This window comes from Procambarus clarkii, chromosome 11 (genome assembly GCF_040958095.1).
Source record: "Procambarus clarkii isolate CNS0578487 chromosome 11, FALCON_Pclarkii_2.0, whole genome shotgun sequence".
In the NCBI taxonomy this organism is placed as follows: domain Eukaryota; kingdom Metazoa; phylum Arthropoda; class Malacostraca; order Decapoda; family Cambaridae; genus Procambarus; species Procambarus clarkii.
In genome coordinates this window covers 46,036,717-46,180,895 of record NC_091160.1, presented here as the reverse complement: position 1 = coordinate 46,180,895, position 144,179 = coordinate 46,036,717, and the positions used below count along the sequence as shown (strand labels likewise).

Here is a 144,179-nt window from a genome sequence, read left to right as displayed (position 1 = left end):
CTGTCAACCTCTGGAGGGTTATTAAGGTCTATCAACCTCTGGAGGGTTATTAAGGCCTGTCAACCTCTGGAGGGTTATTTAGGCCTATCAACCTCTGGAGGGTTATTAAGGCCTGTCAACCTCTGGAGGGTTATTAAGGCCTGTCAAATTCCGGAGGGTTATTAAGGCCTATCAACCTCTGGAGGGTTATTAAGGCCTATCAACCTCTGGAGGGTTATTAAGGTCTGTCAACCTCTGGAGGGTTATTAAGGCCTGTCAAATTCCGGAGGGTTATTAAGGCCTATCAACCTCTGGAGGGTTATTAAGGCCTATCAACCTCTGGAGGGTTATTAAGGTCTGTCAACCTCTGGAGGGTTATTAAGGCCTATCAACCTCTGGAGGGTTATTAAGGTCTGTCAACCTCTGGAGGGTTATTAAGGCCTATCAACCTCTGGAGGGTTATTAAGGCCGGTCAACCTCTGGAGGGTTATTATGAGGCCTATCAACCTCTGGAGGGTTATTAAGGCCTGTCAACCTCTGGAGGGTTATTATGAGGCCTATCAACCTCTGGAGGGTTATTAAGGCCTGTCAACCTCTGGAGGGTTATTAAGGCCTATCAACCTCTGGAGGGTTATTAAGGCCTATCAACCTCTGGAGGGTTATTAAGGCCTATCAACCTCTGGAGGGTTATTAAGGTCTGTCAACCTCTGGAGGGTTATTAAGGTCTATCAACCTCTGGAGGGTTATTAAGGTCTATCAACCTCTGGAGGGTTATTAAGGCCTATCAACCTCTGGAGGGTTATTAAGGCCTATCAACCTCTGGAGGGTTATTAAGGCCTATCAACCTCTGGAGGGTTATTAAGGCCTATCAACCTCTGGAGGGTTATTAAGGTCTGTCAACCTCTGGAGGGTTATTAAGGCCTATCAACCTGTGGAGGGTTATTAAGGCCTGTCAACCTCTGGAGGGTTATTAAGTCCTATCAACCTCTGGAGGGTTATTAAGTCCTATCAACCTCTGGAGGGTTATTAAGTCCTATCAACCTCTGGAGGGTTATTAAGTCCTATCAACCTCTGGAGGGTTATTAAGTCCTATCAACCTCTGGAGGGTTATTAAGACCTGTCAACCTCTGGAGGGTTATTAAGGCCGGTCAACCTCTGGAGGGTTATTAAGGCCTATCAACCTCTGAAGGGTTATTAAGGCCTGTCAACCTCTGGAGAGTTATTAAGTCCTATCAACCTCTGGAGGGTTATTAAGGCCTGTCAACCTCTGGAGGGTTATTAAGGCCGGTCAACCTCTAGAGGGTTATTAAGACCTGTCAACCTCTGAAGGGTTATTAAGGCCTGTCAACCTCTGGAGGGTTATTAAGTCCTATCAACCTCTGGAGGGTTATTAAGGCCTGTCAACCTCTGGAGGGTTATTAAGGCCGGTCAACCTCTAGAGGGTTATTAAGGCCTATTAACCTCTGAAGGGTTATTAAGGCCTGTCAACCTCTGGAGGGTTATTAAGGCCTGTCAACCTCTGGAGGGTTATTAAGTCCTATCAACCTCTGGAGGGTTATTAAGGCCTGTCAACCTCCGGAGGGTTATTAAGGCCTGTCAACCTCTGGAGGGTTATTAAGGCCGGTCAACCTCTGGAGGGGTTGCCAAAACTGTTGAAATTTTAAAAATCGAGCTATAAAAAGTCTGGACAAATGGGGGACCTTGGACAATCTTTGACAAGTCAGCGGCTTCCTGTCCCTATCGAAGTCACTAAAAATTTGGCTCTCTGGTAAATGGGTGATTCTGTTGCTATCTATAGTTTATGCTTAAAAAACCTTTGCCATAACAGAAAACGGTTACCAGTTGCTTCAAAGAAAATTACAATTTAGAGGGTATTCTATTTTAAAAACTCACTAAGCTGCAAATTTAATCCTTCTGAATTGCATATTGAGGGATTATTTGCATGCGCTGATGACAGAATTTATTTACACGCATTTTGTTTTTCTCAGCGAAGTGAGTAAGTGTCTGTTCATTGTTTACACTTAACAGTATTGACACTGTCACATAACTCGTACAGTCAGATGAGTTCTTGAGCCCATTATGTACTTTGTAACCTTGTCCTTACTCACAGAATGGCAACTGGGCCCACTACCACCCACAGCATGGGTATGGGTCCACTACCACCCACAGCATGGGTATGGGTCAACTACCACCCACTGGTTGGGTATGAGATCAACTACCATCCACAGGATGGGTATGGGTCAACTAGCACCCACTGGTTGGGTATGGGGTCAACTACCATGAACAGCATGGGTATGGGGGTCAACTACGATCCAGAGGATGGGTCAATTTCGTTCTCAAAAGAGTACCAATGGTACCATTATTAGTTTGCTTGATATAATTTACACAGCCCTTAACAAAAATGAGTTCCCAATTGGTCTCTTCATTGACCTGATCTTCAGACTTTGATATTTTAAACCATAACTACCTCTTCGTTAAACTTCACCACTATGGTACTAGAGGCCAGCTTGCTCTGGACTACATTCGTTCCTATCTCAGTGGCAGACATCAACATGTTGCCATCCATAGCCTAACCTCCCCCACTCTTGTAGGGGGAGGTTATTTCTTGTACACATCAATGATTTGCCAAATGTTTCAATCATTCTTAACCCCACACTATTTGCTGACGATACTACCTTTATCTACCCTGACCTCAACCCCCCCACACAGTAAATAATACTGTAAATAATTGTCATTTTCATGGCTCATGGCGCCATATCCGTTTGTAGGCGCTGCGTTTCATACGCCGACAGAGGATAAGTAAACAACAGAGCGTGTGCGGGACGCCCGCACGCTTGGACGCTGCTAGTCATGTATCATTATAAGTATTATAGTCAGTAACCAAGCAATGGGTTTATATCAACCCTACAACCATGACTTCCACAGCAACACACACATCACCACACTGGCGCCCAGCATGAGCAGTGGACGCAGGTGTTCGTCCAGCTCAAACACACGAGAGAAAAGCATGCTGTTTCGCCCGGGAGGAGGAGGAGTCGTGATGTCTGTGAGCACCATACCAATGCTGTGTGCTTAGCCATGCTGCATGCTAACCAATGCTGTGTGCTGACTAAAGTTGTGTGCTGAGGAAGCTGTGAAATAACTGTGCAATATCAACCGATGTTGTGTACAAAACCGATGTTTTGTGTATGAAACGACGCTCTGTGCTACATGTCTTCATGCTGTGAAGTGTCTGCTGTGTTGACGGTGCTGAAAACTCATCAAACAGCATTGCTGACAACTGCTGTGCAGCTGTGAGTTTGGAACAACACCACATGTACACAAGGCTAGGTAAGAGGTCAGTTGCTGCTGTATTGTGCACTGTTGTGAACTTTTGCATTAAAATGCGTGTGTGCTTTGCAAACTTAAAGTAATTACAGTAAATTCTTAACTAACATATACAGTGCAGTAAGTGGTTAGTATTCTGAGGACATTAAAATGATAAGTTTATATTTATACAGTAAAAATGGCAAATATACCTCAGTTTCCTGCATTTGATCCTGACTGTGACCAGACAAACCTGTCACAGAGGTGGACCAGATGGCTCAAAAGGTTTGAAAATTTGTTGATAGTTTCAGACATCGAAAGTGCTGAAAGAAAGCGTCCGTCTCTACTTCATTATGGAGGTGGTCGAGTTTGTGACATCTTTGACACACTGAAAGACACTGGTGGTGACAAAGATTATGACATTGCCAAAGCCAAATTAACTAAACATTTGAAACCTAGACATAACACTGATATGGAGCCAAACAACTCTAATGGAACTGTAATAATAATAATAAATTTTTATTCAGGTAAAGTAAATACATACAAGGTGAGATACAAAAGTTGATGGATTTATAGATAGAGCTAGTACATACAATGCCTAAAGTCACTATTACGCAAAGCGTTTCGGGCAGGAAAAACACTTAAGACTAAAACTTAATACTAATTGAGATTAAAGTATAAATTGTGTTGAGAAAAAATAAGAAAAGAATGGAAAAAGGGGGGGGGGGGAACATGGCAGAAAAAATCGAAAATACAATTTGGTCAACAAAACAGCATTGTTTAAATTAGGAGACAAGGGTTGACATTTTGGGAGTGAGGTAGGGTACATGGAGTTAATTAGGTGGTACTTAGTTTTTATCTTAAACTGGTTGGGAGAGGTACAGTCTTTAACATAATTGGGAAGGTCATTCCACATTCAAGGTCCCTTGATTTGTAAAGCATTTCTTGTTTGACTAAGTCGTACTCTTGGAATATCAAATAGGTATTTGTTTCTGGTGTGGTGTTCATGGGATCTGTTACAACCTTCTAGGAAGCTTTTAAGATCAGGATTGACATTACAGTTCAGCGTTTTATATGTATATAAAATACACATGAGAGGATGTGCAGTGACTTAATATCTAACATATTAAAGATTTGAGTAAGGGTACCGAGTGATGTCTGGGGCCAGAGTGAGATATTGTCCTAATAGCAGCTTTGTGTTGAGTAATTACAGGACGTAAATGATTTTGGGTAGTAGAACCCCAAGCACAAATACCATAGTTGAGATAAGGATAGATGAGAGAATAATAGAGTGTCACCAGGGCAGGGCGAGGTACATAATATCTGATCTTAGAAAGAATGCCAACAGTTTTCGTTTTTTTTTTTATATATATTTAGAATGTGTCCCTGGAAATTCAGCTTGCGGTCAGTGAGAACGCCAAGGAATTTGCCATCTACTTTGTCACAAGTTTGGGTATTGTTAATCCTGAGATTTATTTGATTTGAGGATTTATTGCCAAACAAAATATAGAAAGTTTTGTCAATATTGAGGGTGAGTTTGTTGGCAGAGAGCCAGTGATGGACTTTATTTAGCTCAGTATTTACTGTGACATTTAGAGCAAGGGGGTCAGGACTGGAGTAAATGAAGGTCGTACCGTCAGCAAATAGAATTGGTTTGAGATGTTGGGAGGCATTTGGAAGGTCATTAATGTAGATGAGAAAGAGGAGAGGGCCAAGTATGCTGCCCTGAAGAACACCAATGTTGATGGGTAGGGTGGGAGAAATTGAATTATTCACAGAAACATACTGGAGGTTGTCAGTAAGGTAGGATTTGAGGTATTATAGGGAGTGTCCTCTGACTCCATAATGATGTAATTTAAGAAGAATGATTTGGTGGTTAACAGTGTCAAAAGCCTTACGCAGGTCTACAAATAACCCAACAGGGAACTCATTTTTATCAAGAGCTGTATGAATCAAGTTAATCATACTAATAAGTGCATCGTTAGTGCTTTTTTGGGGTCTGAAGCTATATTGACAAGAGCTAAGTATATTGAGTTTGGCTAGATAAGAGTAAAGCTGCTTATAGATTAGTTTTTCAAATATTTTTGATAAGTTTGGCAGAATTGATATAGGTCTGAAGTTGTTAACATCAGTGGGATCACCACATTTGTGGACTGGGGTTACTCTCGCTTTTTTTTAGAATATCTGGAAAGGTTTGGAGTTCAAGTGACTTGTTGTAGAGCAATGCAATGGCAGGAGCTAAAAATCTGGAGGCTTTTTTGTAAATAAGAGTTGGTATCTCCTCAAGGGCACTAGACTTTGTTTTAAGGGAAAGGATTATGTCAGTAACATCAGTGGAATTAGTAGGCATTAGGTACAGAGACTGTGGATAGTTTCCTGTAAGATAGTCCAGAATATTAGTACTGGACGATGGAATATCATTTGTAAGGGATGACCCAATGGAAGAGAAGAACCAATTGAACTCAAGAGCAGTGTCAGAGGCTGAAAGCAGACCATCATTATTTGATAGGAGTATTGGTTTGTTATTTATAATCTTCTTTGATCCCAAATTGTGCTCCATGTTTTCTTAATATTGCCCTTTGTGTGGGTAAATTTGTCTTCGTAGTATTTAGTTTTGGCTCTCCTAATTATTTTAGATAGCAATAATGAGTAATTCTTTGAGAATTCTTTGGAGACGATTCCTAACCTATACTTCTTCTCAAGGTCATGTTTTTTATTAATGGATTTAAGTATCCCCTTTGTAAGCCGAGGATTGTGGATCAATACCACACACGTCTGCAGGGTTTAGCAGCACATTGTGAGTTTTTTGATGTTGACAAATAAATCAAACAGCAAATAATTGAATCATGCACATCTACACGTCTCCGTCGAAGAGCTCTAGAACTTGTTGATGATGACAGTTCTCTTACCAAGATACTGGATATGGCTCGTCGAATGGAAGATGCTGCACGTGATGCTCGTGTCATGGAGTGCAGTGCCAACAACGGTTCTGCCACTGTTACTAACAGTGATGAGGTACGTAAGGTTCAGGGAGGACACCGTGATCAAAGGACGTATCATGCCAAACCCAACAGTAAGTTGAGCCGAGAACCACATCACAACTGGGGTCATGGAACAAGACTCAAGCAGTCACAACGACCCACATCAGAGGGTGTCAACAATAAATGTTACAATTGTGGAGGAGACTACCCACACCAAGGTCGTGTTTGTCCTGCTCAAGGTAAGAAGTGCTATGAGTGTGGGAAACTAGGTAATTTTGGTGCTATGTGTCGTTCTGCACTCAAGAAACCACAGTCAGTGAACAAGAGTACTGTACGAGGATCAGGTCAAAGGGGTCAAGATGGCAAACACAATATTGCACCTCATATCCTGAATGTTAATAATGTACACGACAACATTTCATTACAACCAGTCTCAGATGACAGTGAATGTGATTACACTTATGGAGTACAAGCAATCACAGAATGGAATAATCTTTCAAAACAACCCAGAGACTATAGTATACATTGCTGGTATTTGTCTCAAAGTTCTCATTGACACTGGATCAAACATTGACACCATTGCTGAATGTCACTATGAGAAATTTAAAAAAACAGTTCCCAAAGCTTGAGAACTACAATGGTAAAGCCACTGCCTATGCTTCAAAGGTAGCCTTGCCAGTGATTGGAACTTTCATTGCAGAGATTAAGTCAAAGAGTGCAATGCTGACTATTACATTCCATGTTGTTAGGAATGCAAGGGAGACCCTGCTGAGTTACAAGACTTCAACCATATTGGGGCTACTTCAGCTTTCTAATGCTGTAGCAGTGGAATCTGCAAACAATGTTGATGGTATTGTTGCTGAATTTTCTGATCGATTTAAATCCATAGGTTGTTATACTGATAGCAAAGTACATCTGCATATCAACCCAGATGTAATTCCAGTAGCCCAACCATATCGCTGACAGCCATTCCATACTCGCAAGAAAGTCGATGCCGAACTGGATAGGCTTATGGAACTAGATATCATTGAACCAGTAACAGGCCCAACACCATGGGTAAGCCCAATTGTCACTCCGCCAAAGCCGAAGAATCCAGATGAGATACGCATCTGTGTGGACATGCGTGTTCCCAACAAGGCAATAATGCGTGAACGCCATCCTACACCCACTGTAGATGATATGATCTACCGCTTGAATAGTGCAACTGTATTCAGCAAGTTAGATTTAAACAAGGGCTATCATCAGCTTGAACTTGATGATGAAAGTCGCTTCATCACAATGTTTACGACACATCGAGGTCTGTATAACAAGCGCCTGAGTTTTGGTATTAACAGTGCTGCCGAGGTATTCCTGCACATCATCAGCCAGGTATTGCAAGATATACCTAATGCTGACAACATGTCTGATGACATCATTGTTTATGGCCGTACCCAAGCTGAACACGACAAAGCTCTTCGTGCAACATTGCAACGCTTACGAGAAAAGAATTTGACGTTAAGCCGAGCAAAGTGTGAGTTCAATCAACATAAAATTGAATTCTTTGGACATATACTTAGTGACAAAGGTCTGTCTCCAGATCCTAAGAAAGTTGCAGATATCAAGAATGCTGCACCTCCTTCAACGTCCACTGAAGTACATAGTTTTCTGGGAATGGCAAACTACTGTTCTCGCTTCATTCCAGATTTTGCTACCATTACGAAGCCTCTACGTGAGCTCCTGAAGAAAAATACATCATGGTACTGGAATGATATTGAGCAAAATGCATTTGATGCCGTGAAAGATGCACGAGAAGAGAATGCGACTGCTGCATACTTTGACCCATCAATGGACACTGAGTTAACGGTGGATGCTAGTCCTGTTGGTTTAAGTGCTGTTTTAGCCCAACACAAACCTGGTTAACTAGACCCCAGAGTAGTAATTGCCTACGCCAGCCGTTCTCTCACAGATGTTGAACAACGATACAGTCAGACAGAGAAGGAAGCTCTTGCTCTTGTATGGGGCTGTGAACACTTCAGTGCGTATCTGCTTGGTGCACCCATCACCAAGATAGTCACTGACCACAAGCCGTTGGAGACCATCTTCAATAATCGGAAGTCCAAACCACCAGCTCGCATTGAGAGATGGGCTCTTCGTCTGCAACCATACAACTTTACGGTGACGTACAAGCCGGGTGCAGGCAATCCCGCTGATTACATCAGTCGACATCCTGCCAACAGTTTCATCATCAGCACGCATCAGCAAGTTGCCGAGGAATATGTACACTCTGTAACCTGTGATGACGTCCCTAAGGCTCTCACTCTTGGTGAAATCCGTACTGCAACCCTAGAGGACCCAACTCTGCCAGCAACAGTGGATGAGTTTCCACGCATCCCACCCTTAGGAGTTGACCAAGATGCATTCAGAGCACTTGAACGCATCCAGACAGAACTGTGTGTTACGCAACAACACGACACCGTGCTGCGAGGTACTCGTATCGTCATTCCTGCAGTTCTCCAGCAGCGTGCTCTGAAGCTTGCTCATCAAGGACCCCAAGGTCTTGTTAGGACTAAAGGACATGCATGATGCCTGTGTCCCTTGCCAAGCTGCAAGGGATACTTCAAGACCAACACCTCCACAACCTTCACCACTACCTGCTGCACCATGGACGGAAGTATCGATGGACTTCTGCGGACCACTACCAACTGGAGAGTACATGATGGTAGTCACTGAGGATCACTTACGTTATCCAGAAGTAGAAATCATCACTTCCACATCTGCAAGGGCTGTCATCCCGAAACTTGACAAGATCTTTTCAAATTTTCGTATCCTGGCCGGGGAGGATTTACTGGGTGCAATTCCTTAACTGTAGCCTCTGTTTAACGCAACAGTAAAATGTGTACTTGGATGAAAAAACGATTCTTCGCGGCAGGGGATCGTATTCCAGGGACCTGCCCGAAACGCTACGCGTACTAGTGGCTGTACAAGAATGTAACAACTCTTGTATATATCTCAAAAAAAAAAAAAAAAAAATTTTTTTGGTATTCCTGAAGTTGTCAAGACAGACAATGGACCGCCATTCACTGGACAAGACTTCGTCAACTTCACTGAGCATATTGGATTCAAAAACCGCTGTATGATGCCACTACATCGTCAAGTAAATGGAGAAGTTGAGAGATTCATGCAACCTCTCATGAAAGCGGTACGCTGTGCTCATTCCGAAGGACGATCCTGGAAAGACGCTATGTTCCTCATGAACTACTGTACAACACCGCATGGAACACTGGGCAAGTCGCATGATGAACTCTTATTTGGTCGTCCTATTAGGATCACACTACCTGTCATTCCAGCCGAGGTAACGGATAAACGTCTCACCCAGAAGGATGCACTAGCCAAAGGCAAAATGAAAATTGTTCATGATCAACGTGCAAAGGAACAATTCATTAAGGTTGGAGACAAAGTTCTAGTTAAAAAGAAAAGAGGGAAAGCTAGATATGCCATATGATAGAAAACCATATAAAGTGATTAGTGTAAAAGGGACTATGGTAACAGTGAGTAGTAGAAATCATAGTATAACACGTAATATGGCTTATTTCATAGTGTTTCCAACTAGTGTAGAAAATTATTAAGTGCAAAGTCGTACAAACGATAAAGAAAAAATGAGTTAAAACTTAACAAATAACTCATCAAAGGATATTCTTGTGTTTAATGCCTCTCGTCTTAAACGTCATTGTAAATGCCCTAAGTGATTTGATGACTGTGTTCCTATGTAATGCAAAGTATTTGTGGGAAAAACTTGTCGGGATTAATGTGAGAGGAGAACTACTAGGGACTTATACTCTACTAAATTAATAATTACTGTATGCAAAATTAATTCAACTAAAGTCTCTAGCTAGGGTCGTTAATCCTAGCTCCTCTTTTCCTAGTGACAGACTATGGGCTCAAGGGGCAGGTGGGATCCCTTAGGATGAATGGAGAAGTTTATTGAAGATCCACAATCCACCTGTAGACAAGTATCTCACATCAGCTTTTATTGTTAATACAATAATATTGTTAATACAAGGATAAGATTTAATAATTCAGTTCTATAACTGAACACTGGTACTGTTTAAATTAGGGATGTAAACATATACACAGTCCGGCCTAGCACCATAACTATAACAGCCAATATTCTTATTCTATAAACACTACAATTATTATTGTAGAAGTATGAAATATATGAATATGCAATCAAATGACTTTGAATGTGGTATAAGTACTGTTAACTAAGTACTAAAGATTATATTCAATAGGTTAACTTATATGATCACTAAGTAAGCTATTGTTAACTTAATTTATATGTTCAAGTATATGTATAGATGTATTAAATTTATATGAAGAGATTCAGTCAGCTTGACTGGATCTCTTCTCAGACAAAGGACACTCATGAGATTATGAATCTCATGAGTATCTGAATGCTTTGAAAAGATTCAGTTGCTGCACTATAATATTAATAAACGTACTGAAATATGAGGCGTTGCCTCACCCTGTAACGACAAGCAGATTTATTGGATATATTAAGTTACACAAGCATGCAATTGGCCAACAACACACTACAATAACTCAATATACTTCTCTGAATGCCGGGTGCCTGTCTGACTAGTTGCTGGACTGGTCAACTGTCTTGTCGCATTTAGGCATATTTTATATCACAGTTTTGCTGTATAATGTTCTGGCAGTGTTGCTAATTAATTATATGCTTAATTGCATTTGCAGAAGGTAGTGATAAGTTAATGTTGGAGATGGAGGCCGCGTCACTCGGTCTTCTCCATTCTACACTCTTATTTAGTTATGTTCTACTAGGAATTTTCCTTGTAAATATTGTCCAGGTACTCCCCCAGTTCTAGAGAGTAATCACTGGTGATAAAGATAATTGAATAAGGTGTCCTAAGCTGAAAATTGTTCGCAAAGTCATCGCCACACGTCTCACTGTTAGTAAACAAATGCATTTTGGTCCCGGGCCATGGTGGGCGCTTCTCTCCCAGTCATCATCCCCCCCATGCTCCCTGAGCAAGCTAGCCTTCAATCAATATTGATTGATTATTTTTAGTGTTTAGACATATGATTGAGATAAGATATAATTATAATATAATTAGATATAGGATTTAAAGATTATAAGTAGTACTTGCTAGTACTACTGATTCTTATTAAGGATTTGATTTAATCTGTACCGGAAAGCAATTAATGTTTCAATAGTTTTTAATTAAGAAATCCTTCTAGAAGCTTCTAGATCTTTGAGAAATCAGGCACCAAGTCATGTAGGCACCTTCGGCCCTAAGGCATACGTGGATCATAGGCATTGTCCTGTAGGATCCAGATGTGGGATTTAATGAATCTGTAGCGATTCTGATGATTTTAGTATTGATTTAGATATAATATAGAAATTATACATTTCTTAGAAAATATATATATAGTGGGTAAAATTTCCCACATCTTCCAGAGGGAGAGAACTAGCACAGAGTCCAGTATTAAGGACAAGAGTAACCATATGTGTTCATTTACTCTAAATCGGATTGATAATACAAGTGCAAATTTTGCTTGCACTTTTGTGCGGCTGTACTTTGTGGACGAGTGTGCCTGTTAGGAGTCTTTGGGTCATGAGTTAGAGGGTCTGGGGATCTCCCAGGATCTAACTGTATCTGACTCACTGATTCCACATGGATGAGTTTGTCCAATGACTTCAGGGAAGTAGTTCCTTTAGACAGGATATTGACTATTCTCGAAATCTCCTGGCTATCTGTATTGACAGAGACAACTTTACCCAATGGCCAGTCAGCCCTAAGACCATCAAAGTCTACCAAGACAATATCGCCAGGTTGGAGATTAGATTTGTTGTAAGGGACATTGGCCCCATAGTGAAGTTCTTGTAGAGATGTAAGATATTCTTTTGTCCAAACATCATTCCATTTTTGGATTATGCTGGACAGATGCTTATACCTCTGAACCAACTCGCTCTGACCCACATATGAGGGATCTCTGATCTCATCATCCACTAGAGATGGTACTGGAGTCAGAAGTCTTCCATACATTAGGTGGGCAGGACTTAAAGGCTCATGTTGAGTAGTATCATCAGACAAGTATGTCAACGGACGGTTATTCACCCTGGATTCTCTTTCTGTGATTACTGTCTGGAGTTCGTGAAGATTGATTTTTTGACGGTGTAGAGATTTTCTCAAGGATCTTTTGACAGTCCCTATTAACCGTTCATAAAATCCTGCATGCCATGGGGCTCTCGGAGGGATAATTTTCCATCTGTAGTGACGCTGTTCCAGTGTGGAACTGCAGGATGGGAACAGATTTCCCGTAGACATGCTTCTCCAGCTACAAAGTTAGCTCCATTATCTGAAATCATCAACTTAGGGCATGATCGGCATGCTGCAAATCTGCGGAATGCCTGGATAAATGATTGAGCAGTCATATCGGGTGTTACCTCTAGATGTACTGCTCTGGTGGTAGCACAGGTGAACAGACAGATGTATGCCTTGATAGGTTGTTTATCTGCAGTCCCTGTTAGATATATTGCTCCTGTATAATCTACTCCTGTCGTTTCGAAAGGTTGTAGATAAATCACTCGTTCCTCGTAGCCTGGTGGATAGCGCGCAGGACTCGTAATTCTGTGGCGCGGGTTCGATTCCCGCACGAGGCAGAAACAAATGGGCAAAGTTTCTTTCACCCTGAATGCCCCTGTTACCTAGCAGTAAATAGGTACCTGGGTGTTAGTCAGCTGTCACGGGCTGCTTCCTGGGGGTGGAGGCCTGGTCAAGGACCGGGCCGCGGGGACACTAAAGCCCCAAAATCAACTCAAGATAGCCTCAAGATAGTTCCTTTGGTAGTGGTGGTGGTCCTGGATAAGAGCACGTTCTTGCATCGCACCTTCGGCATATCATGCAATTTTTCAAGATTGATTTGACTGTCTTCCCTGAGGAATCCAGTACTGTTGTCTGATATGTGTGAGTGTGTCTAACACTCCTCCATGTTTGATGATTTTTTGTTGTGTATGTAACACAATCAACCTTGTGATCCAATGATTTTTTGGTAAAAGCTACGGATGCACAGTATCTAGATTAACATCTGCATGTTTAAGTCTCCCACCACAATCCAGAATATTGTGATTTTCTTGGTCTATCCACAGACCGAGATTGTGTTTTAACTTATGTGGAAAATGTTTATAGTCATTCCCATAAGTTTCTCTCTGGGCTTATCTTACCCAATAGATAAGTGCTTCTGGAAAGGTGTATTTTATGCCCCTTTTCATGAGATAATGAAACACATTTTGTGTTACTTAGATTAATTTGATGAGCGAGGAGTAACGAGTACAATCCAAGACTGATATTTGAGCTTGCTGCCTGGTGGTAGTTATGGTTTGTGTCGTGATGACGTGTGGCTTTTGTTCAGGCCAACTACCATTCACTAACCATCGAGGCCCATGAAACCAAATATCTGCCTTTACAAACTGTTTAAACGTCATCCTTCTGGATAAGAGATCAGCTGGATTATCTTTTGTTGGTACATGCAACAATTGAAATCCTGCAGAAATTTCTTTAATTTCCGAAACGCAATTTCTTACATACGGAGTTGGACAGTTGTCATTCCATACCCATTGTAAGACAGCTTCATTGTCAGACCATATAATGACATCTTTGATGTTCATGGTAGACAAGACTTGTTTGATATGTACTGCTATGCGTGTGCCAATTAGCAATGCAGTTAGTTCCATCTGAGGCAAAGTCCTCTTTTTTAATGGAGCGACTCTGGCCTTAGAGGTGATTAGATATGATTGTTGGGAAGTCACTAAGTAAGCACAAGCTCCAAAAGCTCTGGCTGACGAGTCTGCGAATACAGGTAGTGTTACTTCATCATTTTTCTCGACTATGTGTCTAGGAAAGATTATCTGTTTGTCTAAAGTTTGTTCTTGAGCCATCTCCATCCAATTTTTTTTGTCACTGGAGTGTTAGTGGATCATCCCAACCAACTTTTGTCTTCCAAGCTTCTTTCACCAATAAACGCCATTTGATTGTTAAAGGATTTAGCAGACTAACTGGGTCAAATACTTTGCTAACCTGTGAAAGCAAAACATTTTTTGTAGCAATGCAATAGTTTACTGGTACTGACTTGATTGATATTGTGTCTGAGTTTAGGTCCCATTCCATACCTAACATTTTTTGTGATTCTGGTACGAGATATTCAGGGTAATCTCTTGCTATTTGATTATTCAATGATACATTATTAGAGGCCCTTGATTGTAGTGGCATGTTGCCGCCTTGTAACTCCTTGTTGGCCTCTTGATATATTTGTAACATTTGAGTACTACTAACTACTGTTCCTTGAAAATTATCTATGTATAGATTTTGACTGATTTCAGCCTTATAGGGACTTGCTGATTTTTTCAGATGAGTATCTAGAGTTGCTTGCAGCAAAAATGGGCCAGATGTAGCACCGAAGAGTACAGATGAGAATCTGTATGTCACAATAGGACTATTCAGATCTTCTGGGTTCTCTAACCATAGAAACTTAGTGAAGTCCCAATCTTCTTCCTGTAAGCCAACTCTTAGAAAGGCCTTTTTTATATCTGCTGAAAATGCATATTTATTAAGTCTTGTAACGGTTCTATTGTTACGTAAAGTATGGTGACAAATAAACACAGACACTAAGATACTATATATATATTTGGTCGAATATACAGAAGTACACAGGTGATACTTGGGTGTGAGTTGAGCGCACTGAGCGTTGGTACAGTATCTCGCAAGTGTCTGCTCTAGACCACACTTGAAAGTAGACTAGTTAATGTTTGCTATTCTGCTGCTTATATGTTCACCGTGTTGCCCGGGCAACGCCTCACCTCATTCATCTCCAAAGGGTGACAGGAATATTAACAATGCATTTGGAGCGAGTATATTATTGGGATAATCTACTCGCTACAGAACTCCCCCTCCTAGGGGATGAAAGGAAAAATACTTGATCAAGGAACTTAGCTGGTGAATTGTACACCCTGCTCGCGTTACATAACCATCAAAGTTAACTTCCTCCTCTTCGCTGATGTCATCTAACTGGGGTCGTAGGGTGGGAGGTCGCACAGGATCATCTGTCGTCGTAGGATCAGGTTGTGGTGCGGCTGGTAACTGGGGTTGTAGGGTGGGAGGTCGTACAGGATCGTCCGTTGTCATAGGTGGCGGTGCTGCAGGTAACTGTGGTCGAAAAGTGAACTGCGTAGTCGGCGGATGTGTCTCTGGAGGGATGTCTGGGGCAGCGTCACAGTGTGCTGGTTTAAGGCGATCGATGGAGATGTTTACCCGCTGTCCTCGGCGTTCAATGGTGAAGAACTTCGGTGTTCGAGAAACCACTTTAAATGGTCCTTCGTAAGGTGACTGTAGAGGGCGTCGAACAGCGTCGACTCTTACAAACACGTGTTCAGTTGTGTGGAGCTCATGAGGCACATATGTAGCACAAGTTGTCGGTTGGCGTGGTGGTGTAGGCCGAATGTTTGTCATGGCCGCCCGTAATTTCTGGACAAAAGTGGGGTCTGGGGGTGTGATAAGTGGCGTTGGGGTTAAGAATTCGCCCGGAAGCCGCAGGCTAGATCCGTATACTAAGTCAGCTGCCGAGAATCCACTGCCCTCCTTCGTGGCCGAACGGATGCCAAGCAAGACTAATGGAAGGTTGTCGATCCAATCATCAGGGCGTGCTTGAGCTCATAGGGCAGCTTTTAGTTGTCTATGAAAGCGTTCTACCATTCCGTTCGACTCAGGGTGGTATGCTGTGGTTCGGTTATGTGTGGTGCCGAGGAATTCCATAAGTTCCTTCCATAGATATGATTCGAACTGTCGTCCTTGGTCGGTGATGATGACAGAGGGGCTGCCAAAACGGGCGACCCATCCAGAGAGGAAAGCCTGGACCACTGACTCAGCTGAGATGTTGATTAATGGGATTGCTTCCGGCCATCTGGAGAATCGATCGATGCAGGTGAGTAGATAAGAATATCCTCTTGCCGACGGTAATGGTCCAACGATGTCTACATGCACCACCTCGAAACGGTCAGAAGGTAACGGAAACTGTTGAAGAGGGCTCTTTGTGTGACGATGTGTTTTCCCTCGCTGGCACTGGAGACATGAGCGAGTCCATCGTCGAACATCGGCATTGATTCCTGGCCATACAACAGCTCCGTTAGTAGTTTCTGGGAAGCACGTACTCCTGGGTGTGCTAGGGAGTGAAATACTGAGAACGTTTTCCAGCGAAACTGGGCAGGAATGTAGGGCCTAAGTGCTCCCGTCCGTGAGGTGTCACAGATTATACTTCCGCCACCTTCCATGGGAATCTCGATGAACCGGAGAGCTGTGTCAGATGTTCGTAATCGCTGCAGATCAGGGTCTTCCCGTTGGGCCTTACTGATTGCACAATAGTCCACCTGAGCTGAGTTTGTCACAACGTGGTTTATGGTGGGTCGAGACAGTGCATTGGCTATGACATTATTAGTTCCTTTGATATGACGGATATCCGAGGTAAATTGGGATATAAATCCCAGGTGGTTGGCTACTCGAGGAGAGTGAGCATCACCCTTGGCCGCCAGCGCATAAGTGAGAGGTTTGTGGTCTGTGAGGATGTGGAAGTTCCGCCCCTCGAGAAAGTGCCGGAAATGTTGTATGGCTGAGTAGATGGCGAGCAGTTCCCTATCAAAAGTGCTGTACTTCTCTTCAGTGGGTGACAGGCGCGCTGAAAAGAATGCAATTGGGTGCCATTCTCTTTCAACGAGCTGTTGTAGTACAGCACCAATTGCTGTGTTTGAAGCGTCGGTAGATAGATTGGTGGGAGCGTCAGACACTGGGTGTGCGAGCAAGGTGAATTCCGCCAGCTTGTGTTTTATGTCGGTGAATGCTGTCTCTGCCTGGGGAGTCCACTCCAACGGAAGACGGGACGTGAGTTTCCGACCACGTAAGAGGTCGTATAAGTGTCGCAAGATGTCCGAACAATGTGGGATGAATCGATGATAAAAATTCACTACACCAAGAAATTCTTGTAACTTCTTTGGAGTAGATGGGCGCGGGAATTCCTTGATTGCCTCGATTTTCTTCTCTAGTGGTTGGACCCCTGCTGCTGACACACGGTGTCCCAAGAAATCCAGCTCTGGAACATGGAAGATACACTTCTCGGAGTTGAGCTGCAAGCCGAAGTTGCGCAGACGGGTGAGAAGGAGTCGGAGGTGTAGCAGATGTTCTGTTGGTGATGTACTGGCCACCAGCAGATCGTCAATGTAGGCGTAGCAAAAAGGAAGGTCCTTAACTACTTGGTCGATGAAGCGTTGGAATGTCTGGGCTGCATTCCGTAGACCAAAAGGCATCCGGACGAATTCAAACAGTCCAAAAGGTGTTGTGATCGCTGTTTTCGGAATGTCTGCCAGTTCCACAGGGATCTGGTGAAATGCCCGCACAAGGTCAATTTTCGAAAAAACGGTTGTGTTGCTCAATCCCTGTGAGAAATCCTGGATGTGTGGTATTGGGTAGCGATCCGGCAGAGTACGAACGTTGAGAGCCCTGTAGTCTCCGCAAGGGCGCCATTCCCCTGGGGCTGTTTTCGGGACCATATGGAGAGGTGAAGCCCATGGACTGTTCGAAGGGCGGATTATTCCCGCCTCCTGTAGCTTATTGAATTCAGCACGTGCTACCGCCAGTCGTTCCGGTGCCAGGCGGCGTGGTCTGGCGAAGGTAGGTGCTCCCGTTGTAGTAATGTGATGCGTAATCGTATGTTGCACCTCTGGTCGAGGGCTGGCGGGTTGGGTCACATCTTTGAATTCATCCAGGAGTGCTTGAAGTTCCGAAGATGCGACTGGGGTGACGATGTTAACTTGTGTAGAGGTACTAGGAGAGGCTCGAAGTACTGCACCTGCGGGATCCACAATAAGTCAATGGTGTTGCAGGAAATCCCATCCAAGAATGGGTTGTTCTACATCCGCTATGAGGAAAGTCCACGTAAAGCGACCCAGAGAGGCGAACTCGAGAACCAGGGCGCGGGTTCCATATGTACGGACGGACGTACCATTGGCGGCTCGTAAGTCCAAACCAGGAGTACGGGTTGGTTTGACCAGTGGGGGAGGCAACACACTAGCTGCTGCACCTGTGTCAACGAGGAAACGGCGTTTGGTTATGATGTCAGATATGTAGAGCAGTGTAGTGTTTGAAATGGCGGGGTCACTGGCCGTTAACAGTCCCCGCCGAAGTAGTTTCCCGACCAGGAACAAGGAGCCCTACAGTTGCGGGCTTGGTGTCCGAACTTCTGGTGGTAAGAACAAAGCTCTCCCCGATGTTCTCGCTGTCGCCTAGAGACTGATACTGGATTCGCATGGTACGTCCTCCCTGGGTGGAAGAAACGCCGGTTCTGGAGGACGTCGAGTTGTTGGGTGTCTGTAGTCTGCTGTGTTACACTGGGATGGGACAGCATAGCGTTATCAGACGTCGTACGAAGCCAGTCTGCCAGTGTAGCCAGCTGGGCTAATGGGGTGTCGTCAGCCATACTGAATAGGGCCGGTTGAATGTGTTTTGGACAGAGTTGTATCCACAGTGATCTCACAATCTCGCTGGGGGCTGGGCCAGTTGCAGTATGCATCACATACTGAATATGCCGCAGAAGCTGAGCCGGTGTTTTGTCTGCTAATCTTTTGTCAGTGAGGAGTTGGTCCCTTTGTTGAATGCGGCGTTTCATTGCTGCCTGTAGAAGAGCGGCCTTCAATGCAGTGTACGTCCTGGTGTCCGGTGATGGTGCGGTGATGACAGCGGAGGCAGTGTGCATAGCCTCCGAGGTAAGTGTTGGCAGGGTACAGGCATATCGGGCATTCTCAGTCAAAATTTCGTGAAGGTCGAAAATAGCCTCCATCAGCATGAACCAAAATTCTGGCTCATCTGCGTTGTATGCTGGAAACCTGGTAGATAAATCCATGACGAAGATCTAGTTTGTGACTAGGTGTTCTTTTTCACTCACTGGGTCACCAATGTAACGGTTCTATTGTTACGTAAAGTATGGTGACAAATAAACACAGACACTAAGATACTATATATATATTTGGTCGAATATACAGAAGTACACAGGTGATACTTTGGTGTGAGTTGAGCGCACTGAGCGTCGGTACAGTATGTGGGAAAAACCTGCTGGGATTGATATAAGAGGAGACTACCAGGGACTTGTACTGAACTAAATTAAAAAATTACTGTCTGCAAATTAATTCGACTAAAATCTCTAGCTAGGGTTGTAAATCCTAATTCCTCTTTTCCTAATGACAGACTGTGGGCTGTAAGGGACAGGTGGGGTGAATGACTTAGTTGATAGAAGTTCCAGTCCACCTGTAGACAGGGATCTCACATCAGCTTGTATTTTATACAAGGATAAGATTTAATAAATTCAGTTATATGACTGAACACTGGCTCTGTTTAAATCAGGGATTTAAACGTACATAGTCTAACCTAGCACCATAACTTACAGCCAATAGATTCTTATACTATAAACAACAAATTAAATTGTAAAAGTATAATAAATGACCTTAAATGTAGTCTAAATACTGTTAAGTACTAGAAATTATATTCAATTAAATGAACTTATATGATAACTTAAAAATAACTAAGCAAGCAATTGATAACTTAATTTATATATTCAAATATATATGCAGACATATTCAATTTATACAGTTAGCTTGACTGAATCTTTTCCAACACTGTGGACACTTGTGAGGTTTTTACTTATTGAGGCTGAATTCTTTCTGACACAATGAACACTCATGAGGTTCAGTGCTTGGATAAGATTCACAGCTACACTACAATTTTAATAAACGTACCGATGAATGAGGCTTTGCCTCGCTTTATTACCGACAGACAGATTTATAGAATATTAAAGTTATACAAGCATACAATTGGCCAATTAATACGCTACTGTAATAAACTTCAATATACTTATCTGAAGCCGGGTGCCTGTCTGACAAGTTTGCCAGACTGATTAACTCTCTCTTGTTGAGTTTAGGCACAATATTTTGCTACAGCGTTGCTGTATGATGATCTGGTAGCGTTGCTACTTGGATTTTTTTTTAACTGCATTGCAGAAGAATGATATTTGATAAAGAATAGGAATGAAGGTGGTGGAAACCGCGTGTTACGGCCCTCTCGGGACGCAACGGGGTTCTTGCTCTGATGTTGCTAGAGGAAGAATTAGGTATCCGTTCCCAAGCCAGTAGTGGCTATCAAGGGATGAGATCCGTGACGCAAGTAACTTAAAAGGGAGTATGGAAAGATAGTTAAGAACTTAATATTATAATTAACACCATCACCATTTAAATATATAGAAATAAAACGTACACAAGGGGGAGGGGTATTAACACTATGCAAGGGGATTATTCACTGTAGTCTTCTGCTGAAGACTCTGGTGCCACACCACTTTCGGTGCCGATTCCTTGGTGCTCTCTTCGTGGCCTTAAGACGTGTCCTCTGAGAACGCCGAGTCTACCCTGGCCACAGGTCAGCCACAACACAGGTCCACTGGGGGCACCGTCGTGGAGGCCGTCAACCACACGTCCAGCAGGTCTGCTGGCAGGTACTGAGCCAACAAGGCTGGTACGGCCACTCCACGAACGATAAAAGGGGTACGCCCTAGACAGGAGTCTCGTGTGATATCACCAATCACCCTCCTGTCCTCAATACCCCAGTGGATTATCGTCTCCAACCGTCGGTCCCGGGTAAATCCTTTAACTGCCACTCCAATGGCAGGTTAACACACCACAGTGTTCTTCCGGGGGGGCGACGTCACAAAAGCTGCAGCAAACTTCACTGTATGGAGACTGGCTGCCTCGGGTAGACTGACTACACCTTCAACACAGTGGTCCCAGGTCGGCTCTGTAAACAGACACGTCATCAATAACAGAGACACTAAAACACCACACTTACTGCCTCAGATACAAACGCCCGACATATCCACTCCATAGATGGCGCTGTCGTCGGAGCACCACCTCACCAGAGGTCAGGAGCGGCGGTGTTGAGTGCTGAACCAGACTGGAAACTGGTCCTCGAGGCCAGTACACGCTGTCCTCACTAGGTGTCGTCGTTCGTTTGGCGGGGGTTTCGGGAGCTGACCCACAGATGGCGTGTTTGTCACTGCTCCAGGCTCGGACGCTGGATCCGCGTTCGTAACACCTCCCCACCAAAAGGAATTTGGTTTGGGGTTCTATAAAAAACACAAACCAAATTAGCAGGGCGACACAACTCCAAATGGACTTACTTATACTATGAACTGGAGTGATGAGGCTGTCTTGTCCACAGAACTTTTCTACTAGCCATTTCCGGCACAACGGGAACTTGCAGATAGAAGGCAATGATCTGCCTGACGTAATCTTCCACACCTTCACCGTCTCCACCGAGATGTTAATCCGGAGCATAACCTCACACCTCTCGAGTAAGGATCGGTGTAGACACAATCTGGGGTGACTCGACACTTCCTTATGTCGTGGCACCGATGATGGCTGACCACAGACGGCATTTCTGGTGCCAGTCCGATGGTCCTTCAGGGAGACAGGAACCTGGAATACAGGGGTCTGATAATTCAGAGTGATAGCGACAGCGAGTAAAACAGTACTTACAGCATACTCTACTAGGTCCACACCTAGTCCCAACTGGGCTGTTCGTACGTCGCAGGTGGCATTCGCTCTGCCACCGTCAGGTCGACCAACGTTCCACATAACGCTGCATTGAGGCTCAGCAGTCACGCGGGGGGTGTCAACCTGTCGGAAACAGTCACTCACATTATCACATGTCGTACCTCCTGTATCATCTATTACCTCCCAGGTCCCTTCTTCAACTGCAACACTTGCAGTACAACTCTCCAATCCCTGGGACCTCTTCTCGATGTTCACGGGAGCCATCATCCTTCGGGTCGTCCACTGATCCTTACTGAGAACACAGAGAGCACATAGGAGAACAAAACAAAATACCGATAGGAAACATTTGGTAAGTCGAGGGACAAGTTTCCTGAGCTTGTCATGTCCATAGCCGGCACCATCCACTAGCCTGGCTTGGACCAAAGAGGGCACTAGACCTTTAGAACATACCTCACATACCTCTGACGTCTGGGGAATCTCTGGCTGGTCCACTACACGCTGTAACTTGCCATACCGCAAGCACACCTCAGCCTTCGCTCCAGACTCGTTGGTATCCGTGGGTGTCTGCACACGAGGCCTCTCTTCTAGCTCAGGTACTTCTGCCTTCTTAACCTCATGTTCCTTGTCAAGAGAATCAGGAGACACTGCTAGAATATCTTCGATCTGCGGGTGAGAGGACAAATTAAACATGTTTACATCCGGGTCTGTCTTTACCTGGACATTACCATTGCCTGTTACCTCAGACCGTGCTGTTCTGGTAGACTCGTCCGCAACCTTGGGATGATTGGTGCTCCAATCGGTCACCAAGTCGTTGGCTAGTACCACGTCAATCCCAGCCACAGGGAGGGTATCGACTACTGCCAACTCACATGTGCCGCTGAAATAAGGCGAATCAAGATGTACTGGCACTAAGGGGGCGATGTACTGCGTCCTAGGAAACCCAACCAGGATCACCTCTGGTCTCCCATCCACACTTACTCCCTCGGGTAACGAGCTCTTCACGATCAGGGACTGGGCTGCTCCACTATCTCTGAGCACTACAATCGATCTACCAGTATGATCACTCGTTACATACCCGGTTGAAGTGTGAGGGGCCAACAAACTTGGTCCTTCCTACGTCGTGGACGTACTTAGCAGACGGCCTATGAGTCAGGATGTACTCTTCAGCCATGGTGGCTGCTGCACTCAAGGTCTCTACCTGCTGTTCCTCTAAGTACGTCTTGAGGTCTCCAGACAAACAATCCTTGAAGTCCTCGAGCAGAATCAGCTGCTCGAGGTCTTCCTTGGTCTCCACCTTCCGAGATGCACACCATTCTTGAAAAAGTCGCTCCTTGATGGTGGCGAATTCGGTGAAAGTGTGCTCTGAGGTCTTCTTCAGGTTTCTGAACTTTTGCCTATATGCCTCAGGTACCAATTGGTACGCCATGAGCACCACTTTCTTCACCATATCGTAATCGCCGGAGTCGTCAAGGGATAACGTAGAGTAGGCAATTTGGGCCTTCCCAGTCAAAACTGACTGTATCATGATGGCCCAATTCTCCCTTGGCCACTCCAAAGAGGCAGCGACTTTCTCGAAGGCTGCGAAGAACTTCGAAACTTCTCTCTCGTTGAATTTGGGGACCATTTTGATATTTCTTACCGGATCGAAACCGCTTACTCCAGTTTGTCTCTGTCCAGCGCCTAATCTTAATACTTCTAGTTCATGTTGTCTCTGTCTTTCTTCTCTCTCTCTTTCTCGTTCTTCTCTCTCTCTTCTCTCTTCTCTTTCTCGTTCTTCTCTTCTTTCTTCTCTTTCTAATTCTAAACGCCTCATCGCCAATTCTTTTTCTTTCATCTCCATTTCTTTATCTTGTCTCTCTCGTTCCATTTCTAATTTCTTCCATTCTATTTCTCGATTGATTTCCAAGGCACGCATCTTGACAGTTAGGAAGCTGATATTAAGCTCACCTGCATCGCTGTCAACGTCGCTGCCCTTATCTTCCTTTTCCGTGGAAGCTATCTCCTCACCTTCCCTTGTACTAGGAGTCTCGCCTTCCTGTTTCTCTTCTGCTTTCAGGTGCCGGTGAACCTTGGACAAGATCTCCACACGGGAATCACTGGCACGGATCTTGATCTCCAGGTAGGCGCTCACTAGTACAAGCTCTGGTTTGCTCAGATACTTTAATCTGGCAAGACAGTCCACTCTATTCAGAAAAGCCTGAACATCGTCCAGATCATCGATGGTAGCTTTGTCTGCCATTGTCACAGATGGAACACTTAACGAGCACTTAACACACCGCTTACACGTTAGCACTTAACACACCGAGCACTGTTCTACGCCAATATTGCACTTTATCGCACCAAACACTGCACTTGCCAATATTGCACGTAATCACTTCGGGCACCGCACTACCCAATATTGCACTGAGTCCAAGCGAACACTTCGCTCTACAATATTGCACTGAATCACTGAGCACCGCACTACTCAATATTGCACTTAATCGCTTAATCACAGCGAGCACCGCACTGCACAATATCGCACTTAGTCACTGAGCACCGCACAGGACGTATAACGTCACAATCGTCACACAGGGGGAATTATATACAGGGATTACGCCACTTCACCACCCCTGTCAAACATACCTAACAAGGGGACGGATCCCGCTGGGGATGCCAATTATGTTACGGCCCTCTCGGGACGCAACGGGGTTCTTGCTCTGATGTTGCTAGAGGAAGAATTAGGTATCCGTTCCCAAGCCAGTAGTGGCTATCAAGGGATGAGATCCGTGACGCAAGTAACTTAAAAGGGAGTATGGAAAGATAGTTAAGAACTTAATATTATAATTAACACCATCACCATTTAAATATATAGAAATAAAATGTACACAAGGGGGAGGGGTATTAACACTATGCAAGGGGATTATTCACTGTAGTCTTCTGCTGAAGACTCTGGTGCCACACCACTTTCGGTGCCGATTCCTTGGTGCTCTCTTCGTGGCCTTAAGACGTGTCCTCTGAGAACGCCGAGTCTACCCTGGCCACAGGTCAGCCACAACACAGGTCCACTGGGGGCACCGTCGTGGAGGCCGTCAACCACACGTCCAGCAGGTCTGCTGGCAGGTACTGAGCCAACAAGGCTGGTACGGCCACTCCACGAACGATAAAAGGGGTACGCCCTAGACAGGAGTCTCGTGTGATATCACCAATCACCCTCCTGTCCTCAATACCCCAGTGGATTATCGTCTCCAACCGTCGGTCCCGGGTAAATCCTTTAACTGCCACTCCAATGGCAGGTTAACACACCACAGTGTTCTTCCGGGGGGGCGACGTCACAAAAGCTGCAGCAAACTTCACTGTATGGAGACTGGCTGCCTCGGGTAGACTGACTACACCTTCAACACAGTGGTCCCAGGTCGGCTCTGTAAACAGACACGTCATCAATAACAGAGACACTAAAACACCACACTTACTGCCTCAGATACAAACGCCCGACATATCCACTCCATAGATGGCGCTGTCGTCGGAGCACCACCTCACCAGAGGTCAGGAGCGGCGGTGTTGAGTGCTGAACCAGACTGGAAACTGGTCCTCGAGGCCAGTACACGCTGTCCTCACTAGGTGTCGTCGTTCGTTTGGCGGGGGTTTCGGGAGCTGACCCACAGATGGCGTGTTTGTCACTGCTCCAGGCTCGGACGCTGGATCCGCGTTCGTAACACCGCGTCACTGTGATCTCCACTAAACACTCTTATTTTACATAAATGTTCTAGGATTTTCCTTGTAGATATTGTCCAGGTACTCCCCCAGTTCTAGAGAGTATTCACTGGCGATAAAAATGTTAAATAAGGTGTCCTTAAGCTGGTAATGTTCGCTAAGGATCAGTCACTTGTTCACTCATTTGTAAACAAACGCGGAGTGCCGCCGGGATTTGTTGGTGGGCGCTTCACTCCCCCCATCGCCCTGCCATGCTCTCTGTGCACGGTAGCCTTCTATGAATATTGATTGATTATTTTTACAGTCTAGACTTATTATTGAAATAAGATGTGATTATAATATAATTAGATATAAGATTTAAAGATTATAAGTAGTATTTGTAAATACCACTGAATCTTATTAAGGATTCGATTTTTAATCCTACCGGATGTTGAATCAATGTTCCAATAGTTTTTTAATTAACAAATCCTTCTAGAAGCTTCTGGATCCTTGAGAGATCATGTACAAAGTCACGTAGGCATCAAAAGGGCCCCTGTTGCGAACGTGTTCATGGTGCCATTGTCATCCAGGATCAAGCTATATAATGAATCTTTAATGATTCTAATATGATTTTGATACGATTTAGATATGATTTTGATATGATATAGAAATGATATAGTAATTATACATTTCTTAGATGATTATTAGATATGGTGGGTAAAAATTTCCCACATCTTCCAGAGGGAGAGAACTGGCACAGAGTCCAATACTTAGGACAATAGTAACCATATGTATTTATTTACTCTCCATTGGATTGATAATACAAGTGCAAATTTTGCTTGCACTTTTCTGCTGCAGTCCGTTGTGGACGATTGTGTCTGTTAGGAGTCTGTGGGTCTTGTGGAGTTAGAGTGTCTTGAGGTCTCTCAGGATCTAACTGCAGCTGGCTCACTGATTACATGTGGATGAGTTTGTCCAATGTCTTCAGGGAAGTTGCTCCTTTAGACAGGATTTTGACTATTCTCAAAATCCCCTGACTATCTGGATGGACTGAGACAACTTTACCTAATGGCCAGTCAGCCCTAGGGCCATCACTGTCTACCAAGACAATATCGCCAGGTTGGAGATTAGATATATTATGGGGGACATTGGCCCCATAGTAATGTTCTCGTAGAGATGTAAGATATTCTTTTGTCCAAACATCATTCCATCTTTGGATTATGCTAGACAGATGCTTATACCCCTGAACCAACTCGCTCTGACCCACATATGAGGGATCTCTGATCTCATCATCCACTAGAGATGGTACTGGAGTCAGAAGTCTTCCATACATTAGGTGGGCAGGACTTAACTGGCTCATGTTGAGTAGGATCCTCAGACAAGTAAGTCAACGGCCGGTTATTCACCCTTGATTCTATTTCCGTGATTACTGTCTGGAGTTCTTGAAGATTGATTTTCTGATGGTGTAGAGATTTTCTCAAGGATCTTTTTACAGTTCCTATTAACCGTTCATAAAATCCTCCGTGCCATGGGGCTCTCGGAGGGATAAATTTCCATCTGCAATGACGCTGTTCCAGTGTGGAAGTAACTGCAGGATGGGAACAGATTTCCCGTAGACATGCTTCTCCAGCTACCAAGTTTGCTCCGTTATCTGAAATCATCAGCTTAGGGCATGATCGGCGTGCTGCGAATCTGCGGAAAGCTTGAATAAATGATTGAGCAGTCATATCGGGTGTTACCTCTAGATGTACTGCCCTGGTGGTAGCACAGGTGAACAGACAGATGTATGCCTTGATAGGTTGCTTATCTGCAGTCCCTGTTAGATATATTGCTCCTGTATAATCTACTCCTGTCGTTTCGAAAGGTTGTAGATGGACCACTCGTTCCTTTGGTAGGGGTGGTGGCCCTGGATAAGAGCAAGTTCTTGCATCGTACCTTCGGCATATCATGCAATTCTTCAAGATTGATTTGACTGACTGTCTTCCCTGAGGAATCCAGTACTGCTGTCTGATTTGTGTGAGTGTGTCTAACACTCCTCCATGTTTGATGATTTGTTGATGTGTATGCAACACAATCAACCTTGTGATCCAATGATTTTTTGGTAAAAGCCATGGATGCACGGTATCTAGATTGATATCTGCGTGTTTAAGTCTCCCTCCACAACGCAGAATGTTGTGATTTTCTTGGTCTATCCACAGACCGAGATTGTGTTTTAACTTATGCGGAAGATTTTCATAGTTATTCCCATAAGTTTCTCTCTGGGCTTGTCTTACCCAATAGATAAGTGCATCAGGAAAAGTGTATTTTATACCTTTTTTCCTGAGATAATGAAACACGTTCTGTGTTACATTGATTAATTTGATGAGCGAGGAGTAACGAGTACAATCCAAGACTGATATTTGAGCTTGCTGCCTGGTGGTAGTTATGGTTTGTGTCGTAATGACGTGTGGCTTTTGTTCAGGCCAACTACCATTCACTAACCATCGAGGCCCATGAAACCAAATATCTGCCTTTGCAAACTGTTTAAATGTCATACCTCTTGATAAGAGATCAGCTGGATTATCCTTTGTTGGTACATGCAACAATTGAAAGCCTGCGGAAATTTCTTTAATTTCCGAGACTGCGATTTTTTACATATGGAGTTGGACAGTTGTCGTTTCGTACCCATTGTAAGACAGCTTCATTGTCAGACCATATAATGACATCTTTGATGTTCATGGTAGACAAGACTTGTTTTATATGCACTGCTAAGCGTGTGCCAGTTAGCAGTGCTGTTAGTTCCATCTGAGGCAAAGTCCTCTTTTTTAATGGAGCGACTCTGGCCTTAGAGGTGATAAGATATGATTGATTAGAAGTCACTAAGTAAGCACAAGCTCCAAAAGCTTTGGCTGACGAGTCTGCGAATACATGTAGTGATACTTCTTCATTTTCCTCGACTATGTGTCTCGGAAAGATTATCTTTTCAACTAAAGTTTGTTCTTGAGCCACTTCCATCCAAGCTTTTTGTAACTGGATTGGTAGTGGATCATCCCAACCAACCTTAGCCTTCCATGCTTCTTGCACCAATAAACGCCACTTGATAGTCAAAGGATTTAGTAGACCAAGTGGGTCGAATACTTTACTAACTTGTGAAAGCAAATCCCTTTTTGTAGTGATGATGTAATTTACTGGCACAGATTTGATCGATATTGTGTCCGAGATTAAATCCCAATCCATACCTAACACCTTTTGTGATTCTGGTACGTGATATTCAGGGTAATCTCTTGCTATTTGATTATTCAATGTTGCATTATTAGAGGCCCAAGATTGTAGTGGCATGTTGGCACCTTGTAGCTCCTTGTTGGCCTCTTGATATAATTGTAACAGTTCAGTAGTACTGTTAACTGTCCCTTGAAAATTATCTACATATAGATTTTGACTGATTTCAGTCTTACAGGGACTTGATGATTTCTTCAGATGAGTATCTAGAGTTGCTTGCAATAGAAATGGACTGCTTGTCGCCCCAAAAAGAACTGATGAGAATCTGAAAGTCTCTACAGGACTATTGACATCTTCTGGGTTCTCTACCCATAGAAACTTAGTGAAGTCTCTATCTTCTTCCTGCAAGCCAACTCTGAGAAAGGCCTTACTTATATCTGCTGAATACGCATATTTGTTAAGTCTAAACTTCAACAGTATGTCATACAATTTCTGAGTTAGACTTGGACCTGTTTGCAAACAATCATTTAGACTGGTTCCTTGGGGTCCAGATTTAGAGCTACAATTAAAAACTATCCGTAAAGGAGTCGTTTTTGATTCTCTCATTACAGCCATGTGTGGTAAAAAATGGCCTATTTGCTTATTGTCATGTTTCACGACTTCGATGAATTTATTCTTTAATTGTTGAGCAATAATCTCATGATAGAGTTTTAAATGCTCAGGCCTTTTTCTTAGCTTTGCTAGTTGCGATTTAAATTGACTATAAGCCATGTGATAATTGGTAGGTAAAGTTTTATGGTTGATTTTCCATGGTAGCCTTACCCAGTACTGTCCATCATGGTACTGTACAGTTTCTAAGTATTGATTGTATGCACAGACATCATCAGGACTTGGTTGTTCAGGAATTATTCCTATGGCATCAAGTTCCCACAATTGATGTACAGATTCCAATCCATCATCAATCATGTAAGGGATTTTAAGTGGTGACTGTTCTTTGCCTAGTCATGCCACTATTACAGTTTCTGTATGATGTGATTTTTCAGGAGTTGAAGGTTCAAGATCTAGTATAGGTCCTGTCATCAATATGCCTCCTGCTGATTTGAGTATATTCATACCCATAGATTCTTCTGATCCCAGAATGAATCGATGATAGTAGTCAGCTCCAATCAGGATTCCGATATCCCCTATGTAGTCAGAATCAAGTAGAGGATCTGCTAATTGGATTCCTTTTTCTTTTAGGAATTTAATTGTGGCTGTCAGACCAGTCACTTCCATTTCAGTAGGAATTTTATCAACTACTATGGCTTCTACTGTCCTTTGGGATGTACCTAGACAGACATTGAGTTTTACTACTGGAAAGGTTCTACGACCAGAATTAGTAAAAAACCCTGATATGGATGTAGATACTTGCTTTGAAGATTTAAGTTGTAAATCTTCTGCCATCTTTTTACTGATAAAGGTTTTCTGTGACCCTTGATCAAAAAAGCCTCTAGTTGGAATACAAATTCCTTGATTGCATAGTTCTAGCTGTGCAGTAGGCAATATGGCTGCTGTAACAATTTCTGTATCCAAGTCGTTGACATTGCTCATTACTGTACAGAATTGTACGGCTGTTGTGGTATTATCATCTTTGGGCTTTGCCTGAGATGCAGGTTGATTATTGGAAGTCTGTGATCTGGATTGAGTGTTAATATCACCACAGAGTGCTGTGTGATGTACACTTTTATGACAATATTGGCAGTTCTGCAATTGAGTGATACACTCACTTGTATCGTGCTTCCGTAGACAACGGAAACACCTGTTTAGAGATTTCAGTCGATCGATTCGACTGGCACGGCCTTCATAAACTGTGCATTGATAAATGGTATGTGCTTCTTGACAGAATAAACATTTTGGGGCACTTGTAGCTCCTTTTGTCTTATCTGTCTTAGGAGCTTGGTTTCCTACAGTTCTGTTAACTGTGGGGGATATAGCATAAGAGCCAACATTATTCTGTTTCCACTTTGCAGAAGAGGAGTTTTGTTGCCTTGATTTTTGACTGCCATTCTGGACATTTTTGCTTTTGTCCGTGGATTCACTTTTGGGGATTTTTTCTTGAGATCTAAGTTTTCCTCGGCTTCGTAATCTTTGTACGTAAGCTCGAAGTCCATCAATGATTTGGCTTTGTGATAAGATGTTGGTGTTATAATGAGTGCATTGGCTGTCTATGACCTCATTTGGAAGTTTCCTTTGAATGATTAACTTTATAAGCCACTCTGCATCTCCTACAGGTACTTTTGTACTGAGGGCTTTGATGATTGATTCTATAGACAATCGAAATGATTGTAGTGACTCATAACTTTTATTTGGAGAGGGTAAATCCAATAATTTGTATGAGAGACGTGCAATTGCAGTCTCCTTATCACTGTAGTTATCTTGTAACAACTGTAAGGCATGGTCGTAATCATCATCTGTTAATGACAAATTAGCAATGACCTGCCTTGCCTCTCCCCGTAACTGGCCTTGCAAATATTGAAACTTTGTCGCCTTTTTGAGAGAGGTCTTGGAGTTTATTATAGAATCAAAGTGTCTCCAGAAGGTATTCCAATCGTCTTCATCCTTGCCCTCAAAATATGGTAATTGTACCTTTGGGAGCTCTGCGGCTATATGTACTCACCTAGTTGTACTCACCTAGTTGTGTTTGCGGGGGTTGAGCTCTGGCTCTTTGGTCCCGCCTCTCAACCGTCAATCAACAGGTGTACAGATTCATGAGCCTATCGGGCTCTGTCATATCTACACTTGAAACTGTGTATGGAGTCAGCCTCCACCACATCACTTCCTAATGCATTCCATTTGTCAACCACTCTGACACTAAAAAAGTTCTTTCTAATATCTCTGTGGCTCATTTGGGCACTCAGTTTCCACCTGTGTCCCCTTGTGCGTGTTCCCCTTGTGTTAAATAGACTGTCTTTATCTACCCTATCAATCCCCTTCAGAATCTTGAATGTGGTGATCATGTCCCCCCTAACTCTTCTGTCTTCCAGCGAAGTGAGGTTTAATTCCCGTAGTCTCTCCTCGTAGCTCATACCTCTCAGCTCGGGTACTAGTCTGGTGGCAAACCTTTGAACCTTTTCCAGTTTAGTCTTATCCTTGACTAGATATGGACTCCATGCTGGGGCTGCATACTCCAGGATTGGCCTGACATATGTGGTATACAAAGTTCTGAATGATTCTTTACACAAGTTTCTGAATGCCGTTCGTATGTTGGCCAGCCTGGCATATGCCGCTGATGTTATCCGCTTGATATGTGCTGCAGGAGACAGGTCTGGCGTGATATCAACCCCCAAGTCTTTTTCCTTCTCTGACTCCTGAAGAATTTCCTCTCCCAGGTGATACCTTGTATCTGGCCTCCTGCTCCCTACACCTATCTTCATTACATTACATTTGGTTGGGTTAAACTCTAACAACCATTTGTTCGACCATTCCTTCAGCTTGTCTAGGTCTTCTTGAAGCCTCAAACAGTCCTCTTCTGTTTTAATCCTTCTTATAATTTTAGCATCGTCCGCAAACATTGAGAGAAATGAATCGATACCCTCCGGGAGATCATTTACATATATCAGAAACAAGATAGGACCGAGTACAGAGCCCTGTGGGACTCCACTGGTGACTTCACGCCAATCGGAGGTCTCACCCCTCACCGTAACTCTCTGCTTCCTATTGCTTAGATACTCCCTTATCCACTGGAGCACCTTACCAGCTACACCTGCCTGTCTCTCCAGCTTATGTACCAGCCTCTTATGCGGTACTGTGTCAAAGGCTTTCCGACAATCCAAGAAAATGCAGTCCGCCCAGCCCTCTCTTTCTTGCTTAATCTGTGTCACCTGATCGTAGAATTCTATCAAGCCTGTAAGGCAAGATTTACCCTCCCTGAATCCATGTTGGCGATTTGTCACGAAGTCCCTTCTCTCCAGATGTGTTACCAGGTTTTTTCTCACGATCTTCTCCATCACCTTGCATGGTATACAAGTCAAGGACACTGGCCTGTAGTTCAGTGCCTCTTGTCTGTCGCCCTTTTTGTATATTGGGACCACATTCGCCGTCTTCCATATTTCTGGTACGTCTCCCGTCTCTAGTGACTTACTATACACTATGGAGAGTGGCAGGGAAAGTGCCTCTGCACACTCTTTCAGTACCCATGGTGAGATCCCATCTGGACCAACAGCCTTTCTAACATCCAGATCCAGCAGGTGTCTCTTGACCTCCTCTCTCGTAATTTCGAACTCCTCCAAGGCCGCCTGGTTTACCTCCCTTTCTCCTAGCACAGTGACCTCACCCTGTTCTATTGTGAAGACCTCCTGGAACCTCTTGTTAAGTTCCTCACACACCTCTCTGTCATTCTCTGTATACCTGTCCTCGCCTGTTCTAAGTTTCAATACCTGTTCTTTCACTGTTGTTTTCCTTCTGATGTGACTGTGGAGTAGCTTTGGTTCGGTCTTGGCTTTGTTTGCTATATCATTTTCAAAATTTTTCTCTGCTTCTCTTCTCACCCTGACGTACTCATTCCTGGTTCTCTGGTATCTCTCTCTGCTTTCTGGTGTTCTGTTATTCCGGAAGTTCCTCCACGCCTTTTTGTTCAGTTTCTTCGCTTCCATACATGCCCTATTATACCATGGATTCTTCTGTTGCTTCTCGGATTTTTCCCTTTGGGCCGGGATGAACCTGTTTACTGCCTCCTGACACTTTTGGGTAACATAGTCCATCATACCCTGTACAGACTTATCTCTGAGGTCTGTGTCCCAAGGTATTTCACTTAGGAAACTTCTCATCTGTTCATAATTCCCCTTTCGGTATGCCAGCCTTTTGATTCCTAGTTCTTTTTGGGGGGAGATAAGTCCTAGCTCTACCAGGTACTCAAAGTTCAATACACTGTGATCACTCATTCCCAAGGGCGCTTCCATCTTAACTTCCCTTATATCCCATTCATTTAGGGTAAATATCAAATCAAGCATTGCTGGTTCATCTTCTCCTCTCATTCTTGTTGGTTCTTTGGTGTGCTGGCTTAGAAAGTTTCTTGTTGCCACGTCCAGCAGCTTAGCTCTCCATGTTTCTGGTCCTCCATGCGGGTCTCTGTTCTTCCAATCTATCTTCCCATGGTTGAAGTCTCCCATAATTAGTAGTCCAGATCCATTCCTGCTAGCAACAGAAGCTGCTCTTTCTATTATGTTAATGGTGGCCATGTTGTTTCTATCATATTCCTGTCTAGGTCTTCTGTCATTTGGTGGTGGATTATATATGACTGCGACTATAATTTTTTTCCCTCCATTTGTTACTGTACCTGCTATGTAGTCACTGAAACCTTCGCAGCCCTGAATATCCATCTCCTCAAAATCCCAGCCTTGTCTTACCAGCAGAGCTACACCACCCCCACCTCTTCCTTCCCTCTCTTTCCTCATAACATAATAGTCCTGTGGGAACACTGCATTTGTTATCGTTTTCGTGATCTTTGTTTCTGTGAGGGCTATTATGTCTGGGTTTTCCTCTAGTACCAGTTCTCCAAGCTCATTTGCTTTATTTGTAATTCCATCTATGTTTGTGTACATCGCTTTGAGGCTCACTTTCTTCTGTCCCTTCTCAAATCGCCTCCTTGGTGAGTGTTCTGCTGGTGGGGGAGGCTGTTCCATGGGTATGAGGACCTGTGAGGTGGATAACAGGGTCTCAGAGGATACTAGGATGAGGGGCGGGGGATCCAGTGAAGGGGGAGGGACAGGGAGGGTATCGGGTGAAAGGGGAGGGAGGACGGGAAGGAAAGGGGGGGAAGGAGGACTCGGGAGGAGGGGAGGGGTAGAAAGGTGGGGATTGGGTGTGGGGGGAGGGAGATTTTGCTGAACATTTGAGTGGGGGCAGGGAGGGTTTGGGGTAGGGGGGTTTTCTATGCAGTGGAGGGAGGAAGGGTTGTCCTCCCTTCTGGTGTTACTGGGTAGCTGGTTGTGGGTTCCCCCCTCGCCTCTGGGGGTGTTGGGTTGGGAGCTGTTACTTCCTAGTTTTCCCCTCTCGCCCTGCGCCTCTTCCTTGCTTCTGCCGCCATGGCTCTCTCCTCCCTTGTCATGTCTCTCTGGAGGAATACATTTTTTAATTTTCCCACGTTTTTCAGGGAGCTCTTCCTTGATAGGATCTTCTCCTTTGTGTTCTCGTTTGCAAACACTATCTTTATCATTCGGTCTCGGTCTTTGTTGTACCGGCCTAGCCTGAAAACCTTCTCAATGCTATGCTCAGCCCCTTCCATGTCTAGTGCCTTTAGTACTTCATTCACTGCTGCTTTGTCCTTGTCACTCCACTCTGTCCTATTAGATCCTTCCTGCTCCTTAATACCCACAGCAACCACTGATCTGTTCCTTTCCAGCAGTTGGCTAGTGGAGCGTGCCGCCTCCTGCGAGGTGGCTGCTTTCATGGCCACCTCCATCACTGCAGTCATTACTTCAGAGTTATTTTTTTTTAGTATTTCCGCAAATGTTGCTTTTATTGTGGCATTCTCATCCAGAAAACTATTACCACCTTCTCCCTGGGTGGTTTTCTGATTCTCAGCCTCGATACCATTTTCTTTGAGGGCTCTAATCTCCTCCTTTGCTGCTGTCAGTTCTCTTTTCAGGTTGCTTATTTCGTTCTTCATTTCCTGCATCATTTCTTGCATCTCACTCTTGATGTCCTCCAGAAACTGGGCGAACATTTCCTTCATCTCGTCACCTTGGCTCTTTCCTGTTCCCCTGGGACCTCTGGCTGCCATGCTTGACCCTGTTGGGATGGGGGAGGGAGAGAGAGAGAGAGAGGAAGAGAGAGAGAAAGAGAGAGAGAGAAAGGGAGTGATAAAGGGAGAGATAAATGGGTGGGTGGGGGGGATCCGACCCTTCCACTGAAGTGAGAAGAAAGTAGAAGGGGAGGGGGGGGGGAGGAGATGGAGAGAGAGGCGGGAGGGAGAGAGAGGAGAGGGAGAGAGTGGGTGAGGGAGAGAGCGGGTGAGGGAGAGAGCGGGTGAGGGAGAGAGCAGGTGAGGTGTGTGTGTGTGTGTGTGGGCAGAGAGGGAGGGGGAAGGAAAGAGAGGGAGGGAGAGGGGGAGGGAGGGAGAGAGGGAGGGAGAGAGAGAGAGAGAGGGAGAGAGAGAGAGAGGGAGGGAGAGAGGGAGGGAGAGAGAGAGAGAGGGAGAGAGAGAGAGAGGGAGGGAGAGAGAGAGAGAGAGAGAGAGAGAGAGAGAGAGAGAGAGAGAGAGAGAGAGAGAGAGAGAGAGCAGGAGAGAGAGAGCAGGAGAGAGAGAGAGAGAGAGAGCAGGAGAGAGAGAGCAGGAGAGAGATAGTGGGAGAGGGAGAGAGGGAGTGGGAGAGAGGGAGAGTGGGGAGGGGAAGAGTGCGTGTATGGGCGATGCGGGGGACTGGGGGTGGGGGGGGGGAGATGGCGACTAAGTCAGGTCAGGTCCGATGGTGCAGTCAAGATGGGGGGGGGGAATAGTAAGGTCCTATCCCAGATGCCTTTTCCCCTGACTGGACAATTGTGTGTGTGTGTGTGTGTGTGCACGCTTGTGTGTGTCTGTTTTAGCGTGTGCACACTTGTGTGCGTGTATGTGTCAAGATATCCCTTATGCGTTACCTCTGCCTAAATGAGCCACTCTGAGATTTTTAAATATATATGATATCCTGAACGAGAATTTGATAATCTTTTACCTCAATCTGTACACCTGATTAATTGACCAGAGAGGGGTACATACCAGTCTGCCTCCCGCTCACACAACCAGATGTGTGATAGTTGCATTGCTCTGTTGAATGGATGAGCTCACATTGGATTGGGTTCCTGCTTGAGATATTTGTTTGATTAAAGGATCAAGTTGATCTTGGATTTTATCTTCATACATTGTCATTTCAACGACAATTTCCTGAAGTTCCCTTCGGGTTAAATCTGCATTAGCCATTTCTGTTAGATAAATCTCTGCATGGCGTTTGATTTGTTCATACTTATCCACAGCTGCTTTTACTCTGGTATTCAGAATTATTAAATCAGGAGATGGTTGTCTAGCCAACTTTTGACATTTGTCAATCAGTTGAGTTAGGTGATCTTGCAGACCATTAAGTGTCCTCCTATTTCCTGTTTCAGCTGCTGGTGGAACACTGTTAGCCATTTTGACTTTTTCCGAGTTTCGGAGATTCCGAGATTTTTCTGATGAATATGTATGATGTTAATGTATTTTGATAAATGAGCTTTCCTGTCTACTTAGGTAATGATTCCAAAGATCGTCCTTCATTTCCTCCCTGGAATCTGGTTGTAGCAGGTGTTCAATTATCAAAAGTACTGTAATAATTTGATTTGTGACCCGAATGCACGAATGCACCAAGTTGGTAAATCCTGTAATAATTTTTTAAAAATAGTAAATGGCACTATTTTTGCAAAGTTATTACAAGATCTGTTACCCTAATAGTTGCTTGATAAAATACAGTAGAATGTCTACTGGTTTTACCTGTAATAGGGTATGATATAGTTGATTATAGTTAGATTGTAATGCAATGCTCTAACAGTGATGTTAACACTTTTTTAAAGAATATTATGTAATGAGCAGCTCTGAAAATCAGTAGATTAGAGATAATGCTAGTTAATACACTTAAATATGTATGTAATGTTACCACAAGTGAGGTAGGTAATTGGTATTTTATGATTAAGATGCAGTGTAGTGTCTTTGACACTGATATAATTAAGTACTGTGGTTTCTTAACACTGAACAGTATCAGTATGCTATGAATGCTTACTAGTTAATGAATATGGTGGCTTAAGCCACTGCAAACAATTTGTTTACTTAGATATATGGCTATGATAAATATTGGCTGATAGCTAGGTTAGGCTAGAATATGTAAGAATTATTCCAATGCAAAATCAAGAAGTTTCTTATGTATTTGGCATTGAAATATTCGGTAAACGAATGATCATAAATATCTAGGTTCGAAGGACCATTAATTTGGGAAAAACCTGCTGGGATTGATATAAGAGGAGACTACCAGGGACTTGTACTGAACTAAATTAAAAAATTACTGTCTGCAAATTAATTCGACTAAAATCTCTAGCTAGGGTTGTAAATCCTAATTCCTCTTTTCCTAATGACAGACTGTGGGCTGTAAGGGACAGGTGGGGTGAATGACTTAGTTGATAGAAGTTCCAGTCCACCTGTAGACAGGGATCTCACATCAGCTTGTATTTTATACAAGGATAAGATTTAATAAATTCAGTTATATGACTGAACACTGGCTCTGTTTAAATCAGGGATTTAAACGTACATAGTCTAACCTAGCACCATAACTTACAGCCAATAGATTCTTATACTATAAACAACAAATTAAATTGTAAAAGTATAATAAATGACCTTAAATGTAGTCTAAATACTGTTAAGTACTAGAAATTATATTCAATTAAATGAACTTATATGATAACTTAAAAATAACTAAGCAAGCAATTGATAACTTAATTTATATATTCAAATATATATGCAGACATATTCAATTTATACAGTTAGCTTGACTGAATCTTTTCCAACACTGTGGACACTTGTGAGGTTTTTACTTATTGAGGCTGAATTCTTTCTGACACAATGAACACTCATGAGGTTCAGTGCTTGGATAAGATTCACAGCTACACTACAATTTTAATAAACGTACCGATGAATGAGGCTTTGCCTCGCTTTATTACCGACAGACAGATTTATAGAATATTAAAGTTATACAAGCATACAATTGGCCAATTAATACGCTACTGTAATAAACTTCAATATACTTATCTGAAGCCGGGTGCCTGTCTGACAAGTTTGCCAGACTGATTAACTCTCTCTTGTTGAGTTTAGGCACGATATTTTGCTACAGCGTTGCTGTATGATGATCTGGTAGCGTTGCTACTTGGATTTTTTTTTAACTGCGTTGCAGAAGAATGATATTTGATAAAGAATAGGAATGAAGGTGGTGGAAACCGCGTCACTGTGATCTCCACTAAACACTCTTATTTTACATAAATGTTCTAGGATTTTCCTTGTAGATATTGTCCAGGTACTCCCCCAGTTCTAGAGAGTATTCACTGGCGATAAAAATGTTAAATAAGGTGTCCTTAAGCTGGTAATGTTCGCTAAGGATCAGTCACTTGTTCACTCATTTGTAAACAAACGCGGAGTGCCGCCGGGCTTTGTTGGTGGGCGCTTCACTCCCCCCATCGCCCTGCCATGCTCTCTGTGCACGGTAGCCTTCTATGAATATTGATTGATTATTTTTACAGTCTAGACTTATTATTGAAATAAGATGTGATTATAATATAATTAGATATAAGATTTAAAGATTATAAGTAGTATTTGTAAATACCACTGAATCTTATTAAGGATTCGATTTTTAATCCTACCGGATGTTGAATCAATGTTCCAATAGTTTTTTAATTAACAAATCCTTCTAGAAGCTTCTGGATCCTTGAGAGATCATGTACAAAGTCACGTAGGCATCAAAAGGGCCCCTGTTGCGAACGTGTTCATGGTGCCATTGTCATCCAGGATCAAGCTATATAATGAATCTTTAATGATTCTAATATGATTTTGATACAATTTAGATATGATTTTGATATGATATAGAAATGATATAGTAATTATACATTTCTTAGATGATTATTAGATATGGTGCGTAAAAATTTCCCACACAGTATCTCGCAAGTGTCTGCTCTAGACCACACTTGAAAGTAGACTAGTTAATGTTTGCTATTCTGCTGCTTATATGCTCACCGTGTTGCCCGGGCAACGCCTCACCTCATTCATCTCCAAAGGGTGACAGGAATATTAACAATGCATTTGGAGCGAGTATATTATTGGGATAATCTACTCGCTACAGTCTAAACTTCAGCAGTATGTCATACAATTTCTGAGTTAGACTTGGACTTCTTTGCAAACAATCATTCAGACTAGTTGCTTGGGATCCAGATTTAGAGCTACAGTTAAAAACTATCCGTAAAGCAGTTGTTTTTTATTCTCTGATTACCGCCATGTGTGGTTAAAAATATCCTGTTTGTTTATTGTCGTGTTTCACGACTTCAATGAATTTATTCTGTAGCTGTTGAGCTATAATCTTATGGTAGAGTTGTAAATGTGCGGTCCTTTTCCTTAGCTTTGCTAATTGGGATTTAAATTGACTATAAGCCATGTGATAGTTGGTAGGTAAGGTTTTATGGTTGATTTTCCACGGTAACCTTACCCAGTACTGTTCATCATGATACTGTACAGTTTCTAAGTATTGATTGTATGTACAGACATCATCAGGACTTGGTTGTTCAGGAATTATTCCTATTGCATCAAGTTCTCACAATTTATGCACAGATTCCAATCTGTCATCAATCATGTGGGGGATATTAAGTGGTGACTGTTCTTTGCCTAGTCAAGCCACTATTACAGTTTCTGTAAGGAGTGATTTATCAGGAGTTGAAGGTTCAAGATCTATTACAGGTTCTGTCATCAATAAACCTCCTACTGATTTGAGTAAATTCATACCCATAGATTCCTCTGATCCCAAAATGAATCGGTGATAGTAGTCAGCTCCAATCAGGATTCCGATATCCCCTATGTCGTCAGAATCGATCAGAGGATCTGCTAATTGGATTCCTTTTTCTTTCAGGAATTTAGTGGTGGCTGTCAGACCAGTCACTTCTAGTTCAGTAGGAAGTTTGTCAACTACTATGGCTTCAACTGTCTTTTGGGATGTACCTAGACAGACTTTAAGCTGTACTACCTGATAGGTTTTAAGACCTGAATTGGTAAAAAACCTTGATATGGATGTAGATAATTGCTTTGAAGATTTAACTTGTAAATCTTCTGCTATCTTTTTACCAATATAGGTTTTCTGTGAGTCTTGATAAAAAAAGCCTCTTGTTTGAATACAAATTCCTTGATTGCTTAGTTCCAGCTGTGCAGTAGGCAATATGGCTGTGGTAATAGTAGTCTGTTACTAAGGCATTGACATTACTCATTACTGTACAGAATTACACAGCTGTTGAGGTATTATCAACTTTTGACTTTGCCTGAGATGCAGGTTGTTTATTGGTTGCCTGTGATCTAGATTGAGTGTTGATATCACCACAGAGTGCTGTGGGATGTACACTTTTATGACAATATTGGCAGGTCTGCAATTGAGTGTTACATTCACTCGATTCGTGCTTCCGCAGACAGTGGATGCACCTGTTCAAAGATTTCACTCAACTGATTTGACTGGCACGGTCTTCATAAACTGTGCATTGATAAATGGTATGTGCTTCCTGAGAGAATAAACATCTAGGGGCACCTATAGCTACTTTTTGTTTTATCTGGCTTGGGAGCTTGATTTCCTACAGTTGTGTTAACTGTGGGGGATATAGCATATGAGCCAACATTACTCTGTTTCCACTTTGCAGAAGAGAAGTTTTGTTGCCCTGATTTTTAACTGCCAGTTAAGACATTTCTGTGTTTGTCCGAAGATTCACTTTTAGTGATTTTTATCTTGGGTTCTAAGTTTTCCTCGGCTCTGCAATCTTTGTACGTAAGGTCAGGTCGAAGTCCATCAAAGATTTGGTTCAGTGATAAGATGTTGGTGTTACAATGGGTGTATAGGCTGTCTATGACTTAATTTGGAAGTTTTCTTTGTATGATTAATTTTGTAAGCCACTCTGCATTTCATGTGGGTACTTTAGTACTGAGGGCTTTGATGATTGATTCTATAGACAATCGAAATGATTGTAGCGATTCATAACTTTTATTTGGAGAGGGTAAATCCAATAATTTGTATGAGATGGGCAATTTCAGTCTCCTTATCACTGTTGTTATCTTGTAACAACTGTATGGCATGGTTATAATTATCATCTGTTAATGACAAATTTGCAATGACCTGCCAGGCTTCGCCTCGTAACTGGCCTTGCAAATACTGAAATTTTGTAGCCTTTTTGAGAGAAGCCTTGGCGTTTATTATAGAATCAAAGGCTCTCCAGAAGGCATCGCAATCATCTTCATCCTTGCCCTCAAAATATGGTAAATGTACCTTTGGGAGCTCTGCTGCTATATGTGTGATAGTTGCAGTACCCTGCTGAGTGGATGAACTCACATTTAGTTGGGCTACTGCTGGTAATGCAAGTTTGATTAAAGGATCTAGTTGATCCTGGGTTTTATCTTCATACATTATTATATTAGCAATGATTTCCTGAAGTTCTCGTTTAGTAAGATCTGTTAGATAAATCTCTGCATGGTATTTGATTTGTTCATATTTATCAACAAGCTGCTTTTTACTGTTATTCAGAGTTATTAAATCAGGAGATGCTTGTTTTGCTAACCTTTGACATTTGTCAATCATTTGAGTTACGTGATTTTGTAGACCATTAAGTGTCCTATTTCCTGTTTCAGCTGCTGGTGGAAGACTGTTAGCCATTTTGACTTTTTCCGAGTTTCGGAGATATTTATTTTTTTGGTAAAAATATGTATAATGTTAATGAATTTTGATAAATGAGCTATCCTGCCCTCTTAAGTAATGATTACGAAGATCGTCCTTCCTTTCTTCCTTGGAATCTGGATGTAGCAGGAACTCAATTATCGAAAGTGTAATAATTTGGTTTTTCATCCGAATGCACCAAATCAGTAAATTTTGTAATAATTGTTTAAAAATAGTAAATGGCACTATTTTTGCAAAATTATTACAAGACCTATTACCCTAGTAGGGGTTTGATAAAATACTGTAGAATGCCTACTGGTTTGACCATAAATAGGGTTAGTTACAATTGAGTATGGATATATTGTAATGAAATACTCTTATAGTGTTAAAAACACTTAAAAAAATACCCCAACACGCATATGGGGGTGCCCCTCTGAGACGCGAGTTCAAGTCCACCGCACTGCTTCAGAAGATTTTCCCCATAGATCACACTAAGCCAAAAATCAGTGGAATGAGGTGGAATGAAAGACCATTGTTGGTTTGTGGTTGTATTTACAAGCTGGCGTTTTAAAAGTCTCAGCCGAAGAATCTGGACGCAGTAATAGTTTAAAATCATAATGGACTGGGAAATGTTGCACAGCTTCTCTCAACACAGGGAGAGTATCTTTAGATATACACAGGGAGAGTATCTTTAGATATACACAGGGAGAGTATCTTTAGATATACACAGGGAGAGTATCTGCAGGTGTACATAGGAAGAGGGTAGCCAATATAGGTATTGTCGTGTATACCCGACATGGATGTGGTGCAGTGTATAACAATCTCCTTAGTGGATAATTTTAAGGCTTGTATGATTTTCACGGCCACGAATATACATCGGAAGTGAAATAGAATCCCTGTGTGAGGCGGAGCCAGACACGACCAGAAAGGGGGAGAGAGAGGGAGGGAGAGAGAGAGAGAGAGAGAGAGAGAGAGAGAGAGAGAGAGAGAGAGAGAGAGAGAGAGAGAGAGACAGACAGACAGAGAAAGAGAGAGATAGAGAGAGAGAGAGAGAGAGAGAGAGAAATAGAAAGAGAAAGAGAAAGACAGACACACACACACAAACAGGAATTAAAACAGAAGAGGGTAGTTACAATTAAGAGTTAGAGGTTAAGGAATATGATAGAGCCTGCTGTTAAAGGGACGGGTTTTGCACTGTGAAAACCTGCAAATTCGTAAAAAAAAAAATTCATATCTAACTTAACGATTCATTAAAACTATTAACAACTCAATATTCAACAATAAAGTCTAAATTACCTCATGTTTGCCGTCCTTAACACAATAAACTCCACCATCTTACTGATGGAGATATTTCCTCTCATGTTAAATTTTAAGTTCATAACAATAATTTTGAATATTATTAAATCAGCATTAAGGACACTCATTCTATATTCCAAAAGTAGACTGGAGAGACGGGTGGGGGGAGGGGGGATAGATGAAAGAAGGATAGTAAAATATCATAGATTGTGTGATAGAAAACCCATGATTAGTGATGGATAGAAGTAACGCAAAAAAAAAATAGGTACGCGTATAAAGCAAGGTTGTGGTTCGAGGGTGATAAACAGGTGGGAGGTGACATAGTTGAAGAAATAGAGAGGGAGTAGATGAATAGTTGAAAAGGGAGAGTTGAACCAAACAGCTGTACCCCGGGGGATGAGACTTGTCAGGTTGGAGAATTCACATTGATTTAGCATTCTCAAAGTACCTATGTAATGAATAGTTTACGTACACACGCAATCGAGTATTTTACATACGCAATTGTGTATTTTACACACACAATTGTGTATTTTACATACACAATCGAGTATTTTACATACACAATCGAGTATTTTACATACGCAATCGAGTATTTTACATACGCAATTGTGTATTTTACACACACAATTGTGTATTTTACATACACAATCGAGTATTTTACATACACAATCGAGTATTTTACATACACAATCGAGTATTTTACATACACAATTGAGTATTTTACATACACAATCGAGTATTTTACATACACAATTGAGTATTTTACACACACAATTGAGTATTTTACATACACAATTGTGTATTTTACACACACAGTCGAGTATTTTACACACGCAATTGAGTATTTTACATACACAATCGAGTATTTTACATACACAATTGAGTATTTTACACACACAATTGTGTATTTTACACACACAATCGAGTATTTTACATACACAATTGAGTATTTTACATACACAATCGAGTATTTTACACACACAATTGAGTATTTTACACACACAATTGAGTATTTTACATACACAATCGAGAATTTTACACAATCGAGTATTTTACATACACAATCGAGTATTTAACTCACGCTATCGAGTATTATTTGGTATGGCGTAATGTATTTGATAGCTCCAATGTTAATGGACATAAACTTGTGAATTCTTCAATGAAAAAGGGAAACTGGCGGTAAACTCAAACACGTGGATGACGCCCAACAGTCAGGTGGATCTGACTGTTGTGTGGCCAGAGTCTCACCTGAGGGCTGAGGTGACTGTCTCCTGACTGTGTCTGTGCTTCTGTCACCCCCCCTGACTGACTGTCACCACCTAACAGTTCAGTGACCAAGCGATTATTTACTAACCACATGACTGTCAATGACAGTCCCACACCGCAGTCGTGTCACCACTGCCAGTCTCACGTGAAACTCTGGACCTGTCACAATGAAACCTGCAATTCAGGAAGACTCTGTAAACCACTAACAACTTTAGCATGATATAATCAATCGAAGCATCATATAAATCAATACAAAGTATATCATCTGTATACAAAAGATACACTGATAAGTATTGGGGCAATACAGAAGCCAGTTTCCCTAAAATACACAATACAACGGGGACACAAATACCCAGTGGAACCACTGTATTATTGGTTGGGTAACTGTAATGAATTTTGGTGTTTGTAATGCAGTTTCTATAGGTAATTTATATTATAATTTTAAGTATAAATGAACCCATAGTAGAAAACATTTTAATTCTTATATATATATATTTAATCCGATTTGTTTATATATAATATTTAGTAATCGCTCAGTAATGTGGTAAATAAGGTTATATATTACAATGCTTTACAATGAGCTGATGGGGGAGGAGGAATTTTAAGTTTGAAAATGTCAAAACATCTGCTAAGTGGAAAAGATTATAATGAGACTAGTAAGGGGGCTAGTAGAGAGGGCGTGAGGCTAGTTAGTTGTGCTGTCGGGCTAGTTTTAGTGTTGGGCTTAAGACCTATCAACCTCTGGAGGGTTATTAAGACCACCGCAACACCTTACTGACCAAGCAGCGAGTATACTTTAGTCCTGGACATACTGTAGAGACTGTTGTGGTTCCACTGAATACTCGAATCCCCCAGTATACCACAGCACATAGGGCTGCGTGCAAGAAGGACACACAGCGATATACAAAACTCCAGATTAGTGCCCCTCTAGTCTGTATCCACATGAACCTGACCACACTCGCTAACACCTCTATAATATACTTATGTTTCTCAATCTTCACTACATTGTCCAAGTTGAAATATATATATATATATATATATATATATATATATATATATATATATATATATACATATATACATATATATATATGTATATACATATATATATATGTATATATATATATACATATATATATATATATATATATATATATACATATATATATACATATATATATATACATATATATATTTATATATATATATATATATATATATATATATATATATATATATATATATATATATATATATATATATATATATATATATATATATATATATAATTTTCAATGTATAACCAGGTGCAAACTGCAGCAATCTCACATGAATGTGGATAGTAAATAAACTTCTCTAGTATCATAAACACAACAGAGGTATTGAAAGCAATTTACAATACATGTAGCATCGTGTTAGATGTAAATGCATGAACTTTGGTTGGCAGAGTAACTCGTCTTGAACATGGGGGGGAAGCAGAGTCCTAGCATACGACGCCGCCGCCGACTCTACGAGACGGCTCTGTTTACCAACACCACAATTTCAGTCAGTGACTCGGCGTTATAAGAGATGTGGCAACGCCAGAGATGTGGCACCGCCATGAAGCAAGTGACCAATGAACTCCACGTCGGCTGTGTTTGTCAACAATGAACCCACGTGGGAAGTGTTTGTCAACAATGAACCCACGTGGGAAGTGTTTGTCAACAATGAACCCACGTGGGAAGTGTTTGTCAACAAGAACCCACGTGGGAAGTGTTTGTCAACAAGAACCCACGTGGGAAGTGTTTGTCAACAAGAACCCACGTGGGAAGTGTTTGTCAACAATAGACATATCTGGCATATGGATGATGAAGAGCAACTAAAGAGGTAGCCGCGTTGGCCACCAGTGAGGTACGGTCATGGACCAGGATACACCAAGCCTTTACGTCTCCTCTGACGAAACCTGTACATCTTTCAAGGAACATGGCTTCTTAGTCTGTTTATGAACCAGTTAGTGAGATTAGAAACTTCGCAAACCAAGGTTATTATTGTTATAAACACCCTTGTACTGCTTAACTCATAAACGGCTTAATAAATGTAACAGCAGCCGCCATGATTGAATGATGTATGGGTTTCGTAAACGAACACGTAAATGCTTGGTAAATTCTGGTGTTGGCGACTGGGCTGGGACCTCGACCTAGCGTCCACGAAGGAGGGCAAGAGCACACACACAGACCTGAGAACATACCCAGGGAGGGGAAACTGGGGTAGGGCCCCTCGGGTCCTGTCCCCTTTCCTGGGGGAAGGAATAGCCATGCACCCACCCTTCACCCGGGGTATAGAAAGCTGTACAAGGCAAGGAAATGCCACACCAGGGTGCCATACCAGGGTGCCACACCAAGGTGCCACTCACCAGGGCACTCTGCCCCCCCCCCCCACCCCTCCTTGAGTATGGGCTCAGATCCTTACAGGCCATGCACTCTAACGAACCTAAACCTATAATAAATATGGGGTTTAATGTTATTATGTAACCTATGTACAGAGATGGAGACGTTAACCACATACAAGGCCTCCCAAGCATTAAATTGAGGAAATGTCTATTTACGTCAAACTTCTACCAAAAGTACAAACGTTCAGACCATTAGTGTGTGTGGAACTATAGTGTCGGTACCCTAACCTAACAACTCTTTTTTTGTGTTTTTTTGCAAATGGAACTTTGTTCTGCCGCTGACAAAGTACATAGAGAACAGTTCCTTAGTCGTGAATTCATACATACCTATATATATATATATATATATATATATATATATATATATATATATATATATATATATATATATAATATTATTCTTTCAGATTATGGTAATGAGATCAAAAAGTTATTTACCCAGCTACTCCAAGCTTAGGAAGAATGCATGAACATATGATCAAACTGTCCTGTGATTTTCTGATGTTTTTAATAATAAATTTATATTTGTGTCTGAAATTAAAAAAGCCAACACCCACATGGTATGGTCCTTCATGCCCCCGGCCACGTGATAGGGTGTGGCTGGTGTGGTCTGGGAACACCCGTTTACCTTCCACCAGCCACCTGTTGAGGGTGTGGCTGGTGTGGTCTGGGAACACCCGTTTACCTTCCACCAGCCACCTGTTGAGGGTGTGGCTGGTGTGGTCTGGGAACACCCGTTTACCTTCCACCAGCCACCTGTTGAGGGTGTGGCTGGTGGGGTATGTTTAACGCATGCACATAGCCACAGTACAGAGGGTGCCTGCTGGGAGCCACACCACCCTCTTAGTCTCTATAAGCCACACCAACTGCTGAACTCAAAAGAAATTGATCTTGACGTGTTTTGAACGTTCAACGATGGAGCGCGAATGGATGAACAGTTGCGGGTTTAAGCCGAGAGGCAGGTTGAGGTGTGGGTGTGTGGGTGTGGCGAGGCAGGCAGCAGCGAGGGTGTGGTGGTGAATCAAGCTGGATGACGCAAGTGGGCGTCGACGTCTTAGATGTCCAGCGGCATGTCGGCGCTGCCCTCGACGACGTCCAGCTCGTCGTCGCCATCCTCGGCGTCGTCGTCGACGTAGTTACTGACCTCCTCGCTGTTGACCACCGCCTCTGTCACAGGTGAGCAGCGAAATTGTTATAACTGCATAAACAACTTTAGACACACACACCCACCAGGGGACTCGAACCCTCGCCAGCACAGATCCTACACAACACCTGGTATAGCTGGTGCGCATTAAACCCACTGCACCAAACTCAGAGCTGTATATATATATATATATGTATATAATATATAAGTATGGGAAGGGGAGGAATTATCAGGGAAAAGTACCAAGCCTTTACGATTATATAGCACTGGGAAGGGGGTCAGGATAAGGATTTGGGATGACACTGGGGGTGGGGGGGGGGGTGTGGAAGGAATGGTGTCCAACCACTTGGACGGTCGAGGATTGAACGCCGACCTGCAAGAAGCGAGACCGTCGCTCTACCGTCCAGCCCAAGTGGTTGGACAATAATTATGAGGAGAAGGAGGGAATGTAGGCAAAGAAGGGAAGATATATGGAGCAGAGATATGTAGTAAGTGTAAAAGTAAGAGAACTAATTAGGCACATGTTGACCAAACCACATATCAGAAATGTATGTCAAGTCGATGTGACTCGTCGTCTGCATATCCTCCAGTCTCAGGAGACTATAGAGTTGTGCCCTGGTTGTCAGTCCTGGTGCAGCGTCTGGTGTGACTGATGAGGCCAATCCGAGAGTGGCAGTCCATCCCACACCGAGCACAAACGAAGTCTGTTTCTGGTCTGTCCTGGCTACCGGCTTTCCTTCTCTGTCTCTTTGCCTCTGATTGCTTGGTAAATAACTCCTTGAACTTGGAGAGATCTGTTTGAACATCAAGATCGACTTCCATGGCTTTCAGGTCCCTCTTGCATACGTCTTTGTACCGTAGCTGGGGCTTGCCTGTTGGACGCTTTCCCTGCATCAGCTCTCCGTACAGGAGATCCTTGGAGATCCTGCCGTCGCCCATTCGCACAACGTGCCCGAGCCAGCGCATTCGTCTCTGTTTCAGCATTGTGTACATGCTGGTGATTCTTGCTCTCCCCAAGACGTTGTTGTTTGTCACCTTGTCCTGCCAGGTGATGTCCAAGATGTGTCTAAGGCAGCGCATGTGGTAGGCATTCAGCTGTCTTTCCTGACGGGCGCGGAGTGTCCAAGACTCACTGCCATAAAGGAGAGTGCTCAGGACACAGGCTCTGTAAACCTGAATCTTTGTATACTCAGTCAGCCTATTGTTGGCCCACACTCACTTTGTCAGTCTGGACATGGTAGTAGATGCCTTACCGATGCGTTTGTTTAGCTCCGTATCAAGAGAGAGGGAGTCAGAGATTGTGGAGCCCAGGTACACGAAGTCGTGAACGACTTCCAGTTTGGAATCAGAGATGCCGATGTCAGGTGGGGAGTCCACTCCTTGTCCCATGACTTGTGTTTTCTTCAGGCTGATGGTGAGTCCGAAACTCCGGTAAGCCTCGCTGAAGCGGGTTATGAGCCGTTGGAGGTCTTCGGCTGAGTGGGCAGTGACTGCTGCGTCGTCGGCAAAAAGGAAGTCGCGCAGACACCTCAGCCGAACCTTCGTCTTGGCTCTCAGCCTGGCGAGGTTGAAGGTCTTCGTCAGATCTATGAAGGCTACGAAGAGTGGCGGCTTCTGTTCCCTGCATTTCTCCTGCAGTTGTCTGAGGAAAAGGACCATGTCGATGGTGGACCTGTCAGCTCTGAATCCGCATTGTGATTCTGGATAGACTCTCTCTGCACGTACTTGGAGCCTCTTCAATGTGACTCGAGCAAACAGCTTTCCGACAATACTGAGGAGGGAGATGACACGGTAATTGTTGCAGTCGCCCCTGTCACCTTTATTCTTATACAGCGTGACGATGTTGGCGTCCCTCATGTCCTGTAGCACCTCTCCTTCTTACCAGCAGATACAGGATTTCATGCAGCTCTCGACAGGTCGATTCGCTGTCGAGCTCCATTAACACAGGCAGACACTCAATGGTGCTCAGGGAGTCTTCGGTGACCACATTGTCCCTGGCGTATAGCTCAGAGTAGTGCTCGACCCAGCGCTTCAGCTGCAGTGTCTGGTCCTGAATCACCTCACCAGTGGCAGATTTCAGAGGAGCGGTCTTCCTCTGGATTGGGCCGAGGGCCTGCTTGATGCCGTCATACATTCCCCTTACATTGCCTCTATCCGCTGCAGTCTGTATCTGGGAGCAGAGCTGGAGCCAATAGTTGTTGGCACATCGCCTGGCGCTCTGCTGCACTTTGCAGCGGACGGCCCGAAGGATCTGTAAGTTGCGCTGACTTGGGCAGGCTTTGTAGGCTGCCAAGGCGTTTCTCTTCTCTTCGATTACAGGTGTCATCTCTTCCGAGTGAGCCTCGAACCAGTCTGCCGACCTGCTGGTCTTCTTACCGAAGATGGACATGGCAGAGTTGAACACAGCGTCTCTGAAGTGCTCCCATCTTCCATCGTCTGCATAGGTCTATATTTATGGTGAGTAAGAGCAAGGTGCTTGGCCCCAGTAAAGTGGAATCCTTTCGTGACTTTGACTCAGCGTTGCTTGAGCTGTTGTGGACGGTTGGGCCACAAAAACAGATTAGATAATTACCAAGTGGAAGCACTTTGCCAAGAGGACTATACCGCACCTGGAATTGATACGACGGCCAGAAGCTGAAATATTAGGGCAATGAGGTAGGATATGAGGACAAGGAGCTGGGATATGAGGACAAGGAGCTGGGATATGAGGACAAGGAGCTGGAATATGAGGACAAGGAGCTGGGATATGTGGACAAGGAGCTGGGATATGAGGACAAGGAGCTGGAATATGAGGACAAGGAGCTGATATATGTGGACAAGGAGCTGGGATATGAGGACAAGGAGCTGGGATATGAGGAGAAACAACTGGGTTATGAGGACAAAGAGCTGGGATATGAGGACAAGGAGCTGGGATATGATGACAAGGAGCTGGGATATGAGGCCAAGGAGCTGAGACATGAGAACAAGGAGCTGGGATATGAGAACAAGGAGCTGGGATATGAGGACAAGGAGCTGGGATATGAGGACAAGGAGCTGGGATATGAGGACAAGGAGCTGGGATATGAGGACAAGGAGCTGGGATATGAGGACAAGGAGCTGGGATATGAGGACAAAGAGCTGGGATATGAGGACAAAGAGCTGAGACATGAGAACAAGGAGCTGGGATATGAGAACAAGGAGCTGGGATATGTGGACAAAGAGCTGGGATATGAGGACAAGGAGCTGGGATATGAGGACAGAGAGCTTGAACACGAGCACTGAGGGGGAAAAGAACGGAGCTCAACCACTTGGACCATGGGGGATCGAACTCCAGCCATGCAAGAAGCGAATTCGTCGTTGTCCCGACCAATCCAAACACTTAAAAAAGGTGTTAGATTAGTTTATGTATAATTAATAATCCCTAATTAATTATAGGTATGTGATAACCGATAACTTTGGCTTGACAGAATTTAAGATGTGAATTCAAATTAATGATGTTGGCATATTGAGTGTGTTTTGATTAAGGAATCAATTGATGAGTTGAATGTTTTGTGTAGATTTCATATTTTATTTTGAGCTGGTTGAAATTGATCTCAGTTTCAAATCCTGAAAATATATAGAGAGCTGTAAGAATTGGGGACAGAAATGTGAAGTATTAACACACACACAACTCAAGCTGAAAACTCTTGTTAACACCCTGACACAGTGAGTGATTTTTCCCCCCATGTTCTGCATGATAACTGATCTCTGGCCTGTGTTGAAAACTTACTGAAAAGTTGCATATCTTTCAAATTTTCCTTCAAAATAATTGTGTGTATATTTATTTTGAAAAGATAAGATTTGTCTTTCTAATTTCATTTGGCATTTGAAAAAACCTTATGCAAATTTATAATATATTTCATCTTGTCTTCCAGGACAATGGTTCGACCCCCGTCCGCGCTCCCATGATTGTCTCACTTGTTTAATTGTAATTGAAGTCTAAATTACTTGTATTTCATCCCCCCCCCCCCATTACGTGTCAAATTACACACCACTATTACACTGAAGGGGAGGGGGGGGGGGGAAGGTCGAAGTTGTTCCTATGTAAACATAAATGTTAATGGTTCAGCATTAACAGTAACAATAAGATATATATATATATATATATATATATATATATATATATATATATATATATATGTGTGTGTGTGTGTGTGTGTGTGTGTGTGTGTGTGTGTGTGTGTGTGTGTGTGTGTGTGTGTGTGTGTATGTGTGTGTATGTGTGTGTGTGTGTATGTGTGTGTGTGTGTGTGTATGTGTGTGTGTGTGTGTGTGTGTGTGTGTGTGTATTCTGGATATTTTGGGTTATAAAATGCAAGAATAGGAATTTTAATTCGTAAAGTGATCAATTAATTGATATGAACAAGTGAGAGGCGAGCGAGGTTTCACACGCTGGGACGCCGGTAATGAGGAGGTGGTTGTGGTGTACCACAGTTGGTCACATTAACAACGTAACAAGGAGGTACGTACCACAGTTAGGCGTGCCCCGGGTACGTGTCTTGGGCAGCTCCACGCCGTGACGATCCACGCACCAACATACCCCTGCCCCGGCATGGCACTGGGTACCCTGGTAGTACCCCTCGCTGTCACACTCAGGGATGTATCCTCCTGTATACATATGTATCTTGTATACACACATGCTACACTGCATTATATATATATAGGCAATTAATCATTAACTTAATTTTTTTTTTACTTTATATTTCTCTGAGCATATTTTCAGGATTTAATGGAATTCCAGGGTATACTCAAATAGATTAACTCCATCATATCTTACCCAGAAGACCCTTGCTGGCTTTGCGGAGCGCCGCGCACGGCCGCTCGGACTTGTCGAAACATTTACACCATTCCCGGGCCGACAGGAAGATGTCCCTGCAAGGAGAGCAGGAAGAAGTATTGGATTTGTGTAGGTTGGTTAATTATCCAATGTGGTCATGAGGCGATGTATATGTGTATGACAGTATACCCTACAGTATACCCTACAGTATACCATACAATACCCTACAGTATACCGTACAGTATACCATACAATACCCTACAGTATACCCTACAGTATACCATACAATACCATACAGTATACCCTACAGTATACTCTTCAATACCTTACAGTATACCCTACAGTACCCTACAGTATATCCTACAGTATACCCTACAGTATACTCTACAATACCCTACAGTATACCCTACAATACCCTACAGTATACTTTACAATACCCTACAGTACCCTACAGTATATCCTACAGTATACCCTACAGTATACTCTACAATACCCTACAGTATACCCTACAATACCCTACAGTATACTTTACAATACCCTACAGTATACCCTACAATATACCCTACAGTATACCCTACAGTATACTTTACAATACCCTACAGTATACAATGCAATACCCTACAGTATATCCTACAATACCCAACAGTATAACCTACAATACCCTACAGTATACCCAACAATACCCTACAGTATACAAAACAATACCCTACAGTATACCCAATAATACCCCACAGTATACCCTACAGTATACCCAACAATACCCTACAGTATACCCAAAAATATGAATTTTTAGCTTAAGTGTTAAATAATATACCTGCAATCTCTTCTTATATCCCAGCTCCTTGTCCTCATACCCCAGCTCCTTGTCCTCATACCCCAGCTCCTTGTCCTCATACCCCAGCTCCTTGTCCTCATATCCCAGCTCCTTGTCCTCATACCCCAGCTCCTTGTCCTCAAATCCCAGCTCCTTGTCCTCATACCCCAGCTCCTTGTCCTCATACCCCATCTCCTTGTCCTCATATCCCAGCTCCTTGACCTCATATCCCAGCTCCGTGTCCTCATATCCCAGCTCCTTTTCCTCATATCCCAGCTCCTTGTCCTCATATCCCAGCTCCTTGTCCTCATATCCCAGCTCCTTGTTCTTATACCCCAGTTCCTTGTCCTAATACCCCAGCTCCTTGTCCTCATATCCCAGCTCCTTCTCCTCATATCCCAGCTCCTTGTTCTTATACCCCAGTTCCTTGTCCTCATACCCCAGCTCCTTGTCCTCATATCCCAGCTCATTGTCCTCATATCCCAGCTCCTTGTCCTCATATCCCAGCTCCTTGTTCTTATACCCCAGTTCCTTGTCCTAATACCCCAGCTCCTTGTCCTCATATCCCAGCTCCTTGTCCTCATATCCCAGCTCCTTGTTCTTATACCCCAGTTCCTTGTCCTCATATCCCAGCTCCTTGTCCTCATATCCCAGCTCCTTGTTCTTATACCCCAGTTCCTTGTCCTAATACCCCAGCTCCTTGTCCTCATATCCCAGCTCCTTGTCCTCATATCCCAGCTCCTTGTTCTTATACCCCAGTTCCTTGTCCTAATACCCCAGCTCCTTGTCCTCATATCCCAGCTCCTTGTCCTCATATCCCAGCTCTTTGTCCTCATATCCCAGCTCCTTGTTCTTATACCCCAGTTCCTTGTCCTCATATCCCAGCTCCTTGTCTTCATATCCCAGCTCCTTGTCCTCATATCCCAGCTCCTTGTTCTTATACCCCAGTTCCTTGTCCTCATATCCCAGCTCCTTGACCTCATATCCCAGCTCCGTGTCCTCATATCCCAGCTCCTTTTCCTCATATCCCAGCTCCTTGTCCTCATATCCCAGCTCCTTGTCCTCATATCCCAGCTCCTTGTTCTTATACCCCAGTTCCTTGTCCTAATACCCCAGCTCCTTGTCCTCATATCCCAGCTCCTTGTCCTCATATCCCAGCTCCTTGTCCTCATATCCCAGCACCTTGTCCTCATATCCCAGCTCCTTGTCCTCATAACCCAGCTCCTTGTCATCATACCCCAGCTCCTTGTCCTCATATCGCACTCCCCCAAGGTGCGTTGACCTACCTACCCATGGAGCGTCGACCCACCTACCTCCCCAAGGAGCGTCGACCCACCTACCTCCCCAAGGAGCGTTGACCCACCTACCCAAGGAGCGTTGACCCACCTACCTATCCAGGTCGCAGCGGTCAATAAAAGGTTTGATGCACCGTTCGTGGTCGTCATGCTCCAGCTGGTAGAGTTCCTTCACACTCAGACGACCGTCCCCGTCGTTGTCCAGGTGTCCCAGCATCCAGGACACCTCGGGCTTGCACCAGGACGGAGCTGCAACACACAAGCACCTCTATTATCTACCTGGAGAAACAAAATCTACCTCGATCATTAAGGCAAAAGGTGGGTGAGGTGCGACCTTCGACAAGCCGCGGGTATCCTGTCCTCGTCGAGGTGTACCATATGCAACCCATCCTCCAAATTGACAGGATGGTTTAAATTAAGTACATTTCCTGACTGTCATATAAAGTACATTATTGCACTTATGGGGCTGTTGCATTTACCTCCCCATTTTTGGAGGACGGGCTGACCATATATCATGGCTCGTGTGGGCCACACGCACCAGCGTCCTCTGGTGGTGGTGGGGTAGATGAGGTACTACTTAGGATGACTGGTTGGGAGTGGGGAGGTATTTGGTGATAACAGGGACAAGGGTCCGAGGGACGAGTGGCCTGATTAGGGACTGAGGGCTAGTGTGATGTGTGTGTGTGTGTGTGTGTGTGTGTGTGTGTGTGTGTGTGTGTGTGTGTGTGTGTGTGTGTGTGTGTGTGTGTGTGTGTGTGTGTGTATACTCACCTATTTGTATTCACCTAGCTGTGCTTGCGTGGGTTGAGCTCTGGCTCTTTGGTCCCGCCTCTCAACTGTCAATCAACAGGTGTACAGGTTCCTGAGCCTACTGGGCTCTATCATATCTACACTTGAAACTGTGTATGGAGTCAGCCTCCACCACATCACTGCCTAATGCATTCCATTTGTCAACCACTCTGACACTAAATAAATTCTTTCTAATATCTCTGTGGCTCATTTGGGCACTCAGTTTCCACCTGTGTCCCCTTGTGCGTGTTCCCCTTGTGTTAAATAGCCTGTCTTTATCTACCCTGTCAATTCCCCTGAGAATCTTGTACGTGGTGATCATATCCCCCCTAACTCTTCTGTCTTCCAGCGAAGTGAGGTTTAATTCCCGTAGTTCCTCGTATCCTCGTAACTCATACCTCTCAGCTCGGGTACTAGTCTGGTGACAAACCTTTGAACCTTTTCCAGTTTAGTCTTATGCTTGACTAGATATAGACTCCATGCTGGTGCCGCATACTCCAGGATTGGTCTGACATATGTGGTATATAATGTTCTGAAAGATTCCTTACACAAGTTTCTAAATGCCGTTCTTATGTTAGCCAACCTGGCATATGCTGCTGATGTTATCCTCTTGATATGAGCTTCAGGGGACAGGTCTGGCGTGATATCAACCCCCAGGTCTTTCTCTCTCTCTGACTCTTGAAGTATTTCATCTCCCAAGTGATACCTTGTATCTGGTCTCCTGCTTCCTACCCCTATCTTCATTACATTACATTTGCTTGGATTAAACTCTAACAACAAAACTCTGTGTGAACTCTTTGTTAAACTGTGTGTGTGTGTGTGTGTGTACTCACCTATTTGTGCTTGCGGGGGTTGAGCTTTGGCTCTTTGGTTCCGCCTCTCAACTGTCAATCAACTGGTGTACAGATTCCTGAGCCTATTGGGCTCTATCATATCTACATTTAAAACTGTGTATGGAGTCAGCCTCCACCACATCACTGCCTAATACATTCCATCCGTTAACTACTCTGACACTGAAAAAGTTCCTTCTAACGTCTCTGTGGCTCATGTGGGTACTCAGTTTCCACCTGTGTCCCCTTGTTCGCGTCCCACCAATGTTGAATAGTTCATCATTGTTTACCCGGTCGATTCCTCTGAGGATTTTGTAAGTTGTGATCATGTCTCCCCTTACTCTTCTGTCTTCCAGTGTCGTAAGGTGCATTTCCCGCAGCCTTTCCTCGTAACTCATGCCTCTTAGTTCTGGGACTAGTCTAGTGGCATACCTTTGGACTTTTTCCAGCTTCGTCTTGTGCTTGACAAGGTACGGGCTCCATGCTGGGGCCGCATACTCCAGGATTGGTCTTACTTATGTGGTGTACAAGATTCTGAATGATTCCTTACACAGGTTCTTGAACGCTGTTCTGATGTTAGCCAGCCTCGCATATGCCGCAGACGTTATTCTTTTTATGTGGGCTTCAGGAGACAGGTTTGGTGTGATATCAACTCCTAGATCTTTCTCTCTGTCCGTTTCATTAAGTACTTCACCTCCTATTCTGTATCCTGTGTCTGGCCTCCTATTTCCACTGCCTTGTTTCATTACTTTGCATTTACTCGGGTTGAACTTCAACAGCCATTTGTTGGACCATTCACTCAGTCTGTCTAGGTCATCTTGTAGCCTCCTACTATCGTCCTTAGTTTCAATCCTCCTCATAATTTTTGCATCATCGGCAAACATTGAATGAAACGATTCTATACCCTCTGGGAGATCATTTACATATATCAGAAACAGTATAGGTCCAAGGACTGACCCCTGCGGGACTCCACTTGTAACGTCTCGCCAATCTGAGACCTCACCCCTCACACTGACTCGTTGTCTCCTGTCGCTTAGGTACTCCTTTATCCAATGGAGTACCTTCCCTTTCATTCCAGCCTGCATCTCCAGCTTTTTCACTAGCCTCAGGTGTGTGCGTGCGTGTGTGTGTGTGTGTGTGTGTGTGTGTGTGTGTGTGTGTGTGTGTGTGTGTGTGTGTGTGTGTGAGTACAGACCTGCATACAGGTGTGGAGCCTTACCTTTAGTGACAGCGTTGGCTCTGGAGCGGGTGTCGGCCATGATGACAGAGAACCAGTCCAGCATCCTGTTCCCCATAGCTTCCAGGGCCTCCTGGGTGCACTCTGTAAGGGGGCAATACCTGCTCTTAGCTCCCATGTAAAGCATCTCCCATGTAAGACATCTTGGATCCCATGCAAAGGGTTCGTATCCCCATGTAAGACATCTTGGATCCCATGCAAAGGGTTCGTATCCCCATGTAAGACATCTTGGATCCCATGCAAAGGGTTCGTATCCCCATGTAAGACATCTTGGATCCCATGCAAAGGGTTCGTATCCCCATGTAAGACATCTTGGATCCCATGCAAAGGGTTCGTATCCCCATGTAAGACATCTTGGATCCCATGCAAAGGGTTCGTATCCCCATGTAAGACATCTTGGATCCCATGCAAAGGGTTCGTATCCCCATGTAAGACATCTTGGATCCCATGCAAAGGGTTCGTATCCCCATGTAAGACATCTTGGATCCCATGCAAAGGGTTCGTATCCCCATGTAAGACATCTTGGATCCCATGCAAAGGGTTCGTATCCCCATATAAGACATCTTGGATCCCATGCAAAGGGTTCGTATCCCCATGTAAGACATCTTGGATCCCATGCAAAGGGTTCGTATCCCCATGTAAGACATCTTGGATCCCATGCAAAGGGTCCGTATCCCCATGTAAGACATCCAGATCCTCTGAAAGGTGTCTTGGGTCCCGCAAATGACTTCTCGGATCGTTTGAGATCTTATGTAAGGCTCTCTTATCCCCCTTTAAGACGCCTCGAACCCCCTTGAAAGGCGTACTTCTGTTACCAGTACTTTGTAACACCTGTTACCAGTACTTTGCAACATCTGTTACCAGTACTTTGCAACATCCGTTACCAGCACTTTGCAACATCTGTTACCAGCACTTTGCAACATCCGTTACCAGCACTTTGCAACATCCGTTACCAGTACTTTGCAACATCTGTTACCAGCACTTTGCAACATCTGTTACCAGCACTTTGCAACATCTGTTACCAGCACTTTGCAACATCTGTTACCAGCACTTTGCAACATCTGTTACCAGCACTTTGCAACATCCGTTACCAGCACTTTGCAACATCCGTTACCAGTACTTTGCAACATCTGTTACCAGCACTTTGCAACATCTGTTACCAGCACTTTGCAACATCTGTTACCAGCACTTTGCAACATCCGTTACCAGCACTTTGCAACATACGTTACCAGTACTTTGCAACATCTGTTACCAGCACTTTGCAACATCCGTTACCAGCACTTTGCAACATCTGTTACCAGCACTTTGCAACATCTGTTACCAGCACTTTGCAACATCTGTTACCAGTACTTTGCAACATCTGTTACCAGCACTTTGCAACATCTGTTACCAGCACTTTGCAACATCTGTTACCAGCACTTTGCAACTGGATTCAATATTCAGTACAAAATCACCCAAATTTGTTCATTTTGTAATTCAGTTTACATGATTTGCAACTTAAGAACCCAAGTAATATTATTGGTACTATTGAAATAATTTAGCATTAGCAAATGTTTATTACAAGTTGCAAAATGTATATTAATCTGAAGTTAGTTCAATAAACATTGCAATTGAGGTGTTTCATGCTTGCAAGGCTTACCATTTGGACCCCAGACTGTGTTGGTGGCTTTGTGGGTTGCTTCGTTGTTGCCCCGAGTCCACTGGCGCCTCTGTGCCTGTGGGGAAAGTTGCAGGTCAGTTGTGTCTTGTTGCACAGATATTGTTACACCTTTGTACTTGGTCACAGCTAATGTACAGACGGTGTTAGACGCCGGTAAGATGGGTCATTACAGACTGTGCAACATGTGTCACCATCACCCCAGACTGTGCAACATGTGTCATCATCACCTCAGACTGTGCAACATGTGTCACCATCACCACAGACTGTTCAACATGTGTCACCATCACCCCAGACTGTGCAACATGTGTCATCATCACCTCAGACTGTGCAACATGTGTCACCATCACCACAGACTGTGCAACATGTGTCACCATCACCCCAGACTGTGCAACATGTGTCCCCATCACCCCAGACTGTGCAACATGTGTCACCATCACCACAGACTGTGCAACATGTGTCCCCATCACCATAGACTGTGCAACATGTGTCACCATCACCCCAGACTGTGCAACATGTGTCCCCATCACCCCAGACTGTGCAACATGTGTCACCATCACCCCAGACTGTGCAACATGTGTCCCCATCACCACAGACTGTGCAACATGTGTCCCCATCACCACAGACTGTGTAACATGTGTCACCATCACCCCAGACTGTGCAACATGTGTCCCCATCACCACAGACTGTGCAACATGTGTCACCATCACCCTAGACTGTGCAACATGTGTCACCATCACCCCAGACTGTGCAACATGTGTCATCATCACCTCAGACTGTGCAACATGTGTCACCATCACCACAGACTGTGCAACATGTGTCACCATCACCACAGACTGTGCAACATGTGTCACCATCACCACAGACTGTGCAACATGTGTCACCATCACCCCAGACTGTGCAACATGTGTCATCATCACCTCAGACTGTGCAACATGTGTCACCATCACCCCAGACTGTGCAACATGTGTCCCCATCACCCCAGACTGTGCAACATGTGTCCCCATCACCCCAGACTGTGCAACATGTGTCACCATCACCCCAGACTGTGCAACATGTGTCACCATCACCACAGACTGTTCAACATGTGTCACCATCACCCTAGACTGTGCAACATGTGTCACCATCACCCCAGACTGTGCAACATGTGTCACCATCACCCCAGACTGTGCAACATGTGTCACCATCACCCCAGACTGTGCAACATGTGTCACCATCACCCCAGACTGTGCAACATGTGTCACCATCACCCCAGACTGTGCAACATGCGTCACCATCACCCCAGACTGTGCAACATGTGTCACCATCACCCCAGACTGTGCAACATGCGTCACCATCACCCCAGACTGTGCAACATGTGTCACCATCACCCCAGACTGTGCAACATGTGTCACCATCACCCCAGACTGTGCAACATGTGTCACCATCACCCCAGACTGTGCAACATGCGTCACCATCACCCCAGACTGTGCAACATGTGTCACCATCACCCCAGACTGTGCAACATGCGTCACCATCACCCCAGACTGTGCAACATGTGTCCCCATCACCCCAGACGGTGCAACATGTGTCACCATCACCCCAGACTGTGCAACATGCGTCACCATCACCACAGACTGTGCAACATGTGTCCCCATCACCCCAGACTGTTCAACATGTGTCACCATCACCCCAGACTGTGCAACATGCGTCACCATCACCACAGACTGTGCAACATGTGTCACCATCACCCCAGACTGTTCAACATGTGTCACCATCACCCCAGACTGTGCAACATGCGTCACCATCACCACAGACTGTGCAACATGTGTCCCCATCACCCCAGACTGTGCAACATGTGTCACCATCACCCCAGACTGTGCAACATGTGTCACCATCACCCCAGACTGTGCAACATGCGTCACCATCACCACAGACTGTGCAACATGTGTCCCCATCACCCCAGACTGTGCAACATGTGTCACCATCACCCCAGACTGTGCAACATGTGTCACCATCACCCCAGACTGTTCAACATGCATCACAACAAGAACACTGAGAACAAGAACAGTGACTCACGTTGTATTTGTCCATCTGTCTGTAGTTCTCCTTCTTGTACTTGCCGTTGAACTTCTTATAGTTGTTCTTGACTCTGCCAAGACGGCTGCGGACTCTGTTAGCATACTTCTCACCATCCCTGTTGTGTTTCTCCCGTCTGTTGCCGTTGTCTCTGTTGCGTGCCTGTTGCTGGCCCTCCCTGAGGCGCCCGCGTGTGCTGTTGTCCCTATCCTCCGCCCTGCTGAAGGATGAGGATGCTGTCGAGGAGGAAGAGGTGGAGGATGAGTCCGAGGAGGACGGGTCGGAGGAGAGAGCCTGGGCCAGGGGCTCGTCCTTGGTGGCTCGGAGCTTGCTGATGTAGGCGTCATGGCGCTCCCTCTGTCGCTCCTTCTTCGATGTGTGTGTGCTGCCCTCTGGAATAGTGAAGGACGGTGTGAGGGTGTGTGGGTAGCTGGGGTGTGTGGGTAGCTGGGGTGTGTGGGTAGCTGGGGTGTGTGGGTAGTTGGGGTGTGTGGGTAGCTGGGGTGTGTGGGTAGCTGGGGTGTGTGGGTAGCTGGGGTGTGTGGGTAGCTGGGGTGTGTGGGTAGCTGGGGTGTGACGGTAGCTGGGGTGTGTGGGTAGCTGGGGTGTGAGGGTAGCTGGGGTGTGTGGGTAGCTGGGGTGTGTGGGTAGCTAGGGTGTGTGGGTAGCTGGGGTGTGTGGGTAGCTGGGGTGTGTGGGTAGCTGGGGTGTGTGGGTAGCTGGGGTGTGTGGGTAGCTGGGGTGTGTGGGTAGCTGGGGTGTGTGGGTAGCTGGGGTGTGTGGGTAGCTGGGGTGTGAGGGTAGCTGGGGTGTGAGGGTAGCTGGGGTGTGTGGGTAGCTGGGGTGTGTGGGTAGCTGGGGTGTGTGGGTAGCTGGGGTGTGAGGGTGTGTGGGTAGCTGGGGTGTGTGGGTAGCTGGGGTGTGTGGGTAGCTGGGGTGTGAGGGTAGCTGGGGTGTGTGGGTAGCTGGGGTGTGTGGGTAGCTGGGGTGTGTGGGTAGCTGGGGTGTGTGGGTAGCTGGGGTGTGTGGGTAGCTGGGGTGTGAGGGTGTGTGGGTAGCTGGGGTGTGTGGGTAGCTGGGGTGTGAGGGTAGCTGGGGTGTGTGGGTAGCTGGAGTGTGTGGGTAGCTGGAGTGTGAGGGTAGCTGGGGTGTGTGGGTAGCTGGGGTGTGAGGGTAGCTGGGGTGTGTGGGTAGCTGGGGTGTGAGGGTAGCTGGGGTGTGTGGGTAGCTGGGGTGTGTGGGTAGCTGGGGTGTGAGAGAAGCTGGGGTGTGTGGGTAGCTGGGGTGTGTGGGTAGCTGGGGTGTGAGGGTAGCTGGGGTGTGTGGGTAGCTGGGGTGTGTGGGTAGCTGGGGTGTGAGGGTAGCTGGGGTGTGTGGGTAGCTGGGGTGTGTGGGTAGCTGGGGTGTGTGGGTAGCTGGGGTGTGTGGGTAGCTGGGGTGTGTGGGTAGCTGGGGTGTGTGGGTAGCTGGGGTGTGAGGGTGTGTGGGTAGCTGGGGTGTGTGGGTAGCTGGGGTGTGTGGGTAGCTGGGGTGTGAGGGTAGCTGGGGTGTGTGGGTAGCTGGGGTGTGTGGGTAGCTGGGGTGTGTGGGTAGCTGGGGTGTGAGGGTAGCTGGGGTGTGTGGGTAGCTGGGGTGTGTGGGTAGCTGGGGTGTGAGGGTAGCTGGGGTGTGTGGGTAGCTGGGGTGTGTGGGTAGCTGGGGTGTGAGAGTAGCTGGGGTGTGTGGGTAGCTGGGGTGTGTGGGTAGCTGGGGTGTGTGGGTAGCTGGGGTGTGTGGGTAGCTGGGGTGTGTGGGTAGCTGGGGTGTGAGGGTAGCTGGGGTGTGTGGGTAGCTGGGGTGTGTGGGTAGCTGGGGTGTGTTGGTAGCTGGGGTGTGTGGGTAGCTGGGGTGTGTGGGTAGCTGGGGTGTGTGGGTAGCTGGGGTGTGTGGGTAGCTGGGGTGTGTGGGTAGCTGGGGTGTGAGGGTAGCTGGGGTGTGAGGGTAGCTGGGGTGTGAGGGTGTGTGGGTAGCTGGGGTGTGTGGGTAGCTGGGGTGTGTGGGTAGCTGGGGTGTGTGGGTAGCTGGGGTGTGAGGGTAGCTGGGGTGTGTGGGTAGCTGGGGTGTGTGGGTAGCTGGGGTGTGTGGGTAGCTGGGGTGTGTGGGTAGCTGGGGTGTGTGGGTAGCTGGGGTGTGAGGGTGTGTGGGTAGCTGGGGTGTGTGGGTAGCTGGGGTGTGAGGGTAGCTGGGGTGTGTGGGTAGCTGGAGTGTGTGGGTAGCTGGAGTGTGAGGGTAGCTGGGGTGTGTGGGTAGCTGGGGTGTGAGGGTAGCTGGGGTGTGTGGGTAGCTGGGGTGTGAGGGTAGCTGGGGTGTGTGGGTAGCTGGGGTGTGTGGGTAGCTGGGGTGTGAGAGAAGCTGGGGTGTGTGGGTAGCTGGGGTGTGTGGGTAGCTGGGGTGTGAGGGTAGCTGGGGTGTGTGGGTAGCTGGGGTGTGTGGGTAGCTGGGGTGTGAGGGTAGCTGGGGTGTGTGGGTAGCTGGGGTGTGTGGGTAGCTGGGGTGTGTGGGTAGCTGGGGTGTGTGGGTAGCTGGGGTGTGTGGGTAGCTGGGGTGTGTGGGTAGCTGGGGTGTGAGGGTGTGTGGGTAGCTGGGGTGTGTGGGTAGCTGGGGTGTGTGGGTAGCTGGGGTGTGAGGGTAGCTGGGGTGTGTGGGTAGCTGGGGTGTGTGGGTAGCTGGGGTGTGTGGGTAGCTGGGGTGTGAGGGTAGCTGGGGTGTGTGGGTAGCTGGGGTGTGTGGGTAGCTGGGGTGTGAGGGTAGCTGGGGTGTGTGGGTAGCTGGGGTGTGTGGGTAGCTGGGGTGTGAGGGTAGCTGGGGTGTGTGGGTAGCTGGGGTGTGTGGGTAGCTGGGGTGTGTGGGTAGCTGGGGTGTGTGGGTAGCTGGGGTGTGTGGGTAGCTGGGGTGTGAGGGTAGCTGGGGTGTGTGGGTAGCTGGGGTGTGTGGGTAGCTGGGGTGTGTTGGTAGCTGGGGTGTGTGGGTAGCTGGGGTGTGTGGGTAGCTGGGGTGTGTGGGTAGCTGGGGTGTGTGGGTAGCTGGGGTGTGTGGGTAGCTGGGGTGTGAGGGTAGCTGGGGTGTGAGGGTAGCTGGGGTGTGAGGGTAGCTGGGGTGTGAGGGTGTGTGGGTAGCTGGGGTGTGTGGGTAGCTGGGGTGTGTGGGTAGCTGGGGTGTGAGAGTAGCTGGGGTGTGTGGGTAGCTGGGGTGTGTGGGTAGCTGGGGTGTGTGGGTAGCTGGGGTGTGTGGGTAGCTGGGGTGTGTGGGTAGCTGGGGTGTGAGGGTAGCTGGGGTGTGTGGGTAGCTGGGGTGTGTGGGTAGCTGGGGTGTGTTGGTAGCTGGGGTGTGTGGGTAGCTGGGGTGTGTGGGTAGCTGGGGTGTGTGGGTAGCTGGGGTGTGTGGGTAGCTGGGGTGTGTGGGTAGCTGGGGTGTGAGGGTAGCTGGGGTGTGAGGGTAGCTGGGGTGTGAGGGAAGCTGGGGTGTGAGGGTGTGTGGGTAGCTGGGGTGTGTGGGTAGCTGGGGTGTGTGGGTAGCTGGGGTGTGTGGGTAGCTGGGGTGTGAGGGTAGCTGGGGTGTGAGGGTGTGTGGGTAGCTGGGGTGTGTGGGTAGCTGGGGTGTGAGGGTAGCTGGGGTGTGTGGGTAGCTGGGGTGTGTGGGTAGCTGGGGTGTGAGGGTAGCTGGGGTGTGTGGGTAGCTGGGGTGTGAGGGTAGCTGGGGTGTGAGGGTAGCTGGGGTGTGTGGGTAGCTGGGGTGTGAGGGTAGCTGGGGTGTGTGGGTAGCTGGGGTGTGTGGGTAGCTGGGGTGTGTGGGTAGCTGGGGTGTGAGGGTAGCTGGGGTGTGTGGGTAGCTGGGGTGTGAGGGTAGCTGGGGTGTGTGGGTAGCTGGGGTGTGAGGGTAGCTGGGGTGTGAGGGTAGCTGGGGTGTTTGGGTAGCTGGGGTGTGAGGGTAGCTGGGGTGTGTGGGTAGCTGGGGTGTGTGGGTAGCTGGGGTGTGTGGGTAGCTGGGGTGTGTGGGTAGCTGGGGTGTGAGGGTAGCTGGGGTGTGAGGGTAGCTGGGGTGTGAGGGTAGCTGGGGTGTGTGGGTAGCTGGGGTGTGTGGGTAGCTGGGGTGTGTGGGTAGCTGGGGTGTGTGGGTAGCTGGGGTGTGTGGGTAGCTGGGGTGTGTGGGTAGCTGGGGTGTGTGGGTAGCTGGGGTGTGTGGGTAGCTGGGGTGTGTGGGTAGCTGGGGTGTGTGGGTAGCTGGGGTGTGTGGGTAGCTGGGGTGTGTGGGTAGCTGGGGTGTGTGGGTAGCTGGGGTGTGTGGGTAGCTGGGGTGTGTGGGTAGCTGGGGTGTATGGGTAGCTGGGGTATGTGGGTAGCTGGGGTGTGTGGGTAGCTGGGGTGTGTGGGTAGCTGGGGTGTGAGGGTAGCTGGGGTGTGTGGGTAGCTGGGGTGTGAGGGTAGCTGGGGTGTGTGGGTAGCTGGGGTGTGTGGGTAGCTGGGGTGTGTGGGTAGCTGGGGTGTGTGGGTAGCTGGGGTGTGTGGGTAGCTGGGGTGTGTGGGTAGCTGGGGTGCGTGGGTAGCTGGGGTGTGTGGGTAGCTGGGATGTGTGGGTAGCTGGGGTGTGTGTCTAGCTGGGGTGTGTGGGTAGCTGGGGTGTGTGGGTAGCTGGGGTGTGAGGGTAGCTGGGGTGTGTGGGTAGCTGGGGTGTGAGGGTAGCTGGGGTGTGTGGGTAGCTGGGGTGTGTGGGTAGCTGGGGTGTGAGGGTAGCTGGGGTGTGTGGGTAGCTGGGGTGTGAGGGTAGCTGGGGTGTGTGGGTAGCTGGGGTGTGTGGGTACCTGGGGTGTGAGGGTAGCTGGGGTGTGTGGGTAGCTGGGGTGTGAGGGTAGCTGGGGTGTGTGGGTAGCTGGGATGTGTGGGAAGCTGGGGTGTGTGGGTAGCTGGGGTGTGTGGGTAGCCGGGATGTGAGGGTAGCTGGGGTGTGCGGGTAGCTGGGGTGTGTGGGTAGCTGGGGTGTGAGGGTAACTGGGGTGTGAGGGTAGGTGGTGTGTGTGGGTAGCTGGGGTGTGTGGGTAGCTGGGGTGTGTGGGTAGCTGGGATGTGTAGATAGCTGGAGTGAGAGGGTAGCTGGGGTGTGAGGGTAGCTGGGGTGTGTGGGTAGCTGGGGTGTGAGGGTAGCTGGGGTGTGAGGGTAGCTGGGGTGTGTGGGTAGCTGGGGTGTGAGGGTAGCTGGGGGTGTGAGGGTAGCTGGGGTGTGAGGGTAGCTGGGGTGTGTGGGTAGCTAGGGTGTGAGGGTAGCTGGGGTGTGAGGGTAGCTGGGGTGTGAGGGTAGCTGGGGTGTGTGGGTAGCTGGGGTGTGAGGGTAGCTGGGGTGTGTGGGTAGCTGGAGTGTGTGGGTAGCTGGGGTGTGTGGGTAGCTGGGGTGTGAGGGTAGCTGGGGTGTGAGGGTAGCTGGGGTGTGTGGGTAGCTGGGGTGTGTGTAGCTGGGGTGTGAGGGTAGCTGGGGTGTGTGAATAGCTGGGGTGTGTGGGTAGCTGGGGTGTGTGGGTAGCTGGGGTGTGTGGGTAGCTGGGGTGTGTGGGTAGCTGGGGTGTGTGGGTAGCTGGGGTGTGTGGGTAGCTGGGGTGTGTGGGTAGCTGGGGTGTGAGGGTAGCTGGGGTGTGTGGGTCGCTGGGGTGTGAGGGTAGTTGGGGTGTGTGGGTAGCTGGGGTGTGAGGGTAGCTGGGGTGTGAGGGTAGCTGGGGTGTGTGGGTAGCTGGGGTGTGAGGGTAGCTGGGGTGTGAGGGTAGCTGGGGTGTGAGGGTAGCTGGGGTGTGAGGGTAGCTGGGGTGTGTGGGTAGCTGGGGTGTGAGGGTAGCTGGGGTGTGTGGGTAGCAGGAGTGTGTGGGTAGCTGGGGTGTGTGGGTAGCTGGGGTGTGATGGTAGCTGGGGTGTGTGGGTAACTGGGGTGTGAGGGTAACTGGGGTGTGTGGGTAGCTGGGGTGTGAGGGTGGCTGGGGTGTGAGGGTAGCTGGGGTGAGAGGGTAGCTGGGGTGTGGGGGTTGCTGGGGTGTGAGGGTAGCTGGGGTGTGAGGGTAGCTGGAGTGTGAGGGTAGCTGGGGTGTGAGGGTAGCTGAGGTGTGAAAGTAGCTGGGGTCTGATGGTAGCTGGGGTGTGAGGGTAGCTGGGGTGTGAGGGTAGCTGGGGTGTGAGGGTAGCTGGGGTGTGTGGGTAGCTGGGGTGTGAGGGTAGCTGGGGTGTGTGGGTAGCTGGAGTGTGTGGGTAGCTGGGGTGTGTGGGTAGCTGGGGTGTGAGGGTAGCTGGGGTGTGTGGGTAGCTGGGGTGTGAGGATAGCTGGGGTGTGTGGGTAGCTGGGGTGTGAGGGTAGCTGGGGTGTGTGGGTAGCTGGGGTGTGAGGGTAGCTGGGGTGTGAGAGTAGCTGGGGTGTGAGGGTAGCTGGGGTGTGAGGGTAGCTGGGGTGTGTGGGTAGCTGGGGTGTGAGGGCAGCTGGGGTGTGTGGGTAGCTGGAGTGTGTGGGTAGCTGGGATGTGTGGGTAGCTGGGGTGTGAGGCTAGCTGGGGTGTGACTGTAGCTGGGGTGTGTGGGTAGCTGGGGTGTGTGTAGCTGGGGTGTGAGGGTAGCTGGGGTGTGTGGATAGCTGGGGTGTGTGGGTAGCTGGGGTGTGTGGGTAGCTGGGGTGTGTGGGTAGCTAGGGTGTGTGGGTAGCTGGGGTGTGTGGGTAGCTGGGGTGTGTGGGTAGCTGGGGTGTGAGGGTAGCTGGGGTGTGTGGGTAGCTGGGGTGTGAGGGTAGCTGGGGTGTGAGGGTAGCTGGGGTGTGAGGGTAGCTGGGGTGTAAGGGTAGCTGGGGTGTGTGGGTAGCTGGGGTGTGTGGGTAGCTGGGGTGTGAGGGTAGCTGGGGTGTGAGGGTAGCTGGGGTGTGAGGGTAGCTGGGGTGTGAGGGTAGCTGGGGTGTGTGGGTAGCTGGGGTGTGAGGGTAGCTGGGGTGTGTGGGTAGCTGGAGTGTGTGGGTAGCTGGGGTGTGTAGGTAGCTGGGGTGTGAGGGTAGCTGGGGGGTGTGGGTAGTTGGGGTGTGAGGGTAGCTGGGGTGTGTGGGTAGCTGGGGTGTGAGGGTAGCTGGGGTGTGAGGGTGGCTGGGGTGTGAGGGTAGCTGGGGTGTGAGGGTAGCTGGGGTGTTAGGGTAGCTGGGGTGTGGGGGTTGCTGGGGTGTGAGGGTAGCTGGGGTGTGAGGGTAGCTGGGGTGTGAGGGTAGCTGGGGTGTGAGCGTAGCTGAGGTGTGAGGGTAGCTGGGGTCTGATGGTAGCTGGGGTGTGAGGGAAGCTGGGGTGTGAGGGTAGCTGGGGTGTGAGGGTAGCTGAGGTGTGTGGGTAGCTGGGGTGTGAGGGTAGCTGGGGTGTGTGGGTAGCTGGGGTGTGTGGGTAGCTGGGGTGTGTGGGTAGCTGGGGTGTGTGGGTAGCTGGGGTGTGTGGGTAGCTGGGGTGTGAGGGTAGCTGGGGTGTGTGGGTAGCTGGGGTGTGACGGTAGCTGGGGTGTGTGGGTAGCTGGAGTGTGTGGGTAGCTGGGGTGTGTGGGTAGCTGGGGTGTGAGGGTAGCTGGGGTGTGTGGGTAGCTGGGGTGTGAGGGTAGCTGGGGTGTGTGGGTAGCTGGGGTGTGAGGGTAGCTGGGGTGTGAGGGTGGCTGGGGTGTGAGGGTGGCTGGGGTGTGAGGGTAGCTGGGGTGTGAGGGTAGCTGGGGTGTGAGGGTAGCTGGGGTGTGAGGGTAGCTGGGGTGTGAGGGTAGCTGGAGTGTGGGTGTAGTTGGGGTGTGAGGGTAGCTGGGGTGTGTGGGTAGCTGGGGTGTGAGACTGTGAGGGTAGCTGGGATGTGGGGGTAGCTGGGGTGTGTGGGTAGCTGGGGTGTGTGGGTAGCTGGGGTGTGAGGGTACCTGGGGTGTGTGGGTAGCTGGGGTGTGAGGGTAGCTGGGGTGTGTGGGTAGCTGGGGTGTAAGGGTAGCTGGGGTGTGTGGGTAGCTGGGGTGTGAGGGTAGCTGGGGTGTGAGGGTAGCTGGGGTGTGAGGGTAGCTGGGGTGTGAGGGTAGCTGGGGTGTAAGGGTAGCTGGAGTGTGAGGGTAGCTGGGGTGTGTAGGTAGCTGTGGTGTGAGGGTAGCTGGGGTGTGTAGGTAGCTGGGGTGTGAGGGTAGCTGGGGTGTGTGGGTAGCTGGGGTGTGAGGGTAGCTGGGGTGTGAGGGTAGCTGGGGTGTGAGGGTAGCTGGGGTGTGAGGGTAGCTGGGGTGTGAGGGTAGCTGGGGTGTGAGGGTAGCTGGGGTGTGGGGGTAGCTGGGGTGTGAGGGTAGCTGGGGTGTGAGGCTGTGAGGGTAGCTGGGGTGTGAGGGTAGCAAGGGTGTGAGGGTAGCTGGGGTGTGGGGGTAGCTGGGGTGTGAGGGTAGCTGGGGTGTGAGGGTAGCTGGGGTGTGAGGGTAGCTGGGGTGTGTGGGTAGCTGGGGTGTGAGGGTAGCTGGGGTGTGAGGGTAGCTGGGGTGTGAGGCTGTGAGGGTACCTGGGGTGTGAGGGATGCTAGGGTGTGAGGGTAGCTGGGGGTGTGAGGGTAGATGGGGGTGTGAGGGTAGCTGGGGGTGTGAGGGTAGCTGGGGTGTGAGGGTAGCTGGGGTGTGAGGGTAGCTGGGGTGTGAGGGTTGCTGGGGTGTGAGACAGTGAGGGTACCTGGGGTATAAGGGTAGCTGGGGGTGTGAGGGTAGCTGGGGTGTGAGGGTAGCTAGGGTGTGAGGGTAGCTGGCGTGTGAGGCTGTGAGGGTAGCTGGGGTGTGAGGGGTCGCTGATGTGTGAGGGTAGCTGGGGTGTGAGGGTAGCTGGGGTGCGGGGGTAGCTGGGGTGCGGGGGTAGCTGGGGTGTGAGGCTGTGAGGGTAGCTGGGGTGTGAGGGTAGCTGGGGTGTGTGGGTAGCTGGGGTGTGTGGGTAGCTGGGGTGTGTGGGTAGCTGGGGTGTGGGTAGCTGGGGTGTGAGGGCAGCTGGGGTGTGAGGGTAGCTGGGGTGTGAGGGTAGCTGGGGTGTGAGGGTAGCTGTGGTGTGTGGGTAGCTGGGGTGTGTGGTCAGCTGGGGTGTGAGGGTAGGTGGGGTGTGTGGGTAGCTGGGGTGTGAGGGTAGCTGAGATGTGAGGCTGTGTGGGTAGCTGGGGTGTGAGGGTAGCTGGGGTGTGTGGGTAGCTGGGGTGTGAGGGTAGCTGAGATGTGAGGCTGTGTGGGTAGCTGGGGTGTGAGGGTAGCTGGGGTATGAGGGTAGCTGGGCTGTGAGGAAAGCTGGGGTGTGAGGGTAGCTAGGGTGTGTGGGTAGCTGGGGTGTGTGGGTAGCTGGGGTGTGAGGGTAGCTGGGGTGTGTGGGTAGCTGGGGTGTGAGGGTAGCTGGGGTGTGAGGGTGGCTGGGGTGTGAGGGTAGCTGGGGTGTGAGGGTAGCTGGGGTGTTAGGGTAGCTGGGGTGTGGGGGTTGCTGGGGTGTGAGGGTAGCTGGGGTGTGAGGGTAGCTGGGGTGTGAGGGTAGCTGGGGTGTGAGCGTAGCTGAGGTGTGAGGGAAGCTGGGGTCTGATGGTAGCTGGGGTGTGAGGGAAGCTGGGGTGTGAGGGTAGCTGGGGTGTGAGGGTAGCTGGGGTGTGTGGGTAGCTGGGGTGTGAGGGTAGCTGTGGTGTGTGGGTAGCTGGAGTGTGTGGGTAGTTGGGGGTGTGTGTGTAGCTGGGGTGTGTGGGTAGCTGGGGTGTGAGGGTAGCTGGGGTGTGTGGGTAGCTGGGGTGTGAGGGTAGCTGGGGTGTGAGGGTAGCTGGGGTGTGAAGGTAACTGGGGTGTGAGGGTAGCTGGGGTGTGTGGGTAGCTGGGGTGTGAGGGTAGCTGGGGTGTGAGGGTAGCTGGGGTGTGAGGGTAGCTGGGGTGTGTGGGTAGCTAGGGTGTGAGGGTAGCTGGGGTGTGAGGGTAGCTGGGGTGTGAGGGTAGCTGGGATGTGTGGGAAGCTGGGGTGTGTGGGTAGCTGGGGTGTGTGGGTAGCCGGGATGTGAGGGTAGCTGGGGTGTGCGGGTAGCTGGGGTGTGTGGGTAGCTGGGGTGTGAGGGTAACTGGGGTGTGAGGGTAGGTGGTGTGTGTGGGTAGCTGGGGTGTGTGGGTAGCTGGGGTGTGTGGGTAGCTGGGATGTGTAAATAGCTGGAGTGAGAGGGTAGCTGGGGTGTGAGGGTAGCTGGGGTGTGTGGGTAGCTGGGGTGTGAGGGTAGCTGGGGTGTGAGGGTAGCTGGGGTGTGTGAATAGCTGGGGTGTGTGGGTAGCTGGGGTGTGTGGGTAGCTGGGGTGTGTGGGTAGCTGGGGTGTGTGGGTAGCTGGGGTGTGTGGGTAGCTGGGGTGTGTGGGTAGCTGAGGTGTGAGGGTAGCTGGGGTGTGTGGGTCGCTGGGGTGTGAGGGTAGCTGGGGTGTGTGGGTAGCTGGGGTGTGAGGGTAGCTGGGGTGTGAGGGTAGCTGGGGTGTGTGGGTAGCTGGGGTGTGAGGGTAGCTGGGGTGTGAGGGTAGCTGGGGTGTGAGGGTAGCTGGGGTGTGAGGGTAGCTGGGGTGTGTGGGTAGCTGGGGTGTGAGGGTAGCTGGGGTGTGTGGGTAGCAGGAGTGTGTGGGTAGCTGGGGTGTGTGGGTAGCTGGGGTGTGAGGGTAGCTGGGGTGTGTGGGTACCTGGGGTGTGAGGGTAACTGGGGTGTGTGGGTAGCTGGGGTGTGAGGGTGGCTGGGGTGTGAGGGTAGCTGGGGTGAGAGGGTAGCTGGGGTGTGGGGGTTGCTGGGGTGTGAGGGTAGCTGGGGTGTGAGGGTAGCTGGAGTGTGAGGGTAGCTGGGGTGTGAGGGTAGCTGAGGTGTGAAAGTAGCTGGGGTCTGATGGTAGCTGGGGTGTGAGGGTAGCTGGGGTGTGAGGGTAGCTGGGGTGTGAGGGTAGCTGGGGTGTGTGGGTAGCTGGGGTGTGAGGGTAGCTGGGGTGTGTGGGTAGCTGGAGTGTGTGGGTAGCTGGGGTGTGTGGGTAGCTGGGGTGTGAGGGTAGCTGGGGTGTGTGGGTAGCTGGGGTGTGAGGGTAGCTGGGGTGTGTGGGTAGCTGGGGTGTGAGGGTAGCTGGGGTGTGTGGGTAGCTGGGGTGTGAGGGTAGCTGGGGTGTGAGAGTAGCTGGGGTGTGAGGGTAGCTGGGGTGTGAGGGTAGCTGGGGTGTGTGGGTAGCTGGGGTGTGAGGGCAGCTGGGGTGTGTGGGTAGCTGGAGTGTGTGGGTAGCTGGGATGTGTGGGTAGCTGGGGTGTGAGGCTAGCTGGGGTGTGACTGTAGCTGGGGTGTGTGGGTAGCTGGGGTGTGTGTAGCTGGGGTGTGAGGGTAGCTGGGGTGTGTGGATAGCTGGGGTGTGTGGGTAGCTGGGGTGTGTGGGTAGCTGGGGTGTGTGGGTAGCTAGGGTGTGTGGGTAGCTGGGGTGTGTGGGTAGCTGGGGTGTGTGGGTAGCTGGGGTGTGAGGGTAGCTGGGGTGTGTGGGTAGCTGGGGTGTGAGGGTAGCTGGGGTGTGAGGGTAGCTGGGGTGTGAGGGTAGCTGGGGTGTGAGGGTAGCTGGGGTGTGTGGGTAGCTGGGGTGTGTGGGTAGCTGGGGTGTGAGGGTAGCTGGGGTGTGAGGGTAGCTGGGGTGTGAGGGTAGCTGGGGTGTGAGGGTAGCTGGGGTGTGTGGGTAGCTGGGGTGTGAGGGTAGCTGGGGTGTGTGGGTAGCTGGAGTGTGTGGGTAGCTGGGGTGTGTAGGTAGCTGGGGTGTGAGGGTAGCTGGGGGGTGTGGGTAGCTGGGGTGTGAGGGTAGCTGGGGTGTGTGGGTAGCTGGGGTGTGAGGGTAGCTGGGGTGTGAGGGTGGCTGGGGTGTGAGGGTAGCTGGGGTGTGAGGGTAGCTGGGGTGTTAGGGTAGCTGGGGTGTGGGGGTTGCTGGGGTGTGAGGGTAGCTGGGGTGTGAGGGTAGCTGGGGTGTGAGGGTAGCTGGGGTGTGAGCGTAGCTGAGGTGTGAGGGTAGCTGGGGTCTGATGGTAGCTGGGGTGTGAGGGAAGCTGGGGTGTGAGGGTAGCTGGGGTGTGAGGGTAGCTGAGGTGTGTGGGTAGCTGGGGTGTGAGGGTAGCTGGGGTGTGTGGGTAGCTGGAGTGTGTGGGTAGCTGGGGTGTGTGGGTAGCTGGGGTGTGTGGGTAGCTGGGGTGTGTGGGTAGCTGGGGTGTGAGGGTAGCTGGGGTGTGAGGGTAGCTGAGGTGTGTGGGTAGCTGGGGTGTGAGGGTAGCTGGGGTGTGTGGGTAGCTGGAGTGTGTGGGTAGCTGGGGTGTGTGGGTAGCTGGGGTGTGTGGGTAGCTGGGGTGTGTGGGTAGCTGGGGTGTGTGGGTAGCTGGGGTGTGTGGGTAGCTGGGGTGTGAGGGTAGCTGGGGTGTGAGGGTAGCTGAGGTGTGTGGGTAGCTGGGGTGTGAGGGTAGCTGGGGTGTGTGGGTAGCTGGAGTGTGTGGGTAGCTGGGGTGTGTGGGTAGCTGGGGTGTGTGGGTAGCTGGGGTGTGTGGGTAGCTGGGGTGTGAGGGTAGCTGGGGTGTGTGGGTAGCTGGGGTGTGACGGTAGCTGGGGTGTGTGGGTAGCTGGAGTGTGTGGGTAGCTGGGGTGTGTGGGTAGCTGGGGTGTGAGGGTAGCTGGGGTGTGTGGGTAGCTGGGGTGTGAGGGTAGCTGGGGTGTGTGGGTAGCTGGGGTGTGAGGGTAGCTGGGGTGTGAGGGTGGCTGGGGTGTGAGGGTGGCTGGGGTGTGAGGGTAGCTGGGGTGTGAGGGTAGCTGGGGTGTGAGGGTAGCTGGGGTGTGAGGGTAGCTGGGGTGTGAGGGTAGCTGGAGTGTGGGTGTAGTTGGGGTGTGAGGGTAGCTGGGGTGTGTGGGTAGCTGGGGTGTGACACTGTGAGGGTAGCTGGGATGTGGGGGTAGCTGGGGTGTGTGGGTAGCTGGGGTGTGAGGGTACCTGGGGTGTGTGGGTAGCTGGGGTGTGAGGGTAGCTGGGGTGTGTGGGTAGCTGGGGTGTAAGGGTAGCTGGGGTGTGTGGGTAGCTGGGGTGTGAGGGTAGCTGGGGTGTGAGGGTAGCTGGGGTGTGAGGGTAGCTGGGGTGTGAGGGTAGCTGGGGTGTAAGGGTAGCTGGAGTGTGAGGGTAGCTGGGGTGTGTAGGTAGCTGGGGTGTGAGGGTAGCTGGGGTGTGTAGGTAGCTGGGGTGTGAGGGTAGCTGGGGTGTGTGGGTAGCTGGGGTGTGAGGGTAGCTGGGGTGTGAGGGTAGCTGGGGTGTGAGGGTAGCTGGGGTGTGAGGGTAGCTGGGGTGTGAGGGTAGCTGGGGTGTGAGGGTAGCTGGGGTGTGGGGGTAGCTGGGGTGTGAGGGTAGCTGGGGTGTGAGGCTGTGAGGGTAGCTGGGGTGTGAGGGTAGCAAGGGTGTGAGGGTAGCTGGGGTGTGGGGGTAGCTGGGGTGTGAGGGTAGCTGGGGTGTGAGGGTAGCTGGGGTGTGAGGGTAGCTGGGGTGTGTGGGTAGCTGGGGTGTGAGGGTAGCTGGGGTGTGAGGGTAGCTGGGGTGTGAGGCTGTGAGGGTACCTGGGGTGTGAGGGATGCTAGGGTGTGAGGGTAGCTGGGGGTGTGAGGGTAGGTGGGGGTGTGAGGGTAGCTGGGGGTGTGAGGGTAGCTGGGGTGTGAGGGTAGCTGGGGTGTGAGGGTAGCTGGGGTGTGAGGGTTGCTGGGGTGTGAGACAGTGAGGGTACCTGGGGTATAAGGGTAGCTGGGGGTGTGAGGGTAGCTGGGGTGTGAGGGGTAGCTAGGGTGTGAGGGTAGCTGGCGTGTGAGGCTGTGAGGGTAGCTGGGGTGTGAGGGGTCGCTGATGTGTGAGGGTAGCTGGGGTGTGAGGGTAGCTGGGGTGCGGGGGTAGCTGGGGTGCGGGGGTAGCTGGGGTGTGAGGCTGTGAGGGTAGCTGGGGTGTGAGGGTAGCTGGGGTGTGAGGGTAGCTGGGATGTGAGGGTAGCTGGGGTGTGTGGGTAGCTGGGGTGTGTGGGTAGCTGGGGTGTGGGTAGCTGGGGTGTGAGGGCAGCTGGGGTGTGAGGGTAGCTGGGGTGTGAGGGTAGCTGGGGTGTGAGGGTAGCTGTGGTGTGTGGGTAGCTGGGGTGTGTGGTCAGCTGGGGTGTGAGGGTAGGTGGGGTGTGTGGGTAGCTGGGGTGTGAGGGTAGCTGAGATGTGAGGCTGTGTGGGTAGCTGGGGTGTGAGGGTAGCTGGGGTGTGTGGGTAGCTGGGGTGTGAGGGTAGCTGAGATGTGAGGCTGTGTGGGTAGCTGGGGTGTGAGGGTAGCTGGGGTATGAGGGTAGCTGGGCTGTGAGGAAAGCTGGGGTGTGAGGGTAGCTGGGGTGTGTGGGTAGCTGGGGTGTGTGGGTAGCTGGGGTGTGAGGGTAGCTGGGGTGTGTGGGTAGCTGGGGTGTGAGGGTAGCTGGGGTGTGAGGGTGGCTGGGGTGTGAGGGTAGCTGGGGTGTGAGGGTAGCTGGGGTGTTAGGGTAGCTGGGGTGTGGGGGTTGCTGGGGTGTGAGGGTAGCTGGGGTGTGAGGGTAGCTGGGGTGTGAGGGTAGCTGGGGTGTGAGCGTAGCTGAGGTGTGAGGGAAGCTGGGGTCTGATGGTAGCTGGGGTGTGAGGGAAGCTGGGGTGTGAGGGTAGCTGGGGTGTGAGGGTAGCTGGGGTGTGTGGGTAGCTGGGGTGTGAGGGTAGCTGTGGTGTGTGGGTAGCTGGAGTGTGTGGGTAGTTGGGGGTGTGTGTGTAGCTGGGGTGTGTGGGTAGCTGGGGTGTGAGGGTAGCTGGGGTGTGTGGGTAGCTGGGGTGTGAGGGTAGCTGGGGTGTGAGGGTAGCTGGGGTGTGAGGGTAACTGGGGTGTGAGGGTAGCTGGGGTGTGTGGGTAGCTGGGGTGTGAGGGTAGCTGGGGTGTGAGGGTAGCTGGGGTGTGTGGGTAGCTGTGGTGTGAGGGTAGCTGGGGTGTGAGGGTAGCTGAGTTGTGAGGGTAGCTGGGGTGTGAGGGTAGCTGGGGTGTGTGGGTAGCTGGGGTGTGTGGGTAGCTGGGGTGTGTAGGTAGCTGGGGTGTGAGGGTAGCTGGGGTGTGTGGGTAGCTGGGGTGTGACGGTAGCTGGGGTGTGTGGGTAGCTGGAGTGTGTGGGTAGCTGGGGTGTGTAGGTAGCTGGGGTGTGAGGGTAGCTGGGGTGTGTAGGTAGCTGGGGTGTGAGGGTAGCTGGGGTGTGTGGGTAGCTGGGGTGTGAGGGTAGCTGGGGTGTGTGGGTAGCTGGGGTGTGAGGGTAGCTGGGGTGTGAGGGTGGCTGGGGTGTGAGGGTGGCTGGGGTGTGAGGGTAGCTGGGGTGTGAGGGTAGCTGGGGTGTGAGGGTAGCTGGGGTGTGAGGGTAGCTGGGGTGTGAGGGTAGCTGGAGTGTGGGGGTAGCTGGGGTGTGAGGGTAGCTGGGGTGTGTGGGTAGCTGGGGTGTGAGGCTGTGAGGGTAGCTGGGATGTGGGGGTAGCTGGGGTGTGTGGGTAGCTGGGGTGTGAGGGTAGCTGGGGTGTGTTGGTAGCTGGGGTGTGAGGGTAGCTGGGGTGTGTGGGTAGCTGGGGTGTAAGGGTAGCTGGGGTGTGTGGGTAGCTGGAGTGTGTGGGTAGCTGGGGTGTGTGGGTAGCTGGGGTGTGAGGGTAGCTGGGGTGTGTGGGTAGCTGGGGTGTGAGGGTAGCTGGGGTGTGTGGGTAGCTGGGGTGTGAGGGTAGCTGGGGTGTGAGGGTGGCTGGGGTGTGAGGGTGGCTGGGGTGTGAGGGTAGCTGGGGTGTGAGGGTAGCTGGGGTGTGAGGGTAGCTGGGGTGTGAGGGTAGCTGGGGTGTGAGGGTAGCTGGAGTGTGGGGGTAGCTGGGGTGTGAGGGTAGCTGGGGTGTGTGGGTAGCTGGGGTGTGAGGCTGTGAGGGTAGCTGGGATGTGGGGGTAGCTGGGGTGTGTGGGTAGCTGGGGTGTGAGGGTAGCTGGGGTGTGTGGGTAGCTGGGGTGTGAGGGTAGCTGGGGTGTGTGGGTAGCTGGGGTGTGAGGGTAGCTGGGGTGTGAGGGTAGCTGAGGTGTGAGGGTAGCTGGGGTGTGAGGGCAGCTGGGGTGTGTGGGTAGCTGGGGTGTGACGGTAGCTGGGGTGTGTGGGTAGCTGGAGTGTGTGGGTAGCTGGGGTGTGTGGGTAGCTGGGGTGTGAGGGTAGCTGGGGTGTGTGGGTAGCTGGGGTGTGAGGGTAGCTGGGGTGTGTGGGTAGCTGGGGTGTGAGGGTAGCTGGGGTGTGAGGGTGGCTGGGGTGTGAGGGTGGCTGGGGTGTGAGGGTAGCTGGGGTGTGAGGGTAGCTGGGGTGTGAGGGTAGCTGGGGTGTGAGGGTAGCTGGGGTGTGAGGGTAGCTGGAGTGTGGGGGTAGCTGGGGTGTGAGGGTAGCTGGGGTGTGTGGGTAGCTGGGGTGTGAGGCTGTGAGGGTAGCTGGGATGTGGGGGTAGCTGGGGTGTGTGGGTAGCTGGGGTGTGAGGGTAGCTGGGGTGTGTGGGTAGCTGGGGTGTGAGGGTAGCTGGGGTGTGTGGGTAGCTGGGGTGTAAGGGTAGCTGGGGTGTATGGGTAGCTGGGGTGTGAGGGTAGCTGGGGTGTGAGGGTAGCTGGGTTGTGAGGGTCGCTGGGGTGTGAGGGTAGCTGGGGTGTAAGGGTAGCTGGAGTGCGAGGTTAGCTGGGGTGTGTAGGTAGCTGGGGTGTGAGGGTAGCTGGGGTGTGTGGGTAGCTGGGGTGTGAGGGTAGCTGGGGGTAAGAGGGTAGCTGGGGTATGAGGGTAGCTGGGGTGTGAGGGTAGCTGGGGTGTGAGGGTAGCTGGGGTGTGGGGGTAGCTGGGGTGTGAGGGTAGCTGGGGTGTGAGGCTGTGAGGGTAGCTGGGGTGTGAGGGTAGCTGGGGTGTGAGGGTAGCTGGGGTGTGAGGGTTGCTGGGGTGTGTGGGTAGCTGGGGAGTGAGGGTAGCTGGGGTGTGAGGGTAGCTGGGGTGTGAGGGTAGCTGGGGTGTGTGGGTAGCTGGGGTGTGAGGGTAGCTGGGGTGTGTGGGTAGCTGGGGTGTGTGGGTAGCTGGGGTGTGTGGGTAGCTGGGGTGTGAGGGTAGCTGGGGTTTGAGGGTAGCTGGGGTGTGAGGGTAGCTGGGGTGTGAGGGTAGCTGGGGTGTGTGGGTAGCTGGGGTGTGAGGGTAGCTGGGGTGTGTGTGTAGCTGGGGTGTGAGGGAAGCTGGGGTGTGAGGGTAGCTGGGGTGTGAGGATAGCTGGGGTGTGAGGGTAGCTGGGGTGTGAGGGTAGCTGGGGTGTGTGGTTAGCTGGGGTGTGAGGGTAGCTGGGGTGTGTGGGTAGCTGGGGTGTGTGGGTAGCTGGGGTGTGTGGGTAGCTGGGGTGTGTGGGTAGCTGGGGTGTGTGGGTAGCTGGGATGTGTGGGTAGCTGGGGTGTGTGGGTAGCTGGGGTGTGAGGGTAGCTGGGGTGTGTGGGTAGCTGGGGTGTGAGGGTAGCTGGGGTGTGAGGGTTGCTGGGGTGTGATGGTAGCTGGGGTGTGAGGGTAGCTGGGGTGTAAGGGTAGCTGGGGTTTGAGGGTAGCTGGGGTGTGTGGGTAGCTGGGGTGTGTGGGTAGCTGGGGTGTGAGGGTAGCTGGGGTGTGTGGGTAGCTGGGGTGTGTGGGTAGCTGGGGTGTGGGTTGCTGGGGTGTGTGGGTAGCTGGGGTGTGAGGGTAGCTGGGGTGTGAGGGTAGCTGGGGTGTGAGGGTAACTGGGGTGTGAGGGTAGCTGGGGTGTGTGGGTAGCTGGGGTGTGAGGGTAGCTGGGGTGTGAGGGTAGCTGGGGTGTGTGGGTAGCTGGGGTGTGAGGGTAGCTGGGGTGTGAGGGTAGCTGGGGTGTGTGGGTAGCTGGGGTGTGAGGGTAGCTGGGGTGTGTGGGTAGCTGGGGTGTGAGGGTAGCTGGGATGTGAGAGTAGCTGGGGTGTGTGGGTAGCTGGGGTGTGTGGGTAGCTGGGGTGTGAGGGTAGCTGGGGTGTGAGGGTAGCTCTGGTGTGAGGGTAGGTGGGGTGTGTGGGTAGCTGGGGTGTGTGGGTAGCTGGGGTGTGAGGGTAGCTGGGGTGTGAGGGTAGCTAGGGTGTGAGGGTAGCTGGGGTGTGAGGGTAGCTGGGATGTGAGAGTAGCTGGGGTGTGAGGGTAGCTGGGATGTGAGAGTAGCTGGGGTGTGAGGGTAGCAGGGGTGTGAGGGTAGCTGGGATGTGAGAGTAGCTGGGGTGTGAGGGTAGCTAGGGTGTGAGGGTAGCTGGGGTGTGAGGGTAGCTAGGGTGTGAGGGTAGCTGGGGTGTGAGGGTAGCTGGGGTGTGAGGGTAGCTGGGGTGTGAGAGTAGCTGGGGTGTGTGGGTAGCTGGGGTGTGAGGGTAGCTGGGATGTGAGAGTAGCTGGGGTGTGTGGGTAGCTGGGGTGTGTGGGTAGCTGGGGTGTGAGGGTAGCTGGGGTGTGAGGGTAGCTCTGGTGTGAGGGTAGGTGGGGTGTGTGGGTAGCTGGGGTGTGTGGGTAGCTGGGGTGTGAGGGTAGCTGGGGTGTGCGGGTAGCTAGGGTGTGAGGGTAGCTGGGGTGTGAGGGTTGCTGGGATGTGAGAGTAGCTGGGGTGTGAGGGTAGCTGGGATGTGAGAGTAGCTGGGGTGTGAGGGTAGCAGGGGTGTGAGGGTAGCTGGGATGTGAGAGTAGCTGGGGTGTGAGGGTAGCTAGGGTGTGAGGGTAGCTGGGGTGTGAGGGTAGCTAGGGTGTGAGGGTAGCTGGGGTGTGAGGGTAGCTGGGGTGTGAGGGTAGCTGGGGTGTGAGAGTAGCTGGGGTGTGTGGGTAGCTGGGGTGTGAGGGTAGCTGGGGTGTGAGAGTAAGGGAGGAGGCTTGTCATGTACTAACCCTAAGGGTGTCCCTAATCTAACCTTAGGCGATTATTTCATCACTATTTTCATCTACCATAACTACACCAACAGTTTCCTTGATCAAAGACCCAAACTCCGCTACATATCAGTCCAAGAACCCATCCTCAGGCCAGGCTAGTCCTGGCCTCCACCAATCCCAAAAACACATTCGCCAATTTCAACATTGCAATCGTTTCTATTTAAGAAATCAATGGCATTTATATCAGAGTCAAGACAATGTTAGTGAAACGTGGCTTGGTGAATCCGTAGAGTTTACTATGACTGGAAATGTCATTTGAATAAGGATAGATGGGATTATTACATGATAATCGCATCTACTCTATAATGCTCCAGGATAGGAGGAAGGTGGGTGTATAATTTCAAACTTTAGTCTGTCGAATATAATCCTTTCAAGAACTTTACACATTCAGGATGTTAGAGAGATGAGTCTGATTTTGTGTGAATTGGACTTGGGTATTATGAACCCTTGTGTCCAGCGGGCAGGCAAGACTCAGGCTTGGGTATGGGCATTATATGTCCCTCTGCCCAGCGGGGAGGAAAGATACCCAACCGCTTTAGACTTTGATGAAACAATGGTAGCAGAGGGCAGTTTGGCAGATCAGCTAGTACTCTATTGGTAGTGTATGTTGTGCCATCCACGAAAAGTGCCAATGACACTCTGACTTTCAAGATGAACAATCAGAACTTTGAGACGAGTAGGCAGCTCAGATACCTTGGAGTGGGTATCAACAGTAACATTGTAAACGACCTGAAAACGACCATGTTGGTACCTGGGAGTTAGGCAGCTGTTACGGGCTGCTTCCTGTGTGTGTGTGTGTGTGTGTGTGTGTGTGTGTGTGTGTGTGTGTGTGTGTGTGTGTGTGTGTGTGTGTGTGTGTGTGTGTGTGTGTGTGTGTGTTAGGGATAAATATATGTAGTATATATAATAGAAGAAAAATAGATTGGTTAGAAAAGCGGGGTCCAAGAGCTTATAGCTCGATTTTTCAGGCACAAATAGTAAACTCTCACTCTCTCTCTCTCTCTCTCTCTCTCTCTCTCTCTCTCTCTCTCTCTCTCTCTCTCTCTCTCTGTCTCTGTCTCTGTCTCTCTCTCTCTCTCTCTCTCTCTCTCTCTCTCTCTCTCTCTCTCTCTCTCTCTCTCTCTCTCTCTCTCTCTCTCTCTCTCTCTCTCTCTCTCTCTCTCTCTCTCTCTCTCTCTCTCTCTCTCTCTCTCTCTCTCTCTCTCTCTCTCTCTCTCTCACTCTCTCTCTCTCTCTCTCTCTCTCTCTCTCTCTCTCTCTCTCTCTCTCTCTCTCTCTCTCTCTCTCTCTCTCTCTCTCTCTCTCACTCTCTCTCTCTCTCTCCAGTTCCCACGTTCATATCTGAGCTAACTATAGGGCAGTTCGTGAGCCATCAGCCAAGGTAACGACCCTCGCCTATCACAGATTGGTATCTTTGTTGACCAATTTCCATTCCTTGTCTGGTCACTTATTCCTATTTATGTATATGATGGTTTTAATTGCTCCTGGTCCAAAGATAATCATTCTTGCCAGTATGTCAGTGGTTGTGTTGCAGTGCTTCTGCTAGGACTGTTGAAGGTGTTCGAAATGACTCTAGAATTAGGCAATTAGGTTTACTATAACCAATTAAAAGCCCCAATTACCCACATAACCAATTAATAGCGTCGATTAACGAGGACATATTTTTAACCAATTTCCATACATGATGTGTATGAATCATCAAATGTTTTGTGGGTAACGGGCAAGGTGATTTATGTATATGTATGTATATACGTGTTAAATAGTTTAACTACTCTAACTGGCCAGTAGTTACCTTTACATGTTGGTGATTTATCCGAGGCTGAGAGTAGCAGTCAGAGTATGATAATTGATCTGATTATCTTGTAGGATAATTACTCTAATTATCGCATCTGTATTTCGTATGTATATCCCATGTTATTTGACTTTATTAATGAATTATTTATATACATATACATACAAAATATTCTATACATAATTTTAATGATGACATTATTATATTTTGTTGATGATTTCAACAACGATTTTTTTTACAAAATAATGGACTTAAAAGTTGAGTATTTAAGCTGAACAAAAGTTTAGAAATTGGATTATAATTGATCAGGAATGTAATAGGAAGAGTTAAGGGGGACCTTTGGACCAGTCTAGAGTGTGGTGAGGGGTGTAGTGAGGGCTCTCTCTCTCTCTCTCTCTCTCTCTCTCTCTCTCTCTCTCTCTCTCTCTCTCTCTCTCTCTCTCTCTCTCTCTCTCTCTGTGTGTGTCTGTCTCTCTCTCTCTCTCTCTCTCTCTCTCTCTCTCTCTCTCTCTCTCTCTCTCTCTCTCTGTCTCTCTCCTTCCAACGTCTCAAGTGTCTTCATTCTTGGAGTGTCTTGGGAAGGTCTGAGTGTTTACTAATTCAGAAGACGCACCTGGAGCAGTTGACCCGTCCCCCCCCCCCTCACCCTCACCCCCCCTCACCCTCACCCCCCCCCCCCCCCCTTTGGCGCACAGCCAAACTGTGCTGCCTCATCCTGTATTGATGCACGCACGCACACACACACACGCACACACACACACACACACACACACACACACACACACACACACACACACACACACACACACACACACACACACACACACACATACACAGTTGAGTTGGCCGGTTGAAAGGCGGGACCAAAGAGCCAGAGCTCAACCCCCGCAAGCAAAATTAGGTAAGTACAATTAGGTGAGTACACACACACACACACACACACAGACAGAGATAGACACAGATGAAGATAGACAGAAGCTACAGGATGACCTGGACAAACTGGAGGAATGGTCTAGAAAATGGCTGCTAAAGTTCAACTCGGGAAAGTGTAAGGTAATGAAATTAGGCGAAGGGAGCAGGAGGCTGAACACAAGGTATCATCTGGGAGGTGAAATCCTGCAAGAGTCAAATAGAGAGAAAGATCTGGGGGTTGATATCACACCGAACCTGTCCCCAGAGGCCCACATCAAAAGAATATCATCAGCGGCATATGCTAGACTGGCCAACATAAGAACTGCCTTCAGAAACTTGTGTAAGGAATCTTTCAGAACCCTGTATACCACTTATGTAAGACCAATCCTGGAGTATGCAGCTCCAGCCTGGAGTCCATACCTAGTTAAACACAAGACAAAGTTAGAGAAGATTCAGCGGTATGCCACCAGGCTCGTCCCGGAACTGAGAGGATTGAGCTACGAGGAAAGGCTAAAGGAGCTGAACCTCACATCCCTGGAAAACAGAAGAGTAAGGGGAGACATGATAACCACCTACAAAATTCTCAGGGGAATTGACAGGGTGGACAAAGACAAACTCTTCAGCACCGGTGGGACACGAACAAGGGGACACAGGTGGAAACTTAGTATCCAGATGAGCCACAGAGACGTTAGAAAGAATTTTTTCAGTGTCACAGTAGTTAATAAATGGAATGCATTAGGAAGTGATGTGGTGGAGGCTGACTCCATACACAGTTTCAAATGTAGATATGATAGAGCCCAATAGGCTCAGTAATCTGTACACCAGTTGATTGACAGTTGAGAGGCGGGACCAAAGAGCCAAAGCTCAACCCCCGCAAACACAATTAGGTGAGTACACAAACACACACACACACGCACACACACACACACACACACACACACACACACACACACACACACACACACACACACACACACACACACACACACACACACACACACACACACACGGGAGACCTACTAGAAATATGGAAGACGGCTAATGTAGTACCAATATACAAAAAGGGTGACAGACAAGAGGCACTGGACTACAGGCCAGTGTCCTTGACTTGTATACCATGCAAGGTGATGGAGAAGATCGTGAGAAAAAACCTAGTAACACATCTGGAGAGAAGAGACTTCGTGACAACCCATCAACATGGGTTCAGGGAGGGTAAATCTTGCCTTACAGGATTGATAGAATTCTACGATCAGGTGACAAAGATTAAGCAAGAAAAAGAAGGATGGGCGGACTGCATTTTTTTGGACTGTCGGAAAGCCTTTGACACAGTACCGCATAAGAGGCTGGTACATAAGCTGGAGAGACAGGCAGGTGTAGCTGGTAAGGTGCTCCAGTGGATAAGGGAGTATCTAAGCAATAGGAAGCAGAGAGTTACGGTGAGGGGTGAGACGTCAGAATGGCGTGAAGTCACCAGTGGAGTCCCACAGGGCTCTGTAATCGGACCTATCCTGTTTCTGATATACGTAAATGATCTCCCAGAGGGTATAGACTCATTCCTCTCAATGTTTGCTGACGCCAAAATTATGAGAAGGATTAAGACAGAGGAGGACAGCTTGAGGCTTCAAGAAGACCTGGACAAGCTGCAAGAATGGTCGAACAAATGGCTGTTAGAGTTTAATCCCAGGCAAATGTAATGTAATGAAGATAAGGGTAGGAAGCAGGAGACCACATACAAGGTATCATTTGAGAGTTGAGATACTTCAAGAGTCAGAGAGAAAGAAAGACCTGGGGGTTGATATCACGCCAGACCTGTCCCCTGATGCTCATATCAAGAGCATAACATCAGCGGCATATGCCAGGTTGGCTAACATAAGAACGGCATTTAGAAACTTGTGTAAGGAATCTTTCAGAACATTATATACCACATATGTCAGACCAATCGTGTGACGGGCTTCGTGTGTGTGTGTGTGAACGTGAACTGAACGCCACCATCAAGCTGTTCCAGGCATTATGTGTGAGAATCTCAAGACCCGGGTGGTGGTATCGAACCAGCGTCCTGGGGGTCACCACAGACCCGTGAACCACGTCTGAGTGGACCAGGGACGCCAGACCGATCCCATCACCATACCCCCTTTAAATTTCCCCATTGATACAGGAGGTTATTGTGTTGTCACTGAGTTATAACATATACCAGAGGGTTGTGGGTGCCAGCATATGGCACGGAGAGGTAGCTGAGGGTGTCTGCTCCCCCCCTCTCCCCCCTCTCACCCCCCCTAGCTCCCCCTCTTTCTTCCCTGCTCGAGCGCTAATTAGTGTCGCCACTTGACTAATGCTCTCTTCTCTCGCACCAACTTTTCCCACACTGGTGGTCCACACTGGTGGTCCACACTGGTGGTCCACACTGGTGGTCCACACTGGTGGTCCACACTGGTGGTCCACACTGGTGGTCCACACTGGTGGTCCACACACTGGTGGTCCACACTGGTGGTCCACACTGGTGGTCCACACTGGTGGTCCACACTGGTGGTCCACACTGGTGGTCCACACTGGTGGTCCACACTGGTGGTCCACACTGGTGGTCCACACTGGTGGTCCACACTGGTGGTCCACACTGGTGGCCCACACTGGTGGTCCACACTGGTGGCCCACACACTGGTGGCCCACACAGGTGGCCCACACTGGTGGCCCACACAGGTGGCCCACACAGGTGGCCCACACAGGTGGCCCACACACTGGTGGTCCACACACTGGTGGCCCACACTGGTGGCCCACACTGGTGGCCCACACTGGTGGTCCACACTGGTGGTCCACACTGGTGGTCCACACACCGGTGGTCCACACTGGTGGTCCACACTGGTGGTCCACACTGGTGGTCCACACTGGTGGTCCACACTGGTGGTCCACACTGGTGGTCCACACTGGTGGTCCACACTGGTGGTCCACACACTGGTGGTCCACACTGGTGGTCCACACTGGTGGTCCACACTGGTGGTCCACACTGGTGGCCCACACTGGTGGTCCACACTGGTGGTCCACACTGGTGGTCCACACACCGGTGGTCCACACACTGGTGGTCCACACTGGTGGTCCACACACTGGTGGTCCACACTGGTGGCCCACACAGGTGGCCCACACACTGGTGGTCCACACACTGGTGGCCCACACAGGTGGCCCACACTGGTGGCCCACACAGGTGGCCCACACAGGTGGCCCACACAGGTGGCCCACACACTGGTGGTCCACACACTGGTGGCCCACACTGGTGGCCCACACTGGTGGCCCACACAGGTGGCCCACACAGGTGGCCCACACACTGGGGGTCCGGACGCCGGTTGAGCGAGAGGATGGCCGTTCGAGAGCACAATATCCGGCTTACAAGAACGTAGGAGAAGATCCGGCTTCTCTCCTTCGCTGGCCGCAAGAAACAATATTATTTTCTTTACAGCTGGCTTGACCTTCCTGCCCTGGACCATCCATCTGGCTTGACCTTCCTGCCCTGGACCATCCATCTGGCTTGACCTTCCTGCCCTGGACCATCCATCTGGCTTGACCTTCCTGCCCTGGACCATCCATCTGGCTTGACCTTCCTCCCCTGGACCATCCATCTGGCTTGACCTTCCTCCCCTGGACCATCCATCTGGCTTGATCTTCCTGCCCTGGACCATCCATCTGGCTTGACCTTCCTGCCCTGGACCATCCATCTGGCATGACCTTCCTGCCCTGGACCATCCATCTGGCTTGACCTTCCTCCCCTGGACCATCCATCTGGCTTGACCTTCCTCCCCTGGACCATCCATCTGGCTTGATCTTCCTGCCCTGGACCATCCATCTGGCTTGACCTTCCTGCCCTGGACCATCCATCTGGCATGACCTTCCTACCCTGGACCATCCATCTGGCTTGACCTTCCTTCCCTGGACCATCCATCTGGCTTGACCTTCCTGCCCTGGACCATCCATCTGGCTTGACCTTCCTTCCCTGGACCATCCATCTGGCTTGACCTTCCTGCCCTGGACCATCCATCTGGCTTGACCTTCCTCTCCTGGACCATCCATCTGGCTCGACCATCCTGCCCTGGACCATCCATCTGGCTTGATCTTCCTGCCCTGGACCATCCATCTGGCTTGATCTTCCTGCCCTGGACCATCCATCTGGCTTGATCTTCCTGCCCTGGACCTTCCATCTGGCTTGACCTTCCTCCCCTGGACCATCCATCTGGCTTGACCTTCCTCCCCTGGACCATCCATCTGGCTTGACCTTCCTGCCCTGGACCATCCATCTGGCCACCTTCCTGCCCTGGACCATCCATCTGGCTTGACATTCCTGCCCTGGACCATCCATCTGGCTTGACCTTCCTGCCCTGGACCATCCATCTGGCTTGACCTTTCTGCCCTGGACCATCCATCTGGCTTGACCTTCCTCCCCTGGACCATCCATCTGGCTTGACCTTCCTGCCCTGGACCATCCATCTGGCCACCTTCCTCCCCTGGACCAACCATCTGGCTTGACCTTCCTGCCCTGGACCATCCATCTGGCTTGACCTTCCTGCCCTGGACCATCCATTTGGCTTGACCTTCCTGCCCTGGACCATCCATCTGGCTTGACCTTCTTGACCTGGACCATCCATCTGGCCACCTTCCTCCCCTGGACCATACACCTGACCACCTTCTTCCCCTGGACCATCCATCTGGCATGACCTTCCTGCCCTGGACCATCCATCTGGCTTGACCTTCCACCCCTGGACCATCCATCTGGCTTGACCTTCCTGCCCTGGACCATCCATCTGGCTTGACCTTCCTTTACAGGACCAACCATCTGGCTTGACCTTCCTTTACAGGACCATCCATCTGGCTTGACCTTCCACCCCTGGGGTATCCATCTAGCTTGACCTTCCACCCCTGGACCATCCATCTAGCTTGACCTTCCTGCCCTGGACCATCCATCTGGCTTGACTTTCCTGCCCTGGACCATCCATCTGGCCACCTTCCTCCCCTGGACCATCCATCTGGCTTGACCTTCTTGCCCTGGACCATCCATCTGGCTTGACCTTCCTGCCATGGACCATCCACCTGGCCACCTTCCTCCCCTGGACCATCCATCTGGCTTGACCTTCCTGCCCTGGACCATCCATCTGGCTTGACCTTCCTGCCCTGGACCATCCATCTGGCTTGACCTTCCAGCCCTGGACCATCCATCTGGCCACCTTCCTCCCCTGGACCATCCATCTGGCTTGACCTTCCTGCCCTGGACCATCCATCTGGCTTGACCTTCCTGCCCTGGACCATCCATCTGGCCACCTTCCTGCCCTGGACCATCCATCTGGCTTGACCTTCCTGCCCTGGACCCTCCATCTGGCTTGACCTTCCTGCCCTGGACCATCCATCTGGCTTGACCTTCCTGCCCTGGACCATCCATCTGGCTTGACCTTCTTGCCCTGGACCATCCATCTGGCCACCTTCCTCCCCTGGACCATACACCTGACCACCTTCCTCCCCTGGACCATCCATCTGGCTTGACCTTCCTGCCCTGGACCATCCATCTGGCTTGACCTTCCACCCCTGGACCATCCATCTGGCTTGACCTTCCTGCCCTGGACCATCCATCTGGCTTGACCTTCCTGCCCTGGACCATCCATCTGGCTTGATCTTCCACCCCTGGACCATCCATCTGGCATGACCTTCCTGCCCTGGACTATCCATCTGGCTTGACCTTCCTGCCCTGGACCATCCATCTGGCTTGACCTTCCAACCCTGGACCATCCATCTGGCTTGACCTTCCTGCCCTGGACAATCCATCTGGCTTGACCTTCCTGCCCTGGACCATCCATCTGGCTTGACCTTCCTCCCCTGGACCATCCATCTGGCTTGACCTTCCTGCCCTGGACCATCCATCTGGCCACCTTCCTGCCCTGGACCATCCATCTGGCTTGACATTCCTGCCCTGGACCATCCATCTGGCTTGACCTTCCTGCCCTGGACCATCCATCTGGCTTGACCTTTCTGCCCTGGACCATCCATCTGGCTTGACCTTCCTCCCCTGGACCATCCATCTGGCTTGACCTTCCTGCCCTGGACCATCCATCTGGCCACCTTCCTCCCCTGGACCAACCATCTGGCTTGACCTTCCTGCCCTGGACCATCCATCTGGCTTGACCTTCCTGCCCTGGACCATCCATTTGGCTTGACCTTCCTGCCCTGGACCATCCATCTGGCTTGACCTTCTTGACCTGGACCATCCATCTGGCCACCTTCCTCCCCTGGACCATACACCTGACCACCTTCTTCCCCTGGACCATCCATCTGGCATGACCTTCCTGCCCTGGACCATCCATCTGGCTTGACCTTCCACCCCTGGACCATCCATCTGGCTTGACCTTCCTGCCCTGGACCATCCATCTGGCTTGACCTTCCTTTACAGGACCAACCATCTGGCTTGACCTTCCTTTACAGGACCATCCATCTGGCTTGACCTTCCACCCCTGGGGTATCCATCTAGCTTGACCTTCCACCCCTGGACCATCCATCTAGCTTGACCTTCCTGCCCTGGACCATCCATCTGGCTTGACTTTCCTGCCCTGGACCATCCATCTGGCCACCTTCCTCCCCTGGACCATCCATCTGGCTTGACCTTCTTGCCCTGGACCATCCATCTGGCTTGACCTTCCTGCCCTGGACCATCCACCTGGCCACCTTCCTCCCCTGGACCATCCATCTGGCTTGACCTTCCTGCCCTGGACCATCCATCTGGCTTGACCTTCCTGCCCTGGACCATCCATCTGGCTTGACCTTCCAGCCCTGGACCATCCATCTGGCCACCTTCCTCCCCTGGACCATCCATCTGGCTTGACCTTCCTGCCCTGGACCATCCATCTGGCTTGACCTTCCTGCCCTGGACCATCCATCTGGCCACCTTCCTGCCCTGGACCATCCATCTGGCTTGACCTTCCTGCCCTGGACCCTCCATCTGGCTTGACCTTCCTGCCCTGGACCATCCATCTGGCTTGACCTTCCTGCCCTGGACCATCCATCTGGCTTGACCTTCTTGCCCTGGACCATCCATCTGGCCACCTTCCTCCCCTGGACCATACACCTGACCACCTTCCTCCCCTGGACCATCCATCTGGCTTGACCTTCCTGCCCTGGACCATCCATCTGGCTTGAAATTCCACCCCTGGACCATCCATCTGGCTTGACCTTCCTGCCCTGGACCATCCATCTGGCTTGACCTTCCTGCCCTGGACCATCCATCTGGCTTGATCTTCCACCCCTGGACCATCCATCTGGCATGACCTTCCTGCCCTGGACTATCCATCTGGCTTGACCTTCCTGCCCTGGACCATCCATCTGGCTTGACCTTCCAACCCTGGACCATCCATCTGGCTTGACCTTCCTGCCCTGGACAATCCATCTGGCTTGACCTTCCTGCCCTGGACCATCCATCTGGCTTGACCTTCCTCCCCTGGACCATTCATCTGGCTTGACCTTCCTGCCCTGGACCATCCATCTGGCTTGACCTTCCTACCCTGGACCATCCATCTGGCTTGACCTTCTTGCCCTGAACCATCCATCTGGCTACCTTCCTCCCCTGGACCATCCATCTGGCTTGACCTTCCTCCCCTGGACCATACACCAGACCACCTTCCTCCCCTGGACCATCCATCTGGCCACCTTCCTCCCCAGGACCATACACCTGACCACCTTCCTCCCCTGGACCATACACCTGACCACCTTCCTCACCTGGACCATCCATATGGCTTGACCTTCCTGCCCTGGACCATCCATCTGGCTTGACCTTCCACCCCTGGACCATACACCTGACCACCTTCCTCCCCTGGACCATACACCTGGCCACCTTCCTCCCCTGGACCATCCATCTGGCTTGACCTTCCTGCCCTGGACCATCCATCTGGCTTGATCTTCCACCCCTGGACCATACACCTGACCACCTTCCTCCCCTGGACCATCCATCTGGCTTGACTTTCCTGACCTGGACCATCCATCTGGCTTGACCTTCCTGACCTGGACCATCCATCTGGCTTGACCTTCCTGCCCTGAACCATCCATCTGGCTTGACCTTCCTGCCCTGGACCATCCATCTGGCTTGACCTTCCTGCCCTGGACCATCCATCTGGCCACCTTCCTCCCCTGGACCATCCATCTGGCTTGACCTTCCTGCCCTGGACCATCCATCTGGCTTCACCTTCCTGCCCTGGACCATCCATCTGGCCTCCTTCCTGCCCTGGACCATCCATCTGGCTTGACCTTCCTGCCCTGGACCATCCATCTGGCTTGACCTTCCTGCCCTGGACCATCCATCTGGCTTGACCTTCCTGCCCTGGACCATCCATCTGGCTTCACCTTCCTGCCCTAGACCATCCATCTGGCCACCTTCCTCCCCTGGACCATCTATCTGGCTTGACCTTCCTGCCCTGGACCATCCATCTGGCTTCACCTTCCTGCCCTGGACCATCCATCTGGCCTCCTTCCTGCCCTGGACCATCCATCTGGCTTGACCTTCCTGCCCTGGACCATCCATCTGGCTTGACCTTCCTGCCCTGGACCTTCCATCTGGCTTGACCTTCCTGCCCTGGACCATCCATCTGGCTTGACCTTCCTGCCCTGGACCATCAATCTGGCCACCTTCCTCCCCTGGACCATCCATCTGGCTTGACCTTCCTGCCCTGGACTATCCATCTGGCTTGACCTTCCTGCCCTGGACCATCCATCTGGCCACCTTCCTCCCCTGGACCATCCATCTGGCTTGACCTTCCTGCCCTGGACCATCCATCTGGCTTGACCTTCCTGCCCTGGACCATCCATCTGGCCACCTTCCTGCCCTGGATCATCCATCTGGCTTGACCTTCCTGCCCTGTACCCTCCATCTGGCTTGACCTTCCTGCCCTGGACCCTCAATCTGGCCAACCTCCTCCCCTGGACCATCCATCTGGCTTGACCTTCCTGCCCTGGACCATCCATCTGGCCACCTTCCTCCCCTGGACCATATACGTGACCACCTTCCTCCCCTGGACCATCCTTCTGGCCACCTTCCTCCCCTGGACCATACACCTGACCACCTTCCTCCCCTGGACCATACACCTGACCACCTTCCTCCCCTGGACCATCCATCTGGCTTGACCTTCCTTCCCTGGACCATCCAGCTGGCTTGACCTTCCACCCCTGGACCATACACCTGACCACCTTCCTCCCCTGGACCATCCATCTGGCTTGACCTTCCTGCCCTGGACCATCCATCTGGCTTGACTTTCCACCCCTGGACCATACACCTGACCACCTTCCACCCCTGGACCATCCATCTGGCTTGACCTTCCTGCCCTGGACCATCCATCTGGCTTCACCTTCCTGCCCTGGACCATCCATCTGGCCTCCTTCCTGCCCTGGACCATTCATCTGGCTTGACCTTCCTGCCCTGGACCATCCATCTGGCTTGACCTTCCTGCCCTGGACCATCCATCTGGCTTGACCTTCCTGCCCTGGACCATCCATCTGGCTTGACCTTCCTGCCCTGGACCATCAATCTGGCCACCTTCCTCCAATGGACCATCCATCTAGCTTGACCTTCCTGCCGTGGACCATCCATCTGGCTTGACCTTCCTGCCCTGGACCATCCATCTGGCCACCTTCCTCCCCTGGACCATCCATCTGGCTTGACCTTCCTGCCCTGGACCATCCATCTGGCTTGACGTTCCTGCCCTGGACCATCCATCTGGCCACCTTCCTGCCCTGGACCATCCATCTGGCTTGACCTTCCTGCCCTGGACCATCCATCTGGCTTGACCTTCCTGCCGTGGACCCTCAATCTGGCCACCTTCCTCCCCTGGACCATATACGTGACCACCTTCCTCCCCTGGACCATCCATCTGGCCACCTTCCTCCCCTGGACCATACACCTGACCACCTTCCTCCCCTGGACCATCCATCTGGCTTGACCTTCCTTCCCTGTACCCTCCAGCTGGCTTGACCTTCCACCCCTGGACCATACACCTGACCACCTTCCTCCCCTGGACCATCCATCTGGCTTGACCTTCCACCCCTGAACCATACACCTGACCACCTTCCACCCCTGGACCATCCATCTGGCTTGACCTTCCTGCCCTGAACCATCCATCTGGCTTGACCTTCCTGCCCTGGACCATCCATCTGGCTTGACCTTCTTGCCCTGGACCATCCATCTGGCTTGACCTTCCTGCTCTGGACCATCCATCTGGCTTGACCTTTCTGCCCTGGACCATCCATCTGGCTTGACCTTCCTGCCCTGGACCATCCATCTGGCTTGACCTTCCTGCCCTGGACCATCCATCTGGCCACCTTCCTCCCCTGGACCATCCATCTGGCTTGACCTTCCTGCCCTGGACCATCCATCTGGCTTGACCTTCCTGCCCTGGACCATCCATCTGGCCACCTTCCTCCCTGGACCATCCATCTGGCCACCTTCCTCCCCTGGACCATACACCTGACCACCTTCCTCCCCTGGACCATACACCTGACCACCTTCCTCCCCTGGACCATCCATCTGGCTTGACCTTCCTTCCCTGTACCCTCCAGCTGGCTTGACCTTCCACCCCTGTACCATACACCTGACCACCTTCCTCCCCTGGACCATCCATCTGGCTTGACCTTCCACCCCTGAACCATACACCTGACCACCTTCCACCCCTGGACCATCCATCTGGCTTGACCTTCCTGCCCTGAACCATCCATCTGGCTTGACCTTCCTGCCCTGGACCATCCATCTGGCTTGACCTTCTTGCCCTGGACCATCCATCTGGCTTGACCTTCCTGCTCTGGACCATCCATCTGGCTTGACCTTTCTGCCCTGGACCATCCATCTGGCTTGACCTTCCTGCCCTGGACCATCCATCTGGCTTGACCTTCCTGCCCTGGACCATCCATCTGGCCACCTTCCTCCCTTGGACCATCCATTTGGCTTGACCTTTCTGCCCTGGACCATCCATCTGGCTTGACCTTCTTGCCCTGGACCATCCATCTGGCTTGACCTTCCTGCCCTGGACCATCCATCTGGCCACCTTCCTCCCCTGGACAATCCATCTGGCTTGACCTTCCTGCCCTGGACCATCCACCTGGCTTGACCTTCCTGCCTTGAACCATCCATCTGGCTTGACTTTCCTGCCCTGGACCATCCATCTGGCTTGACCTTCCTGCCCTGGACCATCCATCTGGCTTGACCTTCTTGCCCTGGACCATCCATCTGGCTTGACCTTCCTGCTCTGGACCATCCATCTGGCTTGACCTTTCTGCCCTGGACCATCCATCTGGCTTGACCTTCCTGCCCTGGACCATCCATCTGGCTTGACCTTCCTGCCCTGGACCATCCATCTGGCCACCTTCCTCCCTTGGACCATCCATCTGGCTTGACCTTTCTGCCCTGGACCATCCATCTGGCTTGACCTTCTTGCCCTGGACCATCCATCTGGCTTGACCTTCCTGCCCTGGACCATCCATCTGGCCACCTTCCTCCCCTGGACAATCCATCTGGCTTGACCTTCCTGCCCTGGACCATCCACCTGGCTTGACCTTCCTGCCTTGAACCATCCATCTGGCTTGACTTTCCTGCCCTGGACCATCCATCTGGCTTGACCTTCCTGCCCTGGACCATCCATCTGGCTTGACCTTCCTGCCCTGGACCATCCATCTGGCTTGACCTTCCTGCCCTGGACCATCCATCTGGCTTGACCTTCCTGCCCTGGACCATCCATCTGGCTTGACCTTCCTGCCCTGGACCATTCATCTGGCTTGACCTTCCTGCCCTGGACCATAGACCTGGCCACCTTTCTCCCCTGGACCATCCATCTGGCTTGACCTTCCTGCCCTGGACCATCCATCTGGCTTGACCTTCCTGCCCTGGACCATAGACCTGGCCACCTTTCTCCCCTGGACCATCCATCTGGCTTGACCTTCCTGCCCTGGACCATCCATCTGGCTTGACCTTCCTGCCCTGGACCATACACCTGACCACCTTCCTCCCCTGGACCATACACCTGGCCACCTTCCTCCCCTGGACCATACACCTTCCTCCTCTGGACCATACACCTGACCACCTTCCTCCCCTGGACCATACACCTGGCCACCTTCCTCCCCTGGACCATACACCTGACCACCTTCCTCCCCTGGACCATACACCTGACCACCTTCCTCCCCATGACCATACACCTGGCCACCTTCCTCCCCTGGACCATACACCTTCCTCCTCTGGACCATACACCTGACCACCTTCCTCCCCTGGACCATACACCTGGCCACCTTCCTCCCCTGGACCATACACCTGGCCACCTTCCTCCCCTGGACCATACTCCTTCCTCCCCTGGACCATACACCTTCCTCCCCTGGACCATACACCTGACCACCTTCCTCCCCTGGACCATACACCTGACCACCTTCCTCCCCTGGACCATACACCTGGCCACCTTCCTCCCCTGGACCATACTCCTGGCCACCTTCCTCCCCTGGACCATACACCTCCCTCCCCTGGACCATACACCTGGCCACCTTCCTCCCCTGGTCCATACACCTGGCCACCTTCCTCCCCTGGACCATACACCTGCCCACCTTCCTCCCCTGGACCATACACCTGGCCACCTTCCTCCCCTGGACCATACACCTGACCACCTTCCTCCCCTGGACCATACACCTCCCTCCCCTGGACCATACACCTGGCCACCTTCCTCCCCTGGTCCATACACCTGGCCACCTTCCTCCCCTGGACCATACACCTGACCACCTTCCTCCCCTGGACCATACACCTCCCTCCCCTGGACCATACACCTGGCCACCTTCCTCCCCTGGTCCATACACCTGGCCACCTTCCTCCCCTGGACCATACACCTCCCTCCCCTGGACCATACACCTGGCCACCTTCCTCCCCTGGACCATACACCTGACCACCTTCCTCCCCTGGACCATACACCTCCCTCCCCTGGACCATACACCTGACCACCTTCCTCCCCTGGTCCATACACCTGGCCACCTTCCTCCCCTGGACCATACACCTGACCACCTTCCTCCCCTGGACCATACACCTCCCTCCCCTGGACCATACACCTGGCCACCTTCCTCCCCTGGACCATACACCTGACCACCTTCCTCCCTGGACCATACACCTCCCTCCCCTGGACCATACACCTGGCCACCTTCCTCCCCTGGTCCATACACCTGGCCACCTTCCTCCCCTGGACCATACACCTGACCACCTTCCTCCCCTGGACCATACACCTCCCTCCCCTGGACCATACACCTGGCCACCTTCCTCCCCTGAACCATACACCTGGCCACCTTCCTCCCCTGGACCATGCACCTTCCTTCCTGGACCATACACCTGACCACCTTCCTCCCCTGGACCATGCACGTTCCTTCCTGGACCATACACCTGACCACCTTCCTCCCCTGGACCATACACCTCCCTCCCCTGGACCATACACCTGGCCACCTTCCTCCCCTGGTCCATACACCTGGCCACCTTCCTCCCCTGGACCATACACCTGACCACGTTTCTCCCCTGGACCATACACCTGGCCACCTTTCTCCCCTGGACCATACACGTGGCCACCTTCCTCCCCTGGACCATACACCTGGCCACCTTCCTCCCCTGGACCATACACCTGGCCACCTTTCTCCCCTGGACCATACACGTGGCCACCTTCCTGCCCTGGACCATACACCTGACCACCTTCCTCCCCTGGACCATACACCTGGCCACCTTCCTCCCCTGGACCATACACCTGGCCACCTTCCTCCCCTGGACCATACACCTGACCACCTTCCTCCCCTGGACCATACACCTGACCACCTTCCTCCCCTGGACCATACACCTTAATCCCCTGGACCATACACCTGACCACCTTCCTGCCCTGGACCATACACCTGACCACCTTCCTCCCCTGGACCATACACCTGACCACCTTCCTCCCCTGGACCATACACCTGACCACCTTCCTCCCCTGGACCATACACCTCCCTCCCCTGGACCATACACCTGGCCACCTTCCTCCCCTGGACCATACACCTGGCCACCTTCCTCCCCTGGACCATACACCTCCCTCCCCTGGACCATACACCTGGCCACCTTCCTCCCCTGGTCCATACACCTGGCCACCTTCCTCCCCTGGACCATACACCTGCCCACCTTCCTCCCCTGGACCATACACCTGGCCACCTTCCTCCCCTGGACCATACACCTGACCACCTTCCTCCCCTGGACCATACACCTCCCTCCCCTGGACCATACACCTGGCCACCTTCCTCCCCTGGTCCATACACCTGGCCACCTTCCTCCCCTGGACCATACACCTGACCACCTTCCTCCCCTGGACCATACACCTCCCTCCCCTGGACCATACACCTGGCCACCTTCCTCCCCTGGTCCATACACCTGGCCACCTTCCTCCCCTGGACCATACACCTCCCTCCCCTGGACCATACACCTGGCCACCTTCCTCCCCTGGACCATACACCTGACCACCTTCCTCCCCTGGACCATACACCTCCCTCCCCTGGACCATACACCTGACCACCTTCCTCCCCTGGTCCATACACCTGGCCACCTTCCTCCCCTGGACCATACACCTGACCACCTTCCTCCCCTGGACCATACACCTCCCTCCCCTGGACCATACACCTGGCCACCTTCCTCCCCTGGACCATACACCTGACCACCTTCCTCCCTGGACCATACACCTCCCTCCCCTGGACCATACACCTGGCCACCTTCCTCCCCTGGTCCATACACCTGGCCACCTTCCTCCCCTGGACCATACACCTGACCACCTTCCTCCCCTGGACCATACACCTCCCTCCCCTGGACCATACACCTGGCCACCTTCCTCCCCTGAACCATACACCTGGCCACCTTCCTCCCCTGGACCATGCACCTTCCTTCCTGGACCATACACCTGACCACCTTCCTCCCCTGGACCATGCACCTTCCTTCCTGGACCATACACCTGACCACCTTCCTCCCCTGGACCATACACCTCCCTCCCCTGGACCATACACCTGGCCACCTTCCTCCCCTGGTCTATACACCTGGCCACCTTCCTCCCCTGGACCATACACCTGACCACCTTTCTCCCCTGGACCATACACCTGGCCACCTTTCTCCCCTGGACCATACACGTGGCCACCTTCCTCCCCTGGACCATACACCTGGCCACCTTCCTCCCCTGGACCATACACCTGGCCACCTTTCTCCCCTGGACCATACACGTGGCCACCTTCCTGCCCTGGACCATACACCTGACCACCTTCCTCCCCTGGACCATACACCTTGCCACCTTCCTCCCCTGGACCATACACCTGGCCACCTTCCTCCCCTGGACCATACACCTGACCACCTTCCTCCCCTGGACCATACACCTGACCACCTTCCTCCCCTGGACCATACACCTTAATCCCCTGGACCATACACCTGACCACCTTCCTGCCCTGGACCATACACCTGACCACCTTCCTCCCCTGGACCATACACCTGACCACCTTCCTCCCCTGGACCATACACCTGATCACCTTCCTCCCCTGGACCATACACCTGACCACCTTCCTCCCCTGGACCATACACCTGACCACCTTCCTCCCCTGGACCATACACCTGGCCACCTTCCTCCCCTGGACCATACACCTGACCACCTTCCTCCCCTGGACCATACACCTGGCCACCTTCCTCCCCTGGACCATACACCTGACCACCTTCCTCCCCTGGACCATACACCTGGCCACCTTCCTCCCCTGGACCATACACCTTCCTCCCCTGGACCATACACCTGACTTAAAGGTGGGTTTTAATCTTTCACCTCAAACCTCCTCCTCATATTCTCTTGCCTCAGTCATGAAGCCAGTCTCCCTCATTGGTGGAGCCATCCTCCCTCATTGGTGGAGCCAGCCTCCATCATTGGTGGAGCCAGTCTCCCTCATTGGTGGAGCCAGTCTCCCTCATTGGTGGAGCCAGCCTCCATCATTGGTGGAGCCAGTCTCCCTCATTGGTGGAGCCAGCCTCCATCATTGGTGGAGCCAGTCTCCCTCATTGGTGGAGCCAGTCTCCCTCATTGGTGGAGCCAGTCTCCCTCATTGGTGGAGCCAGGCTCCCTCATTGGTGGAGCCAGCCTCCCTCATTGGTGGAGCCAGCCTCCATCATTGGTGGAGCCAGGCTCCCTCATTGGTGGAGCCAGTCTCCCTCATTGGTGGAGCCAGGCTCCCTCATTGGTGGAGCCAGCCTCCCTCATTGGTGGAGCCAGCCTCCATCATTGGTGGAGCCAGTCTCCCTCATTGGTGGAGCCAGCCTCCATCATTGGTGGAGCCAGTCTCCCTCATTGGTGGAGCCAGTCTCCCTCATTGGTGGAGCCAGGCTCCCTCATTGGTGGAGCCAGCCTCCCTCATTGGTGGAGCCAGCCTCCATCATTGGTGGAGCCAGTCTCCCTCATTGGTGGAGCCAGTCTCCCTCATTGGTGGAGCCAGGCTCCCTCATTGGTGGAGCCAGCCTCCCTCATTGGTGGAGCCAGCCTCCATCATTGGTGGAGCCAGTCTCCCTCATTGGTGGAGCCAGTCTCCCTCATTGGTGGAGCTAGGCTCCCTCATTGGTGGAGCCAGGCTCCCTCATTGGTGGAGCTAGGCTCCCTCATTGGTGGAGCCAGTCTCCCTCATTGGTGGAGCCAGTCTCCCTCATTGGTGGAGCCAGGCTCCCTCATTGGTGGAGCCACCCTCCCTCATTGGTGGAGCCAGTCTCCCTCATTGGTGGAGCCAGTCTCCCTCATTGGTGGAGCCAGTCTCCCTCATTGGTGGAGCCAGGCTCCCTCATTGGTGGAGCCAGGCTCCCTCATTGGTGGAGCCAGCCTCCATCATTGGTGGAGCCAGGCTCCCTCATTGGTGGAGCCAGGCTCCCTCATTGGTGGAGCTAGGCTCCCTCATTGGTGGAGCTAGGCTCCCTCATTGGTGGAGCCAGGCTCCCTCATTGGTGGAGCCAGGCTCCCTCATTGGTGGAGCCAGGCTCCCTCATTGGTGGAGCCAGGCTCCCTCATTGGTGGAGCCAGGCTCCCTCATTGGTGGAGCCAGCCTCTCTCATTGGTGGAGCCAGGCTCCCTCATTGGTGGAGCCACCCTCCCTCATTGGTGGAGCCAGTCTCCCTCATTGGTGGAGCCAGTCTCCCTCATTGGTGGAGCCAGCCTCTCTCATTGGTGGAACCAGGCTCCCTCATTGGTGGAGCCAGGCTCCCTCATTGGTGGAGCTAGGCTCCCTCATTGGTGAAGCCAGGCTCCCTCATTGGTGGAGCCAGTCTCCCTCATTGGTGGAGCCAGCCTCTCTCATTGGTGGAGCCAGGCTCCCTCATTGGTGGAGCCACCCTCCCTCATTGGTGGAGCCAGTCTCCCTCATTGGTGGAGCCAGGCTCCCTCATTGGTGGAGCCAGCCTCCATCATTGGTGGAGCCAGGCTCCCTCATTGGTGGAGCCAGGCTCCCTCATTGGTGGAGCTAGGCTCCCTCATTGGTGGAGCTAGGCTCCCTCATTGGTGGAGCCAGGCTCCCTCATTGGTGGAGCCAGGCTCCCTCATTGATGGAGCCAGGCTCCCTCATTGGTGGAGCTAGGCTCCCTCATTGGTGGAGCTAGGCTCCCTCATTGGTGGAGCCAGCCTCTCTCATTGGTGGAGCCAGGCTCCCTCATTGGTGGAGCCACCCTCCCTCATTGGTGGAGCCAGTCTCCCTCATTGGTGGAGCCAGTCTCCCTCATTGGTGGAGCCAGCCTCCCTCATTGGTGGAGCCAGCCTCTCTCATTGGTGGAGCCAGGCTCCCTCATTGGTGGAGCCAGGCTCCCTCATTGGTGGAGCTAGGCTCCCTCATTGGTGGAGCCAGCCTCTCTCATTGGTGGAGCCAGTCTCCCTCATTGGTGGAGCCAGTCTCCCTCATTGGTGGAGCCAGCCTCCCTCATTGGTGGAGCCAGCCTCTCTCATTGGTGGAGCCAGGCTCCCTCATTGGTGGAGCCAGGCTCCCTCATTGGTGGAGCTAGGCTCCCTCATTGGTGGAGCCAGCCTCTCTCATTGGTGGAGCCAGGCTCCCTCATTGGTGGAGCCAGCCTCCCTCATTGGTGGAGCTAGGCTCCCTCATTGGTGGAGCCAGCCTCTCTCATTGGTGGAGCCAGGCTCCCTCATTGGTGGAGCCAGCCTCCCTCATTGGTGGAGCCAGCCTCCCTCATTGGTGGAGCCAGCCTCCCTCATTGGTGGAGCCAGTCTCCCTCATTGGTGGAGCCAGCCTCCCTCATTGGTGGAGCCAGGCTCCCTCATTGGTGGAGCCAGCCTCCCTCCTCATAACTATCATGTAGGATGCAAATATCTCATAAAATTCCATTATGTCGGTCGCCGGCTTCCCTGTACGGGCCTCATATTAATATATATCATCCAAGGCCAATTATTGCCTTTTTGTAATTTAAATCCCAGCTCGCCGGTACAAAAGTGGCTTTTGACGTTTGACTTTTCTCTGGCGAATTATTTTCACTCCTGATTTTTTTGTGTACGAGAAACGTGTCACTGGGAATAGATATATCTATTACTAGCTGTACCCGGCCACGCGGTGCTGTGGCTCAGCCAGCAACCTTCTCCCTGTCTCCCAGTCCTCCCCACCATTCCCCACTTCCCCGTCCCATTGTCCTCCCCTCCTTTCCCCACTCCCTCCTCCGATGCCTTCCCAAATGATATGATGTTCCCATCAGATAATTGGGGACATCAAATGATCTGATATTCCTATCACTGAAAATAAGGAATACAATTAAAAAACGAAATGAAAAACAATTAAAAAAACTATACTCACGAAATGAGTGGGTGTGTATGAGTTATTTACCATACATTACCAAATGTATGTGCTCAAATCAACACAGCTCAATTCCAACGCAATGTCACAAAATAATTAAATCAAAATAAAAATAACTCGAAATATATGAAAATTTAATTGGTCAATTACAATCGGAAACATTGAAATGGAATCATAATATATTTAGTATTGTGTGTATGTCTCCTACGTGCAACAGATGGCGCTGTTTCTTAAAAAAGAATATTTTTACCTGTCACAGGTGTGGCATTTATACTTATACTTACGAAATGAACGGAATGGCAAACAACACAGCTCAATTCCAACACAATGTCACACAAAATAATTAAATCAATATTAAAATAAATCGAAGTCTATGAAAATTCAATTTATCAATGCAACTGGAAACATTGAAATTGAATTCATTACATATATATATCATGTTTGTTGCTATTATGTGCAACAGATGGTGCTTTAAAAAAACATGTTTTTACCTGTCACAGGTGAGGCACGTATATAGTAGGTATATAAAAACATGCGCATATTCAAATGCAACGTTGTGTCAAAATTTCAAAGCAATCGTCGAAGACCTTTCGGAGATTAGCGATTTTGAAGAAACGAACATTTCCATTTTATTTATATAGATTGGTAATAGATAATTCTATTGGTATTACCAATAAAAGAGATGTAGACGGGCTAGATCAAACAGTCGTGTTCTGTACGGAGTGATACAGTGTGAGTGAATAGGTTGACCACACCAGCCTGTACACTGAGTACAGGCTGGCGGGTCAAGGTGGTCTCTTGATGTGTCGTAACGTGCCAAGTACATTGTACTAAACTAACTAGAAATACACAAATTCAAACAGAGTTCCTAACTTAACTTAGCTTAACCTAACTTAACCTCACCTAACCTCACCTCACCTCACCTTACCTAACCTAACCTAACCTAACCTAACCTAACCTAGCTTAACCTCACCTAACCTAACCTAACCTCACCTAACCTCACCTCACCTCACCTTACCTAACCTAACCTAACCTAACCTAACCTAGCTTAACCTAACCTCACCTAACCTAACCTAACCTCACCTAACCTCACCTAACCTAACCTCACCTAACCTAACCTAACCTAACCTAACCTAACCTAACCTAACCTAACCTCACCTAACCTCACCTCACCTCACCTTACCTAACCTAACCTAACCTAACCTAACCTAGCTTAACCAAACCTCACCTAACCTAACCTAACCTCACCTAACCTCACCTAACCTAACCTCACCTAACCTAACCTAACCTAACCAACCGATACATAGAAAACGAGAATATTTGTGAGCCCTCTACTTTTCATAGTACTCTGTAATTTGCCCGTTGGGGGGTCCAGAGCGTAGAAAATGAGATGCTGGGAGGACATGTTGTGTTGGTGTAGGGATAAAGTGGATTATACATATGGATAAAGAGGAGACAAGTTAATATGTCAGGATAATATGGATTTCATAAGCCATAACACTATTGAGTGTAGATTCAGGAAAGACCTGGGTAAATACTGGTTTGGAAACAAGAGTTGCTGCTTTATGGAAGAAATGATCGTGGTAACATAATAGACGAGGGCTCACTTTATTGTTTCAAGTGTAGGTTAGACATATGCATGCGTCTGAATGGATTAAAAAGCAAAGCAACTGCCTCATATGAGCCATTATCGGCTAGTCTAGTTAATTTACTCTTATAAATTATATGATTGATCACTTTGCGCTTACGATTTAGAATTGTAGGGAATACTAAAATAGACCGACCTTTGCAGGGACAGAAGCCTTTACAAGCGATGTGGACGGCGGCGTCGTGTATACAGTTGTGGTAGTTGAGGCGACAGGTGGAGGAGTAAGTCCGGTTGTCGGAGCCGCACAGGAACACCGGACCCACCACCGGACACGACGGGCACTGCCTGCAACAACAACTCTCTTGATCCACTTGATCCAATACCAGTCAAATGACAGTGGAGAGGCGGGGTCAAAGAGCCAAAGCTCAACACCTCACCCGGCCAGCACAACTAGGTGAGTACACTAATCTGAACATGTTCTCCACGTGTTCTGCGTCACCAAGAGCCAGGGGTTGGTCACCAAGAGCCAGGGGGTTGGTCACCAAGAGCCAGGGGTTGGTCACCAAGAGCCAGGGGTTGGTCACCAAGAGCCAGGGGTTGGTCACCAAGAGCCAGGGGGTTGGTCACCAAGAGCCAGGGGTTGGTCACCAAGAGCCAGGGGTTGGTCACCAAGAGCCAGGGGTTGGTCACCAAGAGCCAGGGGTTGGTCACCAAGAGCCAGGGGTTGGTCACCAAGAGCCAGGGGTTGGTCACCAAGAGCCAGGGGTTGGTCACCAAGAGCCAGGGGTTGGTCACCAAGAGCCAGGGGTTGGTCACCAAGAGCCAGGGGTTGGTCACCAAGAGCCAGGGGTTGGAGCACTGATGCTCCCGCCTGCGGAACCTCTACATCCTTTCAAGTCACAGTTGTACAGCTGTGTACGTGACACTCACAGGTGTACACGTGTGTACATGACACTCACAGGTGTAGAGCTGTGTACATGACACAGGTGTAGAGCTGTGTACATGACACAGGTGTACACGTGTGTACATAACACTCACAGGTGTAGAGCTGTGTACATGACACAGGTGTACACGTGTGTACATGACACTCACAGGTGTAGAGCTGTGTACATGACACAGGTGTACACGTGTGTACATGACACTCACAGGTGTAGAGCTGTGTACATGACACAGGTGTACACGTGTGTACATGACACTCACATGTGTAGAGCTGTGTACATGACACAGGTGTACACGTGTGTACATGACACAGGTGTACACGTGTGTACATGACACTCACAGGTGTAGAGCTGTGTACATGACACTGGTGTAGAGCTGTGTACATGACACAGGTGTACACGTGTGTACATGACACAGGTGTACACGTGTGTACATGACACTCACAGGTGTAGAGCTGTGTACATGACACTGGTGTAGAGCTGTGTACATGACACAGGTGTACACGTGTGTACATGACACAGGTGTACACGTGTGTACATGACACTCACAGGTGTAGAGCTGTGTACATGACACTGGTGTAGAGCTGTGTACATGACACAGGTGTACACGTGTGTACATGACACACGTGTACACCAACTTACAAACACATTGCTTACTGTTTGACTGGTGGTATATATTGGTAATAGTGCCAGTGGTAAGCCTAGTAATAACAGTTTTAGGCCTAGTTACGATAACAGCAGTAGGCCTAGTTACCATAACAGCAGTAGGCCTAGTTATGATAACAGCAGTAGGCCTAGTCACGATAAAAGTTTTAGGCCCAGTTACGATAACAGCAGTAGGCCTAGTTACGATAACAGCAGTAGGCCTAGTTACGATAACAGCAGTAGGCCTAGTTACGATAACAACAGTAGGCCTAGTTACGATAACAGCAGTAGTCCTAGTCACGATAACAGCAGTAGGCCTAGTTACGATAACAGCAGTAGGCCTAGTTACGATAACAGCAGTAGGCCTAGTTACGATAACAGCAGTAGGCCTAGTCACGATAACAGCAGTAGGCCTAGTTACGATAACAGCAGTAGGCCTAGTTAAGATAATGGTAGTACGCAACTAGATCTTTGGCTTATATCCGGACTGCGCAGACTATTGCGCTAAAGAGTCCTGTACTAGGAATGTCCTGAGGCGGGACCCAGGAACCGTTGCTCAACCCACCAAGCACATGTAGGTGACATACACATTCGTTAAATGCCCTCTGAGAGGACGCATGTGAGTGTGGTAAGAATTGTTCACCACTGCGCTACGGAGAGGCAGTTGAAAGAAGAGCACGTGGACTTAAATTGAGGGGAAACTGCATTAAATTAGGAAGACAATGTAAAGAAAATGGTGAAGTTTTTTGTAATGGACTCCGGGGTAACTGCAGCGGATCACTTAATGGTCCTCGGAGTGTTAATAGCCGTTCGCAGGCGACAAGGGCGGCGACTTCGGGTATTGTAGCGAGAGGATCACCTCTAGCGAACACCAACAGGTGTAAAGAGGGAAAAAAGGACCTAGACGAATAGGGAGTACTGGAGTACCAGACTTGAGTGACAATAAAGGAGAAAATGAGACGGAGATTCATTTATTACAAAGAAAATGTGCAGTTAAGTGTGAAGTGGAGGGGAGACTCTGGGAAATATGCAGTTAATTTATTTTATGTAAACATTGGACACCTAGGAGGTGTGCGGCCCGTCATTTAACAAATTACGTCGCTTTTCGCTCGTATGCATTACGGCCAAAAATCGCCGTATTGAAATTAAAAAAAATGTACATTAATTTTCTAAATCAAATAGACCCAAAGCAGCAAGTTATGGATCTTCTGGAAGATGAGGAATACACTGATATTGCGTGCGTGTTCGCGTGTGTTTTCGTGCCAATACAGCACAGACAGCGCTTAAACGTCCTGCTTTGTTCACAGGTGGGTACAGGAGCAGACGACTGCTGACTCCTGTTAGCTGGGTGAGAGCGTTCCCTTCCCATAGCTCATGGTAAGCCTTACCCTACTAGTTTTACACACAGGAGGGTACAGGAGCAGACGACTCCTGACTCCTGTTAGCTGGCTGAGAGCTTTCCCTTCCCATAGCTCATGGTAAGCCTTACCCTACTAGTTTTACACACAGGAGGGTACAGGAGCAGACGACTCCTGACTCCTGTTAGCTGGCTGAGAGCTTTCCCTTCCCATAGCTCATGGTAAGCCTTACCCTACTAGTTTTACACACAGGAGGGTACAGGAGCAGACGACTGCTGACTCCTGTTAGCAAGCTGAGAGCTTTCCCTTCCCATAGCTCATGGTAAGCCTTACCCTACTAGTTTTACACACAGGTGGGTACAGGAGCAGACGACTGCTGACTCCTGTTAGCTGGCTGAGAGCTTTCCCTTCCCATAGCTCATGGTAAGCCTTACCCTACTAGTTTTACACACAGGAGGGTACAGGAGCAGACGACTGCTGACTCCTGTTAGCAAGCTGAGAGCTTTCCCTTCCCATAGCTCATGGTAAGCCTTACCCTACTAGTTTTACACACAGGTGGGTACAGGAGCAGACGACTGCTGACTCCTGTTAGCTGGCTGAGAGCTTTCCCTTCCCATAGCTTATGGTAAGCCTTACCCTACTAGTTTTACACACAGGAGGGTACAGGAGCAGACGACTGCTGACTCCTGTTAGCTGGCTGAGAGCTTTCCCTTCCCATAGCTCATGGTAAGCCTTACCCTACTAGTTTTACACACAGGTGGGTACAGGAGCAGGCGACTGCTGACTCCTGTTAGCAGGCTGAGAGCTTTCCCTTCCCATAGTTCATGGTAAGCCTTACCCTACTAGTTTTACACACAGGTGGGTACAGGAGCAGACGACTGCTGACTCCTGTTAGCTGGCTGAGAGCTTTCCCTTCCCATAGCTCATGGTAAGCCTTACCCTACTAGTTTTACACACAGGTGGGTACAGGAGCAGACGACTGCTGACTCCTGTTAGCTGGCTGAGAGCTTTCCCTTCCCATAGCTCACGGTAAGCCTTACCCTACTAGTTTTACACACAGGTGGGTACAGGAGCAGACGACTGCTGACTCCTGTTAGCTGGCTGAGAGCTTTCCCTTCCCATAGCTCATGGTAAGCCTTACCCTACTAGTTTTACACACAGGAGGGTACAGGAGCAGACGACTGCTGACTCCTGTTAGCAGGCTGAGAGCTTTCCCTTCCCATAGCTCATGGTAAGCCTTACCCTACTAGTTTTACACACAGGTGGGTACAGGAGCAGACGACTGCTGACTCCTGTTAGCTGGCTGAGAGCTTTCCCTTCCCATAGCTCATGGTAAGCCTTACCCTACTAGTTTTACACACAGGTGGGTACAGGAGCAGACGACTGCTGACTCCTGTTAGCTGGCTGAGAGCTTTCCCTTCCCATAGCTCATGGTAAGCCTTACCCTACTAGTTTTACACACAGGTGGGTACAGGAGCAGACGACTGCTGACTCCTGTTAGCTGGCTGAGAGCTTTCCCTTCCCATAGCTCATGGTAAGCCTTACCCTACTAGTTTTACACACAGGTGGGTACAGGAGCAGGCGACTGCTGACTCCTGTTAGCAGGCTGAGAGCTTTCCCTTCCCATAGTTCATGGTAAGCCTTACCCTACTAGTTTTACACACAGGTGGGTACAGGAGCAGACGACTGCTGACTCCTGTTAGCTGGCTGAGAGCTTTCCCTTCCCATAGCTCATGGTAAGCCTTACCCTACTAGTTTTACACACAGGTGGGTACAGGAGCAGACGACTGCTGACTCCTGTTAGCAGGCTGAGAGCTTTCCCTTCCCATAGTTCATGGTAAGCCTTACCCTACTAGTTTTACACACAGGTGGGTACAGGAGCAGACGACTGCTGACTCCTGTTAGCAGGCTGAGAGCTTTTCCTTCCCATAGTTCATGGTAAGCCTTACGCTACTAGTTTTACACACAGGAGGGTACAGGAGCAGACGACTGCTGACTCCTGTTAGCTGGCTGAGAGCTTTCCCTTCCCATAGTTCATGGTAAGCCTTACCCTACTAGTTTTACACACAGGAGGGTACAGGAGCAGACGACTGCTGACTCCTGTTAGCTGACTGAGAGCTTTCCCTTCCCATAGTTCATGGTAAGCCTTACCCTACTAGTTTTACACACAGGAGGGTACAGGAGCAGGCGACTGCTGACTCCTGTTAGCAGGCTGAGAGCTTTCCCTTCCCATAGTTCATGGTAAGCCTTACCCTACTAGTTTTACACACAGGTGGGTACAGGAGCAGACGACTGCTGACTCCTGTTAGCTGGCTGAGAGCTTTCCCTTCCCATAGCTCATGGTAAGCCTTACCCTACTAGTTTTACACACAGGTGGGTACAGGAGCAGACGACTGCTGACTCCTGTTAGCTGGCTGAGAGCTTTCCCTTCCCATAGCTCATGGTAAGCCTTACCCTACTAGTTTTACACACAGGTGGGTACAGGAGCAGACGACTGCTGACTCCTGTTAGCTGGCTGAGAGCTTTCCCTTCCCATAGCTCATGGTAAGCCTTACCCTACTAGTTTTACACACAGGAGGGTACAGGAGCAGACGACTGCTGACTCCTGTTAGCTGGCTGAGAGCTTTCCCTTCCCATAGCTCATGGTAAGCCTTACCCTACTAGTTTTACACACAGGTGGGTACAGGAGCAGGCGACTGCTGACTCCTGTTAGCAGGCTGAGAGCTTTCCCTTCCCATAGCTCATGGTAAGCCTTACCCTACTAGTTTTACACACAGGTGGGTACAGGAGCAGACGACTGCTGACTCCTGTTAGCTGGCTGAGAGCTTTCCCTTCCCATAGCTCATGGTAAGCCTTACCCTACTAGTTTTACACACAGGAGGGTTCAGGAGCAGACGACTGCTCCATCCCCCCCCTCCCCCGTGTACAGACCGACAGGTCATCAGTTAACCAGATTTATTAATTCCGCGTGAGCCCTTCACAACGCCGTAACCATGACAACCAGACGCTGTCCTCTGTTATTGATACACAAGACGGCTTGACGGACGCCCGTTGACGGCCACTGACGGCTTGACGGACGCCCGTTGACGGCCACTGACGGCTTGACGGACGCCCGTTGACGGCTTGACGGACGCCCGTTGACGGCCACTGACGGCTTGACGGACGCCCGTTGACGGCCACTGACGGCTTGACGGACGCCCGTTGACGGCCACTGACGGCTTGACGGACGCCCGTTGACGGCCACTGACGGCTTGACAGACGCCTGTTGATGGTCACTGACGGCTTGACGGACGCCCGTTGACGGTCACTGACGGCTTGACGGACGCCCGTTGACGGCCACTGACGGCTTGACGGACGCCCGTTGACGGTCACTGACGGCTTGACGGACGCCCGTTGACGGTCACTGACGGCTTGACGGACGTCCGTTGACGGCCAATGACGGCTAGACGGACGCCCGTTGACGGTCACTGACGGCTTGACGGACGCCCGTTGACGGCCACTGACGGCTTGACGGACGCCCGTTGACGGTCACTGACGGCTTGACGGACGCCCGTTGACGGTCACTGACGGCTTGACGGACGCCCGTTGACGGTCACTGACGGCTTGACGGACGTCCGTTGACGGCCAATGACGGCTAGACGGACGCCCGTTGACGGTCACTGACGGCTTGACGGACGCCCGTTGACGGTCACTGACGGCTTGACGGACGCCCGTTGACGGCCACTGATGGCTTGACGGACGCCCGTTGACGGTCACTGACGGCTTGACGGACGCCCGTTGACGGTCACTGACGGCTTGACGGACGCCCGTTGACGGCCACTGACGGCTTGACGGACGCCCGTTGACGGTCACTGACGGCTTGACGGACGTCCGTTGACTGCCAATGACGGCTAGACGGACGCCCGTTGACGGCTAGCCGGGCGCCCGTTGACGGTCACTGACGGCTTGACAGACGCCCGTTGACGGTCACTGACGGCTTGACGGACGTCCGTTGACGGCCAATGACGGCTAGCCGGGCGCCCGTTGACGGTCACTGACGGCTTGACAGACGCCCGTTGACGGTCACTGACGGCTTGACGGACGTCCGTTGACGGCCAATGACGGCTAGACGGACGCCCGTTGACGGTCACTGACGGCTTGACGGACGTCCGTTGACGGCCAATGATGGCTAGACGGGCGCCCGTTGACGGTCACTGACGGCTTGACAGACGCCCGTTGAATGTCACTGACGGCTTGACGGACGCCCATTGACTGTCACTGACGGCTTGACAGACGCCCGTTGAATGTCACTGACGGCTTGACGGACGCCCGTTGACTGTCACTGACGGCTTGACAGACGCCCGTTGAATGTCACTGACGGCTTGACAGACGCCCGTTGAATGTCACTGACGGCTTGACGGACGCCCGTTGACTGTCACTGACAGCTTGACGGACGCCCGTTGACGGCCACGTACCGCTTGACGGGCGCCCGTTGACGGCTGCGGACTTCTTGACGGGCGCTCGTTGACGGCCACAGATGGCTTGACGGGCGCTCGTTGACGGCTTGATGGACACCCGTTGACGGCCGCAGTCGGCTTGACAGGCGCTCGTTCACGGCCACTGACGGCTTGACGGGCACCCGTTGACGGCCACTGACGGCTTGACGGGCGCCCGTTGACGGTCACAGACGGCTTGACGAACACCCGTTGACGGCCACTGACGGCTTGACGGGCGCCCGTTGACGGTCACAGACGGCTTGACGAACACCCGTTGACGGCCACTGACGGCTTGACGGGCGCCCGTTGACGGTCACAGACGGCTTGACGAACACCCGTTGACGGCCACTGACGGCTTGACGGGCGCCCGTTGACGGTCACAGACGGCTTGACGGGCGCCCGTTGACGGTCACAGACGGCTTGACGAACACCCGTTGACGGCCACAGACGGGAGTGGACCTCCGGGGGGAAACTGACAGGTGTTGATCAAAAGCAACCTAGCAAGAACTATGAGCGCATGTATTGGAAGTATGAGCGCATGGCAAAGTCTGCCAGGAGCATGTCAATGCTCATGTGCAGCCATGAGCATGGCAATGTCTGCCATGAGCATGTCAATGCTCATGTGCAGCCATGAGCATGTCAATGTCTCATGTACAGCCATGAGCATGTCAATGTCTCATGTACAGCCATGAGCATGTCAATGTCTCATGTGCAGCCATGAGCATGTCAATGTCTCATGTACAGCCATGTGCATGTCAATGTCTCATGTGCTGCCATGAGCATGTCAATGTCTCATGTGCAGCCATGAGCATGTCAATGTCTGGCCATGGCACCGAGGGCCTGGCACTGTCAGGACCAGCTTGCACCAAGAGAACACAGCACTAACTGCACAAAACGCCGCCCGGCAACTTTACCAATAAAGCTGTTTGACTAAATATGGCCCCAAACTCACCCGCGAGTCTTAATTTAATTAAATTAATTTAATAAATTAATAATTTAAATAATTTAATTCATTAATGATTTTTTTCAAGCTTTTTACTTGAAAATTTTTGGGGGAAGAGAAATGAAAAGTGGGGGGGTGAAGAGGACAAGGAGCTGGGATATGAGGACAAGGAGCTGGGATATGAGGACAAGGAGCTGGGATATGAGGACAAGGAGCTGATATATGAGGACAAGGAGCTGGGATATGAGGACAAGGAGATGGGATATGAGGACAAGAAGCTGGGATATGAGGACAAGGAGATGGGATATGAGGACAAGGAGCTGGGATATGAGGACAAGGAGCTGGGATAGGAGGACAAACAGCTGAGATATGAGGCCAAGGAGCTGGGATATGAGGCCAAGGAGCTGGGATATGAGGACAAGGAGGTGGGATATGAAGACAAGAAGCTGGGATATGAGGACAAGGAGCTGGGATATGAGGACAAGGAGCTGAGATATGAGGACAAGGAGCTGGGATATGAGGACAAGGAGCTGGGATATGAGGACAAGGAGCTGGGGTATGAGGACAAGGAGCTGGGATATGAGAACAAGGAGATGGGATATGAGGACAAGGAGCTGGGATAGGAGGACAAACAGCTGGGATATGAGGCCAAGGAGCTGGGATATGAGGCCAAGGAGCTGGGATATGAGGACAAGGAGCAGGGATATGAGGACAAGGAGCTGGGATATGAGGACAAGGAGCTGGGATATGAGGACAAGGAGCTGGGATATGAGGACAAGGAGCTGGGGTATGAGGACAAGGAGCTGGGATATGAGAACAAGGAGATGGGATATGAGAACAAGGAGCTGGGATATGAGGACAAGGAGCTGGGATATGAGGACAAGGAGCTGGGGTATGAGGACAAGGAGCTGGGATATGAGGACAAGGAGCTGGGATATGAGGACAAGGAGCTGGGATATGAGGACAAGGAGCTGGGATATGAGGACAAGGAGCTGGGGTATTAGGACAAGGAGCTGGGATATGAGAACAAGGAGCTGAGATATGAGGACAAGGAGCTGAGATATGAGGACAAGAAGTTGGGATATGAGAACAAGGAGCTGAGATATGAGGACAAGGAGCTGAGATATGAGGGCAAGGAGCTGAGATATGAGGACAAGGAGCTGAGATATGAGGACAAGGAGCTGGGATATGAGGACAAGGAGCTGGGATATGAAGACAAGGAGCTGGGGTATGAGGACAAGGAGCTGGGATATGAGAAGAAGATGGGATATGAGGACAAGGAGCTGGGATATGAGGACAAGGAGATGGGATATGAGGACAAGGAGCTGGGATAGGAGGACAAACAGCTGGGATATGAGGCCAAGGAGCTGGGATATGAGGCCAAGGAGCTGGGATATGAGGACAAGGAGCTGGGATATGAGGACAAGGAGCTGGGATATGAGGACAAGGAGCTGGGATATGAGGACAATGAGCTGGGATATGAGGACAAGGAGCTGGGGTATGAGGACAAGGAGCTGGGATATGAGGACAAGGAGCTGAGATATGAGGACAAGGAGCTGGGATATGAGGAAAAGGAGCTGGTATATGAGGACAAGGAGGTGAGATATGAGGATAAGGAGCTGAGATATGAGGACAAGGAGCTAAGATTTGAGGACAATGAGCTCTGATATGAGGACAAGGAGCTGTGATGTGAGGACAAGGAGCTGGGATATGAGGACAAGGAGCTTGGGTATGAGGACAAGGAGCTGGAATATGAGGACTAGGAGCTGGGATATGAGGATAATGCTCTGAGATATGAGAACTAGGAGCTGGGATATGAGGACAATGAGCTGGGATATGAGGACAATGAGCTGGGATATGAAGACAATGAGCTGGGATATGAGAACAAGAAGCTGGGATATGAGGACGAGGAGCTGGGATGTGAGGACAAGGAGCTGGGATATGAGGACAAGGAGATGGGATATGAGGACAAGGAGCTGGGGTATGAGGACAAGGAGCTGGGATATAAGGACAAGGAGCTGGGATATGAGGACAAGGAGCTGAGATATGAGGACAAGGAGCTAAGATATGAGGACAAGGAGCTCTGATATGAGGACAAGGAGCTGGGATGTGAGGACAAGGGGCTGGTTTATGAGGACAAGGACCTGGGATATGAGGACAAGGAGCTGGGATATGAGGACAAGGAGCTGGGGAATGAGGACAAGGAGCTGGGATATGAGGACAAGGATCTGGGATATGAGGACAAGGAGCTGGGGAATGAGGACAAGGAACTGGGATATGAGGACAAGGAGCTGAGATATGAGGATAAGGACCTGGGATATGAGGAAAAGGAGCTGGTATATGAGGACAAGGAGCTGAGATATGAGGATAAGGAGCTGAGATATGAGGACAAGGAGCTGTGATGTGAGGACAAGGAGCTGGGATATGAGGACAAGGAGCTGGGGTATGAGGACAAGAAGCTGGAATATGAGGACAAGGAGCTGGGATATGAGGACAATGCTCTGAGATATGAGAACTAGGAGCGGGGATATGAGGACAATGATATGAGATATGACGACAAGGAGTTGAGATATGAGGACAATGAGCTGAGATATGAGGACAATGAGATGAGATATGAGGACAATGAGCTGGATATGAGGACAATGAGCTGAGATATGAGGACAATGAGCTGAGATATTACGAAAAGGAGCTGAGATATGATGACAAGAAGCTGAGATATAAGTATAATGAAATGAGATATGAGGACAATGAGCTGAGATATGAGGATTAGGAGCTGATATAAGAGAACAATGAGCTGAGATATGAGGACAACGAGCCAAGATATGACGACTAGGAGCTGAGGTATGAGGACAATGACCTGAGATATGAGGACACTGTGCTGAGATATGACGACAACGTCCTGATATATGAGGACAATGAGCTGGGATATGAGGACAATGAGCTGGGATATGAGGACAATGAGTGTCGGAAATTCCGACATTAAATTCCGAGAACCTGACATGGCCCAGTTAAAACGATTATGTCAGGTATTTACCAATAATACTAACATTACTAATTTTATCATAGAGCATGTACTTGGTCGCTGCCAGGGAAAACAGGAATTTGCCACGTCAGCAACACCGCTGTGGTACTTAAATTAATATTTCTCCTAATAATAATAATATAATACCTCCACTCTGAGAGTAGAAATACGAGAAAAGTATTCATTAAAAGTAGAGTTAATTAAAACCGTGCGAGTAAATAAGCCAGTTCCTCCCTAATTGAAATTTGATTCATAGAAAACTGGACGGGAGGGAACAGTGTCTTGGGGGACGCCAGCCAGTTGACGCTTGGCAGTCGTGGCGTACAGACGTGTTAGTTCTCATCAAACTAGACGCCATATTTATGAGGGCACAAATACAAAGAGCTTGGTCGAATGAACCACAGTTAAAGTTGGGTCCCTCAAAAACCCTATGTTTTGAATTACCAAAGTAGCCAAAATGGCATTGTAGAGAGAGAGAGAGAGAGACCGGTGAAGCTGTGGAGGACAACCCCAGGACTTACTTCTCAGCGAAGGGCCGTCGATTGAGGCGTTGATCTGTTCCCGTCTCGTCTGATTTCTCTCCTTCTGGCTGCTGCTGTTGCTGTGCCTGCTGTGTCTGCTGCTGTGTCTGCTGCTGCTGCTCTGGTGGTGGTGGAGGCTGCTCTTGCACCTCCTTCACCGGCTGGGGCTGCTGAGAGCCGTATTTAATCTTGTCGTCCTCATCGTCCAGGAGGTACTCCTCGTCCTCCTCCTCCTCGTCGTAGTAGTCGTCCTCCTCGTCCTCCTCGTCGTCGTCGTCGTCGTCGTCATCGTCGTCGTCGTCGTAGTCGTCCAGGGCGTCCCAGGACTTGGGCAGGTCGACGTAGGAGATGGAGGCGGCGTCCTTCATCGGCACGATCTTGTCCCTGTCGAGAGAGACAGACAGAACTGATCAGTAATGTCAAAATAAATTTAATTTGTATTATTAATAATTGTAAATTGTTGTTATAAAATTGGTGATTTTTTTAATTAAATATGTGAGGTTAGCAAGGCTCTCGGACCAGCCTCTCTGAGTCCCTACAGCTATGCAACACTGACACAGATGTATTTGCATTGGCCACACCCACCAGCCAGGTGTGGGGCCACACCCACCTGCCAGGTGTGGGCCTCACCCACCAGCCAGGTGTGGGCCACACCCACCAGCCAGGTGTGGGCCACACCCACCAGCTAGGTGTGGCCCACACCCACCAGCCAGGTGTGGCCCACACCCACCAGCCAGGTGTGGGCCACACCCACCAGCCAGGTGTGGGCCACACCCACCAGCCAGGTGTGGGCCTCACCCACCAGCCAGGTGTGGGCCACAACTTTCAGGTCTTTGTGAATTTGTTAGGTCGGTGAGATTTTCATTAGATATTTGTTTAAGTATTCTCTTTGTCACTGCTAATGAAACACCCATATCAATTTCTACCACTGGTTTTCTGCAGGCTGACTTAGCAAGCATATCAACAGTGTCATGCCTTGAGATGCCAACATGTGATGGTATCCATAGGAATTTAATCTCAAATCTGGATTTATTCTCAAAAGTTGTAGCATTAAATATTATGATAGATATCGTGAGGAGACATTCACATATGGGACTAATAGAATAAGAACCCGGCAATGTGATGTTATAGTGGCCAGAATACGCCTGGGATATAGACGTATCTGGCAGCTTTCTCAAAACCCAAATGTCGAGTACACAATGTGTCAACTTTGTGAAAGAGAAAACATGCACTCTCTTGAACATTATATTGTAGAATGTCCCATACTGACTGACTTTCGCCCTCCTGGGCTAAGGTATGCTGAACTGTGTAATTACTATATGAGTACTGGAACACTTGATGATATATTGGACTTGTATCCAAGATTGGCCATGTAATATATCAATTATATAATGTATATATATGATGTAACTATATAACCTGAGCTTGAAAAAGCACCTTCATCACCTTCAGTGATTGAGTGCTTAATTGCACACTAGTTTCTTTATCAGCTATCTCACCCTGTCAGAGTAAATGAGACAAATGTATGTGAATGCATGTGTGTGTATATATGTATGTATATGTGTGTGTGTGTATGTATATGTATGGGTATAAAGTATATATGGAAGCTGATCAGAATTACATTTCACCTTTGTGAATGTACATTAATGACACTATGTAAGACACATCGAACACTTTATGTAGGGCATACGTAAATCTGTGTATCTATGTATTTACGTATGTAGGTTAACTTAGCATTTTAAAAGCACCGAATCACCTTCTGTGGTTGATTGTTCAATAAACCCTTGAACTATATGTTTAACACATCTCTAACCCTGTCCATGGAGGACAGAAGAAAATGTATATATGCTGGTTAGCATTGTAAATGTCTGGCCACGTCTGTGGAAGAAAATAATAATAATAATAATAAAAAAAGGTGTGGCCACACCCACCAGCCAGGTGTGGCCACACCCACCAGCCAGGTGTGGGCCACACCCACCAGACAGGTGTGGGCCACACCCACCAGCAGGTGTGGCCACACCCACCAGCTAGGTGTGGCCACACCCACCAGCCAGGTGTGGGCCACACCCACCAGCCAGGTGTGGGCCACACCCACCAGCCAGGTGTGGCCACACCCACCAGCCAGGTGTGGCCACACCCACCAGCCAGGTGTGGGCCACACCCACCAGCCAAGTGTGGCCACACCCACCAGCCAGGTGTGGCCACACCCACCAGCCAGGTGTGGCCACACCCACCAGCCAGGTGTGGGCCACACCCACCAGCCAGGTGTGGCCACACCCACCAGCCAGGTGTGGGCCACACCCACCAGCCAGGTGTGGCCACACCCACCAGCCAGGTGTGGCCACACCCACCAGCCAGGTGTGGGCCACACCCACCAGCCAGGTGTGGGCCACACCCACCAGCCAGGTGTGGGCCACACCCACCAGCCAGGTGTGGACCACACCCACCAGCCAGGTGTGGCCACACCCACCAGCCAGGTGTGGCCCACACCCACCAGCCAGGTGTGGCCACACCCACCAGACAGGTGTGGGCCACACCCACCAGCAGGTGTGGCCACACCCACCAGCTAGGTGTGGCCACACCCACCAGCCAGGTGTGGGCCACACCCACCAGCCAGGTGTGGGCCACACCCACTAGCCAGGTGTGGGCCACACCCACCAGCCAGGTGTGGACCACACCCACCAGCCAGGTGTGGGCCACACCCACCAGCCAGGTGTGGGCCACACCCACTAGCCAGGTGTGGCCACACCCACCAGCCAGGTGTGGCCACACCCACCAGGTGACATTACCTATGATGCCTCTCCTCCAAGATCTCATCTCCGTTCCTAATCAAATTTTACGCCATTAACTAGCCTCTCCCCATCCTCCTCTCCCTTCTCTCCCTTCTCTCCCCTTCTCTCCCTCCTCTCCCTCCTCTCCCTTCTCTTCTTCTCTCTCCTTGTGTGTCCTCAATCCTCGCAGCCTCCCTGGTATCTTTCCCACTACTTTTAATCCTCCTTTATGTTTAATCATGCTCGTCTTGAAGATATTCCTGTTCCATCGTATCATTATGTGATGGTCTATGGCAAGAACCCTGATAGTTCCCCTTCCAGGGTGATGTAGTCTCTCTCTCTGTCTGTCTGTCTGTCTCTCTCTCTCTCTCTCTCTCTCTCTCTCTCTCTCTGTCTGTCTGTCTGTCTGTCTGTCTGTCTGTCTGTCTGTCTGTCTGTCTGTCTCTCTCTCTCTCTCTCTCTCTCTCTCTCTCTCTCTCTCTCTCTCTCTCTCTCTCTCTCTCTCTCTCTCTCTCTCTCTCTCTAAATTTCACCTTCTCTTTCCTGTCCCGGATCCATCTTCCAAGAAGGCTTATTGGACCATACGAGGCAGCTACTTTTTATAGCTACTCGACGCATTCATATATATGTCTAGCCTACACTTGAAACAATCCATTATGTTACTCAGTAATGGTGTTCCATAAATCAACGAGTGTTTCCCGACCAGTATTTACCCAGGAAGTTTTTTTGGTCTTTTATCCTAATGTTATCTACTTTGTATCATTTGTTTTGTGTATTATGTATATATATATATATATATATATATATATATATATATATATATATATATATATATATATATATACATATATATATATATATATATATATATATATATATATATATATATATATATATATATATATATATATATATATATATATATGTATATATATATTTTTTTTTTTTTTATATAGGGAAGGGAGAATACCTCTATACCTCTGGCTGGAAGAAGGGGGACCCATAGCCTCGGAGGAAACCACACATAACGCATTGGAGGGAATGTGGGTCCCCTCCAATACAGTTTCTGTGTGCTTTTCTCCTACCACCCCCTTCCCTTTTTTTTTTCCTTTATTGTGTATTTAAAGGTTACAAAACATACAAGACAACTGCCTAAAGGTTATGGATCTCTTGAAGCTCCTCCGCTTCTGGACAGGAACCGAGGACGCAGCAAGCATTTCCCCTCTGGATCGCCACACTGAGATATATATATATATATATATATATATATATATATATATATATATATATATATATATATATATATATATATATATATATATATATATATATATATATATATATATTTTATTAAATATGACCGAAAAAGTAAGATTAATAATTCTAACACGAATTTTCTCAATCTTTCGTACATTATGCTTCACTGTTGGAGGTAAATCAAAAATCACTTCTCCAAAATTCATTTTTATTTCTAGTCTGACGCGACACGGGCGCGTTTCGTAAAACTTATTACATTTTCAAAGACTTCACAAATACACAACTGATTAGAACTTGCGTTTCCCTGATTTTATATCTACATTTGAGTGAGGTGGGAAGGGTGATGTGGCATTACATTTGAGTAAGGTGGGAAGGATGATGTGGCATTAGAGGATATTAATAGGGTATTAAAAGTATCAACACAAGACAGAACACGAAACAATGGATATTGAATAGAAGTGTTTGTAGAAAGCCTATTGGTCCATATTTCTTGATGCTTCTATATTGGAGCGGAGTCTTGAGGTGGGTAGAATATAGTTGTGCAATAATTGGCTGTTGATTGCTGGTGTTGACTTCTTGATGTGTAGTGCCTCGCAAACGTCTAGCCGCCTGCTATCGCTGTATCTATCGATGATTTCTGTGTTGTTTACTAGGATTTCTCTGGCGATGGTTTGGTTATGGGAAGAGATTATATGTTCCTTAATGGAGCCCTGTTGTTTATGCATCGTTAAACGCCTAGAAAGAGATGTTGTTGTCTTGCCTATATACTGGGTTTTTTGGAGCTTACAGTCCCCAAGTGGGCATTTGAAGGCATAGACGACGTTAGTCTCTTTTAAAGCGTTCTGTTTCGTGTCTGGAGAGTTTCTCATGAGTAGGCTGGCCGTTTTTCTGGTTTTATAGTAAATCGTCAGTTGTATCCTCTGATTTTTGTCTGTAGGGATAACGTTTCTATTAACAATATCTTTCAGGACCCTTTCCTCTGTTTTATGAGCTGTGGAAAAGAAGTTCCTGTAAAATAGTCTAATAGGGGGTATAGGTGTTGTGTTAGTTGTCTCTTCGGAGGTTGCATGGCTTTTCACTTTCCTTCTAATGATGTCTTCGATGAAACCATTGGAGAAGCCGTTATTGACTAGAACCTGCCTTACCCTACAGAGTTCTTCGTCGACTTGCTTCCATTCTGAGCTGTGGCTGAGAGCACGGTCGACGTATGCGTTAACAACACTCCTCTTGTACCTGTCAGGGCAGTCGCTGTTGGCATTTAGGCACATTCCTATGTTTGTTTCCTTTGTGTAGACTGCAGTGTGGAAACCTCCGCCCTTTTCCATGACTGTTACATCTAGAAAAGGCAGCTTCCCATCCTTTTCCGTCTCGTAAGTGAAACGCAGCACGGAACTCTGCTCAAATGCCTCCTTCAGCTCCTGCAGATGTCTGACATCAGGTACCTGTGTAAAAATGTCGTCAACATACCTGCAGTATATGGCCGGTTTCAAGTTCATGTCGACTAAGACTTTTTGCTCGATGGTACCCATGTAGAAGTTTGCAAACAGGACACCTAGGGGAGAACCCATAGCGACCCCATCTACTTGCTTATACATGTGCCCATCCGGGCTCAAGAAGGGTGCCTCTTTAGTACAAGCTTGGAGTAGTTTCCTCAGAATACTTTCTGGCATGTCAAGAGGAGTACAGGCTGGATCACGATACACTCTGTCGGCTATCATTCCGATTGTCTCGTCCACAGGTACGTTGGTAAACAGCGATTCTACGTCCAACGAGGCTCTTATCCCTGTGGCCCGTGCGCCCCGCAGTAAGTCCACAAATTCCTTTGGAGACTTCAGGCTGAAGGCGCAAGGAACATAAGGAGTCAGCAGGCCGTTGAGTCGCTTCGCCAATCTGTACGTGGGTGTGGGTATCTGGCTAATGATTGGCCGAAGTGGGTTTCCAGGCTTGTGCGTCTTGACATTTCCATACGCATATCCAGGTTTATATTCCCCAATGATCTTTGGCAGGTGGAGTCCGGATTTCTTGGCGTTCACAGTTTCGAACTCTGTAGGGTAAGGCAGGTTCTAGTCAATAACGGCTTCTCCAATGGTTTCATCGAAGACATCATTAGAAGGAAAGTGAAAAGCCATGCAACCTCCGAAGAGACAACTAACACAACACCTATACCCCCTATTAGACTATTTTACAGGAACTTCTTTTCCACAGCTCATAAAACAGAGGAAAGGGTCCTGAAAGATATTGTTAATAGAAACGTTATCCCTACAGACAAAAATCAGAGGATACAACTGACGATTTACTATAAAACCAGAAAAACGGCCAGCCTACTCATGAGAAACTCTCCAGACACGAAACAGAACGCTTTAAAAGAGACTAACGTCGTCTATGCCTTCAAATGCCCACTTGGGGACTGTAAGCTCCAAAAAACCCAGTATATAGGCAAGACAACAACATCTCTTTCTAGGCGTTTAACGATGCATAAACAACAGGGCTCCATTAAGGAACATATAATCTCTTCCCATAACCAAACCATCGCCAGAGAAATCCTAGTAAACAACACAGAAATCATCGATAGATACAGCGATAGCAGGCGGCTAGACGTTTGCGAGGCACTACACATCAAGAAGTCAACACCAGCAATCAACAGCCAATTATTGCACAACTATATTCTACCCACCTCAAGACTCCGCTCCAATATAGAAGCATCAAGAAATATGGACCAATAGGCTTTCTACAAACACTTCTATTCAATATCCATTGTTTCGTGTTCTGTCTTGTGTTGATACTTTTAATACCCTATTAATATCCTCTAATGCCACATCATCCTTCCCACCTTACTCAAATGTAATGCCACATCACCCTTCCCACCTCACTCAAATGTAGATATAAAATCAGGGAAACGCAAGTTCTAATCAGTTGTGTATTTGTGAAGTCTTTGAAAATGTAATAAGTTTTACGAAACGCGCCCGTGTCGCGTCAGACTAGAAATAAAAATGAATTTTGGAGAAGTGATTTTTGATTTACCTCCAACAGTGAAGCATAATGTACGAAAGATTGAGAAAATTCGTGTTAGAATTATTAATCTTACTTTTTCGGTCATATTTAATAAAATATGTCTACAGGAAAGACTGCTACCAAAATATACTAATGTTAAAGTGCACGACCCAGCAGCAAGGAATCAAGCCTTCACGATAAAATATCGCCAGGATCTGATTCGTGATCAGATATACAAGGCAGAGAATGAAATCAAAGACAAAAAAACGCAACTACTTCATGCTACAAACGAGTGGAGAAATAGCAACATCGACCATAGTATCCGTACCCGCATTGAACAACACCTCGACATCCTCACAGACCAACATCACCTCAGCACTGAAACAAGGATTATCAAGAAACTAACAACATTATATGGAGGACCTATGGCAATTCCACGACCAAGAGATGGCTTCCTGAACCTTGCAGGAATTAACCTCACTGAGGACCAAGTCACTCTCCTAAATCTGGGCATAAACTGTCATGTTATGTCCAGACCGAGTGAAATGGCCCGGAAAGTGGAGTTGGAAATTCTGTTGGACGACATATTCGACCTCGAGACACAAAAGAAGGTCACTACCAAAGATACCTTACAAGCAGAACTTATTGCAGAAGGAGGAAAGAATCGAGGCAACTACAGAAGCACCATACTGTCCCCCGAGCTTAGAGCGGCAGCTAAAAGCCTTCGTGAGAACAAGGAGATAGTTGTCAGGAGAGGTGACAAGTCGCCAATATATGTCATTCTTAAAAAAGACGAATATCTGGCGAAAATGAACATCATACTCTCTGACCAAACTAAGTTCCAAAGGGTAACGAAGGACACTACAGCCGAATTAAAAGCAAAGGTCAACAAACTGATCGAAACTGTGAACGCCAAGAAATCCGGACTCCACCTGCCAAAGATCATTGGGGAATATAAACCTGGATATGCGTATGGAAATGTCAAGACGCACAAGCCTGGAAACCCACTTCGGCCAATCATTAGCCAGATACCCACACCCACGTACAGATTGGCGAAGCGACTCAACGGCCTGCTGACTCCTTATGTTCCTTGCGCCTTCAGCCTGAAGTCTCCAAAGGAATTTGTGGACTTACTGCGGGGCGCACGGGCCACAGGGATAAGAGCCTCGTTGGACGTAGAATCGCTGTTTACCAACGTACCTGTGGACGAGACAATCGGAATGATAGCCGACAGAGTGTATCGTGATCCAGCCTGTACTCCTCTTGACATGCCAGAAAGTATTCTGAGGAAACTACTCCAAGCTTGTACTAAAGAGGCACCCTTCTTGAGCCCGGATGGGCACATGTATAAGCAAGTAGATGGGGTCGCTATGGGTTCTCCCCTAGGTGTCCTGTTTGCAAACTTCTACATGGGTACCATCGAGGAAAAAGTCTTAGTCGACATGAACTTGAAACCGGCCATATACTGCAGGTATGTTGACGACATTTTTACACAGGTACCTGATGTCAGACATCTGCAGGAGCTGAAGGAGGCATTTGAGCAGAGTTCCGTGCTGCGTTTCACTTACGAGACGGAAAAGGATGGGAAGCTGCCTTTTCTAGATGTAACAGTCATGGAAAAGGGCGGAGGTTTCCACACTGCAGTCTACACAAAGGAAACAAACATAGGAATGTGCCTAAATGCCAACAGCGACTGCCCTGACAGGTACAAGAGGAGTGTTGTTAACGCATACGTCGACCGTGCTCTCAGCCACAGCTCAGAATGGAAGCAAGTCGACGAAGAACTCTGTAGGGTAAGGCAGGTTCTAGTCAATAACGGCTTCTCCAATGGTTTCATCGAAGACATCATTAGAAGGAAAGTGAAAAGCCATGCAACCTCCGAAGAGACAACTAACACAACACCTATACCCCCTATTAGACTATTTTACAGGAACTTCTTTTCCACAGCTCATAAAACAGAGGAAAGGGTCCTGAAAGATATTGTTAATAGAAACGTTATCCCTACAGACAAAAATCAGAGGATACAACTGACGATTTACTATAAAACCAGAAAAACGGCCAGCCTACTCATGAGAAACTCTCCAGACACGAAACAGAACGCTTTAAAAGAGACTAACGTCGTCTATGCCTTCAAATGCCCACTTGGGGACTGTAAGCTCCAAAAAACCCAGTATATAGGCAAGACAACAACATCTCTTTCTAGGCGTTTAACGATGCATAAACAACAGGGCTCCATTAAGGAACATATAATCTCTTCCCATAACCAAACCATCGCCAGAGAAATCCTAGTAAACAACACAGAAATCATCGATAGATACAGCGATAGCAGGCGGCTAGACGTTTGCGAGGCACTACACATCAAGAAGTCAACACCAGCAATCAACAGCCAATTATTGCACAACTATATTCTACCCACCTCAAGACTCCGCTCCAATATAGAAGCATCAAGAAATATGGACCAATAGGCTTTCTACAAACACTTCTATTCAATATCCATTGTTTCGTGTTCTGTCTTGTGTTGATACTTTTAATACCCTATTAATATCCTCTAATGCCACATCATCCTTCCCACCTTACTCAAATGTAATGCCACATCACCCTTCCCACCTCACTCAAATGTAGATATAAAATCAGGGAAACGCAAGTTCTAATCAGTTGTGTATTTGTGAAGTCTTTGAAAATGTAATAAGTTTTACGAAACGCGCCCGTGTCGCGTCAGACTAGAAATAAAAATGAATTTTGGAGAAGTGATTTTTGATTTACCTCCAACAGTGAAGCATAATGTACGAAAGATTGAGAAAATTCGTGTTAGAATTATTAATCTTACTTTTTCGGTCATATTTAATAAAATATGTCTACAGGAAAGACTGCTACCAAAATATACTAATATATATATATATATATATATATATATATATATATATATATATATATATATATATATATATATATATATATATATATATATATATATATATATATATATATATATATATATATATATATATATATATATATATATATATATATATATATATATATATATTATTATATTTAGGTAGCAGTCTTTCTTGTAAACATATGTTGTTAAATATGACCGAAAAAGTAAGATTAATAATTCTAACACGAATTTTCTCATTATTTCTTATGTTTCTTTTCACTGTTGATGGTAATTCAAAGATCAATTCTCCAAAATTCATTTTTATTTCTAGTCTGACGCGACACTTGAACGCGTTTCGTAATAACTTATTACATTTTCAAAGACTTTAGTTTACACACACACAACTGTAACCTGAAAATACTAAACAGGGTTTTACTTATGCTAACACTAAACCGCTTGTCTTATATACTCGCATTTAGGTGAGGTGATATGTTGCAACAGTTTTGGATGAGGTGAACAAACTTTTGACCAACACAAGACAGAACACGGAACATTGGGTATTAATTGGATAAATGAGAGGGAAGAATGGAAGTAACTGCAAAGGGCCTATTGGCCCATACTTCCTCTTGATGCTTCTATATTGGTACGGAGTCTTGAAGTGGGTAGAATATAGTTGTGCATTAATTGGCTGTTGATTGCTGGTGTTGACTTCTTGATGTGTCTCAGTTCCTGGTGGCGTAATGGTAACACACCCAGCACCTTGCGAGCAACTTGGTCTGGGTTCGAGTCCTGGCCTAGAAGGTTAAGGCTTACCATGAGCTATGGGAAGGGAAAGCTCTCAGCCTGCTAACAGGAGTCAGCAGTCGTCTGCTCCTGTACCCACCTGTGTGTAAAACTAGTAGGGTAAGGCTTACCATGAGCTATGGGAAGGGAAAGCTCTCAGCCTGCTAACAGGAGTCAGCGGTCGTCTGCTCCTGTACCCACCTGTGTGTAAAACTAGTAGGGTAAGGCTTACCATGAGCTATGGGAAGGGAAAGCTCTCAGCCAGCTAACAGGAGTCAGCAGTCGTCTGCTCCTGTACCCACCTGTGTGTAAAACTAGTAGGGTAAGGCTTACCATGAGCTATGGGAAGGGAAAGCTCTCAGCCTGCTAACAGGAGTCAGCAGTCGTCTGCTCCTGTACCCACCTGTGTGTAAAACTAGTAGGGTAAGGCTTACCATGAACTATGGGAAGGGAAAGCTCTCAGCCTGCTAACAGGAGTCAGCAGTCGTCTGCTCCTGTACCCACCTGTGTGTAAAACTAGTAGAGTAAGGCTTACCATGAGCTATGGGAAGGGAAAGCTCTCAGCCAGCTAACAGGAGTCAGCGGTCGCCTGCTCCTGTACCCACCTGTGTGTAAAACTAGTAGGGTAAGGCTTACCATGAGCTATGGGAAGGGAAAGCTCTCAGCCTGCCAACAGGAGTCAGCAGTCGTCTGCTCCTGTACCCACCTGTGTGTAAAACTAGTAGGGTAAGGCTTACCATGAGCTATGGGAAGGGAAAGCTCTCAGCCTGCTAACAGGAGTCAGCGGTCGTCTGCTCCTGTACCCACCTGTGTGTAAAACTAGTAGGGTAAGGCTTACCATGAGCTATGGGAAGGGAAAGCTCTCAGCCAGCTAACAGGAGTCAGCAGTCGTCTGCTCCTGTACCCACCTGTGTGTAAAACTAGTAGGGTAAGGCTTACCATGAGCTATGGGAAGGGAAAGCTCTCAGCCTGCTAACAGGAGTCAGCAGTCGTCTGCTCCTGTACCCACCTGTGTGTAAAACTAGTAGGGTAAGGCTTACCATGAACTATGGGAAGGGAAAGCTCTCAGCCTGCTAACAGGAGTCAGCAGTCGTCTGCTCCTGTACCCACCTGTGTGTAAAACTAGTAGAGTAAGGCTTACCATGAGCTATGGGAAGGGAAAGCTCTCAGCCAGCTAACAGGAGTCAGCGGTCGCCTGCTCCTGTACCCACCTGTGTGTAAAACTAGTAGGGTAAGGCTTACCATGAACTATGGGAAGGGAAAGCTCTCAGCCAGCTAACAGGAGTCAGCAGTCGTCTGCTCCTGTACCCTCCTGTGTGTAAAACTAGTAGGGTAAGGCTTACCATGGACTATGGGAAGGGAAAGCTCTCAGCCAGCTAACAGGAGTCAGCAGTCGTCTGCTCCTGTACCCTCCTGTGTGTAAAACTAGTAGGGTAAGGCTTACCATGGACTATGGGAAGGGAAAGCTCTCAGCCTGCTAACAGGAGTCAGCAGTCGTCTGCTCCTGTACCCACCTGTGTGTAAAACTAGTAGGGTAAGGCTTACCATGAGCTATGGGAAGGGAAAGCTCTCAGCCAGCTAACAGGAGTCAGCAGTCGTCTGCTCCTGTACCCTCCTGTGTGTAAAACTAGTAGGGTAAGGCTTACCATGAGCTATGGGAAGGGAAAGCTCTCAGCCAGCTAACAGGAGTCAGCAGTCGTCTGCTCCTGTACCCTCCTGTGTGTAAAACTAGTAGGGTAAGGCTTACCATGGACTATGGGAAGGGAAAGCTCTCAGCCAGCTAACAGGAGTCAGCAGTCGTCTGCTCCTGTACCCTCCTGTGTGTAAAACTAGTAGGGTAAGGCTTACCATGAACTATGGGAAGGGAAAGCTCTCAGCCAGCTAACAGGAGTCAGCAGTCGTCTGCTCCTGTACCCTCCTGTGTGTAAAACTAGTAGGGTAAGGCTTACCATGAACTATGGGAAGGGAAAGCTCTCAGCCAGCTAACAGGAGTCAGCAGTCGTCTGCTCCTGTACCCTCCTGTGTGTAAAACTAGTAGGGTAAGGCTTACCATGAGCTATGGGAAGGGAAAGCTCTCAGCCAGCTAACAGGAGTCAGCAGTCGTCTGCTCCTGTACCCTCCTGTGTGTAAAACTAGTAGGGTAAGGCTTACCATGAGCTATGGGAAGGGAAAGCTCTCAGCCAGCTAAGAGGAGTCAGCAGTCGTCTGCTCCTGTACCCTCCTGTGTGTAAAACTAGTAGGGTAAGGCTTACCATGAGCTATGGGAAGGGAAAGCTCTCAGCCTGCTAACAGGAGTCAGCAGTCGTCTGCTCCTGTACCCACCTGTGTGTAAAACTAGTAGGGTAAGGCTTACCATGAGCTATGGGAAGGGAAAGCTCTCAGCCAGCTAACAGGAGTCAGCAGTCGTCTGCTCCTGTACCCTCCTGTGTGTAAAACTAGTAGGGTAAGGCTTACCATGAGCTATGGGAAGGGAAAGCTCTCAGCCAGCTAACAGGAGTCAGCAGTCGTCTGCTCCTGTACCCTCCTGTGTGTAAAACTAGTAGGGTAAGGCTTACCATGAGCTATGGGAAGGGAAAGCTCTCAGCCAGCTAACAGGAGTCAGCAGTCGTCTGCTCCTGTACCCTCCTGTGTGTAAAACTAGTAGGGTAAGGCTTACCATGAGCTATGGGAAGGGAAAGCTCTCAGCCAGCTAACAGGAGTCAGCAGTCGTCTGCTCCTGTACCCACCTGTGTGTAAAACTAGTAGGGTAAGGCTTACCATGAGCTATGGGAAGGGAAAGCTCTCAGCCTGCTAACAGGAGTCAGCAGTCGTCTGCTCCTGTACCCTCCTGTGTGTAAAACTAGTAGGGTAAGGCTTACCATGAGCTATGGGAAGGGAAAGCTCTCAGCCTGCTAACAGGAGTCAGCAGTCGTCTGCTCCTGTACCCTCCTGTGTGTAAAACTAGTAGGGTAAGGCTTACCATGAGCTATGGGAAGGGAAAGCTCTCAGCCAGCTAACAGGAGTCAGCAGTCGTCTGCTCCTGTACCCTCCTGTGTGTAAAACTAGTAGGGTAAGGCTTACCATGAGCTATGGGAAGGGAAAGCTCTCAGCCAGCTAACAGGAGTCAGCAGTCGTCTGCTCCTGTACCCTCCTGTGTGTAAAACTAGTAGGGTAAGGCTTACCATGAGCTATGGGAAGGGAAAGCTCTCAGCCTGCTAACAGGAGTCAGTAGTCGTCTGCTCCTGTACCCTCCTGTGTGTAAAACTAGTAGGGTAAGGCTTACCATGAGCTATGGGAAGGGGAAAGCTCTCAGCCTGCTAACAGGAGTCAGCAGTCGTCTGCTCCTGTACCCACCTGTGTGTAAAACTAGTAGGGTAAGGCTTACCATGAGCTATGGGAAGGGAAAGCTCTCAGCCAGCTAACAGGAGTCAGCAGTCGTCTGCTCCTATACCCACCTGTGTGTAAAACTAGTAGGGTAAGGCTTACCATGAGCTATGGGAAGGGAAAGCTCTCAGCCAGCTAACAGGAGTCAGCAGTCGCCTGCTCCTGTACCCACCTGTGTGTAAAACTAGTAGGGTAAGGCTTACCATGAGCTATGGGAAGGGAAAGCTCTCAGCCTGCTACCAGGAGTCAGCAGTCGTCTGCTCCTGTACCCACCTGTGTGTAAAACTAGTAGGGTAAGGCTTACCATGAGCTATGGGAAGGGAAAGCTCTCAGCCTGCTAACAGGAGTCAGCAGTCGTCTGCTCCTGTACCCACCTGTGTGTAAAACTAGTAGGGTAAGGCTTACCATGAGCTATGGGAAGGGAAAGCTCTCAGCCAGCTAACAGGAGTCAGCAGTCGTCTGCTCCTGTACCCTCCTGTGTGTAAAACTAGTAGGGTAAGGCTTACCATGAGCTATGGGAAGGGAAAGCTCTCAGCCAGCTAACAGGAGTCAGCAGTCGTCTGCTCCTGTACCCACCTGTGTGTAAAACATGAAATGAAAGGAAAAAATTGCCCGAACGCTCTCGTGTCGTGGGCATCAATCTCACGAACCGTGTGTTGTGAGGCGAGGACGTAGCCCACTGCGCTACAAGACGCGACAATGCGGCACCAAGGACCACCGTCTCTCCCTGTCAATACATAATAGACTGGGGCGGGTGGTGCGCCATTCTCGCCCCTGTGGCCAGGCGCCGGTAGGGTCCCCGCCCCTTACCACCACCTGCCACCACCATACCATTACCATATTTCCTCCATTACATGTGCAGGGGTAAGCAGCAGGTGGCTTCACCTCACAGGTAATTACCACCTGCTGCCCAATCACCTCTGGCTTACCTCACCTTCCCCCTCACCTTCCCCCCTCACCTTACCTCACCTTCCCCCTCACCTTCCCTCACCTTCCCCCTCACCTTACCTCACCTTCCCCCTCACCTTCCCTCACCTTCCCCCTCACCTTACCTCACCTTCCCCCTCACCTTACCTCACCTCCCCCTCACCTTCCCCCCTCACCTTACCTCACCTTCCCCCTCACCTTCCCTCACCTTCCCCCTCACCTTACCTCACCTTCCCCCTCACCTTCCCTCACCTTCCCCCTCACCTTACCTCACCTTCCCCCTCACCTTACCTCACCTTCCCCCTCACCTTACCTCACCTTCCCCCTCACCTTACCTCACCTTCCCCCTCACCTTACCTCACCTTCCCCCTCACCTTACCTCACCTTCCTCCTCACCTTCCCTCACCTTCCCCCTCACCTTACCTCACCTTCCCCCTCACCTTCCCCCTCACCTTCCCTCACTTCCCTCACCCCAGTTCTCTACCTCGTCTGCCAATTCGCCACAGAGAGTGTCAGCCCCACGAACCTCGTTACTATGAGGTTTCAGGCCATTTTAGTCTCACGTTCAATCCCAATGTAGTATTTATTTACTGATGTGAGAGTCCAGTCATTAATTAGTTACGATTGTCTGTTGAATATGCATGATGAGTTGTGGGGACTCATCAGTGATGCGCGCCTCCTCGCGAGCACAGTGTCAAGGCTAGACGCCTCATCAACGATGATGATTTAACGTCAAACCAACGCCATTATCGTTGAAACAAAGTCATCAACGTCGTCGCATCAGCCTCATCAACGAATATGTAGCATGTGTACATATATATATATATATATATATATATATATATATATATATATATATATATATATATATATATATATATATATATATATATATATATATATATATATATATATATATATATATACATTGCAAACCACAACAGTTACGTAACTCCTGGATACCTATTTTACGTGCTAGGTGAACAGGTAAATAAGGTGAAAGGAAACGTGTCAAAGCGATTCTCTCTTGATTGAACCAGGGGTCTCTTGATTGTGCCCCGAGGACGTAGACCACTGCGCTAAAGTAGCATATGGCGACCAATCCTGCCAGCCACGATAACAAAAATAATTGTGACAGGGTCGATAATACAATCACTAGCTACAAGGTTTTGGCCGGACGGGTGATTGTGGGGGTGGTGATTGATGGGGATTGTGTGGGGGGGGGGTTGGGGGGGGGGGGGAGGGAAAGATGGCGTCGCACACCAGGCAACAATGAGCTCATTTTCTGCTTGGTAATATCCCCCCCCCCACCCCCCGGTATTGTTTGATTGTTAGGGTTAAGATGTAGTAGGTTAGGCTCGAATGGATCTGGTTTTAAGATCCATTAGCGAAGAGTTTTGTCTTTGGTGTGACGTGAATCCGGCTTGACGCCATCCGGCTTGAGGCCATCCGGCAGGAGGCCATCCGGCAGGAGGCCATCCGGCTTGAGGCCATCCGACTTGAGGCCATCCGGCAGGAGGCCATCCGGCTTGAGGCCATCCGACAGGAAGCCATCCGGCAGGAGGCCATCCGGCAGCAGGCCATCCGATTTGAGGCCATCCGGCAGGAAGCCATCTAGCTTGAGACTATCCGGCTTGAGGCCATCCGGCTGGAGGCCATCCAGCTTGAGGCCATCCGGCTTGAGGCCATCCAGCTTGAGGCCATCCGGCTTGAGGCCATCCAGCTTGAGGCCATCCGGCAGGAAGCCATCCGACTTGAGGTCATCCGACAGGAAGCCATCCGGCAGGAGGCCATCCGACTTGAGGCCATCCGGCTTGAAGCCATCCGGCTTGAGGCCATCCGGCAGGAGGCCATCCGGCAGGAAGCCATCCGACTTGAGGTCATCCGGCAGGAAGCCATCCGACTTGAGGTCATCCGACAGGAAGCCATCCGGCTGGAGGCCATCCGACAGGAAGCCATCCGGCAGGAGGCCATCCGACAGGAAGCCATCCGGCAGGAGGCCATCCGACAGGAAGCCATCCGGCAGGAGGCCATCCGACAGGAAGCCATCCGACAGGAAGCCATCCGGCAGGAGGCCATCCGACAGGAAGCCATCCGACAGGATGCCATCCGGCAGGAGGCCATCCGACAGGAGGCCATACGGCAGGAGGCCATACGGCAGGAGGCCATCCGGCAGGAGGCCATATGGCAGGAGGCCATCCGGCAGGAGGCCATACGGCAGGAGGCCATCCGGCAGGAGGCCATACGGCAGGAGGCCATCCGGCAGGAGGCCATACGGCAGGAGGCCATCCGGCAGGAGGCCATACGGCAGGAGGCCATCCGGCAGGAGGCCATACGGCAGGAGGCCATCCGGCAGAAGGCCATACGGCAGGAGGCCATCCGGCAGGAGGCCATACGGCAGGAGGCCATCCGACAGGAGGCCATACGGCAGGAGGCCATACGGCAGGAGGCCATCCGACAGGAGGCCATACAGCAGGAGGCCATCCGGCAGGAGGCCATACGGCAGGAGGCCATCCGACAGGAGGCCATCCGGCAGGAGGCCATACGGCAGGAGGCCATACGGCAGGAGGCCATACGGCAGGAGGCCATCCGACAGGAGGCCATCCGACAGGAGGCCATCCGGCTGGAGGCCATATGGCAGGAGGCCATCCGGCAGGAGGCCATACGGCAGGAGGCCATCCGGCAGGAGGCCATATGGCAGGAGGCCATCCGGCAGGAGGCCATCCGACTGGAAGCCATCCGATTTGAGGTCATCCGACAGGAGGCCATCCGGCTGGAGGCCATCCGGCAGGAGGCCATCCGACTTGAGGCCATTGTATGAGAGCGAGGAAGTCACACATCACTCGCCAAATGGTGGTTATCTATACGGGGGCGCCGCGCCCAGTTGCTGAAGTGAGAGCGGAGGACTGGATCAACCCGAATGATTTCCAATACTCCCGGCGCCTGGAGCCTCCGAGAGTGTCCTCAAATACCTCATCCAGAAAATCAATAAGATTTATTTTTCGTTAGTTTGCCCTCCAGATTTAATGAATTCACAGAAAACCCAAACATAGTGAACATTGCTGTGTAGTGATTGCTATTCGGTCAATCAAAAGATCGTATGTTTAGTTCCCCTGGATGGGACGGAAGCGTTTGGGCACCGTTTCCTCTCACCTAATGCCTCTGGTCACCTAGCAGGAAATGGGATATGAGGACAAGTGAATGGGGTATGAGGACAAGGAGCTGGGATATGAGGACAAGGAGCTGGGATATGAGGACAAGGAGCTGGGATATGAGGACAACGAGCTGGAATATGAGGACAAGGAGCTGGGATATGAGGACAAGAAGCTGGGATATGAGGACAAGGAGCTGGGATATGAGGACAAGAAAATGGGATATGAGGACAAGGAGCTGGGATATGAGGACAAGAAAATGGGATATGAGGACAAGGAGCTGGGATATGAGGACAAGGAGCTGGGATATGAGGACAAGAAAATGGGATATGAGGACAAGGAGCTGGGATATGAGGACAAGAAAATGGGATATGAGGACAAGGAGCTGGGATATGAGGACCAGAAGCTGGGATATGAGGACAAGAAGCTGGGATATGAGGACAAGGAGCTGGGATATGAGGACAAGAAAATGGGATATGAGGACAAGGAGCTGGGATATGAGGACAAGGAGCTGGGATATGAGGACAAGAAAATGGGATATGAGGACAAGGAGCTGGGATATGAGGACAAGAAAATGGGATATGAGGACAAGGAGCTGGGATATGAGGACAAGAAGCTGGGATATGAGGACAAGGAGCTGGGATATGAGGACAAGAAAATGGGATATGAGGACAAGGAGCTGGGATATGAGGACAAGAAAATGGGATATGAGGACAAGGAGCTGGGATATGAGGACAAGGAGCTGGGATATGAGGACAAGAAAATGGGATATGAGGACAAGGAGCTGGGATATGAGGACAAGAAAATGGGATATGAGGACAAGGAGCTGGGATATGAGGACAAGGAGCTGGGATATGAGGACAAGGAGCTGGGATATGAGGACAAGGAGCTGGGATATGAGGACAAGGAGCTGGGATATGAGGACAAGGAACTGGGATATGAGGACAAGGAGCTGAGATATGAGGACAAGGAGCTGGGATATGAGGACAAGGAGTTGGGATTTGAGGACAAGGAGCTGGGATATGAGGACAAGGAGCTGGGATATGAGGACAATGAGGTGGGATATGAGGACAAGGAGATGGGATATGAGGATAAGGAGCTGGGATATGAGGACAAGGAGCTGGGATATGAGGACAAGGAGCTGGGATATGAGGACAAGGAACTGGGATATGAGGACAAGGAGCTGAGATATGAGGACAAGGAGCTTGGATATGAGGACAAGGAGCTGGGATATGAGGACAATGAGGTGGGATATGAGGACAAGGAGATGGGATATGAGGATAAGGAGCTGGGATATGAGGACAATGAGCTGGGATATGAGGAAAAGGAGCTGGGATATGAGGACAATGAGCTGGGATATGAGGACAAGGAGCTGAGATATGAAGACAAGAAGCTGGGATATGAGGACAAGGAGCTGAGATATGAGGACAAGGAGCTGAGATATGAGGACATGGAGCTTGGATATGAGGACAAGGAGGTGGGATATGAGGACAAGGAGCTGGGATATGAGGACAAGGAGCTGGGATATGAGGACAAGGAGCTGGGATATGAGTACAAGGAGCTGGGATATGAGGACAAGGAGCTGGGATATGAGTACAAGGAGCTGGGATATGAGGACAAGGAGCTGGGATGTGAGGACAAGCAGCTGGGATATGAGGACAAGGAGCTGGGATATATAAGGACAAGGAGCTGGGATATATAAGGACAAGGAGCTGGGATATGAGGACAAGGAGCTGGGATATGAGGACAAGGAGCTGGGATATGAGGACAAGGAGGTGAAATATGAGGATAAGAAGCTGGGATATGAGGACAAGAAGCTGGGATATGAGGACAAGAAGCTGGGATATGAGGCCAAGGAGCTGGGATATGAGAACAAGGAGCTGGGATATGAGGACAAGGAGCTGGGATATGAGGACAAGGAGCTGGGGTATGAGGACAAGGAGCTGGGATATGAGGACAAGGAGCTGGGGTATGAGGACAAGAAGCTGGGATATGAGGACAAGGAGCTGGGATATGAGGACAAGAAGCTGGAATATGAGGACAAGAAGCTGGGATATGAGGACAAGAAGCTGGGATATGAGGACAAGGAGCTGGGATATGAGGTCAAGAAGCTGGGGTATGAGGACAAGAAGCTGGGATATGAGGACAAGGAGCTGGGATATGAGGACAAGGAGCTGTGATACGAGGACAAGGAGCTGGGATATGAGGACAAGGAGCTGGGATACGAGGACAAGAAGCTGGAATATGAGGACAAGGAGCTGGGATATGAGGACAAGAAGCTGGGATATGAGGACGAGAAGCTGGGATATGAGGACAAGAAGCTGGAATATGAGGACAAGAAGCTGGGATATGAGGACAAGAAGCTGGGATATGAGGACAAGGAGCTGGGATATGAGGACAAGAAGCTGGGATATGAGGACAAGAAGCTGGGATATGAGGACAAGAAGCTGGAATATGAGGACAAGAAGCTGGGATATGAGGACAAGAAGCTGGGATATGAGGACAAGGAGCTGGGATATGAGGTCAAGAAGCTGGGATATGAGGTCAAGAAGCTGGGATATGAGGACAAGAAGCTGGGATATGAGGTCAAGAAGCTGGGATATAAAGCCATGATTTTAAACCAGCGGAGATGGAACGCCGACCTCACAAGATGCTCGGCCATCTCTCTACCAACGCAGAGAGATCAACACAAACACCCAGACTATACGCAAGTGTTGACTGGCAACACTGACCTACAGTAACACCAGAGGGATGTGTTGCCGTGCAGGCAACACCCAATCCCAGACCCCAGTGTTGCCGCGGCAAGACTTATGAACCCCCACAGTTTAATCCCGTGTAAAACTCTCTCCTCGCAACACCTACAACACTCTCAAGAGGGCGCCAAGCAACACAAATGAGTCTCAGGCGTGTGTTTAGCGGCGTTTTATTCAATTAAGGCGCTGGAAAATATGGAGCCTTTGTTTAACAATATTCTCGTAAAATGCAAATTATTTACCTCTGGAAAGTACCGTTGCTGCCCTAACTCCATTATGTTTCCTATTCCAGGTGACTCTTCCTTCAGTGCGCTCGCCTCATTAAGTCTGGCAAGCGATTACGAGCCATAAGTGGTAGCGATGGAAGGGTCATTGTCATCAGGGACTTGGCAAGGGTCTTCAGCACACCTGGTTCCTTCACTCACACCTGTCTTCTGTACACCTGGCACCTTAACACACCTGTCTTCTGCCACACCTGGCACCTTAACACACCTGTCTTCTGTACACCTGGCACCTTAACACACACCTGTCTTCTGTACACCTGGGACCTTAACACACCTGTCTTCTGTACACCTGGGACCTTAACACACCTGTCTTCTGTACACCTGGCACCTTAACACACACCTGTCTTCTGTACACCTGGGACCTTAACACACCTGTCTTCTGTACACCTGGGACCTTAACACACCTGTCTTCTGTACACCTGGCACCTTAGCACACCTGTCTTCTGTACACCTGGGACCTTAACACACCTGTCTTCTGTACACCTGGCACCTTAACACACCTGTCTTCTGTACACCTGGCACCTTAACACACCTGTCTTCTGTACACCTGGCACCTTAACACACCTGTCTTCTGTACACCTGGCACCTTAACACACCTGTCTTCTGTACACCTGGCACCTTAACACACCTGTCTTCTGCCACACCTGGCACCTTAACACACCTGTCTTCTGTACAACTGGCACCTAAACACACCTGTCTTCTGCCACACCTGGGACCTTAACACACCTGTCTTCTGTACACCTGGCATCTTAACACACCTGTCTTCTGTACACCTGGCACCTTAACACACCTGTCTTCTGTACACCTGGCACCTTAACACACCTGTCTTCTGTTCACCTGGCACCTTAACACACCTGTCTTCTGTACACCTGGCACCTTAACACACCTGTCTTCTGCCACACCTGGCACCTTAACACACCTGTCTTCTGTACACCTGGCACCTAAACATACCTGTCTTCTGCCACACCTGGCACCTTAACACACCTGTCTTCTGTACACCTGGCACCTTAACACACCTGTCTTCTGCCACACCTGGCACCTTAACACACCTGTCTTCTGTACACCTGGCACCTTAACACACCTGTCTTCTGTACACCTGGCACCTTAACACACCTGTCTTCTGTACACCTGGCACCTTAACACACCTGTCTTCTGTACACCTGGCACCTTAACACACCTGTCTTCTGTACACCTGGCACCTTAACACACCTGTCTTCTGTACACCTGGCACCTTAACACACCTGTCTTCTGTACACCTGGCACCTTAACACACCTGTCTTCTGCCACACCTGGCACCTTAACACACCAGTCTTCTGTACACCTGGCACCTTAACACACCTGTCTTCTGTACACCTGGCACCTTAACACACCTGTCTTCTGTCACCCTAACAAGAGAAATCGACATTAAAGAAGACATATTCACTCTACCCACCATGAGAGTGAGAACACTCTACCCACCATGAGAGTGAGAGCACTCTACCCACCATGAGAGTGAGAACACTCTACCCACCATGAGAGTGAGAACACTCTACCCACCATGAGAGTGAGAACACTCTACCCACCATGAGAGTGAGAACACTCTACCCACCATGAGAGTGAGACCACTCTACCCACCATGAGAGTGAGAGCACTCTACCCACCATGAGAGTGAGAACACTCTACCCACCATGAGAGTGTGAACACTCTACCCACCATGAGAGTGAGAACACTCTACCCACCATGAGAGTGAGAACACTCTACCCACCATGAGAGTGAGAACACTCTACCCACCATGAGAGTGAGAACACTCTACCCACCATGAGAGTGAGACCACTCTACCCACCATGAGAGTGAGAACACTCTACCCACCATGAGAGTGAGAACACTCTACCCACCATGAGAGTGTGAACACTCTACCCACCATGAGAGTGAGACCACTCTACCTACCATGAGAGTGAGAACACTCTACCCACCATGAGAGTGAGAACACTCTACCCACCATGAGAGTGAGAACACTCTACCCACCATGAGAGTGAGAACACTCTACCCACCATGAGAGTGAGACCACTCTACCCACCATGAGAGTGTGAACACTCTACCCACCATGAGAGTGAGACCACTCTACCTACCATGAGAGTGAGAACAAGAGAGGAACGTGAAGATGCCAACATAGAACACACTGCTGAACACGCTTCACTACACCTGATCAACCTATATATGTGCTTCCTTCCCTATTTTGTATTTTATTTGTCCCTATTTCCGTCCCCCATGTATGCCCTATTCCTTTACTCTTCACCTATTTCTTCCCTATTGGTATAAATCCAATATGCCCAGTTCTGTCCCATCACTTGAGAATGAACCATGTAGGTTCGAAACGTTGTGTAAATTTATGATAAGTTTAATACATTCTACAGTTAATTATTTATCTTTTGTCACTTTGAACAAAGATGACAGTTGGAGAAATCCTCTTACAAATGAACCAAGATGCAAGAGTACTAGACAGAGGGATAGAAGCCATTAACAAGACAATAATCAATACAAAATATGCACTCATATTCAATTAATCATATATATATATATATATATATATATATATATATATATATATATATATATATATATATATATATATTTATATATATATATATATATATATATATATATATATATATATATATATATATATATATATATATATATATATACGGTAAAAAATTATTCACTGGAATATCATTCTGTCAGACCGACTTCGTCCTTACAAATGGGACAGGAGAGCAAAAAGTTGACTGTCTCTTCCGACAGATCTTTGTTTACATTCTGCCCTGGAGTTTACATTAGTGAAGCACATCTCCGCGTGTCTCGCGGGAGTGAAGTAAACAGGTTTGCCACAGATGGCGCCCGGCAAATGGCCGCCAAGGATGATTCATTCGTGTGTTTGGTATATTTTTTGGGGCGTCTTATGAAGCCATTTAGTTGCCAACTGTGCGTCTGCCAGCACACATAACACACACACACGCACACGGGAACACAGAAAAGTACGGGGAGACATGATCACTACCTACAAAATCCTCAGGGGAATTGACAGGGTAGACAAGGATAAACTATTCAACCCTGGTGGTACACGAACAGGGGGACACAGGTGGAAACTGAGTACCCACATGAGCCACAGGGATGTTAGAAAGATTTTTTTTTAGTGTCAGAGTAATTAACGGATGGAATGCATTAGGCAGTGATGTGGTGGAGGCTGACTCCATACACAGTTTCAAATGTAGATATGATAGAGCCCAGTAGGCTCAGGAACCTGTACACCAGTTTATTGACGGTTGAGAGGCGGGACCAAAGAGCCAGAGCTCAACCCCCGCAAGCACAAATAGGTGAGTACACGCGCACTCACTCACACACAAACACACACACACACACACACACACAAACACACACACAAACACACACACACAAACACACACACACACACACATGTGACTATGACACACACACACACACACACACACACATGTGACTATGACACACACACACACACACACACACACATACAAACACACACACACAAACACACACACACACATGTGACTATGACACACACACACACACAAACACACACACACTCACACACACACACACACACACACACACACACACAATCCACAAGAATGGGGCAACCCGTCCTCCGCATTGACAGTACGGTGTAATACTAAGTGTAATAAGTACATTTCGTGACTGTCGTACAAAGTACATAATTCCACTTATGGGGCTGTTACATTTACCTCCCCATTTATTCTCCTCGTTTTCTGTTAAGACTCTCAGAATTTTAAGATGAAATTCAAGTTCAATTCGCTACTCTCAAGTTTTAAATATCTGGAATTTCTTTTTCAGTGTTATTAAATAATAGAGATTTTATACAAAATTTGAAAATATCCTGAGTTATTTTACAATTTATTGATATATTTTAGTTTTGTTTTATTAGTTTTATTAAACTGTAATATCAATATAGCTCTAGGTTAAGTACTAATTGTAATTAAGAAGCAATAAAATGCTATTCTTCAAACACTAAGACGGTTAGGTTAGGTCGTGGTTTTCTATTCAGCTTTTCAGGTAAACTCAAATATTCACAATATATTTGACAGTACGATTTAATACTAAGTGAAAATAAGTACAATTCCTGACTGCTATGAATAGTACATAATTGCACTTACTTGTGCTGTTACATTTACCTCCCCATATTTGGAGGACGGGCTGATATATATATATATATATATATATATATATATATATATATATATATTTCATTGAATATGACCGCATATTCTGTATTTATTATTTTTTGGTTTAGGGCTTCTATCCCTCTAACTATTTTCTTAGCATCAGGGCTTAATTGAAATAGGAGTTCTCCAAAACTCATTTTCGTACTTTTAAGGTGAAGAAAAGAAGTGATTTACTATAGAGTGTATTACACTTATTTGTATAATTTGCACGACGTTTCGAACCTCCATGGTTCATTCTCAAGTGAACAGATCTTACAATACTAGTTGATTTTATACCCGCATTAGGTCAGGTGATAATACAATGAAGGTGAAAACATGGGGGGATACATAAGGGATAAACATAGGGGCTGCAGAAGGCTTATTGGCCCATACGAGGCATCTCCTATCTAAACACAAAGATTAATCCAGTGTAATTGGCCTGTTATGTTGGACATTGTCTTCTGTGTTGGCATCGATATGTTCTTGTCTTGTCCTTACTCTCATGGTGGGTAGAGTAAATAGTTCCGTGATTTGGGTGTTCATGGTAGGTCGCTCTATTCTTATGTGAATTGCCTCAAGAATTTGTAATCTTCTTGAATCTTGGGTTTTGTCTATTATGCAAGTATTCTTGTTCAACATTTCTCTTGTTAGAGTAATGTCATGGGCTTGTCTCATGTGATTCCTAGGGGCACCAGATTGAAGATGGCATGTCAAACGCCTCGTCAGCTTGGTCGACGTCATACCTATGTACTTACATTGAAGGTTACATCCTTCGTGGGGGCAAGTGTACATGTATACAACGCTTGACTGCTGTAGAGGGTTCTCCGTCGGCTTCGGGCTGTTTTTGATAAGGAGTTCGGAAGTCTTCTTGGTTTTGTAGAATATTATCAGGTTTATGTTTTGGTTAGGAGTAGTGCTTTTTACTCCTTTACGGATTATTTCTTTCATTATTCTTTCCTCTTTTATATGTTCACTGTGCATGGTTGATTTGTAATATAATTTTATTGGGGGTGTTGTGGTTTCTGTTCTAGGTTCTGAATTATACCAACGGTCCAAGTGTCTTATAGCAGCGTTTATTTCCGCGTTGCTATATCCGTTGTTCACCAATACCTGAGTTACTCTTTCAAACTCTCTACTCACGTTGCTCCATTCAGAGCAGTGGGTAAGCGCTCGACGAATATAAGCATTGAGAACACTGGCTTTGTATCTTTGGGGGCACTCACTTCTACCGTGAGTATACCAATATATATATATATATATATATATATATATATATATATATATATATATATATATATATATATATATATATATATGTGTGTGTGTGTGTGTGTATATATGTGTATGTATATGTGTATGTATATGTGTATGTATAGAGTATATGTGGAAGCTGGTCAGAATTACATTTCACCTTTGTAAATGCACATGAATGACACTATGTTAAAGACACATGGAACACTTTATGTAGGGCAGACGTAACTCTGTGTATCTATGTATTTATGTCTGTAGGTTAGCTTAGCATTTTAAAAGCACTACAACCACCTTGTGTGGTTGAGTGTTCAATAACTCCCTGAACTATATGTTTAACAGATCTCTCACCCTGTCCATGGAGGACAGAAGAAAAATGTATATATGCTGTTTAGCATTGTAAATGTCTGGCCACGTCTGTGGTAGAAAATAATATATATATATATATATATATATATATATATATATATATATATATATATATATATATATATATATATATATATATATATATATATATATAAAAGAGTCCCATTTTGATCTTAAATTGCTCTTGGACCCCGCCTTTCTGGCGGACGGTGGACGGTGTTATGGTGTTATCAGAGAACACCATAACACCATGATATATATACCTGATATAGAACAGCAGATCTCAATAAGTGACTCCCAGTTAAACAGCCAAGGAACAAAATCCCACCGGTGAGTCCTGCCACGGCGCCTGTCACCGACACAAATTTAAAAAGTTAGATGGAGTTTAGAGAGCAATTCAAAAGCCGCGGAACAATTGGGCAGAGGCGATGGAAAAACTGCAGGTTATAAAAGGTTGAGGCGGACACCGGACCGTCCTTGGTTCGACCCCCCCCGCCACTCTCTCATCTCCGGGCCCAGCATCTATCTCTCCCTCACAGCCTCCCGGCGCCTGCATCTCCCACTCATCTCCCAGGGATGCTGAGAGAGGAATATAACTCTGATTATCAGAGTCCACAACTTCCTTGCCACAACAGTCAGGCGGAACCAGCAACACATCGCTGCTCCGGACTGACTTATCAGACAACGGTCGTCTTTAAATATCATAAAATGATTCCTTATGTGTAACTTTGTTTCTTGTGTCAATTTCAACCATGTGATTAGATGGTTAGGTTGTTATCTGTCTGTATATCTCAAGTTAACTTCCTCCCTTCATAGTCTAAAGTTACTTTTACACAAATAAAAGCCAAAATTCATTTTTTTTATACTGTAATCAATGAGCACTTAATATTTTTTTTAATTTTTTTTTTCGTTTGGTGTTGGACTTAAGACCTATCAACCTCTGGATGGTTATTAAGGCCACCACAACACTGTACACTGTATCTCCATTAACATCTCAAAATCAGTTTCCAGTCTGATATGACTTTTTTTTCTGTGGAAAACTGAGAAGAACATGCGAGGTGACATGTGAAAGGTTTGGACACACCATCCTCAGATAAGGCTCGTACAAGCCAGATAAGGCTCGTACAAGCCAGATAAGGCTCGTACAAGCCAGATAAGGCTCGTACAAGCCAGATAAGGCTCGTACAAGCTATGGGCGACGCTATTCACACGTTGTCCGTAGTGTTAAGACTTGCCGGGTTTCCACCACGTGTCTTCAGGCTTGGCTCATCTAGGAGGTAGACAAGCCCAAAGGTGCAGTCATTATTAAGGTATTTTGCCATGAAAATAGTTTTTATAGTCAATATAACGACATATTAGAATTGTTTTATT

General features: G+C 49.2%; 2 protein-coding genes across 2 annotated transcripts; both read right to left on the bottom strand.

Moving 5' to 3' along the window:
* Nucleotides 1–41,516: 41,516 nt before the first annotated feature.
* LOC138363708 (uncharacterized) lies at nt 41,517–42,182 on the bottom strand. The gene has a single exon (XM_069323096.1). It carries the CDS (start codon nt 42,180–42,182, stop codon nt 41,517–41,519), a length of 666 nt encoding a protein of 221 aa, XP_069179197.1.
* A 3,837-nt stretch (nt 42,183–46,019) lies between these two features.
* On the bottom strand, nt 46,020–116,202 carry Cow (Proteoglycan Cow). The gene is made up of 9 exons (XM_069322784.1): nt 115,792–116,202; nt 104,086–104,234; nt 61,792–62,183; nt 59,716–59,791; nt 58,059–58,160; nt 55,316–55,469; nt 53,112–53,206; nt 52,805–52,942; nt 46,020–48,339 (listed from the first exon to the last, which is right to left on the bottom strand). Exons 1-9 carry the CDS (start codon nt 116,157–116,159, stop codon nt 48,227–48,229), a joined length of 1,587 nt encoding a protein of 528 aa, XP_069178885.1. The 5' UTR covers nt 116,160–116,202; the 3' UTR covers nt 46,020–48,226.
* Between the last annotated feature and the right edge of the window lie 27,977 nt (nt 116,203–144,179).

Coding starts and splice junctions, on each gene's coding strand:
- LOC138363708 (XM_069323096.1), bottom strand. CDS start 42,182: ATGGCTAACAGTCTTCCACCAGCAGCTGAAACAGGAAATAGGACACTT.
- Cow (XM_069322784.1), bottom strand. CDS start 116,159: ATGAAGGACGCCGCCTCCATCTCCTACGTCGACCTGCCCAAGTCCTGG. Junction 58,161..59,715: donor CACAGTCTGGGGTCCAAATG/GTAAGCCTTGCA, acceptor GCCCCCTTACAG/AGTGCACCCAGGAGGCCCTG. Junction 48,340..52,804: donor CCGGGGCACGCCTAACTGTG/GTACGTACCTCC, acceptor CACCTGTGACAG/AGGCGGTGGTCAACAGCGAG.